Source organism: Myotis daubentonii, chromosome 4, assembly GCF_963259705.1.
Source record: "Myotis daubentonii chromosome 4, mMyoDau2.1, whole genome shotgun sequence".
Lineage (NCBI taxonomy): Eukaryota > Metazoa > Chordata > Mammalia > Chiroptera > Vespertilionidae > Myotis > Myotis daubentonii.
The window spans coordinates 78,577,414-78,708,051 of NC_081843.1; the positions used below are offsets into that span (position 1 = coordinate 78,577,414).

General features: G+C 43.1%; 1 protein-coding gene across 4 annotated transcripts; it reads left to right on the forward strand.

The window, feature by feature from the left end:
- The first annotated feature begins 35,789 nt into the window (after positions 1 to 35,789).
- ZNF366 (zinc finger protein 366) lies at positions 35,790 to 96,649 on the forward strand. 4 transcript variants are annotated; one of them, XM_059694358.1, is made up of 6 exons: positions 35,808 to 36,005; positions 41,948 to 42,119; positions 76,318 to 77,663; positions 80,999 to 81,190; positions 89,592 to 89,766; positions 92,640 to 96,649. In XM_059694358.1, exons 2-6 carry the CDS (start codon positions 41,972 to 41,974, stop codon positions 93,209 to 93,211), a joined length of 2,433 nt encoding a protein of 810 aa, XP_059550341.1. In that variant the 5' UTR covers positions 35,808 to 36,005; positions 41,948 to 41,971; the 3' UTR covers positions 93,212 to 96,649. The 4 variants fall into 4 exon arrangements, with proteins under 4 accessions (XP_059550344.1, XP_059550341.1, XP_059550342.1 ...); XM_059694361.1 differs by lacking the exon at positions 80,999 to 81,190 and having other exon boundaries at positions 35,790 to 36,005; XM_059694359.1 differs by lacking the exon at positions 41,948 to 42,119 and having other exon boundaries at positions 35,810 to 36,005.
- Positions 96,650 to 130,638: the final 33,989 nt, after the last annotated feature.

Genomic DNA, 130,638 nt, shown 5'->3' on the forward strand with positions numbered 1-130,638 from the left:
GAACAGAGGGATTCTATGATCTGATTCACATTTTAACAGAATCACTCTGATCACTGTGTTGCGAATAGACTGTAGGAAGACAAGGACAGAAGGAGGCAGTCCATTTGAAAGGTAATTCCAATAACCTGCGAGAGTGGCAGGGCAGCTTGGACCAGCGCGGGAGCACCGAGAGCCTCCTTCTACTCTAGTGTGGTTTAGAGTAGGTTCTTTGTAAAGGCCTGTGGAATGGATGGGGCAGGGACCAAAGCATGATCAAAACATGACTAACATCCTCTTTTAATAATCCTGCGATGGCTGCCATACCGGGTGTGAGCAGATAAATCACCAGATTTGATCACTAAAGCCTCGGTTGTCACCCACCTTGCCCTCTCCTCAGGGTACTGGATAGCACTTGTTCTAGATGGGGAACTAAATTTTAACACATTTTGTTCAGCGAATTATTTAATTAGAAAAGAGCCCTTGCATGTTTCACAGGCTTTTCTCTCCATTCTGAAATTAGTTGATAACTCCTTCCAGAAGACCTGTAGCCATCCTATTGATGTTCAACAGATCACAACTGCCCCAGTGGATGCCAAAGAAAGATTATGCTAGAAGGTATTAACCTCTTACAGACCTCACCGTGTATCTAGTTGATGCAAAGGACCTTGAGGCAATTTAAAAACTTTTCCCCATCTTTTCTTAAGGAGATAAAGGAAATGAATTGAAATACTGAAAAACGTATTAAGATGGTTTGGGGATTATTCTAAGTGGAAAAGGAATATAAACTCCAGGATCTCAGTTTGGAGGACTCTTTCACAGTCCTGGGCCGCTTCCCTTTGTGCATAGTAGGGCCTCCAGGGACGAAGGGCAGACAAGCTCTCCCTGGTAATGCACTATCCTTGTGCCTCGACATGCTCAGAGGGAAGCTACTTTCTTCAGTGCTTACGAAGAACGAAAGGAACCAACCCAGATGTTCCAGAGGCTGCACCTGATCCTCAAAGTCACCCCAGCATGCCTCAGACTTGGGAGTTTGAAGGAGCAGGAAGAAGGCTGGAATAAAGGCCCGGGAACCACATTAGATCTAGGCTCATGGTCCCTGAGCACAGACCAGTGATAAGCAGCATGCAGGGAGAAAGTGGCCCGTCTGTCTGTCCTTTCCACGGTGCCGATAGTCCCATTCAGAGTGAAAGACCAGAGAGCTGCCTCCATGTCGCTGCTTCTCAGATGAATGGGTATTAACATTTGGTACCTAAAAGGCCATGGCAGTTTTTCTTTGGCTTTATTCTATTCATTACTATAAACTCAAGTTGAAAGAATATACAGTCCCATAGAAATCCATGAAGCCATAATCTCTTTGAATGAAATAGAATATAGGTTGTAAAGATATATATCTCCAGAACCGAACCTTGAACAAAACCCTATTGCTTTTTCCAGAACAAAAGAAAGGCCCTGAAGATGAATAGGGAGATTCAGGATGCCCCAGGGCCCACGTGGAGCAAAAGGCTGCCTGCCCTGTCTCTAGTGTCCCTTGTGGCAGGGAGGCTGCCCAGGCCCAGCTCTGGTCTAGGTGGAGGGCTGGCTGGGATACCAGTTTCATCCTGTGACAGCTTGTGTACATGCAGCGTGTGCAAAATCACTGTTAGCTGAACTGAAGGGACTTTGCATGGTGACATGCCTTACACAAACCTAAAGGCTAAGATGGCTATGAAAGGGTTATTGGGAAACTACTGGGGCAACTTAAACCATAACTGGTGGTAGATGCCTGGTTTGGGTGAAAAAGACAGAAAGTGGGAGGGAAAAATCCAGCCTGGTTCAAGCACTGTGGCCCTAAACCTTGCCAGTCTGAGGTGCACACACTGGCGCACAAACAGGCACACACAGGCACACACAGGCACATGCACACACAGGTGCACACACACACAGGCTAAGTAAAGAGCTTTCGTGTTTTAAAGGCCCTTAAAGTTTAAACTGGGTAGTCCCTCTGGGTGGGGGGTTAAGGGTGAGAGAGGGTAGGTCTGGAGTCAGTGAGGTGGAAGTTGCTAGACCTGACAGGCTGTGCTGGGGGAGCTCCCTGACCCTGGGAAGAGGGAGGAGGAGCAGATGGGGGATGGCGGTATCAGAAAGCAGACTGGATTTGCCCTTGGTCACCAGATCCAGCCCACCCTCTCTCCCTTAGGGACACATTTACTTCCCACTCCACACTAACTCTGTCTCTGACTTCTCACTGAGCATTCAGGTTCCTCGGTTCAGAGCTTAGTAAAATAGCATGATCTCAGGAATACAGGGGCTTAAACAATCTGTACCAGCCATCTCTGTGTCCAGACTTTGCAAGTTCTGTTTTTGCCTCTAAGTGTCAGGACCCAGGAACCTTTTTAAAGAATAGCCATCCTTTGAAATTAAACCTCTTTTAATAGTAGTCTTTTAAAGTCAAGACAGATTCCAGTGTCGACATAAAAGATAGCCCCAGGAAAGCCAAATTCTCACTGTTTGGCACTTTCCAAAAACTCTCTTCTTTTTGCCTTTGCACTTAAACCTGTTTATGTATCATCCAGAAATATTCCACATGAATGAAGAATTAAGTTTATTGTTTTGAACAATAATGCAAATGCCTAAAAGTCTTCAGACTCTCAAACAACTAAGTTCTACTTTTTGTCTGCTATTCATAATTAAAAAGGGAAAATTTCCTTGATACTGTTTTGAGTCCTCACCATAAAAACTGTCATCTCAGTTGATTGACTGAAGTGAAAAACTAAATGTTTGTTGATTTCCAAAACAAGGTTTCCACTCTGGGTTCCCATTGCTTGTATGTGATCACATGCCTTGTTGTGAAATTAAACTAAAAAAGAGAGTTCCTACTCTCTGGATGAATTCCAAAAGATAATGTATCCATGGTAGCCTCCTAGTCATCACTTTGTTAGCCACACAACTTGGAATAATTGCTTCCGCATTCACTTATTAAACCTATACCTCTGTTTCCATAGCGGATCTGAGGCAGCCCTTTGGAAAATCAATAAACATCTATCTCCACCTCACACATGTAACAAAGCTTACAGTGGTACTAATGTTTTTATTTAGAAGGTACCTAAGTGATTTTATCTAAAGCTAAAAAATTACCTTTTTAATACATTTTAAATAATTTAAAACTAGAGGCCTGGTGCATGAGATTAGTGCACTTGGGGGGAGGGGCTCCCTCAGCCCGGCCTGTGCCCTCTCACAATCCAGGAGCCCTTAGGCCTATGCCATCAGTCGGACATCCTTAGCGCTGCCACAGAAGTGGAAGAGGCTCCCACCACCGCCACTGTGCTCGCCAGCTGTGAGCAAGGCTTCTGGGCTTCTGGCTGAGTGGTGCTCCTGCTGTGGGAGAGCACTGACCTCCAGGGAGCAGCTCCTGCATTGAGCGTCTGCCCTCTGGTGGTCAGTGCGCATCATAGCGACTGGTCATTCTGCCGTTTGGTCAATTTGCATATTAGCCTTTTATTATATAGGATAATCAAGTATAATTTTGTATAATGCTATGTTCCTGAATATTATAATTCCACAGAACTTGAAATTCACAATTTTTGAACTTCACATTATCATGAATAAGTTGACCACATGGTTCAGTTCTATGTGAAAGCCAGCCAAGGTCAAGGTTACCACTCCTTCCCCTATTGTCTTGTGTAGCAGGTGTCACTTTGGATCTCACTCATAAGCATCAAGTATTGAGGAGAATCTTATCAGTTGTCTTTCCAGTCAGCTGGTTGGCATGGATTCTACTTTCATTGGAATTACATCATTGCATGCTCTACAAGCCAGCTTTATTTCTCATCAACCCTCCCTTTTTTGGGATATTTTCCTCCAAACTTACCTTTAGCCCACCTATCTCTTTCTATATGATGAACTGTCTCTGAAATTTTGTCACAGTTTTCCACTGCAGCTTCCAAGGTCATTTGAAATCTGTGTGCTAGTGACTATTACCATTCTGCTATCAATTGTAATTCCTTTTATATTGGCCTTTCTCAAACCATATTCCACACAACACTAGTTCCTCCAAATGTTAACATGTATTATAAAGAAAGAATCCATTGTTAATATGACTTGCAAAATGCTGGTGATTATTACACACATTAATATTTTAAAGGCTCAAAGAAGTCCTACAGTAAAGAAATTTGCTTAATTGGCTTAATCTAGCATTTCCCAAAGTTATTTGTCACAGACACTCCCCTCTCCCCCAAGACCTCTCCCCCTCCACACACACATACTGCTTTAATGAAATACAGTTTGGGACGTGAATATTTATGAGTCTTGTACGGGGTAGTCAACTATTATCCAGATAACATAGCTGTGGATATATTTACATGCTGAGATAATTACTATTATGACCCCAACTTTGGCTGGAGGTTGGAGAATATTTTCCCAAGGATGTCACTCTTTTGCTGAGACCTGAATGGTGAAGGAGCTGGCTACCTGCTGGTGGGGTGGAAAGGGGTGAGGAGCCTTCCCTAGGCCATACAGTCCATCCTTCTGTCTCAGTGCACTGGCTTCTGGGCTTATAGGCCTGCCCAGAAGACAAGGATTCAGAAAAGATGTTTTATTCTCTGACATATGGCCATCCATTTTAACCTCTGGTAACACTGAGATTTCCTGAGAGAGAGAAAAAGAAAGAACAGAAAAGCCACTAAAGCTTTTGGGGGAAACAAAAACCCTCATAGGATTAGGAGACAGCTGGGATGTGGGAGGTATAGTTGGAGGCAGTGAGGAGGGAGACGCCAAAGATAACACCCATTTTTATAACAAGACTTGGTTATTTTTGCAAATAATTGTATAGATTGTCCAACTGTGGTCTATGAAACAGAGAATTCACTCATCACTAGTTATAGGATATTATATAGTATAAACCTCAAGAGTTTAGCATATTTCCCATCATACATTTGTTAAATGAATGCTGAAATTATCTACCTTCACACATGAATGGACTAAACTTAGTTTTAAAGGATTGAGACCAGGTGCAGGAGGCATTCATAATTAGGGAAGCGATTATGGGTTTATTTAAAGACCATAAATTTGAATCTTCTTTCTTTGATTAAAAAAATATTTTCTAGCAGAGAAAGCACGAGAGAGAGAGAGAGAGAGAGAGAGAGAGAGAGAGAGAGAGAGAGAGAGAACAAGCATGCAAGAGAAAGTGCACAAACAAAATACTTAGACCTTGTGTGTAAGTGGAATGGATTATCATGAAAGGATGGGGTCTCCAAGGGTTGAAGCTGAAAGGACCTGGAGCACTGGGAAGAGGCTGTATTGCTCTCAAGCATTGGCACCCCATTGAGCAACATGGGATTCCAGCCTATACACTCAGTGCCATAGATTTTCTCATCTCATAGCAAATCCAATTCTACTAGATTGGCCCTGGGGGCTCAGGAAGCAGAGTCAAAACAGAGTAATGGGTTGCATGGCCAGAGGCAGCCCTTAGAAATGAACTCTTCCATCCCGTTTTGATTGGCGGGTTGGCGGCATGGTAAAGCTAACTCATGACTGTGGGTGGTGACAACATGAAGTGGTAATCATTCTCATGGGCTTGCTCTGGGGGAAACAAGCATCACTAATTTGTAGTTGAAGTTCAGAGAATCTCTGTGTGACTTAACTGTCAATATAATAGGCCTTCAGAGTGTGGGTTCTGGAATCAAATGGACTAAACTTCCAATCCTTACTCAGCCCCTTAGTAAATGCTCTGTCAGTTAGGATCTGTTCAAGAAAACAGAGCCATTTACTAGGTGAAATTTAATATGGAGAACTAATTACAAATGGAATGAAAGAGCTAAAAAGCTACACAGGAGACAGCGAGAACACCCAAACACTAGCAAAGGACGGAAGCTGTTTCACCCCTAGGACTGGAGGGTGCAAGGGCGGGCGGGGCTTCCTGGTTGGTAGCTGGGAACATGGGAGAAAGCCACTCTTGTGGGATCTGAGACACGAAGAAGAGGCAGTTATTGCCAGAGATATGAAGCATGGGGGGGCTTTTCTCCCTTTATTCTGCTATTAAATTTCCTTCCAATGAACCTCTTGGTGAGTCAGAAGCCAGTTGGCAAGGGAGCCTAGGAAATATAGTTTGCACAGCTGGCAAAGCAGGGGAAGGCTGGAAAATAAATGTGAGAGCAAATAAGCAAATGACCAGCCCGGAGCTATGTAATCTTGCTTCTTAATGTCCTGTAGCCTCAGTTTCCCCATTTTTAAAATGGGAATATTATTCCTACCTCTTAGAGTTGTCGGGAGGATTAAGTGACGTAGTTAACATATGTTTCAGCTGGGTTTTCTTGGTTGTAAAGAACAGTCTCATTCAAAGAACCTCAAGAATTGGGGTTGTAGCCCTGACCAGTTTGGCTCAGTGGATGGAGCGTCAGCCTACCGACTGAAGGGTCCCAGGTTCGATTCCAGTCAAGGCTGTGTGCCTTGGTTGCGGGCACATCCCCGGTGGGGGGTGTACAGGAGGCAGCTGGTCGATGTTTCTCTCTCATCGATGTTTCTAACTCTCTATCCCTCTCCCTTCCTCTCTGTAAAAACATCAATAATATATATATAGAATTGGGGTTGTAGAGGGGAGACAATTATAAAGATCCCCGTGAAACCAAGGAGCTTGAGGTCCAATTCCAGGACCAAGCTTAGTAGTAATTGATGAGGAGCCAAATCAGGAGCTCTGGGAGGAGGAGCAGGAATGACGGCAGAGCTGGGTCTCCCAGAGGCTGAAATCAGAAATACCTTCGGAATCCGGAGCACTCCTCTGGATCTCAGTGGGGGGAGATGCAGAATTTCACTTTTCTTGTCTACATTAATGTGACTCCAAATTTCTCTATGGGTCTGGTTTCCTCTTGTAGATGTCAAGTGGTATCTTCATCTTCCACTCTAAAGCTTACACGTTTTGTGATTTCAGAGTTTCTGCTTCCTCATGACTGTGTCTTGATGATGATTCATCGGAGACCTTTGCCCCTCTCTGCCTCCAGATCATTCAGCTTTAGTTTACATAGAAAATTGTTTACTTCTTCACATATTCCCTGATCTAATTTCACTGGAACAAGAGTCATTTTGGGTCAGTTCTTTTGCATTTGGTAGAAATTTTCATTCCAGGCCCCTCCTAGGAGCCCCATGACTTGGTTGCCTTGGCCCTCGGTCCTGTGAGCAGTTTTGAAGGAAGTAGGACAGGGTGATATGGTCCAAAAATATTGCTGTCCACCACGGTCCCATTAGATGGGGCTGTGGATGAGTAACAGCCTGCGGTTTCACTTCTGTCCCCACCGTCTATGGGGCCTTTTGGTTCCCACAGCCCCACAGGAGTTAGAACGCCTGGCCCCCTCTGCTTACTTATGGACCAGACCCAGTGGTCCCACTCTCCATTTTTTTTCTCTTTCTACTGTAGTACATAGAGATATTTGTCTTGTTCTGAACATGGCCATGCTTTTCTTCTGTTTTACAAATCACAGCAATGCTTTTGGAACAAAACAAAGCCTCATATTTTGAACTTGCAACACCATCTTGACTAGAATTTATGCCAATAATTTCTAAATTTTATGACTAATACAAAGCTGGAAGCTATCAAATTAAGTCCTTGCAAGAAACTCTGTTAAGAAGAATGGGCGACCAAGTGGAGAAAAGAGGAAAGAGTTGAAGATAATCTAGCTCACAGATTGAGAGAACATGAAGATGTTGATATCATGAAGGCAACTGAAAAATTAAATTCGAGTGTGGTGAGGAATATAACTCAGGCACAGGCAGTTTTGGAGACAGAGGTAAATGTGGGCTGCTTATCTTAAAATCAATAACCTTCTCACAAACCAAACCAAAAACAAAAACTCATAAACAACAATAAAATCAATAAACAAGTGGATGAGTGGATGTGCTGAGTGATGAAGGGAAAATGAGCTCAAAAACAATTGTAGAATTGAGATGAGGTTGAGATATTTTGTCTTAAAATATCAAATCCTACTTGCTTCTACCCATCATGCACTGGCCAGAGATCCCAAAGCAATCAACATAAAAGTCAAGAATAAACCAGGACAAGAAATATATGGAACCATGTGAAAAAATGGAAGTGTACATGGAATTTATTGCTAAGTGAATAGGGTTTCTAGGGAGGAAAGGACCACAGCAAAGCATTTCTCAGTGCATCTCAGTTTCTGCAGGGAAGGTGGACAGAGAGGAGGGAGAGGCAGACCTAATCCATTCAGCTCTGTCCCCCACACTTCAGGGTCTACGCAGGTCCAAAGCAGTGCCCCAGACTGGCTGTGAATGAGGACACAGTTTTTCTGCAACCTTGCTATGGCCTGTCAGGACCTACACCTATTGCTTTCTCCACCAAAGCATTTTGGGAGCCCTCTCTTTCTGGAGTTGAGGATAGAACAAAAGAGAAACGAGAAAGGTCTAGCCTTGACAGTCTCAGAGAGAGAAAAGCAAAGCTTTCTAAGGATTAGCATGTGTACTGTGGTGCTTTCCCTAGCCTCACACCTATTTCCACTGCTTGTCAGACTTATGGAATGAACCCAGTTGATTAAGGAGTGAAGTTACTGTCTTCAGGGATAGAAGATTTCTCTCATTGGAAATATTCTGGCTGGACTTGCTGAGTGGAGAAAGAAAGGCTCATTTAGTGTTGCCAGAAAAGAAAGGTCTTGGCTGACATCTATGGGATTGTTCTTGTCTTCAGACCAGACCGGAGTATTGACTAGCTGCCTCCTGAACTATTGTCCTGGGGCTGAACAGTGGGTGGGGCCCTAGTGAACCAGAAGGGACAATCAAAGTGAGTTGGATTTAACATGGAGGAGTTAGCTAAAGAGTCAAGGGTCTTGGGACCCCTTCAGGGTCCCGAGATCCTCTCACAGTGTGGCCTGGATTTCTCTTTCCTTGTCAACAAAAGGAAGGATTGGACAATATTATTTTCAAAGTCTTTCCAACTCTTGTACTCAATCACATAGGTGGGGTGAGGAATGGGGACACACAGGGCACAGGTTCAGTTGGAAGCTGAGGGTACAATTTAAGTTTAAACATCAAAATGACAAAAATGGTAAAGAGAAGAAAGAACCCAATCCCTCTCCTCTCAGAAAGATCAGGAGATTTTAGATCTGATCTCATCAAAGTTTTTTCCTCTTTTCTCTCTCTCAGGGGAAAAAAAAATCACACTGGTTTTCGCATTTCAGGTGGGAGATCTTTATTTAATAATCTTAAAAGTGTTGGTGTGAAGCTCACTAATGACCACACTGGGATAGCACAGACACTGGGTGGCTGATCAAGTATCTGAGCGACCTGAAAGCCAGCTCCATCATAGTGTAGAACTGGCCCCATGATGCCCTTCCACTGCCAACACCACACCCTCAGTGTTGTAGCCCACACCCCAGTGCCCTCCGGTAGAACCACTGCTTAATGTCATCACATGCCACTTCTGATTACTGACTGAACTTCTAATTCTAGGTCTGGAGCTTACCTGTGGTTGGTGGAGCCTAGGTCAGGTAGCGATGTCCATGCCCTCGCTACAAGGGCGACAGGCTAAATGAGTGTATGACACTCTTAGCTTCTATGGAGGAGAGTGAGTGATTCCCACCTATAGGACAGGGATTCAAAATGTTAATTTGTCAAAAGGAATGACAAGACCAACACTCCTGTCCCTTAACCCTTGCATTTCTGCCTGGTTGTGCACCAAATGGCAGTTTGGGGTAAGTCTTCTCATGATTTTTCAACAATGTCAGCAGCAGTGGATTATCATTGTTCCCATAGTTACCCACACTACATCCTATTTCCATTGTTCTGTAACACTTTACCTATTTTATCATTTGAGGCATATTGATCGCCTCCTTCTGCTCCTTTCTTATCACTGTAATTGACAGTTCAGAATGGTGAATAGAGGGGGATATTGAAGAGATATGTGGACTCAGGGATGAGTAATAAACACCCTGGTTTTCTCACAGCTGTCAATATTGTGAGATGATTCATGTTATTGAATGAACCAAATATTTGAGATAAACAGAATTTAGAATCTGTCATCCCTCACTTATTTTAGAGACTGAACAACAAGGCATTGTCACATCCCTTAAAGATCCCTTCTCTCCCCCCACCCATTTTCTATTTAAATTCAGTATTAATAGGTATACAATAACTTAGCAGAAATTCATATGGCTTTCAAACTCAGAAGCTAAAATGGACCAAAATCTAATTTGTCATTCCTACTTGCAAAACTGTTAAAAGTGTATATTTGCAGATGGTTATTAGAGATTGGGGTATGGTACCCTCTTCCACGTTTGTTTGATATTATGCTTTCAATTTTTGCTTCTTCCTTAAACCTTTAAAATCTTGTTGAGATTTTAAAAGACAGTTTCTCCGATAAACTAAACTGGGGAGCTATTAAAAATGCCTAAACCTGGACACACTCAAGATCAATTAAATCAGACTCGTACCCACCCTTCATTCTAATATGCAGCCAGGAGCCAAGAACTGGTAGTCTAGACCTTGGAATCATTTGGATATTGAATCAAAGAATATCCAGGTGGTGGCTCAGCTGGTAACTAAACTTGGCTCAGACCAGACATGGGAATATACCAGATGGCCTAAAGATAGTGTAGACTTTACAGCAGGGAGGGATAAGGTAATAACTTGGGGCTGTGAGGGGTGAAGTGGTGAGGTTGTAGGGAAAGCTGGTGATTCCTGCCAAGGTCACACAGTTCTATTCCCAAAGAAGAGTTAGGAAGCTAAATTTCACCCAAGGGTGGAATCAACCTTAAACACAGGCAGATAATTGTCTCAAATAAATTAAACACAATAGAGGAAAATGAGTCAAAGGGTGGGCTGCCATGACCAGAGAGAGACCGACAGGGAGGATAACAGAGGGAACTGCTAGGTTGTGTGAGACTTTGGTTCGGACGGCAGTGCTGAGAAGGTGGGGTCCTGAGAAGCCTAACTCTCCGAAGCAGCAGCAGAAGCCCTAATGAGGCATGGCCGCCCAGGACTAGTGGGATCAGCTCTGGGGCCCGTGCCAGCTGCTGCAGCAGGAGGATCTCCTAGGAGCACGTGGTGGTGTAATTTGGGAAGCCCTCCTGGCTTCCTTCCCTCCAGGCCCGATTCCCCAGCGTTCCTAGGATTGAGGTCCCTCAGCATCCCTTAATAAAACACTGTTGTGCTTAAGCCAACAGGGTAAGTCTGTGTTTACAATGAAGGACTCTGAGTGATACACATATGTTCTTATTTAATACTCATTCAATTCAATGGGATAAAATATATTATTCCTATTTAGTAAAAAGGTGTGTTTCAATACACATGGATTCTTTCAGTAACTCCCCCTCTCTACCACCCCCAAGATCATGAATGGATCTCTGTTCTTTAAAGTAAAAAAGGTGGGTACAGAATAAAAACCCTTACTGAGTACTGTGTGTAGGTTGTCAGAGGTCCGAGGGCTGCAGGGCAGGGGGCCAACTCTGCAGGTCTCCAATCTGCTCTGCTCTTTGGGCTGCACTGCCTTTCCTTGGTTGTTCTCCACGTTTCCCAAGCTCCCTCTCCTCACTCTTAGGGGGTCTATTTCTCCCTGAATCATCGACATTTCTAGGCTTTGCTCTGGCTTCTCTTTTTTTTTGCCACTTGCTTCTCATTTTTTCATCACTTTTTTCCTCCCACTTAATTCTCCTGGACTACCAGGTTATGATATTCTCAACGGTTGGTTTTTATAACCTTCAGAGTGTGCACTGTTGTCTGGGGCAAGAAATGGTTGCCTTGTGTCTTCTGTTACCTTCACGGTTTTAATCTTCCCAGAGAGCTTGCTCCCAGAGGCCTTTGGGGATATTTTCAGGTTTGCAGCTGTTGTGGAGAATAGGATGTGCCAGATGTCAGAGTAATATCAGTTGACTCTTAATGTGTTATTATTATTATTTTGGAAGTAAAATCTTGCCTTTGGTATCCCTCGCCTATTTTTAAACTAGTTTGCATTCCATGAGCTCAAACTAGTTGAGCAGTGGGGGGCAAATGAGCCAAGGTGTTTGTTGTGCTAAATTCAGGAAAAAGCCAACTTGAATTAAAAATTGACCTCAGGTAATGAACAGCATAGATATTGTTAGATAATTAAGGAATGATAACAGTGCTGATCCTAAAACTAGCAAGAAAGCACCTGAACACAGTATAAATAAGCAAAATAGAATAATCCAGAGAGAGTTTTTAACTTTCCCAAAGCCAGGTAAGCAAATATCCTATCAGGAAATTTCTTACAGTTCCCTTTCTTGAGAGATTGGAAAACCTATTATTTGTCTAGTTTTTAGATTCCCATTGGGTCTTTTACATCTGAAATAAAGACCACAGTTGGCCTAGTAGCATGAGAAAGTAAAGTGACCCAACTTCTTTAAAACACCACTGTGCATGGTTTTAGATAGTGTGGAGCAAATGGATCTAACAGAGCACAGCTCTCTTCCCTTTCCCTTCTCCCACTGAAAACGTAGAAAGACAGCTTTCTCACCCATCCTGGATCTTACCGTGGAACATTGTTACCCTGGAGTGTAAGAGATTCTGGGCACCAAATAAACAATTCAAGAATGGAGCCTTTCTGAGACAGAGCCACATGACGCAGAGCAAAGAAAACATTGGGGGGAAATATTGAAGGTGCAGCACTCTGCTTTATTCAGAGGAAAAGGTCATCCATGAATTCATCCACTCATCCATCCATCCATCCATCCATTCATCCATGTAGCTTAGAACTAAAATTTAGATGTGTACATGCAAAGAAATGAAACTAGACCACCAACTTACACCATACACAAGAATAAACTTAAAAAGGATAAAAGACTTAAAAGTAAGTCGCGAAACTATAAAAATCTTAGAAGAAACCATAGGCAGCAAAATCTCAGACATCGCTCATAGCAATATGTTTACTGATACATCTCCTAGGGCAAAGGAAACTAAGGAGAAAATAAGCAAATGGGACTACATCAAAATAAAAAGCTTCTGCACAGCAAAAGAAACTACCAACAAAAGGAAAAGAGAGCTCACTGCATGGGAGAACATAGTTGCCAATGTTACATCTGATAAGGGGTTAATTTCCAAAATACATAAAGTACTCATACAACTCAACAAAAAGGAAGACAAACAATCCAATCAAAATATGGGCAGAGGGCCTAAATAGACATTTTTCCAAAGAGGACATACAAATGGCCAAGAGACTTTTGGATCAGAATGTTTCTTAACCCAGAGTCTTTGTAATGGTGAAAATGGGCTTCAGTACTTGAGTTCTGGCTAAGAAAGAATTCAAAGCCAAAATTCCAACTCGCAAGAGAAAGTTTATTTATCAAGCAAAGCAAAAGTACACGTGGAGTTTCCAGGGGCCGGCTTTAAGAGCTGCCTCGGGTGTGGGCCAGGGCTCCTTTCAACCTTTCGGAGTGGGTAACTGCTTTCTTCTTGGAGCTGACCTATAGGGGCCTGTCTGGTCATGTCCGTCCTTGTATGGATTCAGATGAGGCTTTTCTCCAGCCCCCTTGTTCAGGAGGAGGATCTGACCCACAGGACCAAGCACCGGCTAGGGGAGGAAAGGGTGCCCCAGGGATGAGGTCCTTGTTGTCTCAGTTTTGCCCATAGATAGGCACCTGGGGCTGTCTGCCCTGGTGGCCTTCTGAACCTGGCCCATCGTCCTTGCTCTGCTCATGGCTGTCTAATTGCCAAACACGCCTTTAGTAGTTCCTTGCTGTCAGGTGTTTATTTTTCAAAATTTGGTGAAATGAAGATATTAACTCAAGGCTGATTTTTTTTTCTGCCATAAATGTCCATGTTATGACTGGATCATCTTTTTCAAAAATCCCTAAAATGCATGGAGATAATAATTATACCAACCTAATAGGCTCTTTGTCAAGATTGAATGAGGAAAACAAACAAATATATATATTTCACAGATTTATTATAGTGCCTCTTTAAATATTAGCAATTACTCCATTTTTTGCTTTTCTTAGAAATCATTTACCACTGTTTTTTTGTTTTGTTTTGTTAATCCTCACCTGAGGATGTTTTTCCATTGATTTTTAGGGAGATTGGAAGAGAGAGGGAAAGACAGAGGAGCATCTATATGAGAGAAATACATTGATTGGTTGTCTACTGCACAAGCCCCGACCAGGGCCCAGGCATGGGAAGAGCCTGCAGCCAAGGTACCTGCCCTTGACTAGAATCAAACCTGGGACCCTTTGGTCTGCAGACCGATGCTCTATCCACTGAGCCAAACCGGCTAAGGCTATCGTTGTTTTTGTTTGTTTGTTTGTTTGTTTATTTTTTTATTGCTTACAGTCTTACAAAGGGTATTACATATGTGTCCTTTTTTCCCCCCCGCCCTTGACTATCCCCTGTCCTCCCTTACCCACCAGTGTCTTATGCCCATTGGTTATGCTTATATGCATGCATACAAGTCCTTCGGTTGATCTCTTACCCCCCTTCTTCCTGCCCCCCAACCCTCCCCGGCCTTCCCACTGCAGTTTGACAATCTGTTTGAGGCAGCTCTGCCTCTGTATCTATTATTGTTCAAAAGTTTAGAATGGTCTTTATTATCCATGAATGAGTGAGATCATGTGGTATTTTTCCTTCATTGACTAGCTTATTTCACTTAGCATAATGCTCTCCAGTTCCATCCATGCCATTGCAAATGGTAAGAGTTCCTTCTTTTTTACAGCAGCATAGTATTCCATCGTGTAGATGTACCACCGTTTTCTAATCCATTCATCTACTGATGGACACTTAGGCTGTTTCCAGATCTCAGCTATGGTGAATTGTGCTGCTATGAACATAGGGGTGCATATATCCTTTCTGATTGTTGTTTCTGGTTTCTTGGGATATATTCCTAGAAGTGGGATCACAGGGTCAAATGGGAGTTCCATTTGTAGTTTTTTGAGGAAACTCCATACTGTCTTCCATAGTGGCTGCACCAGTCTGCATTCCCACCAGCAGTGCACAAGTGTTCCTTTTTCTCCGCATCCTATCCAGCACTTGTCGTTTGTTGATTTGTTGATGACAGCCAGTCTGACAGGTGTGAGATGGTACCTCATTGTTGTTTTGATTTGCATCTCTCGGATGATTAGTGACTTTGAGCATGTTTTCATATGTCTCTTGGCTTTCTGAATGTCCTCTTTTGAAAGGTGTCTATTTAGGTCCTTTGCCCATTTTTTGATTGGATTGTTTATCTTCCTTTTGTTAAGTTGTATGAGTTCCCTATAAATTTTGGAGATTAGGCCCTTATCAGATATGACATTGGCAAATATGTTTTCCCATGCAGTGGGTTTTCTTGTTGTTTTGTTGATGGTTTCTTTTGCTGTGCAGAAGCTTTTTATTTTGATGTAGTCCCATTTGTTCATTTTCTCTTTAGTTTCAAGTGCCCTAGGAGCTGTATCAGTGAAGAAATTGCTTCGGCATATGTCTGAGATTTTGTTGCCTTTGGATTCTTCCAGAATTTTTATGGTTTCCTGTCGTACATTTAAGTCCTTTATCCATTTTGAGTTTATTTTTGTGTATGGTGTAAGTTGGTGGTCTAGTTTCATTTTCTTGCATATATCTGTCCAATTTTCCCAACACCATTTATTGATGTTTGTTTTTAACTTCATTGGCTTAATTCATTTTTTAAAGTTCTTTTGAATATGATTTGCATATAATAAAATACACCCACCCACAATGTATTAGAGCAGTGGTTCTCAACCTTTCTAATGCCTCGACCCTTTAATACAGTTCCTCATGTTGTGGTGACCCCCAATTTCATTGTTACAAATTGAACATAATTAAAGTATAGTGATTAATCACAAAAACAATATGTAATTATATATGTGTTTTCTGATGGTTTTAGGCGACCCCTGTGAAAAAGTCGTTCTACCCCCACAGGGGTCGCGAACCACAGGTTGAGAGGTTTAGTTGCTCCATATTCCTACCAATACACAGTGTTTTTCCATCTTTATTTTAGCCTTTCTAGAGGGTATGTAGTTATATTTCCTCATGGTTTTAATTTGCATTTCCCTGAAGATCAGCATTGTTGAGAATCTTTTCATGTGCTTATTTGCTGTTTATGTCTTCTTTTGTCAAGTGATTACTCAAATCTGCCCATAATTAGCTGATTACTTGCCTTTTTATTATTGAGCTGTAAGAGTTCTTTATTCTGGTCCTACATCAGACATATGTAAAATGAGTATTTTCTCCCAGTCTGTGACTTGTCTTTTCATTTTCTTAGTAATATTTCCTAAAATAACTTGAAGTTTTAATGTTGATGAAATCCAATTTAATAAATTTTTTTCTTGCCATAGTTGGTTTGGCTCAGTGGATAGAGCGTCGGCCTGGGGACTGAAGGGTCCCAGGTTCGATTCCAGTCAAGGGCATGTACCTTGGTTGCAGGCACATCCCCAGTAGGGGGTGTGCAGGAGGCAGCTGATTGATGCTTCTCTCTCATCGATGTTTCTAACTCTCTATCCCTCTCCCTTCCTCTCTGTAAAAAACAATAAAATTTAATTAAAAAAATTTTTTTTCTTATGGTTTGTTTTTTTGTGTCCTAAGAAATCTTTGCGTACTCCAAATTTGCAAAGGTGCACTTGTGTTTTATCCTAGTTTTATAGGTTTCGCTCTTCTATTTAAATCCATGATTCCTTTTGAGTTAATTTTCGTGTATAATGTGAAGTTAGGGTTGAGGTTCATGTTTTGCCTATCCAGTTGGTTTAATGCCACTTATTGAAAATATTATCCCTTCCCCATTGAATTGCCATGGCACCTTTAAAAAAATCTATTTGTCATCTATGTGTGGGCCTATGCCTGATTCTGTATTGACCTATATGCCTGTTGTTTCACAGATACCAGACTTGATTACTGTAGCTTTACAGTGAGTCTTAAAATAAGGCAGTGTAAATCCTCCAGCAGTGTTCTTTTTCAAAATTGTTCTGGTTCATCTAGGTTCTTTGTATGAATCACCTTGTCAATTTGTACAAAAAAAAAAGAAAAAAGAAATAAAAAAGCCTGCTGGGAGTTTGATAGGAGTTGCAGTGGATCTATATATCAATTCAGGGGAAGTCACACTTCAACAAAGTTGAATCTTGCAATATTGGGTATGGCACATTGCTCTATTTATCTGGCTTTTTAATTTTTCTCAGCAATGTTTTCTAGATTTCAGTGTAGAGCTATTGCATGTATTTTGTGTTTTTTCAAACCCTCTCTTAGATCTCTGGGGCTTTACTTATTCTTCAGTGCCCTCAGGTAGTGGGTTTTTAATATGCTGTCTGGTGTTTGCAGTTATTTGCAGGGGTGCTGATTCAGTTGGAGCTCCTCGGACATTGCTGGAAGTGGGAGATGTCCAGTTTCTCCAACAATCCAGAGGGCCTGAGAGGAGACATGACGTTAGTCTGTCTTACAGATCATATGATACCTCGTGTACATGTGTGTCTCTAGAATGGCTTCCCTGTTAGTTTTTAAAGACGTTTGAACAAGCTAGTTTCCTCTCAGAGGTCATTTGCCAGGGCTCCTTGCTTAATTACAGAAGAATGCCCAAGGATTCCTCCCGCAGGCGAGGGCGGAGCCGGCCGAGCCAGCCTTCCAGAACAGCAATCCTTTGAAAGTGTGTCCCCGAGGCAGAACCAAAAGCTGCCTCTCCTATATGCTGCGCTGGACTCTCCAGTGGCTGCGAGGCTCCCCGGGAAGCCTGTCTCTCTGGGCCTATTTTCGTGGCCTGGTGATTGGCTCACCCTGCTGGCAGACGCATCCAAACTCTCTCCAAGTGGCAGGAATTCAAAGCAGCTCTCCTGATTAAGGAATGTTACCAGCCATCACAGACATCAGAGAGGGAAATAAGGACAAAGCTAATGTTCTCAGAATCCTGTACGCTGCGTTGAGATGGATTCTTATCTCCAATATCATTAGACTGAGAAGAGCCCACTTGGAGTGCCGTATTGGCATCTTTCCACCCACAATGAGCAGTGTGACACTTCCTTCTCCCAGCCGTCTCCTTTGCCTCTGTTGTAAGAGTATTATTTGTCTTTTAATAAAGGCCAGGCCGCAGGAAGTACACTGAGGGATGGCATCCCCATTTCCAACGTGTAACGCCCAGTCCTTCCATGCCAATGACAAAGGAAAGGCGACCATGATTTACTCCTTGAAGCACACGGCCACTCAGAGGAGGCCGAACGAAACAGGGCTCTTTTGGAAAAGAAGAAGGGGGAAAAATTATTGAGCAGACAGTCAACAGCATCAACCTCACCTGGAGATCCGTTACTAAACCGATTTAGATATGAATATGTTTTAATCTTTGTTAAAAACAGACACCATGCATTTCATGACCCACTTGTTCTCAAGGCTGACTGCACGACGAGATCCTCTGGGGAACTTTAAAAAATGCTGATGGCCGAGCCCCTCCTCCAAAGTCTGGTTTAATTGGTCTGGGCACAGCCTGAGCCCTGGGACGTTTAAATGCTCTGTAGTTGATTCTATAAACAGGAAAATATGAGAACCATCATCATAGTCCATCATTATTTTACACATTCCACATAGAAAAGAAAACTAGAAATGTGGTTGCAATTAAAAGCTAATGTCAATAGCTCCAGACTGTCATTAACTTGTGCTTTTTATCTGCCGTAACTGATACGGCCTACCATGAGTACAAGCAAGGTTAAAACTCAACTTACTCATTGGACAAAATACTCATTGGAGCCCTCCCTCCCATCTGACCTCCCATCCTAACCAGCACGAATTCATAGAAAATGCATATTCCTCTGTAGACCTCCCCCCTTTTTCTGACCTTGGGATTGTCCAAGAAGACCTCCGTAGTTTACTCAGCCCAAAGGGCCAGTCCTGGTTTAAATATCCCACAGAGAAAGAAATGTGGAATTTGTTCACTCCTCCATCATTTCCTGTCATTACTTCTGTTATTGCCACCTGATGCCCGTTATGTAAGGTAGGTGTTCGTGCACTGTCTGCTGCTACGTGGATGCCTTTGCTGGAAGCAACAGCAGTAGCTTTTCAGCTATTATAAAAATAATAAAGTTACAATCCCCAGGCACCCCCTATGTCTATTTATTCACTCTTCCAAATGTCTGACTGGAAGAAAACACAAAAGGTTTTTTTGGTTGTTGTTAGTTTGCTTTGACTTTTGTTAGCTGGTTAGATGGAACTTAAGCCAGAAAATCTTCCTTTTAAAAGCTGCTACTGACTTCTTTGCCTTTCTGGGACTCAAGTGCCCCTTCTCAATTATCCAAACATAAGGTGAGTAGATACCTAATACCCTGGAAACTAAAATGGCATTTATGGCCTAAAAAAGGGGGGGGGATCTTACTGCTCATCCCTTTAGCCTTTGTTATGTAGCGGTAGAAGTCCATTAAAGTATTATGCAGTGGTCCATAAAGAGTTAAAAAAAAGTTATAGGGAGGGAGGTGAAGATGCCTTCCCTTCCGGGAAGAGAGAGATAAGATCATCTACATTTTAAAGTTCATTGTGGTCCTGCCTGAACTACAGCAGCAGGGAGAGAATGAGGCTCCCCTCAGGGTAACCACAGGGAGGGAGGGCATCTGGCCCCGCCTGGGCTGAGCAGTAGGCCTGGGTGTCCCTGTGGGCAGAGCTAGAGCAGCTCAGCATGAGGCTCAGGCAGGCTTGAATACCATACCTGCAAGACCTCAAGCAGAAGGGGCTCAAAGACAAGGCTTATCTCAGGAGCCCCAGCAGGGGGCCCGACCTGGTCCATTTCCAACCCTGAACCCAGCAGTGAAGGGCAATGGCAGTCTCCAACACAGCCTGCTGTTGAACCCTCTAGGTCTGCAACCACTAGCACACACGGCTTTTGAGCTCTTGAAATGTGGCTTGTCTACACAGAGATATGTGCTGTGAATGTAAATGGATTTTTGAAGATTTCACATCAAAAAAGAGATTGTAAAATATCTTAATTTTTTTTGTTGGCTGCATGTCGAAATGATAATTAATATTTTGCATGTACTAGGTTAAAAATATATTACTGAAATTAAGTTCATCTTAATGTGGCTACTAAACTTGTTAAATACCATATTTGGCTTATATTGTGGCTTGCATTGAACAACGCTGGTCTACGTGATCGTGTTCTCACTGCCGGAGCCATTTTGAAGCGGTTATTGTCAGTTAGGATGCTTTCGTGTTCAGGTAACAGAAACTTCAACTCAAAGTGGTGTAAATAACAAAGAAATGTATTATCTCACAGAGAAAACCGGCAGAGGCTGGGAAGAATCAGGCTTGTTAACGCGCTGGCTCAACGGCATCCTTAGGACCTGGTGCGTCTCACTTTTCCACTCTCCTCTCGCCTGGCTCAGCTCAAGGTCGATATATATCTGTGGAAGCCCCCAAAGTCACATGCAGACATTTTCAATGTCCAGAAGAAACAACAGGGGAGTTGCCTTTTATTATCTCTCTCATTAGGAGTGGAGAAATCTTTTCCAGAAGTATCCTGCCTGCTCTCATGTCCACTTGGCCAGAATTGGCTCACAGAGTTCATGCTGTGCCACTCACTGGCTAAGTAATTGGACACTGAATGGCTTGGCGTTATCTGGAGTGAGACATCTGTTAGGGGGAGAAGATCCAGGATAGGAGGAATGGCTATTTTGGACCAAATAACCACTGATGTTCTTGGACAATTCAGGGAGAGGACTCGGGTCTTGCAAGGGCCACTCCACATGCCACTACTGCAACTGATTTAGTTTGAAACACAAACATACTGTATATGTTTGTATCCCCAGGCTACTGGAGCTTAAGAAAGAAATAACTTTACATAAACAGACAACCAAAGCAAATAAAATCTCATATCTCAGTGTGGGGAATGGAGAGAACACGGTATTCCAATCAAGAGACTGGGCTTTACTAACACCTTGTTTTGGCACCTGTGGAGCCTAACCTGGGCCTCAGCTGGTTAACCTTTTAAATGAATGTCCAACGATTTTGAGTCAAGATGGCAAAGTGATCACATGAATACATCTCCCTACTATAGTACAAACAGGAATGGTGATATTTATGGAATGTAAAACATTAAAAATACATGTCACATTCAGAATCAGAAGGAAAAAAATCTCTTTTTACAATTAAAAATAGCAAATATTTGGAAAGTTGAAGTCATGGGGCATATGGAAAATAAGTTCCGTCAAAGTTCCTTTGGCAATGGAGGCCAGTGGACTCTATGCCTGTGGCAGGCCGGTTCTCTGAGTTAAGCAGGGAGCTGGGATAGCACTCCAATCAGGGAACTGGGACTGAAATAACTACCTGATCACGCAGGGTGACTAGACATGTTGCACTTGCCCAAAGAGGCACGGACTGGAACTGGAGCCTCTGTCTGCCTTCGGAGCCTCTATACCACAGCGCCCAACCATTCTTGTCCAAGGACCTTCGGCTGCTCAGTCCCTGGTAGCCTAGGATTCATGCCACTCCCAAGTCACCCAGGGATCTGGTTTTTAATGCACTGATTCAACGGCGTGCCTAGGGACTCCAGATATTTTTGTTTGTGTAATGTACCCCCGCTGCTGTCATTTGAGTAAACAGCTCCAAAATATTTGTCTAATTGTTTTTTTATTAATTATATACACAAGCTATCATATTAGTTCATTATAGGACAAATTTTTTTAAATAATGGAAAAAAATGTAATAAACCATACTCTTCAAGTTTCCTGCTAATTACGATGAGCCCGTTCTATCATGAGCTAATATCAGCTGGTATTGAGGTTTTCATTAATGATATAGGGCAGGGGTCCTCAAACTACGACCCCCGGGCCACATGCAAATACAAATGTTGTATTTGTTCCCGTTTTGTTTTTTTACTTCAAAATAAGATATGTGCAGTGTGCATAGGAATTTGTTCATAGTTTTTTTTTAAACTATAGCCCTGCCCTCCAACGGTCTGAGGGACAGTGAACTGGCCCCCTGTTTAAAAAGTTTGAGGACCCCTGATATAGGGTATAAATCTATATTTCAAAAAAACCTTTCTTGAATTTATTTTTTTCAATTACAGTTGACACTCACTATTATATAAGGTAGTATAATTGCTTAATTACAGAAGAATTAAGTAGTAGACATAGGCATGAAGGGATCCTCCCGTAAGTCCGGTACTCATCTGCCACCATACACAGTTATTACAATGTTACTGGCTATATTCCCTATGCTATACTTTATATACCAGAGACTATTCTGTAATTACCAATTTGTACTTCTTAATCCCTTCCCCTTTTTCACTCAGCTCCTAACACCTCCCCCGCCTTTTATCTGGCAACCTCCAGTCTGTTCTCCATGAGTCTGTTTCTGTTTTGTTTATTCATTTATCAAAAAGCCTTTTTGATAGTGGTTAGTACTTTTAGCAGACTTCTTTGCAGATCTGATTACATTATAATTGTTTTTGCTTTGTAATATGGTTAAAGGAATAGCAAAAATGTCAGGTCTGCTATCTTCGTGTTCTTTGCTTGAGCTTGCACTATTGATACTCTAATTTGTAGTTATTTTGGCAGGAATCTTTTTAAGTCAATTGTCCAAATTGTTAGATGGCAAAATATAAGCTGTATTCCATTGCAGTGCAATGAGAGCCAATGAAGAAATGACAGTATGAGGGTCAACCCCTTCACAGTGTAGAATTCTCCTTTTTCCCTCAGGATAACTTCAGCTCTGTTAGTGACCTGTGGCCATCTTACATATGGACCAAGGAGGGCAACAGTGTCCTTAGGTGTATTAGAAGTTGATAAATCTAAATTTCTTATGGGGGAAGATGCATATAAATAGCTTTGAAAGTTCTGCCCATCTTTCTTTAGAGACCAATGAGTTGCATTTTTTATTGCTAACTCAAATAAATCATTGTTGAAAATTCTGGCATGAGTATACGATGTTTAAGTACGTCCTCTCCACCTCTAATATCTACCTTTTCCATATTCCATTTGCCATCTCAGGTATCTTGCCCAGTAGCAGACCCAGGCTTAACAGAATTCAATTTTATCTCAGCAGAGGGCGTCACTTCCTTCTAGGAATGTGACAAGCCCTTAGCAGCAAGAAACTATCTTAAGACCTGGGACCTATGGAAAGAGGTCGTGAGAGCAGTCTCTATGTCTGTGAGGACTGAATGAAGCTCACATGCTCACTCATTCTCCAACTTAATGTGCTCATTTCCTGGGGAGCTGAAGTGCAGAGAATTGTTCAGAATTCCATGGTTAGCTGAGGACTAAACCAACACCTGAATTCAGGGCTCCTTCCCTCAGCCCGGTGCACTCTCTCACATTCCTTACAGCTGTCTGATGTACAAGTGTTAAGCAATAGTAAGGCTTAACATCCATTCCCATTTAATGAAATTACTGATATACTTGGGTTTTAATCTATCATCTTGTTTCATGATTTCAATCTCTTCTATGTCCTACCTCTTCTATGATGTTTTTTCTTTTGTTTTCTGACTTCTTTTGGATTGGCTAAGATTTGTTTATCATTACTTTTCACCTTCCCTATTTTGAAAGATTTATACTAGTTATCTCTCTTTTTTTTAGTGGCTAGCTTACAAACTATTTTTTCTATTAATTTATTTTTAACCTTGCATTGTTAACTTATCCAAATCTAATATAAATACTGATCTTTATCATTGGCCTATATTATTCCGAAACATAAACACTTTAATTCCATGTACCCACTATCCAACTCATTTGCTACTGTTGTCAAAATTTAAAATTCTATGTAACTTTTAAGTTCCACAGTGTACTTTTCCTTGTTCTTTATTTCTTCTTGCATCTCAGACTTTCCACCTCGGTCATTTTACTTCGTCCTGAAATATATCTTTTAAAATTTCCCAAACTTTCTCATTTAAAAAAGTTTTTATTCATCTTTATTATTGATAATATATATGGAATAGAATTCTAGGAATAGAATTCTCAGCAGGCATTTGTTTTCTTTCAGCACGCTGACAATATTTTACTGTCATTTAACATACATTATTGATTTTTAGAAATCAGATGTCAGTCTAACTCTGCGTCTCTGAAGGTAATATGTACTTTTCCTTATGGTTGCTTTTAATATATGGTGTATATACAGTTCAATTTCTTTGGGTTTTTGTGATTTTACTATGATGTGTTTGAGAGTGTTGTATGGCCATACTATATAGAATCTTTGGATTGATGTCTTTCATTAGTCCTAAATATTCTGTTGTTACATATTAAACATTACCTTGGGATATCTCTTTTCTTCAAACAAGAGTCTCTCTCTTCTCCAATCATAGCAAGGTGGTTTTATAATTTGTGGCTAATAATTCCAGCAAACATTATCTCCACTTCTTACCGCCCTATTTAAATTGTCTGTGTTTCTGCTGGTTCTTGCTTACTATGTTTTGTTTCTCTGTATGACTGACAGTTTCTGACAGTGTGTTGGACATTGTATTTTAAATGCTATTTCTAAGAATAATTTGAGGATCAGAATGATAGTATCTTCTTCCAAGGAGGATTTTTATTTGCCTCTGCTAGATGCCTAAAGTGCTACCAGTCTGGATCCATCTCAAACCAAGTTCAAGGCTTGAGGTTCCCTGAACCACTCAATGACATAAAGCAGAAGAAACATTTTTTTAGGGATTGATTTATTAGTGACTCATCTTACTTGAAGCTGTAACTCTTTAGATCCCACTTCTGGTAGGTTTGAAGTAGAGGTGGTTTATTAGAATCTCCACTTCTGGTAGGTTGCAGGTCTTGCCTTCTGCCCCCTGGCCATAGGAATTTGTCTAAAGTACAGCTCAGTTTTGTAGCTGTTTCTTTAAGATTGGCAAATGCCCTAAAGATTTGAATATCAGTCTTCTTCTCTGGGTTCTCCTCTTCTACATTTTGGCTTTCAAACTTGACAGTACCTTTTTAACACTTTGATGCTTTTAAGAAGATGTTTTTGTGTATTTTGTCTAGTTCTTTAGGTTTTCTTAATGGGAGGGTTGGTCTAAATTTCCTAGTCATCAATTATTGGGAATAGAAGTTATAATTTATATATTTATCAGAGGAAAGGGAATTTTTCATAGTCTTCTATTTCTACTTCCTGCTTATCAATTGTTAGTCCCTATAGAGCACTTTACATATGCCAACGATGTAATATATCCCACAGAACCAAAAGTTATTATGCAACAATCATCAAGTCCTTTTAAAGGACCCCATCTGGTCTGATATGAAATAGTTCATAAGATAATTTTAAGCCATGACTACTTCTGGCTTTAGGGATTCAATATAATAAATTTGTACCCCATCATAAAAATATAATAGAAGATCCTGCGATCCATATACAGCCTACATACATAATATCATATCCTACTAAGGGCCCTTGCTTTTCCTACTAAATGAAAGCTTCTTTCCCTTTCTTTGCTTCTTTCAGATGTCTTCTCTATTCTCACCTTCTCAATGAGGCCTTCCCTAAACATCCTGTTTGAAATAGCAAACTACCCCTAATTCTCACACTTCTTAATTTCCTCCCATCCTTGTCTTCACATCCTCTACTACCTTACATATTATATATTATGTATCCTGGATCCATTTATCACTGCCTCTCTGATCTTAATAAATCATCTTCACTTCTCACTTCCTTGGTTTCTTTAGATATAAAATAGGATTAAGAAAAGTAGCCCACCATTCTTCATATGGATGATTCACAGCTGAGTGTGGTGATAGATTAGAAAGTGATTCTAAAAAGCTGTTTTAAAAACAAGAAAGAGCTAAATGAAAATTCTAGAACTGAAAGTTATAATATCAAAAAACTTTCTGGTTGGGCTTAACAGTAAAATAGAAAGAACAGGAAAAAAATAGCGAACTTTAAAATAGGTCAATATAAATGATCCAATATGGAGGACAGAGAGAAGGGAGATGAGAGAGGGGGAGAGAGAGAGAGAGATCCTCAGAAACCTGTGGACAATATCAAAAGTTCACATTTATGTTCAATGGGAGTCACTGAAGGAGAAGAGAGAAAAATGGGGCAGGAAAGAATATTTGGGAAAAAAGGAAGTTTGGAGAAAGAGAGAAACTTACAGATTTAGGAAGGAGAGCAATCCCCATACAGCACAGATTTACACACACACACACACACACACACACACACACACACACACACACGCCCATGCATATTAGAGTCCAACTGCTAAAAATCAATGCTGGGGGGGGAACAATCTTGAAAGAATCCAAAAGGATTTTTTTATAGACTCATTCCACACCAAGTAAAATAATGCAGCCAAAGGTTAGTAAACTTGAAGTATTGGGGTAAATCTTTCAGTGGAGGGAAATTGCTGTTTCTCTACATAGCACATCCTATATGCAAGGAGACAGTGAGTGCTGGGTAAAAGGAGGTGAGTGGCTGGATGGGAGGTTAGCAGCCTGTTGTTTTCATTTCGGTTGGGCAAGGTCTTCTGGAAGAGACAAGATGCTGTAGGCTCTCAGGAAGGCAGAAAGATTTTGATACAAATAGTTCTAAAATCAGGGAAAGAGAGAAGTGAGATCCTCATGGTAAACTTGAAAATGGCCTGACCAGAAAGTATAGTGCTTCTTGGAGCCAGGGGATTTTCTGAAGTGGAATTAGAGGGAAGAAATTTGGGAGGAATGGGGAAGACCCAGAAGATTTTGACTATTTGACAGCGTTTGTTTCCTCAGCACGATTTTCTTCCTTTCTCTCACCATCTAGTCCAGTGGTTCTCAACCTTCCTAATGCCTCGACCCTTTAATACAGTTCCTCATGTTGTGGTGACCCCCAATTTCATTGTTACAAATTGAACATAATTAAAGCATAGTGATTAATCACAAAAACAATATGTAATTATATATGTGTTTTCTGATGGTCATAGGCAACCCCAAAGGGTCGCGACCCACAGGTTGAGAACCGCTGATTCTCAGGGTGGGTAGGCCTCATGAGCAAGGGCTTTGAAACGTAAGAAGGCAGATGCTTTCCCTTCCCTTCACGAGGAAATCGCAGGGTTCTAGGGGCAGCTATCAGTAAGTTGGTTTTCTGGGGGCAGAGTTGTGGCTCTGTTTTGGCGTATGTGGCCTCTTTAGCTGATGGCAGATGATTCTAATGGTCGAAAACAAATAAAATTCCCAAAGGTAAACCCAAAGTTTGCTACTTGTTGTATTTATATTTTCTATACTAGCCTGAAAATGAGGTCACGGTGGTTTTGTTTTTAATGTAAGTCTCTTTTCCTCTTTTTGTTCCCCCTTCCCTGCCCACTTACCCTCCATCCCTCACCATCTTTATGCCTTAGGATTAATATCCTCAAGGGAAGGGAGGAGTATGTGCAGTCCGAGAGAGAGCTGAGGGCAGGTTGCCTGCCGAGGAGGCCAGGGCCCAGTGTCAGTCCGAGGGCTGCTCACCCGCGGGAAAAGGTACAACCACCCACAGCATCTCAGCAAGTCTTCCAGCCCGTCTGCAACTCTTCCTGTAACCAGAGGCCTTTTCCTGTGTTTGAACTCTGCCAGCAATGGCTGTCCTACCAAAGGTAAACAGCAGCAGTCTGAGCAAACTACCCTTTTTCCAAAAGAAAGCTTTTAACTTTTCTTTCGGAGGAGGCAAGAGGGGGTTGTTTGAGGACGGGGACGGAGGAGGAGAGGGTGGCGGTGAGACCAGAGGAAACACAAGTGACCCTGAGCCCTGCCCTGCGTGGCTTTTCTTTCTTTTTGTCTTTTCACCTCCCTCATTATTTTTGGCTGGCTCCTTTGTGCAGGTCGCCTTCTACTCCCTGACTGCTGCTTTGAACACCAGTCACAACAGGTCATCTGCCAAGCTGTGCGCTTCAGGTCACATCGCGCCGAGGCCTCCCACTTGTCAGCTTCAAAGTGCCTCACAAATGGTGACTTCTCTCCTTCGGGCTGAATATTAAAAGGAGGGGAAGCCTGGATGGCTCATGACACCTCTGGGATTAAGACTGGAAGCTTCTATCTTATTTCGCAGAAGCAGCGATCAGAACCAAAGAAGATCTGTGAAGCCTACTGCCAGGCCTTGTGGCCAGTAAGTGGAAGGACAGGGGCCAGGTCTGCTCCTGTTTAGCCCCAAAGGGTTCTTCCTGGCCTTTGCACTTAAAACTGTGTTTCTCAAGGAGTCTTCGCCTCCTTGAAGGTGCCTCAGAGATGTTGACATTTGAGAAGGGATGGGGGATCGGAGGGGGAAGGAAGATGCCCAGTGAATAGTACTTCACCCTCCTCCTCCAATGGAGCCTCTTCTCTTTGGTTTCATTCTTTCATTCATTCACTCACTCACTCACTCATTCATTCATTCATTCATTCAACCATGTCTATTGAGCAACTTCCATGTGCTAGGTGACTTTCAGATACTGGAGATACAGCAATGAATCAGCTAAGTCTAGCTTCCTGTGCTTACATTCTATTGTCTGTAGTAGTTTCTAAGTAGGATTATTTTTTTGGTAAAAGGTTTCTGTTATTTTTCCCCCCTTTTAACTAAAATCCAATACTTAGCTTTCAAAGGATTAACTGGTATTCATCAAACACTCACAACACTAAGTGGAGATTTTATCACCGCATTAAGCAGTTTAGCTACTGATCTTACAATCCTTGGCAATTTAAAATCTATCAAGTAAAGATACCTAAAAAGAGAACTTGCCCCAGACAGCATCACCTTCACTCACTGACAACTATGGGAGAGAAATAAGAAATTGATGGTATAGGCGGTGAGCTGAACTCTGGTATATATGTGCCAGGGGTCACTAATGCATTTTGCTCACAGATGTTCCAGGTAAGAGAGGCTAGGTTTGGGAATTCTCTAAAGTGGACCCCCTTTGTTTGATGGCGGTGTGAAGGTGGGTATAGCAGTTAACAATGTTGTTGAGTTTCAGGGTCAAACTGTGATGGCTACCAGCAAATATTCCCACCTGGGATTTTTCGTTTGAAAAATTAAGATCAAAAGTTGTGGATTAGCCTCCCCAGTGCTAATGTATTCATAATCTTTTGGGGCATAACAAACTACCCCAAAACCTAGTGGCTTAAAAAATTATTATCTCACCGTTTCTATGGTTCAGAAGTTCAGAACAGCTTACCTGGGTGGTTTGGCTCAGGGTCTCTCATGAGGTTACCTTCAGGATGTGGGAGGGGCTGCAGTCGTCTGAAGGCTTGACTGGGCTGGATGATCCATTACCAGGATGCACTGACAGGGCTGTTACAGGAGCGCTCAGTTTTGCTTCACGCGGCCCTTTCCACAGGTTGCTGAAGTGTTCTCATGACATGGCAGCTAATGCCCCCCAGAGCAAGCCATCTGAGAGAGTGAATGAGGAGGAACCTTATGACCTGGTCTCCTCAGTCACTCCCCATTACTCCTACCTTATTCTATTTTTAGGAATAAATCACTAAGTCTAAGTCATTAGATCTCAAGGGATGGGGAATTGGGGAGGAATATCAAAGAATTTAAAATATGTACATATATTTTTAAACCATCAAATTTAGATTCTCTTTGCATATAAAATTTTTTTTTTCCTGTAGAACTGTAAAACAAATCACATTTCAGCTGGTAATACTTCCCTATATATTTTTAGAGCAAAGCCATCACACCATTATCATGCCTCTTCAAATTAATAATTCCTTAATATCTTTTTAAAAACAGTCTTTTTTAATTCTAAAATTTTAAAATCAAGAGATTTCATATAAAAATCCAGATTTCTGCCTTTTTAAAAAATAAGATAATCTGGTCACCCTCGACCTATGTTCTCACATGGTCACAAGCCACTTCAGATGGGACATGGACTCTGATTTGCCATGTTCCCACCATACCCTCTTTATTAAACAGGGGGCGCTGTGTTCTACTTCATTTAATATTTAATTTTACCACTGGTCGAGGTACAAAGAAACTGAAAGTTGTGGCAATGGGGTTGAAGAAGGGAAAACCTAACCCCCTGTGTGGGCTGGATCCTAAAAGACTGGGAAATGAGACAAATTGTGGTTTTTTCATAGAGTAGCAGTAACCTTGAGTCTCACCAATATAAGGCTGTAGAGATGACAAGGATAAGGGTAGAGGTCTGGGCACTAGTCAACATGGTCTTAGAAGATTTGGTGGATGCTCCTAAGACAGAAGCTGGCGCTGAGGGTGAGCCATGAGCAGAACCAGCCACCTCTGAGGAGACCATGAATCAGCCAACCTTGGTCAATGCTCAGGGCTAATGTCTAGAACTGTGAAAGAACCAGTGAAAGCCATGAAAAATAATAATATATACTAGTAACTGTTAGCTAACTTTACCAAGGAGCGAGAACTCTAATCATATAGAATTTAATGATATAAAATAGAATTTAATCATATAAAATAAAGTTATTTCCTGTCCCTTTTCTTTGCCACAGACACATGCAATCTTAGGATGCTTGGAGAGAACCTGTAAGAAAAAGCCACTCTGGAGGAAGAGTGGAAAAGATGAGCTCTCCTGAATTATGAAAGTGAATACTGGAGGAGAATGCTCGCTCACCTCTGACCTGGTAATAAACCCACAGCTGCTTTTTAATGCAACTACTGCCATTCCCCAACTTAAAAATACTCATTTGCTTCTATGAGAAATTTGGAGCTTAGAAAGCACTTTCTTGTAGAAATTACACAATCCTTGGTGATTAAGTCCACAGGCCAGTCCTTAAGACCCATAATATGCTGTAACTAAATTGTAACACTACCAGTTCACCACGGTTAAGAGACTTTCCTTAGAAAATCTCTGCCTGCCTGGGTTCTAACATGGAATGCCGAGGGTACATTTCCTTCAAGCTCTACTCCATCCGCAAATTCTTCCATCTTGGGCCAGCTTTGAGGATGCCATCAGTTTTTCGGTAATAGCACTGGGTATGTGATAGAGGGAAGCAAACTCTGTTGGGTGACTGTTAAGAAGTGTAGGCATGGGGATACATCTTAGGAGAGTAATAGCAAGGCAAGTAGACCAGGAGGTTGGGATGGGGTGAAGGGAGATAGGTAGTCAGCTTTGGAGGTTCTGGGACTTGGGGATGGGGTGGGGGCATGGTAGAGATGCTGCCATTCAAAAGTATGAACTTTCACAAGCTAGCTGTTTGTGTACCAGGCACTGCCTATATTCATTCTTCATCAGACTCTTGTTGTACAACATATCCGCGTAGCTCGCAAACTGTATCATCCCATGATCTCTCTAGGCAACTAACATGTCCACCTGCATCTCCCAAGAGTCATTACTGGCACGATCAAACTTAGACTAGACTTTACAACTCTTCATCTGATTCTACTCTTGCCTTCCACAATACATTTTTTACATAATGATCAAAATCGGCTTTTTGAAATACATATCTGATCATATCCTATTCATGTGTAAAATATTGAATGATTTCTCATGCATCTTAAGATCAAGTTCAGAATCTGAACTTGGACTCACCAGGCTGCCCCTTGTGTAAACTGCTGCCTCCCCTTCGTTGCCTGGAGCATGACTACTCATTCTTCAGGTTCCAGTTTGCATGTCCTTTACTTAGAAAGATATTTTCTGATCGTTTGTCCAGATCCTGTACCTGACTATAAGCTTTCTCAACTCCAGGATTTCCTCTTCAGAGCACTGGCCACATTGCTTAGATATCCAGGTGTGATTTGTTTAGTGTGTCTCTCCACTACCTGGCAATCAAATCCAGAAGCACGTTAACCACACCTACATGTGTGCACTGAATGGTTGTAGAATGAGCCTCTGTGCCATACATTTTTCTCTTTTGTTTTATAGAAGATGTTGTTCTTCAATTTGAAGGGCAATTTATTGAGTTTTTACTGTGTGACAGGCAGTGTTTGTTTAGAGGGCAGAGCAAATTAGCTGCACTGTTAAAAATTAGGGCTCCAAGCCAGAATACAGTGGGTTTGAAATTTTACTAAATTGTATGAAATTGTGTGATATTAGGGGAGTATTATAGCTCCTCCATGCTCAGGTTCCTCATCTATAAAGAAGGGGAGGTAAAGGACAATAATCACAGCTGCTCCGTAGGGCCGTTGTGATGATTAAAGAAGGTATGACATGTAGAGTGTTTAGTACAGTGCCTGGCCCATGGTAAGTATGCGAAATGCTAGCTATTCTTCTTACTCTTTACTCCTAATACTGTGAAAAATAGGTGTTATGTTATCCCCATTTGCCAAATGAGGAAATTAGATGCATAAAACAGACTTTCTTCAACAACTTGTCTAAGTAAATTCTTCATGCTAAAAAAAAAAGCTACAAAGGAAGAAAGAAATGAATGTTCTCACGTTTTGAGGGTTGGGACTTGGAAAATATTGGGGTTTGGCAAAGCGAAGAGAATAAATCAAAGAAACAAAGGAAATGTCAAAGCAGTTTCAGGCCTGAGACTTGGCCATCTTTTCTGCACATTAATGTAATGAAACTTAGCCTGTCCGTGAGAAGCCTAGAGCTGGGGCGAAACCCCTCCCCACAGAATTGGGAGGGAGCTGGAGAGTCGGTGGAGGGTGACTCAAAGCAGCATCTCCAGGTTGCAGCCGGAGGTGAGAGCAGTGACTCCCAGCTCCTTCCAAAGCTCCACAGGAACTCTGCCGACATCGCCATGTCCTCAAACCAAAGCCATTTGAATTAAAAAAAAAAAAAAATCCATGTATGCCACGCATCAATGTGAGAGGAAATATATGCCAAAGGAAATCAAACAAAAGGTTTGAACCACTGGAGTGGGCATCTTCCTGAAGAGAGGTGAGGCCTGCATCAGACTTAAAAAAGACATCTGGCAGGAACAGGAATATTCCTGGCAGCCCATTAGAAACAGCCTTGAACTAGAAACAACCCAAATGCCCATCTTCAGTAGAGCAGATGCATAAACTGTGATATTGCTACAAAATGCAGTATTCTCCAGCCACAGGAGTGAATGCACTCCCACTACACTCATCAAGAGGGGTGACTCTCACAAATATAACACTGAGGCAGAGACCCGGAACACAAAGTACAGTCCGATGTCATTTGTATGTGAATTTAATACTAGGCAATCCACATCTAGGTCAGATGTAGGAGTTAGGATTCCTGTGACCCCGAGGGGAGGTAGTGGCTAGAGGGCTGCAGGGGATATTCTGTTCTGTTTCTGTTACACAGACATGGCCATTTTGTGACAGGTCACTGACATGTACACTGTTCAGAACAGATGTTATATTTCAATCCACCCTCGCACCACCACCTGCCATGGTCAAGGTCAACTTAGTCCCGGGTGGACAGGTAGAGTTCTGGTTAGTCAGAAGCTGGACCAGTACCAATTAGGATGTTTCGGAAGCTGGGAGCCATGTTGAGTAAAGCTCGTGTTTCTGTGGTTCTGAGTCCAGCCATTGTTTTGGTCGCACCGAATTTTACACCTGGGTGTTTCTCCTGTCCCCGATCCAGACCCAGGGTCTTGCAGCTCCCTTTCTCCACTCAAATGATCTCTAATACCCAACGCAATGTGTGGCTTCCCTTCTGGGTCAGAGGGGCAGCCATATTCTGTTTCTACCCATGGTGTCCTCCGTTGTCCGCATCCATGCCCATGAGGTAGCTGCGAAGGAAGCGCCCAGCTGGAGTAGCCTGATGGAAACCTCTCCTGTGAAACCCAGGGAGGAGTTTTAGCTTCTGGACGCCCAGTGGGTGAGCTGACAAGTATGAGGGGCTGACTGTTCATGTGATGGCAGAACAGGAAGGAGGGAGAAACCGGTTGACAGGCTGTATGAAGGGAACAGCTTGGCACAGGCAGGGCCGAGGCTCCCTTTGGAAAAACTGGCTGAATGTCTGAGACCCGAGCTGCTTCCCAGCGGTGTTTTGAAAACATGAGACGTCGCCTTCCAGTGTGTGCAGAGGTGATGTCCCCAGGCCCCAACCGGATGCCGCTCCGTGACATCGAAGCTGCGCAGCTCAGATGGCACAGGCCCCGTGCAGGCCTCCTTTGGGCGGTCAGCTGGCTGGGAGAAAACAACGCGCCTCAGCGTGACAGCCCCCACGTTCTACAGATGTAAAAGGGAATCCTCTGGACTCTGTCTGGCTCCTGGGGCTCAGCCTGGCCAGCCCTGAGGCTGCAGGAAGAATAAGAGCATGGAAGGGGCTGCATGCTGCTGTCACCGATTCTTCAGGTGACCAGGGACTTTTCTGTCCTGCAAGGATTTTGTAGCCCGATCATCTTTGTTCCTCACATCCCCTCGTTGTCGCTGCTGGTGCTGCCACAGCACCCAGAGCAGCCTCTCCCTGCTTCTCCCTCCCTCTCCCTTACTCCACCTACTTCCACGTTTTATGCTACATCTCAGCCTTTACCTGAATTTGCTTCTCTAACCTCACAATTACTCCATGGGTTGTCCCAGTATTGCTACTCCTTTAAAAAGGCTTCCTTGCTGTCCCTTCCCCAGTTCACTCCATTCTCTCATGCTCTTCTCTTGCTTTCTTGGGTTTTCATTTTCATTTTCCTTCCATGTCTACAGAGGCAGGATATAGAGAAAGGCCAGCAGAGGGCAAAGAGCGCTGAGCTGCACCCGGAGACAGAGGAGCATTTTGGTTTTTGTCCCTGTTGTGTGACCTTGGGCAAACCCTACAGACTCTTCTCAGGGCGTCAGCTTTCTCATCAGCAGATGGGGTTGGGTCACCCAGGCCAGAAACCCATGTGTTGTGCCAGTATAGGTGCCATGGGGAATGCAAAGAATAAGACTCTGTCCTGGCTCTTACTAACCTACTGAATCACAATATCTTTCTGTTCTCTCTGATACATAGACTAAATCAACGCATAGAGAGATAGATAGATAGATAGATAGATAGATAGATAGATAGATAGATATAATTAATGGGGGGAGTAAACTGTTGTGATAAAAGAATAATCTTATAAGACCATGGGACCCAATAAAATCCCACAGAGAGACTGAATCAGAGTCCCTCTCTCCCTGCTATTACTTTAATTGCATTTTGTGATCAGGTGTAACTCTCCACCCCCTTTTTTCACAACTGAGTGAAATAGGGAACTACCTTAAAGCTGGTTTTTCTTTTGCTGCCACAGAGGTGCACATAACTGCTGGTTCCTGTTGGCGGTGAAAATGGTCTTGAGCAAATGAATGAAGGGCACAAGACACACAGCACAAGTCAGAGAATTTTAAGCCAAGCTCATTCCTACGCGCCTAACCCTGGTGGGAGCTCATGCCTGCCCCCTGAACTCCCAAGTGCCCCTAACTTGGTAAAGGATGTTCCCTCCATTTTCTCTCTCCTCCTGCCCAGCCTCCCCATCCCTGAGGCTGGCGGGGCTAAGGCCTATGCTGCTTCAGGGTATGTTGTGAATCCAAGAAGCATTAAGAATGTCAAGGCTAGGACAACATAAACAATACTTCTGAGAAAACTATGTCCAGCACCCGTGTGGTAAGTTGCTTTTTAAATGCCTTTTTTTTTTTTTTAACTATCAGCAGAGATGGAAGCCTGGCTTGGTCCAGGGCATGAAGCTCAGTGAGGTGCAGGCTGTGCTCTTCGGTCCCGGGATGGGGGGAACGCTGCGGGTCCGAGTCAGCTGCGGTTTGCAGCAGCGCTGGTGTTTGCAAAGGCCTGGGAAGGGCCGGCCGGCCAGCTGACGGGCCGCCCGGCTCTGCCAGGCTGCAGGTCTGCCTCAGGTAGCACAGAAGACACAGCCTTCCTTTGCTCCAAGTCGCCGGGGGATGATTTGTTCCTCTTTGGCTGTGTCAGTTCTGCAAACCAGATACCAGACCGGCAAGCCCAGGAGAGCCTCCTTCTGGAACCCCCTTTGTTTGGACAGGCCAGGCCTGTGAGGCTTTTCATCTCTTTCAACCTCCCAGGGCCCAGAGCATTTTTTGAGGAATTCCTTTTTTCAAAGGTTTTTTTTTTTCTTCTTTTTTTGCCCCTTCCAACATTTTGTTTAAGAGAAAATGAGATGTCTATCTTCTGTTTCCTTATTTTTTTTCAGGAAAGCAAAGGGTTGTTGACTTCCTCCCTCTCCCCTCCCTTCCTTCCTTCTTCCCGAAGGTACTCATCTGAGAAAAAGAGAACGAAGTATTGTTCCTGTTCTCTTTCTTAAGTCATTCGAAACACTGTCCCTGCGAGTTCTTTAAGTTCCCTGCACTCTGCACACGAGAAAAAGAGGGAGAGAGAGGGAGAGGCACAGAGAGAGCAGGGGACCAGGTAAAGCCCGGGGGCTGCTGCAGCCACTCAGACTCAGGAGCTGGTAAGTTACCCATGCAACCGTTTCTGCTTCCATTTCAGCGTCCCTGGGATGGCACTGCCGTGGGCGTCTCCCCAGAAAATACCTTACTGGGTGTGATCTGTAATCAAGGGGACGACTGATGGATGGCCCAGGATTTAAACTTATATATGTATATATTTTTTTTTAAAAAAAGAGAAAACTGATGCATTGCAGAAAGGAGGCTGGCAGAACTGGAAAGAGAAGTGCATTGGGGCTCAGCAGGACAGTGTGCTAAATCTGAATTTGGGCATAGGTAACGTGGCTGGATTAACCAGGAGCCACTGGAACGTGCGAGGTGGCTCATTGGAGAATTCAGCTCCTCCTCGGTGCTCTGCGTTGGGAACCTCACCACGCTGTCTGCTAAGAATTGTGGTTTGCTCTGGGGCTTCTGTGACCCGTTGTCTAGGTTGAGGTGCCCTCCTCTTGTTCTTTTCTTTCCACTCAGCACCCTCCAGAAGAGAAATGCTAATTTATGACTGTTATTCTGCATCACCGAGGTAGGGGGGAGAAAAGAAGGGGATGCCACTTGAATTGCACAGTGTGTGGGGGATGCTTCTGTATTCGGGCTCCACATGCGGGATGGGTGTAAATTGATTATCCACTGTCAGTGGAAGATGTCATCTGCCACACAAAAGGAGACGAAGATGTGGGGGCATATGGCTGGAGTTTTGGAAAACACCAGGTAACTGGGATGGGAGGACTGAGATTGATCGCTTGTGTCAGTAGCAGTGAAGTAAGCTATAGATGTAACTGAGACATGTTCGCCCAGAGCCTGGTTTTCCAAACTCCAAATAGGGCGACATAGCAAGCCAGTCAAGCTTAAAGACATATACCTTGTTTTTTAAAGTCTAGATTGTTTTAATTAAGTTTGTCAGAGAGGATAATGTTACCAAGAACTCATCATGGTAAAAGCCAGGAGGGAAGCAAGATCACATTGTCAAAAATAGGCCAGCAAGGTCCCTCGGAAAGACTGTGTAAATTTACTAATATTAATCATTTAATTCAGAGTTGTTGAATGGTTGAAAGACAAAAACCATGCAGAGTTTATATATATACTCATTTCCATGAAATTTACTGGTTGAAGTCACCTGGGATGTGAAGAGTGTAATAAAAATAGCCAGTCTCTCATTTATAAATTAATTTGGCCAGAATATACATTAACCACAATCAAGTAATTAATCTTTATTCTAAACTTTACTCAAGCCCTAACCGTGTTGGCTCAGTGGATAGAACATCGGCCTGCGGACTCAAGGGTCCCGGGTTCGATTCTGGTCAAGGGCATGCACCTTGGTTGCGGGCACATCCCCAGTGGGGAGTGTGCAGGAGGCAGCTGATCGATGTTTCTCTCTCATCAATGTTTCTAACTATCCCTCTCCCTTCCTCTCTGTAAAAAAATCAATAAAGTATATATATTTTTAAAAACTTTACTCAAAATCTTTATTCAAGAGCCATCCTCTTAATAAGAGTGAGAAAATATGATAGAACTGGATTGTTATGTAGGTCTTGTTCCACTAGCAGACTTTTTTCTTCTTCTCCTTTCTTCAAGAGACTTTCCTTAGGAGCACTATAAAATGAGCAACGTCAAAGAGACGTGATGAGTGAGTGCCTGCTTGAAGATGCACAATCATTCTAATCACAGTTGGAAGTGGTTTCCAGCTCCCCTACCACCTACCCTAGGCTCCCATTTCATAGATCTGGTCAGAAGGTAGCAGGAACCGATTGGATTGGGCACTTTGCATCTTTTATCAGCAATTGTGACCCCAGTGGAAAACTCAGGGCTGCGATCTTGACTTGCTTCTTTCAGTTTCGCTTTTCCTTGATAATGTATTTAATTTTGTGCCCAATTAAAACAACATCACAGAATGTTCTCCAGCTTGGGTTACTGGATAGACACATAAAATGCAACACACTATTTTTAAAAAGTGACAGCAGAGTTGCATTGACTAAAGACGAGGAAGGCAAAAGGTGATATGCCACTGGCATCCACAACAGCCCCCCTTCTAGCACGGGTCTCCACTGCGGCCTGAGGTTATGGAGCTTGGGAGATCTTCTTTTCTCTTAAAGAAAAAAATATATTCAATATTTCCGTTTTGTTAAGTCATTTGCCATGAGAATATTTGATGGGGCAAACAAATTCAGCTACTGACAGAGAAAAAGCCATTGACTAGGTTAGTCTGGTTAGTGCCAATCTGTGTTCACTCCATTCCAAGGAGTGAGCTGGCATTTGTGGAAACTTCCAGTGTGTGATTCTTCTCTGGGGTCATCAGAGGCTCTTTTGTGATATCATCAGGGGAACTCCAGCCTGGAATGGTCCAGAATTTGACACACAGAACATGTTATTAATTAATTGGCGCCAAAACTGTACACATACTCTAATTAAATTACAAATATGTCGCATAAATGTGATGTTAGGCTGTGTCCTGTAGGTCTGTGTGCTGGGATGTGGCTCAGAGCAACTAAAGCATGGGCTTTGTTGTTATACAAATAGGGGTGTGAATTCCAGTTTTGTGACTTACTGACTGTGGGCCTTATTCCAGGTAATTACTAACCCCTTTAAGCCTCAGTTTTCCCAAATGTAAAATTGCATCAACATAATAGACTTGTCGTGAAGATTAAGTAAGATTATTTATGCAAAGCATTTAACAATGTTGGCAAGTAGTGGGAGTCAATGTCAGTTGTAACTTTTTAAGAGTCGTTTTATTACTTAAGGGCACTGTATTTTTTTAATGTAGGAATAGAATACACCTATTGTAATTTGTGTCATACTTCTTGATCAATACTATGCCAAGGGTCTATCAGAACAAAAATTATTCCTCATAGGTTTCAAGTTGGGCACACATTGAGTGAAGATTATTATCCTGAACCCCAAATTCTTGTAAAATAAAGGAAGGTAGAGGCAAATGTTTTGATGTTTCCTTTGATAATGGCGGAAATGCCAGATTTAGCCTCATTAAAATGCCATCTGTGTTCAGCAGAGCTCTGTTCAGGGGAAAGTTTGTCTTGGAATAAAAGTTTTGAATTCAGATGAATGTTGGAAGAGACTGCAGTCATGCTGTAGACCTTTCATTCTCCCTTTCACCCACTTCCCAAGCTCTCGAGCTCTGTGTCATTGGTGACCTGGCTGGGGAGGGTTGCAAACACTTTTGTTGGAGACCATCGTGGCAGTTCCATGACAACCAGAGAGAAAAGGACTTGAAGTAACATGCTGCCCCACCCACCAAGGGTTCAGCGCCCTCAGAGATCCTGCCTCAAACATTTTAGTATTGAGCCACTTACCTTCACACCCATAAACAGAACACAGGTGTCACCATTGTGTGTGTGTGTTTGGGGGTTATCCAGCTGCTATTTTTCTCTCACTCTAAACTTTAAAACAAACATGCTGGTTAGTTGGTCAAGTAATAATGGTTCTTTAACTTAGATCTTAATTCAACTTCCCTCTCCACTTTCCAAAAGCAAAGCATACAACTGCAATACCCACCCAAATCGACCACCAATAACCCAAACCCATGAGGTTCTTTAGTTCGAATTAGAGGCTCTGATACAATAGAGATTTGTGTGGACAACTTAACCTTCAGAGAGCAAATGGAAGCTGGGTTGTTCTAGCACAGCAGTTCTCAACCTGTGGGTCGCGACCCCTTTGGGGGTCGAACGACCCTTTCACAGGGTCACCTAAGACCATCAGAAAACACATATAGCATATCAAATATTTACATTACGATATATAACAGTAGCAAAATTACAGTTATGAAGTAGCAACGAAAATAATTTTATGGTTGGGGGTCACCACAACATGAGGAACTGTATTAAAGGGTCGCAGCATTAGGAAGGTTGAGAACCACTGTTCTAGCAGAAGGTGTCTTCCACCGCAGCTCAGTGCAGGAGACAAAGGCCAGACGGAGTCAGATGTTTCAGTTCTGTTCTGCCACCTCCTGTGTGGGAGACTTGACAGGTTTCTTAACTTGCTTGGACCTCAGTTTTCTCACCTATGAAACGATGGGATTGGACCAAACCAGTGATTCCTAAGGTGGTGTGTGTGTGTGTGTGTGTGTGTGTGTGTGTGTGTGTGTGTGTGAATGTACCAGAGCTCACCTTCGGGCTTGTTTACACCCTTCTCTCCTGCCCCCTGCACTAGAAGATTTATGAGATTCTGACGCTGACATCCTGCGATTCTCTCAAACGGATGGTCAGTGTCTTGTTGTCTTCTTCAGGGTTGCACTGACAATAAATAAAAGCATATGTTTTAAGACCCATGCTTTTAAGTGGAATTACTATTCTGTTTTGGATGTTCTCTCTAGAAATTAGTTTTAAATATATCAATAGTTATTCTAGAAATCGTATAAAGTAAGGAATATGCTAGTCAGTCAAGCAATCTGATGAGACTGATCAATGCTCTTTAGCTAGACATATATAAATCGTAAAAAAGCAAGTACTGAGATCTATAAATATTGTGGTTCTGTATGCATGGCTTTTTTTGATTTATGCATTTCTGTATTATTTACATCTTATAGTGAGCATGCCTTCTTTCGGTGATCAAGGATAACACAGATACTACATTTTCCTATTCACTATTTAAAAAATATTGGTAGAGTCAATCTCATAAGTTTCTTTTGGTTTTACTTTGTCTCTACTTTGGAAGAGCAAATTGATTATAGTGTTTACAAAAACAACACTCAGAAGTCATGTTGAGTCTGTTTTAATTATAAGAAAAATCTGTAACTTATAGAAAAAAAAAAGTTGTTTTGATTTTCCTGATTTTATTTCTGCCTAAATCACTTGATATTTTTCCTCCTATGTTTATATGGCCAATAAAGTAAACCGCCAACAGACACAGGTCTCCATCTGACAGGAACAGAGGCAACACATATTTTGATGTACACTTTCAGAAACAGCTAGCCAAATGCCAGCGACATCTAGACGAAAGAACGACCTCTAGAGAAAAGAGTAAGAACACATCTTCATCCAAAGTTATGTGTGATCTGTAAGCTCACGAGAAAGCAAGTATCATGAGGACAGGGACTTCATGTGTTCTCCTGTATGCCCAGAGCCTCGAACAATACATGGCATATAGATATAGTAGATGCACAACAAATATTTGCTGAATAGATGACTTAATAAGTAAGTGGGCTGTAGAGTACAATATACTGCCTTTATATACTGATAAATGCAGCAGTCAATAAGTGAAAAAGTTAGTCAGACTTTTTTGGGGTTCTGGACAATGCCACGCCAGCTTGCCATATTGACCCCTCCTCTACAATGACTGGAACTGTGGCTGGTTCCACCATTCTGTGCATGGGCTGCTCCATGCAGATACCGTGCCAGCTTGGGGAGGTTGCCACCCACTTGCTCGTGGAGATAAACATTTATCAGATACACATGAAACACTGTTGGTTGCATTTTATTTTTCATGTGTTTTCTGGGCAGATGATGGGCTAGCAGATTATTTCTGGCACGGGAGACAGAATGGTCATTTTTTTTTTCCGTGGCTAAAAGAGCCGTGAGCCAGGATTCAGCCTTGTAGGAAACGCTCAGCGCTCCCTGTTTTTTTCGGCAGGGCTGTAAACCCAAGTTAAAGGGATGCCACTTGGGCTGAGTTTATACAAACACGAGGGGGTGAGTTCAGGGAGGGAAGTGTGACATCCTTGTGGAGCACAATGCCCTTTCCTTTATGTAATTAGGCCATGGAGACAGCCAAATGACCAGGTCCCGGGTGGAGGCAGTTCTGCACTTATTTGGCAAATTTAAAGTGATAAATATAAATACAATAATAACTTTGGGGGTGGGTCTAAGGTTTCTGTTATTTGTGGTACAAACAAAAGAAGCTGTCTCTCTGTTTACATCGATAAAGCCTGTCTCTTTAGTGCCAGGTACCAGGGCGCACACAGGCAATTCTGACCCATTCTCCTATTTTCCTTTGCTACGTTAAGGCCTCACTTAAACCTTATTCTCTGATGGCGACGGGTCGTAAGTGGGAGAATGAGATAACCAGACGAGCACCACCACCCTCAATGGCAGCATTTATGGAGGAGTCCCTATCACGTTTGGGGCCTGCCGAGAGCTCTACAGACATCCTTCCACTTAATCCTCCCATTCTAAGAAGTAGGTGCTTTCTTACCCCCACTGTAGAGATGAAGAAAGGCAACCACCTTGCTTAACAGAAACTACAAGTGAGTGATGTGTTCGAGGTCACCAGGTTGATTTGCTTGCTTGCCGGTTGCTCGTTAAGGAGGAGGTGTCATCTGTAATTAATACATATTTTTAAATTAAGTATCCCTTAAGGCAGTGCTCCTCAAAAGTAGTCCAAGGACCAACAGCATGACGTCACCTGGGAGTTCGTTAGACTCTCAGGCTTCGTCCCAGACCCCCCGCATCAGAATCAGCATGTTAGGGCGAGCTCCATGTGATTCAGGTCTGAGCAGAACTACTTTAGGGCTGTGCCCTGATGTGTACACAGATTGATTTTGGAGTGTAGGTCCCTGTTCCAAAGAGTTACCAGGTTAACTTTGACCTTGTCTGAGACAACATCGCTCCCTCCCGGATAGCGGTGTTACTGGACAAGTCTTGGGTCTCTTCAGCTCTGGGCAGCATTAGGCATGATTTCTGTGATCTCACTCAGCAAGTTAACCCCATCCCGAGGAACCCTGATAATCTCAGAGAGGAAAGGTCTGGGATACTGCTTTTCAAGTGGGTTCTGAGCACCAAACTTCAGAATCACCTGCGGCGGATTCCTAGGCCTTTCCCCAGGTCTAATGAATCTGGGGAGGGGCCCAAGTCTCTGTCCAGTCCACAAAAATATTGGCCCAGGGTAAGAAAGTCTCAGCAGGGGCAGTGGCAAGTATTTTAGGGACATCACCCCAAAAAAGATGTTCAGCTTTTTCAGCAGTTTGAAAAAATATTTAGAAGCAACGGTGCAAGGGAGAGTAGCTCAGAGTCATTCCAGGAAAGAGAGAGACTCTGCCAGCTTTCTCCTTTGCTGGAGAATGGGGACAAGAAGCCCTGCTACTGCCTTGTGTCCTCGGGGAGAAGGGGGGCCGGCTCCCCAGCATCAACACCAAGGGGCAGATGCCAGAGCACACACCTCACTCTCCCCAGTTAGCAAACCCTGCGGAAAGAATCCTTCGAGTTTCCTCTGCACTGGGGACTCACCGTTCTCTCTTGGAACAGAAATCAAGAGGGGGCTATTGTTGGAGGGGTGGGGAGAGGAAGCAGGGCCGGAAGACAGTGAGGGAGAGGACCGGAATCGCCTCTGGTTTGCTTCAGCCTGGACACAACGGGGCCTCTGCCTGGATGGAGATGGTGGCATCTCCCCCTTCGCAGAGCCCCTCTGGTCTTTGTCCACGGGAAGTGAAAGGAGAGGAAAAGCTGCAGGCCTCCAGTGCTGTTTGGTGGAACACCCACCACGACACGACGCCACTTTGTTTCTTGCTGTTTCTCTAGTTCACACAGTTTTCTTTCCCACAGCCTAGTGGAACTTCCTCTCCTCACCCCACCCCTACAGACTTTTCAAGTTTAAAAAAATGGACAGCCGAAACCGGTTTGGCTCAGTGGATAGAGCGTCGGCCTGTGGACTGGAGGGTCCCGGGTTCGATTCCGGTCAGGGGCATGTGCCTGGGTTGCGGGCATATCCCCAGTAGGAGATGTGCAGGAGGTGGCTGATCGATGTTTCTCTCTCATCGATGTTTCTAACTCTCTATCTCTCTCCCTTCCTCTCTGTAATAAATCAATAAAATATATTTTAAAAAAATGGACAAAGAGAGGTCTTCCAGCATTATCCTAAAACCTGTGTATACTGGACACTTTTAAGGTGCTAAGGAGCACTATACTTAATCCGTAAAGACAGGGTTTCTGAGCTGCCAGAACTTGGACTCTCAGAGTGAGGAATATGGGAATTCCTAGGTATAGCGAGAATCCTGCCCCTACCAGATATTTTAAGAGATATGGGCAAGGAGGGACTATTCTGAGCATCGTCTTGACCGTCAGGGGCCATCAAAGAGTGCAGCCAGTAAGTTGGGGTCTCCTCCAACATTATCCACAGCTCTCCTGAACCCGAGTCACACCCTGGCACAGTCACCCACCTCTGGCTCTATGAAGTTCCCCAGGGGCGGAGAGTTCTTACCTCCCGGCTGCAAAAAAGAAGGCTAAACTTTGATCCAGGGAATAGGGGTTTGAATGTGCTGGTTGACACATAAAAATATGGCTATCAGTGAACCCAAATGTATATGGAAAATTTAATATATGATAAAAAAATATCATTGCACTTCAAAGGGGAAAGTTCTTATATATTTATTGATGTTGGGACCCCTATGTAGCTATTTGGGGGAAAATAAACTTATATCCCAATTTCTTAAATTAAAATAAATTCCAGGTCAAAAATTTAAAATGTTAGAAACAAAAATACTAGAAAGAAATGGAAGATGAATTTTTTTTTAATCTTGGGGTAGGGGAATTCTTTCTAGTTTAACCCAGGCTTAGCATTTATTATACATTTTATTACATTAAAATAAAATCTCCTATGGGGCCTAAACTCAATAAATAAGGTCAAAAGACAGACAAAAAACTAGGGGAAGCATTTGTAATATGTATCATTAAGAACTTACTATGAACAGAATATGGGAGAGTGACATGAAGCACACATTTCACATAAAATGAAATATACTTGACTCTTAAATGTGTAAACAATAAAGACACTCATCCTACTTCATAAGAAAATGCAAATTAAAATGATGAGATGCCATTCTTTACCTACTCAATGAAACAAAAGATGTAACATTTGTTAGCATACAGTTGGTGGGTGGATAAACAAAGGGTGGTATGTCTATACAACAGAATACTCCTCAGTAATGAAAATAAACTCCTGTTATATGCAAGTTGTGGATAAATCTCAAAAACATCATGCTAAGCAGACACAGTACTACTTAAGGAGCCAGATATACAATACATATTGAATTATTTCAACCATATGTAATTTTGAAAAGCACAAGATTATGGAGAAAGATTAGTGGTTCCCTGAGGTTCAGGTGGAACTGGGATTGACTGAAAATGAGCAAAATGGAACTCTTTGGAGGTGTTAAAATTATTTCAAAATTGTATTTTGTTAATGACTTCACAAGTGTATAAATTTTCAAAAACTCATCACACTGACACTTAACGATGTGTGAATTTTATGTTATATAAATTGACCTCAATAGAGCTGTTAAAAAAGTTTAAAATAAAAAGAATGAGGCAGCTCTATATGTTCTGATAATGGAGCAATCTCTAACCTGCATAGTTAAGTTAAAAAAAAGCAAGATTCTGCCAGTGTATAGAACACTATAATTTTTGTGTAAAAATGAAGCCTATTTTTGACATGCATAAAATATTTGTCTTTGGGTAGGGCATGAGATGGCTGAGATGGGGAAAAGTGTGTAAGGGGAAAATTTTCACTGTATATCTTTTTGCACTTGATCAAAAATAATTAGAGAGAGAGAGAGAGAGAGAGAGAGAGAGAGAGAGAGTTAGTTTTGAGTTCCACATCTGCTCTGTGATCATGGGCAACTGCCTGAGACTCAATTTGCTCTCTGTAAAATGAAGGAGTTAGACAGTTGGTCCCTAAGGAAACTTGTGACTTTGAGTTTTATACTCTGAGAGTTTAGTTAAGGGCGATCATCTCACACCTGTCTGCATTCCTCTGGTCCTTTCCTCACCAGCATGCCATCGCTGCCACATATAAAGCCACAACCAAAGGCTTTGTCTTTTCTCACTCAGATACCTCTCACTTTATTGGGTCCCCGTCCTCTTAACAACATGTAAAATATGGGTGTCAACCAGGGTGGGAAGGCAGCCCAGAAAGTCAGGTATGTGCAAGACAGCCTGGAGGAGAGGTTACAACCCACATCTTAGGGGCAACTGCTTGACATCAAATCCCCACGCCCTTATTTGCCATGGTGTGACCACAGGTAGTTGTAATTTCTCCATCTGCATGGCAGGTATAAAATCGCACCACCCTCTTAGGGTTTGTTGTAAGGATTAAGAGTGAGAATTCATGTCATTGCTTAGCACAGAGCCTGGCAATATTCAATAAATATTACCCCTTTTAATTATTAATCCGAACTCCTCTGCTTATGGACCCTGGAGCTTTCCTGACGGCATTGAAGTTATCAAGCTGTGTACTCATTAACACCATGAACTGGGAGTGATGAAATGGATTTTTTTTCTTTTCAATCCACAACCAAAAGGACAGACTGCAGTAATTTCTGCTGCCCCCCAAGCCAATGTCATTGAGGGAAACTTCTTCCAAGATTTCATCCCTTGGAGGCAATTATATCCTGAAAATGTGACGAATGCAGGCTGTAAAATTGCAAGCTTGTGGCATTATGCAGGGGGTTGAACCAGTTAAGCAGCAAGTTTTTATTTGCATAATAAATGTGCCTTAAATTACATTTGAATCAAAACAGCATTAAATATTAATATTAGTGCCATTGTATAACTCCCTCTCCATGGTAGCCATTTAATAAATATGAGTTGCAGCTTCAAACTGAACCAGAAATTTCTATCACCATGAGGTGCACATGCCTGTTTTCTCAACTCTAGCCTCAGTGCAGCAAAGCATGGGACTATCTACACCAGCAACCTGTGGTTCCTGTCACTTCAAGCTTCTCAGCCATAGGCAGCAGCTCCCCTCCCCCAGAATATCTATATCTATATCTATATCTATATCTATATCTATATCTATATCTATATCTATATCTATATCTATCTAGATCTCTATATATCTCTACATATAGTGTTATGTATATAGTGTTATATATAATGTTTATATATATAGTGTCCCCCCCAAAAATGTATAAACACACTTGGAATAATTATAAAGGCAGTATTTATTAAAATACATTTTCAAAATTGAGCTAGCAGCTATTAAAGTGTGCATATATATATTTTCTCTTAGTGATAGCTTGTAAGTGAATTGAATTCCTCATATGTAAGGTACCCTTTTGCATGCACTCCTGCTTTACAGATGATCAGATCACGTTCTAGAACTAGATCCCAAAGGCATGGTTTAGTTTAGCGGGTGGCCTTGCACACATAATTCGTTCATGTGTGTCTGCTCTCCCTAACTACACTGGAGCAATATTTGTCAGGGCTGGGTTATTAACCATTTTTCTACTCTCCAGAATAAGAGCTGTCTAAATTCTTTCTGGTCCCACGCTAATTCTGAGATCCTCTGAAAAGCCTCTTGCTGTCCTCACTTTAGAAATGAGGAAACTGAGGCTCAGAGAAGATAAAGGATTTGGATCTCTGGGGAGTGGGCGGGGCGGGGGGGGTGTCTGTGGAGTTATTGCAAGGAGTCGAGGAGTAGGTGTTTAGATGTCAAGTGTCTAATGTTTGCAAACTGACTAAAACAGTATTTTGAAAGTGTGTGAACCTCTGTTTTTCCAATCGGGTTATAGTGTAGTAATTAATAAAATATAAATTAATTTAAAGATGATACTGAATTCAAGATAGCTTTCAGTTATTTTGTACTTTTTCTAACTTACTGGGGGTTTGCAAAATAACTTTATTTTTAAAATTTACAAAGGAAGTCCTCACGCTGAGAGGCCCGGGAACCACTGCAGTAGGCCAAAGCTGGGCTTCACTAATACATTGCAGGGAGGTACTTTGCATAACCGTGGTCTTCTGGTGGCAGCGAGCTTCTCCGTTCTTAAACTGCTCCCTAGAGTAAGTTGGTATGTTTGGTAGAAGTCTAGAAAGCTTCTGGAAGTATACATCATTATTGTTTAATTTCTTCCCTCTAACAACTATCTATAAAAAAAACTGACTCCTTCCTGTATTATCTGTGTGACTTTGGGCAATTTGCTTAACCTACATGTGTCCAGTTTCCTCAATGGCAAAATGAGGAAAAAGACTACTCCCTACCTCATAGGATTCTGTGACAGTCACATGAGTCGACGTTTTTAACACACTCTTGTTGCAGTGTGTTACACACGCAGCAACATGTTGCTGGTGTTGTTGCGTTAGGCACCACTTTCCACTGTTTTCGACGCATAATCGGGACTTGTTAGACATTCTTGGAGTTGGTTAGTGAATAAATGTAAACTAGGGATGAAGGGCAATTCTAGATATGTAATTCCTCATCTACATTCCCTTAGTCACAGGCAGGCAGTTGGGGCACCTGCGTTTAGGCAAATACTACACTTGGGAATATTGGCTTCAGTGAGTTCAAGCTAGAAAGATGCTGTTTCTTTTGGTCCAGCAAACTTTCCACATGTACCGACTTTATGTGTTAGAGTCATCAGGACGTGTACTTAAGGGATCAGCAGAAAGTGTCTGGGCTTGGAACTGGTGCCAAGTACAGGCTTTATTCCTCAAGAGGAAACGAGGCCAGTAGACCATTAGGTGGAGAGAAGCAATGCTTTCTTGCCACAAACCAAAATGCTGAGGACCACAGTTATAAGAGGGTCAAAGGAAGTTAGGATGACCTTTCATAGCAGGCTCAATATTTACATAGCTTAAAATTTCACTTCCAGATCATCCCACTGACAGTTCTTGAGCTTTATTACATAACACTGGAGCCGGAAAGAAACTTTTTTTTTCTTCAGTGTTTGCAAAATATGGTGTTGAAGATAGAAGATAAGTGCATGTTGCTAGATTTTAAAAGATGGCCTGCCCTGAGTTTCACTGCTGGCTGACATGGTTATTTTAACAAGGTCTCAGACAGATGGGTCAATAAAAAGATATCAGCTTCTCAGAATCGGCTCTTTTTCCAAGACCCGCCAGTAAAACTCCTGGAAGCTACTGCTTCTCGGCTGTCCCATGTGATGGGGCTCTGTGCTGGTGCTATAGACACGAAAGGGATAAGATCCAGTTTAAGTCTTCCAGAAGTTTCCAGTAAATTAACGGTTATGGAGATGAATGATTCCCTTGTCACCTCCATCCATTGGCCCTTTTTCTGCCTACCAGGATCACAGGAAACAAATCCAGTCCATTTAAGCCTCAGCTCTTCGAAGTATTTAAGCATACGCTATCAAGGCCCCAGGCCTCCAACCCACCTCCTTCATGACATGCCAGGTTCCGTCAGCATCTCAGTAAGATGTGGGCTCATGTCTCCTCACCTCTATAAACTCTCTAGTTTGGCCCTCTCCAAATGTTTGACCCAGAACGGCCCCTCTCCCCATCCCAATGGTTCGGCCAGTGCACAGTAGAGCCAGGCTCTCTGAGGCCCATTTACAGGGTTATAGAAGCTGCTGGGATTCTCCCTCAAAAGATCCAGATGAAGAGGCTTGGAGTAAAAAGTAAGGAACTTGGACTGAGAATTATTGGTTTGCCTTGTTATTTTTCTATCTGCCCATCCCTAACCTTGTCTTAGGTCTTCCTCCTTCCTTTTTACAACCATGAAAATATCTTCTTACCAGGGTTGTTAGGAAGCCCAATATTAGTATTCTTACTATTTATTGAATGCCTTTTTTTAATACCAGAGGCTTCTAATTTTTATTTTATAATAAAATAAATCTTGTAATAACCCTGTGAGATGGGTTATTATTTTTTATCGCTATGTTCCATGTGAGGAAATTGGGGCTTAGAGATTAAAGCAACTTGTCACAGTTGAAGCAACTTCAAAGGTTGTACAGCTCTGTCTCATCTGTATTCCATTCCTTTTTCCTTCTCTTCTTCTCAAAATTTTCAACAATTTGGAGACCCACAGCTGTAATGAATGCCTTCTGAATGGATTAATTGGGATTTACCCTTTGAGCAAAGCTCAAAGACATGGCTTTCCAGAGTAATTTTAGGTAGGAACATTTTCCCTCCTGAGTAAACTTAAACACCCGAAAAAGGTATTAGGCTGGTGGCCTAATTGAGTAAGTTGCTAAGTGATTAACTCTAAGTATTTACTCAAAGCAGCAGCAGTGACCCGGTGGGCTTCTCCTCTCATAAAGCCACAGCCTGCATCAGGTGGAGGAAGGAACAGGCCTCTTAAGGAGCCAGTGAGGAAACAGCTAAAAGCTGAGGTCTGACCATCTTCATCATTCTCACTGAAACAAAGGCTGGTACTAAGTAGAACAAAGACCCCACCTCCCTCCAGGACAGATAATCTGCTAAAGGAGAGTCAGAACTGGGTCCCCATGAGATCCCCGCGCCCTGATCCCAGCTCCACGATAGCAGCACAGTGCTGGGGGGTGGAGTGTTCTCTGTGGTTGGAAATTTTCAGAGTCCATTAGTTTTACTTTCTGGCTCATTTCTTTCATAAGGCTGTTAGCTCCTTTTTTGTAAATTCCAAAGACCCAGATTCTCTTCCTATCCTGGGAATTCCCAACTGGGCTCCACGCAGGGGCTCTCAGCTTTTCACCAGGGTATTAGGAACTACTTTAAGAACTCTTGAATTAAAGTTTATTTTCATTTTTCTTTCATTGAAAAAACTCTGAAGAGTAGCATAGCTCATGGCTGATAAGAAAGGGCTGGGAAGGATTACAACCCAGAGACATTGGTGAGGGAGGGAAGAACTCACATTTATTCAGCATGCGTTGTGTGCCATGCATATCACCTATTGGGTATCCCATTTAGTCTTTCTCCAGGTCCATGAAATAGTGTATTTGTCAGAACAGACTGTTTCATGCTTTAATAACAAACAGACTCCAAAAAAAGAAAGAAAGAAATCAAGGATGTATTTCCCATCTCATCACGTGTCCATTACATGACGCAGCGGTAGCTTTGACTTGGGTCATCCTAACTTTTGGCTGATAGAACAGCTATTGTTGGAAATGCTTGAGGGAAATGTTGCTATGGCAGAGGGAATGAAAATTATGTGGAATCATAGATTGCTTTTCAAAGATTCCACAAGGAAATGACACATGTCACTTGTGCTCACATTTTATTGGCCAAAGAAAGTCTCCTGGTCATGTCTACATATAAAGGGAACAGAAAAATGCAATCCAACCATGTTCCCACAACAGCTAGAAATATTTAATGAATAAGGTGTTATTATGGCTGAGAAAATGGATGCCTAAGAAAGTTAGTAGGTGGTGGAGCTGGGATTCAACGCCAGGTTTTCTGACTTTGTCTCCTGAGCTCTCTGCTCTCCAACATGCATGTACATACATGATGCTGCACCTTCACTCCAAATGCCATGTTAGGCTAAAGTGTCCTTGGGGCTTAAGGAGATACATATGCACGTGTACCTGGGTGTGGGCAGGTAGAGCCAAATCAGACTTATTGTGGCTCAGCCTTTGTTTTATTTTACCCATCCCATTTTCTTTAAAGATCAACACATTCAGTGTGAAATCATTACGTAATAGAAGTTTCAACTTTGAACACATGCCAGATTTTTCTTTTTTCTTTTTTTTATTATAAATTTTATTGATTTTTTTACAGAGAGGAAGGGAGAGGGATAGAGAGTTAGAAACATTGATGAGAGAGAAACATCGATCAGCTGCCTCCTGCACACCTCCTACTGGGGATGTGCCCGCAACCAAGGTACATGCCCTTGACCGGAATTGAACCTGGGACCTTTCAGTCCGCAGGCCGATGCTCTATCCAACGAGCCAAACCGGTTAGGGCCAGATTTTTCTTTTTAATCATAATCTCAAGTGTAATAGGTTTCCTTGCTTATTGCTTTTATTTTCGGAGTAATGAGATAAAGACCACTGGGCTCTTAGTTTGGTCAGATTGCTGCCTGGTGGATGTTCAAGGACCAGGGGAAGGGATGGCCCAGATTCCCTCCACTGCTAAGAGTCTCCAGGAAAAAAAAATTCTTGCTCACAGGAACAATAAAAAATGAGACTGATTCCATAAGCCCTAGAAAAATCCATCCCAATATCTCATCTCCCTGGAGCCCAGAGGAAAGACTGTTGTGTCAGTTCTTCTCAGACTTTTTAAATCTACTGCTAAGTACCCCTATTGGGAGAGAAAAATCTGGAAAAGAAATCCTGAGTGGTCTGCCACAGGTGGAATTTCAGACTTTAACCTGTCCTGATTTCTTGCATTCTGCTGCAGAACATATCTATATTTGTTCGCATTTGGAATGTTTTCTGTTACTCACCACCACATAAAATTGATAGGCCAGGAAAGCACACCAACTTCTTCTCTGGTTTTCACCATCCTTAGGAACTTGACCCCATCCATTAACAATATGCTTAGCACCTGAAAGTGGGTCCTAGAGGGGCAGGGATAAGGGTTCCTGTCAAGTTGGGGGTATGGTGGGTTCCCCTCAGCAGGTAGAGTATCCCAGAAACTTGGAGAGGATAAAGGCAAGGAAGAGGGGGAGGAGAAAGGCGAGGGGAGAAGGGAGATGAGGAATGGGAAATGGTATCCGGAGACAGTGGGGAGCCAGTACAGCCAAGGGAATAAATCACAATATGACTTAAAAAGGCTTGGAGGAAGAACTCAGAACTAATTTACTGAAAAAACCAGTTGTTAAAGAAGTACTTTTAAAAAAATCAGTTATATTTTCCTATCCATTAAAATACACAAAGTACTTTGTCAGAAGCACAGCTAGCTATAGCCTTAGGCAAATCGTTTAACCTTGCTTTTTTCCCAGCCATCAGACATGAACTCAAGTCCTGCTCTGCCTAATGGAGTGTAAAATCTGCAAAACTCCTTGAAGGTAGACAGTGCGATTTAAGTATTATGTATCATTAAATAAAATGCCTGTTTAGGATGGGAACTCTCCATTAGCATTATATGTACCTGAACTAGCAGTCAACACCTGGTAGAGTTGGTTGTCAAAATGTTTTTGACAGAAAAGTGTGGGGCGCGGTTACGGTGTTTTGACCAGGTTCAAGCCTCGGACTAATGAAAGGACAGGGTCCTCTCATTGCCACGTGCAAGTCCCAGCTGGAGGGCAGGGCCCACCCAGCACAATTATAGCCAACGGCTGTGGTTGTAAGCTTACACCTATGGTCCAAACACGTAACCCCACGTGCCTTGTGCTAGAGTTCAGGTGCATGTAGTTGAGTAGGGTTGAAACTCACGAGAATGCTGTAAACAACGTGATCACACCCCTACTTTGCCTCGTGGCATCTGCTATAAAATAAAGACACGGCTTGTGGGCGCTGGCGCTGTCTCCTCATCAGGGAGCATCGTCCCACCGAGACGCAGCTTTCATTCTCATATCTGTCTTTCCTTAATCCTTTCACCCCCCCCCCCACTCAGTTTACCTTTGGCCGCAACAGAAGAGACCCAGGTGTTGATCACTTAAAATAGAAAATAAAAGAACAAAGAAACAAGTCTAGGCAGTAAAAAATGACATGCACCATTAAGGCACTGGCTTGGTTCCGAGAGAGATTCCTGAGCTAAAGAAGACCTCTTTTACTGGAATGGAAAAATATAGGGCCAGGAAATTGCTCAGAGGTCTTCAGTCTTTTCCTGTGCCCACTCAGAAGCACTGTGTGTCGGCTACTGTTTTGGATCCGAATCTCAGTTTTAGAAATAGCCTGAGTTGTGTCCTTGGAAAGGGAGAGGGTTGTGTAGTATATTGTGTGTGGTGGGGATGGAAGAGGGAGTAGAGGGAGGATGTTGGAAGGAGCATTTGGATGCTCTCTGGAACCAAACTGCTTCCTGGGGCCTCACAGACAGTTGCAGAAATGAGCTGAGAGGTTAAGCAGTTGGTCAGGGCTTAGGGAGCCTCCAAGTCTCCTGAACTGGCTCCAAGGTGGTGCCAAGTCTGTCCCCCTATGAACACAGGCCAACTCTGCATGTTCACGCTTGATGGCTGGGTTCAAGCACACCTATTTTTCAGGTGCATAAGCTGAGCCTCAATATTTCTATAGTTATCGAGCAACCACTTCCTGGCAGGCACTGTGTTAGGCACTGGGAATATATCAGGGAACAAAAGACAATGTAGAAAGGCGAGAGCGATTAGGGAGTGCTGGGTGGGGGGAAGCAGGGTTAGGGTAGCCCCGCTGAAAAGGTGATATTGAGCAAAAACTTGAAGGAAGCAAAGAAGAGAGCCATGTAGGTATCTTGGGGAAGAGCTATGCAAGCAGAAAGAACAGCGGGTGTAAAGGACCTGAGGAGCCCAATGCCTGGTGTGTGTATGAAACCACGAAAGGCCAGAGGGGTTGGAATAGAGTAAGCAAGGGAGATTGTGGTCGGGTATGAGGTCAGAGAGGTAACTATCTCACGGAAAGCCTTGTAGGCTAGTGGGTGGACTTTGGTTTTACTCAAAAATAGAAAATTGTTGGAGGGTTTTAGGCAGGGGAGTGACAAGTTGCGACTTACATTTTAATGAAATCAATTTGACTATTCTGTTGAGTAGGCTAAGAGGAGCCAAGGGTGGAAGTAAGAAGAAGAATTAGGAGGCTATTAGGAAGTGATTTTCTACCTATTTCAGAGGAAAAGCCAAAATTCCTGGAAGAAGGTTGTGGCTTGGACCAAGGTAGGGGCAATGAGGTGGTAAGAAATGGTTGGATTCTAGATAGACAATGGAAACAGAACCCATTGCTAATGGATATACTGGAGTACTCAGGTGCTCTGTTGAGTATGTAAGTGAGCTGTGAAAGAATGGTGATGAGGGGTGTTCCCTCTCCATTCAAGAGTAGTAAAGGAAGAAGAGCCAGGATTCTTGATACTTCATCCCTTGTCCTTTCTGTTCATTGAGGGCCTATTATGTGCCAGGCACTGTGCTGGGAGACAATAGTGAATGTGAACTAACAGGCTTGCTGCCCTCATGGAGCAAACAGTGTACAAAGGGAGCCAGACATTCAGTAAATAATCACACAAATAAATGTAAAGTGAGCGCTCTGATACACACTGAGTGGCAAAATTGGTATATCTGCCCTGGTCAGGCGGTGCTGAGGAAGGGACACTTGAGCTCAGGAATCTGAATAAATAGGTGTCAACCAGGCAAAGAAGGCAGAGGGAGAGGAGTAGTGTTCTAGGGGATGGGAATGGCATGTCTGGAGGTTCTTAAGGGAGGGGGAGCATACTCTGGATGAGGAACTGAAAGAAGGCCATATGAGTAAAATGCAGAAAGCTTGGGGAACATGGGCAAGATGCAGCTGGAGAAATGGATGAGAGTCAGACTGTGCCGGGCTTGTGGGCCATGTTTAAATTTTGAACTTCACCCTGACACCACTGAGAAAATATTGGAGGCCTTCAGGCAGGGGAATGACATGGTCACATGTGCTGTGGAGAAGCTCACTACGCTGCTTTGAAGAGAAAAGATTGCAGCAAGAGTGTGATGAGGAAGACCGCTGATGAGACAAATTCAGCAGCACAGGTGAGATCATGGTTGCTTGGACCGTAGAGTTGGTGAGGATGAATGTAGAGATTCTGAGACGGACTTTATAAGTTGGTTTGGGATTGGCCATGAGGGTTAATGAGTTCAAGAATAATTGCTTGTGTTTTATTTATACTATTTATATGCAATCAAGCCACAGAAGTTAGACAATTTATTTTTCAACAAATCTTTAAAATAAGATTTACTCTTGGATTATTTTGTTGGAGTCCAGCCTTACTGAAAACAGGAGGTGGGATAGATGACCTCCCCCAGTCCTCTCCAGTCTCATGGCCTGGTTGTATAATAAATTGATGGAATCCTTCATCAAAAACAATCTCTACACCAGCGTTGTTCAATAGAAACATAATATAATGCATGCCATAAATGTAATTTTATGTTTTCCAGTAGTTATGTTACAAAAGTAAAAAGTAAAAAGAAACTGGTGAACTTAATTTGAATAATCCATTTTATGTAAACTCAATAAATAAAAAGATTGTTTAAATGTGTAATCAATACAATAATTGTTAATGAGGTATTTTACTTTTTAAAATCCAGTGTGCCTTTTACATGCACAGCATGTCTCAATTCAGATCAGCCATATCTGATGTGCTCAAAGCTACATGTGGCTAGTGAGTACTAAATTGGACAGCACACCTCTAAACCATCAAAGTAGCCATGTACAAAGCACTGGAAATATAGGTCCTTCTATATTTAAAAGATAAGTATACTTTAAATGGAACCTCTTAAATCAGAATGTTTGACCTGTCACCAAGAATTAGAGAGTAGGTACTCATTCTCACTCCCAAAGGAAGATCATTGTTAGTATCCGGATAAAATAGTGTCTACAAAGAGAGAGAACAGGGCTCAGTCTGAGAACGTTTTCCTTTTGCATTTTCATCAGCCTAAGGAGTACTGGGTTTGCAGTACCAACATATGGCACAAATTTAATTTTAAGGAAAATTTGGCACACTCAACACGTTAAACCATGCTTCTTTCCATACATGTTACTTGGCTATAGTAGTGGTAATACAGTGCCAGGTTTTCTTTAATGTCAGGCATTTTAAGAAATGATTTCTCTGAATTTAAAATTATACACACAAAAAATAAATGGAAATGCTACTGAGGTGTTTCTGAATAAAATAAATTTGACCCCTGGGGGGAAATGAGGCAATAGCTTACCAGAGGCCATGGTAGACTGTTGGTTGATGTTCAAAAATCAACAGAATGCTATTTTAATTTCTAGGCAACATATTGTGATTCCATAGTGCATTAACCAGATTATCTGCAAATAATATTCAATTTTCCTTGAGGACTCTTCCTGTTTGTTGATAGAGCCATTTTAAATTAGCCTCACCATTTCTTCACTCAGCACAATTAACATGAAAACTTGAAGAGGCCATTTCCCAAATACCCCATTAAATAATATTATTAAATGTATCCTTTTATAAGAAACTCAGAGAAAGTTAATAATGTAACACAATCAGCCTGTTGCTGGTTGGAGGAGGAGGAGGAGGAGGAGGAGGAGGAGGAGGAGGAGGAGGAGGAGGAAGAGGAGGAGAAGGAAAAGGAGAAAGGAATAGAAAATAGGCTATTGAAAAGCATTTTTTCTAACCCTTCCAAGGAAATATTCTTTGCTCAGAATCCTCTAGATATAGTATTGTAGCATTCAGACTCTCAGAACAGGCCCATGGATATCTTAATTGGCTTTTCCTCATCACCTCATCAATTTGTCACACAACACTAATTCAGTTTAGATCCTGCTGTTTCTGCACACTTTAACATTGATTTGGAAAATGTCCCTCACACTTTGGTTTTGGTCTCTATTCCTGAAATGTCATTTGCTTAGGATGATTTAGTTTCACGAATGGATTTATCCCCAGTGTGGTTTGCCTTCGATGAGCCTCAGATCTTGTATACTTCACTCCAGACATTGTTGCAAAAGAAGTGTTTGTGAGGCTGCTTCCATCTTTCCCCCTAAATATATATACAGCTGACTTTTGAACGATGTGGGGGTTAAGGGTGCTAGCACCCTGGCCCTGTGCAGTTGAAAACCCTCATATAACCTTTGACTCCCCCCAAAACTTGACTACTAAGAGCCTACTGTGGACTGGAAGCCTTATCGATGACATAAACAATCAACACATATTTTGTATGTTATATGTATTATATACTGTATTCTTACAATAAAAGAAAATTAAAGGAGAGAAAATGTTATGGAAAAAATCTTAAGGAAAAGAAATACCTTTACTATATTTATTGAAAAAAATCCACCTGTAAGTGGACCACTACAGTTCAAGTCTGCTGATAGAGGGTTAACTGAAAATATTTCTTTCTCCCTTTGTCCAAATTCTGAGTTGAAATCTTGGTTCTATTTGTATATGCTGTTTTCATACACTTTAAATCTGAAATTCAGTCCAATCCTTTTCTCCATTATCATTCTCTCCAGTCATCTGAAATGTCTTAAGCAGGTGTAGGTTTATAGAGAGAGATTACACACACCACCACACATATGCACATCTTAAATATGCCAGATATAATTCTGCATGTTTTGTCAAAACATTTCCATTACTGGTAATGACATGAGGATTGGGTGTCAGGTGTTACTTGAAACTATCCAAAAGGATTTTTAAAAATTTGTCTTTAGAATTGTTCCTGTGCCTTGCCTTCTGATGGCTTTTGCTCTGTTTTTCCACTTTAAGTAGTTACTTTTGTGATTGATTTGTAGAAGCTCACAGATATCAAATAATACTATCTCTTTGCTGTATGTTGCAAACATTTCTCCAGTTTGCCATTTCATTTTTAATTTTATGTAGTTTTTAAACGCAGGGATTTTTTTCCTTATATAATCAAGCTATTCAACTTTGATACATTCTCATTTTCAGCCAAGCGTTTTTGAAAGGTCACATATTTAAGGCAAAGACACATGAAAGCCCTCACAGCCGGTGAGCTGGAGCTGTGGGCTTTGAATGAAGCTGATACCATGTTCGCCACCACACTGTTGAAACTACTGGGCTGGCGTTAGGTCAGGGAGAAAGGACTTACACTCATCCCAACAAGAAAAAGCCCGTCTGAAACTAGAAGAATGGACGCAGGAGGAGGGTCTCTTGGGAGGAAGGTGGTGTGCAGAGGGATGGCGATGACACTTATGTGTGTGTTTATAAGAGTCATTTATGTGACTAGAATGGGATGACTATTCTGTAACCTTTTCCAAGTTCCTGAGCTTTGGGCTGATTTCAGGGGATTTCTGGGGGTCAATTCCTTCCCAGACTTGGTCAGTCTGAATGATTCAGTGACTGGGGTCCCCTGGTGTAGGGGAACCCTTTTAGGTGCCAGCAGTGTGGCAAGGAGATGCCACAGCTATGACCAGTTCCCTGACAGATGCCACCATCATACATGCCTGGAAGTACAAGGATCTTTCACATGCTCCATCTTGCTTTTTTTTTTACAGCAACTATGTGAAGCAAGTAGGATATGCCAAGGTTTCTTATTCTCCTTTTTACAGGGTAGAATTAAATAGAATTTCAAATTTAACTGACTTTCCAAGCTCACTTAGTAGTGAGTTATGAAGCGAGGTGAGGTGTGCAGTCCACTAGAAGGGGGCAGTGTGGCTAATGGAAGGTGTACGGGCTGAGAAATTGGGCACATCTGGGGTGAAATGCCACCTCAGCCACTCATTTGCTCTTTGACCTCAAGCAAGTAACTTCCCCTCTGAGCTTCTCTTTCTCATCTCTAAAATGGAACAATGGCACCTTTCTTGCAAGATTGATGTAAGGATTAAAGATAATGCTCCATTTTCTTAACTTCTTTGATTTTGTTGGTGTGTTTTTGAGCGCCTCCTTGAAACGTGCATGGAAGGAGTGGCAAAGAAGAAATAGGAGAGCATGGCGAGTCCTGCACAGGACCTGGCACAGAGCAGATACTGCAAAAAATGTAACTCCTCCCCCATCCTGCCAACCTACAAACTCCTGAGGGCTGAGCTGCACCTGTAAGCTTTCCTCGGAAGGATCCTTGGGTGTTTTATAATCCCACTCATTCAAAAGCCCTTTCCCATCACAACATTCAGAGTGTTGCTAGCACTGAGGGATATGGTTATTTTAAAACCTCAGTTATTTACTCAGTAGGCTATTGTATTTGCAGGCTCAATGAGTGTTTGCAATAACTCATATGTAAATATAAAAGATCTTGAAAGAAGGTTATTGAAATAGAAGAGTCTAGCAACAGGCCTCAAAAGAGAGCTTAGTGTCATGGCTAAGAGTTAGCAAACTATAGGCACAAGGCCAAAACCAGTCCATAGCCTGTTTTTGTAAGTAAAGTTTTATTGAAACACAGACACTCCCACTGTTTACATAGCTACCACGACTGCTTTCATTTCAATAGCAGGGTTGAGTAGTTGCAGCAGGGACTGTAGGCCTCACAAAGCCAAAAAATACTTACTCTCTGACCCTTTACAGTTAAAGATTGCTAAACCCTGGCTAAGAGCTGGCACCTTTAGGCTATGTGACTTTAGACAAATCATTTATACCCATTGTTCCTCAAATTCCTTACCTGTAAAATAGGGATGATAGCAGTGGAAAGAGAGAATCCATGTAAAAGCCGTGCATATGGTGAATCCTCAGTCAATGATAGCTGCCACAATTACTACGAATACCATTGATTTTTAGCAAAGCCCATTAGGCAAAACACTCACCCTGAACCAGGAACAAAAACCTGATTGTTCAACCCCAGTTTCAAAGGTTCCTCCCTGTGGATAGCAATAGTAGCTAGATCCTTTTCTGCCACAATCATGTTTTCTTAGGGTCAGCCACTTCAATGCCATTGGCTCAGAGTCCAGGATTTTATAAGTGTACTCTACCTTTCTCCCACACTTAATGCAGACATTTGGATTAGTGTCATCGAATATTTTCCAATAGTTTGTGTACCCTATCTGGGAGAGTGGAAAATTGAATGCGGCGTTGTGTTGGAATTAAATGTGAAAAGAACCAGCTGCTTCTTTCTAAAAGTATGAGCTAGATATTCCAAAAGATGTGAACCTTCAATCAAAGTATAAGGGAAGATTTTACATTTAGTTGTTTATTTTGGGGGGAAAAAACTTTTTAAAGAAAACCAACCTTGATAGATGGCATTGAAAGCTATTAAGGAAGCTGAAATTATAGCAGCCCCACTTTGCCTCCTAAATATAGTGGGGAATGCTTTCTCAATGTAAAGAAGAAGTCTTGTACGACAGTGCAATCAGCATATGGAGGTGATTTCCAAGAGAGAAGTGAAAAGAAAAAAAAATCCCACAGCTCAACCTTTCAGAAGTATCATAGTCATGCAGCAAGAACACCATCCTGACCCTCTTCCTCATTGCTAAGCATTGTAGGCAGGGCCTTGAGGGCGGGGGGGGGGGGGTGTGGAGGCTTGGGAAGAGGAAAAGCGGGGGGAAGGGTCTCCAGTCTAAGACTCATATGCACACAAATGATGCACCAGTGGTACCCCCACCACTCCTAGAGTACAGCATGACCTGTCCAGGAACCTTCCCTTTGTGGTTTGCCTGGACCCCAAAATAGCCATTTCCATGAGCTGTGCTTCATCAACTCAGCCTTGGCATGGAGGAGAATCTTCTCACCCCCACACCCCTCACTGGTAGCCTGGTGGGAAAGGCAGGGGTGAGTGCAAGTCACAGGGTTTTTTTTCCCATCAGAATCCCTTCTCTTCCATCTCGTGCCCATTCATGCTCCCCTTAGTGTATAGGTCCTGTCATTTACATTCAACAGAGCTTTACTGCGCACCTTTCTAAAGTAGTTCTTAACCTTGGGTGGCCATGATAATCACCTACAGAGCTTTTAAAATGCACCAATTCCTAGGCCTCCATCCCCAGAGATCCTGATGAAATTTACATCTGGGGAGGCACCTAGGCATCACAGCGTGTGTGTGTGTGTGTGTGTGTGTGTGTGTGACGAGGGTGGGGCAGTGTGGTATGTTGAAAACTTCTCCGGTGATTCTAATGTACTGACCTACTATATTTGGGTCATTCTTCTAGGTGGGTACAACAGTGAATAGCATAGGCAAGGTACTTGGTCACATAGAGTTCATGGTCTAGTAGAGCAAGACAGAGAATAAATAAATGAATGGCCAAGATATGTTGTGATAGTGCTACCAGGAAAATAAAAGTTGGGGCTGTAAAAGAAAGAGCTGGAAGATGGGGAGATTAGTAACTTTAGATTGCATAATTTCAGACAGAGTGGCCAGGCCATCTTTGTTGTGGGGTCATACTTTCCTTCTTTGCTCATGAGCTCTGTTAGCACTCAGATCTAGCAACAGGCTGTGATCAGAGGCCTGCTCTTTGTTCACTGTTCCCTAAACCAAGTTTCTACAGGCTGATGAAACATGGCAGACCCTCCCTGATTGGATAGCCCAGATTACCACTGTAACCAGGAGCCACCTCACGTGGCATGCCTTACCCTCAGTGCTCTAATTCAAGAATGCCCCCATCCTCTTTCCCTTTGACCTCAGTGGCCACTTCACTCTAAAGTGATATCCTATTGTCAGCATCATTTATTGAACACAATTTGCTGGCTTGTCATAATGATAACAGTAAAAGCAGATTGAACTATACTTAATATGTACAGGCACTCTTCAAGATACATTGTCTCATTTAATCCACTGCAAAGGGGGAATTATCAGCCTCATCAATTGGAAACCAAGCCTCTGAAGGTTAAGAGAGTTATGACATGGCTTACCTTTTTAGACCTTCTAGGTTCTCTCCAACTCAGAGGATCTGTTATTTTGTGGTCTCTAGCTCATTTCCTCAACTAGGTGGCAAGCTCCCTGAGGAAAGGTATTGTATCTTATACATCTTTGCAGGAGTCTCTTCTCTCCTCACCCCCATAAGCCTTGTTTGTGTTGGGTAATAAGCCAATCAGAGAGCCACCTGTGGAGGCAGCCTGGCTGTCACTCCTGAGTACCTTCCAGGCCCGCAGGCCTGTGTTGTTGCTCATAGGCTTGGGCACTCTCTCCTTCACGTTCAAGGCTGCCCAGTGGGGTCCTCACCACTAAGGGGCCCCAAAGTAACTCACAGGCATTTATAAATGGTTCCTGTGGGCATTTGCCCCAAGTCCTGTCCCACTGAAAATCCAAAAGGAACAATTATTTTACACGTTCCTTCTTTTTGTTAGTTTGTTTTGCTAATTAAATTTTTTTAAAAACTGAGATTAAAACAGCAAATAAAGAAATCATTGCAATTCCTAGACTAAGGATCATTATTCCATAAGGCAGAGTTGTGCTACTTATGATATTAGGAGGGGCTATATCTTTGAAGATAATTCCCTTTTCTTCAGGGTTATTGAGGTATAATTGACAAATAAAATTGTAGGATATTTAAAGTGTACAACATGATGTTTTGATACACATATGCATTATGAAAATATGCCCCTATCTAGTTAACACATCCATCACCTCACATATTCCCCCTCCATGTTTTTGGTGAGAACATTTAAATTTTTCTCTCTTAGCAAATTTCAATTATACAATGTAGTGTTATCAACTATAGTCACCATGTTATACATTAGGTCCTCAGACCTTATTCATATTAAACTGAGTTTGTACCCTTTTATCGACCTATTCCTATCCGCCCCCCCCCCTCCGGTAACCACTTCTTTTCTCTCTGTTTCTATGAGTTTAACTTTTGAAAAAATTCCACATATAAGTGATATATGCAGTATTTGTCTTTCTCTGTTTGGCTTGTTTCACTTAGTAAAATGCCCTCAAGGTCCATCCATCTTGTTGCAAGTAACAGGATTTCCTTCTTTTTTAAGGCTGAATAATATTCCATTATATTATTCCATTATATTATACACACAATCACACACACACACACACACCATCACATTTTCTTTATCTAGTCACCCATTGATGGACACTTAGGCTGTTTCTATACCTTGGCTATGGTGGAATAATGCTGCAATGAGCATGAGAGCACAGATATCTCTTTGAGATAATGATTTCATTTCCTTTGGATGTATACCCAGAAGTGGGATTACCAGATCATACGGTAGTTCTACTTTCAATTTCTTGAGAAACCTCTATACTGTTTTCCAGAGTGTCTGTAATTCTATTTTGTTACTATAACACACACACACAAAGAATATAGCAACACTTGTGAGTGTGTGTGTGCATGTAGGTGTGTTTATGTTTGAGACAGAGAGGAAGAAAGCAAGGATATGAATGTAGTTATACCTCCCTGAAGGAAGTTAATGTAGAAATTGAGATGTTACATAAGCTTCATTTATGAATTTGGATATCCCTTTCCTGCCTGATGTCCTTGTTGATTTTCAGTTAAGTGCCTATGGAAGAACATAAAACTGTCTAAACAAAAGTCCTGTGATTACTTCCATTTTAGTTAAAACCTCAAGGGTTTAATCCTCACTGGCATTTTCTCCTCTTCCTTCTCCTTTCTTCCTGTGCCTTCCAAGGAGAAACCAGCCCTCCAAAGAGGCTTTTGGGCTGATCCGCCTCTGCAGCTGTCCTGCCCGGCTCAGTGCAGGAGCTTGACAGCAGATGTGTAGCCCTTTGCCAAAGCCGAGCCTTTTCACTGGCCTTTGCTCCCTTCTGAGACAGGGAGCAATGGACACCAAGGAGTCCTAATCTCATAACCTCTTAATGCTGAAAACCCAGATCTCATGGGTTGGAGGTTGATCTCCAATCCCAGGAAATGCTCTATTAACATGTGAATCCAACATAATGTTCACAGCGATAAAGAAAACACAGTGATCGTGTTTGCTACTGCAAGTTTCTCCCTGTGGAAAATTAATTCATACTAATTCTGAACTGCCAACCAATGATTATATTAACTTACCAGATGGAAATGCAGCCTAAATTCACATGTGCTCTTAAAGCCACAGACAAATCTGTTTTTAAAAGCAAATATAGCAGTGCATACCAACTGAATCCCAACCAGGCAACAGCTCTGTACTGAGTATCTTGATGGTGATCAGTATCTTGCAAGATGCAATGAGAGATAGAAGAGTGTGGATCTCACGATGGAGGGAGCTTATGTGCTGGTTGGAAAAACAACCTAACCATGAAATAACCAGAGTGGCATACAGGGGAAAACACTGTGTTTAACCAGGATTCTGTGAGATGCTGCAATAGGATTCGAGAGAAAAGAGAGATAATTGGGCATAAGACTAGGGAGGGAAGGCTTTCAGGAAGAAGCTGAATTTGAGTTCATCTTGAAAGAATGGGATGGATCAATGGAAAGAATATTCCTAAAAGTAGGCCAATCTAGACAGAGGCAACGAGGCATGAACTGAATAATGAAAGCTTGGGGTTAAGAAGACTTTAGAGAGAAGGGGACTTTGAAGGTCAGGGCGAGGAGTTTTCACTTGATTTGCTTTGTGTTTCAGGTGGATTTTGTTTTTAGCTACAAGCCCCAGAACTCTGAATACATTTTCTTAACCAAATTCTTAAGTAAAGGATTCATTTTCTTAAATAAGGAAACCAGTACCAAGTGGGTACAGTAGCTCCATGTTGACACGTTCCCTCTTCCCTTCTACCATACCTTGTGGGAGGCATTGTCAGTAACTGTGCTGCTTCCCAGCCCCAATATGATGGTGCCACCCCCAGCCTCATATCCACATTCCAAGCAGAAAAAAGAAAGACAGGAAAGGAGAAGCAGGTGGTTTCTGCATTAGGAATGCAAAAGCTTTCTCAGAAAGCACTAACAGTCTTCTGCTTGCATCTCACTGGCCAGAACTGTGGCAAAGTGCAACCCCTAACTGAAAGGATGTCTGGGAAAGCTAGTGTTTTTGCTGGGACATTCTCACCACAAATAAATCAGGGTTCTGTTTCTTAAGGGAGAAGGGGGAACAAATATTGAAACAGCAATTAGCAATATTAACACTATGTACAGCAGCATTCTCTACACACTATTATTGCAGGTTCCTGAATAGAGTTGTCTTAGAAAGAGTGGTGAATTTTTAGAAAATGGATTTGGCATTGGTATTTGAGGGATTTGGAAGGAAGGAGAAGAAAGATCTGGAAGAGTGGTTGGAAACTGGTGAAAATAATCTAGGGGGTGAAATAGTAGCCACTTGAATGAGCGATCTGGATATGGGAATGGGAAGAAGGAGAGAAGCTAATAGTCATTTCCAAGAAACAATGAACAAGATTTTGTAAAAACCATCCAAGACTGAATGGTCAAGGTGGAAGGTGTTGGCAAAGTGACTCTTTGGTCCTTTTTTGTTTTTCTATGCATAACGTTAACATTTGGAGTGAATGGAAGAGAACATACTAGAAAAAGAAATTGATAAAGGACAATCTAAGAATCAGAGACATATTGAAGCAATAATGAATCCTAGAGTATAATTATATTTTAACATAATATGCATCTGAGGTACAAAAAAGGGATGAGTTAGGTGCGAAGTTAGGGGTACTAATATGAATATGCTCCTTCGTGGGAATGTGAGCATTGCTTTCCAGGGCCATGCTCTAAACACAACACATGGGATAGCCTGTAGACTACATCTATGTTTAAAAGCAAGATGAACCAGCTCTGAAAACAAATTATATTCCTTTTGATGACTAATCCTAAACAAACAAAAATGCATTCTCCCTATTTGTTAGAAGGAAAGCAGAAAGGGAGGAGTTTTATCTGCTAGTTATTGTTAAAGAACAGAAAATCATTTTAACACTAAAAAATTACTATAATTTGAAAACTCTTCTTAAAAATGGAAGTGTCAGTCATTGTACATGGCATTAAAGACACAGAAAAGTTTAGGTTTTGTGCTTTGACATTTTATGACTCTGCAGTGTCACAAATAGGTTTGGACTTTTATTTTAGAAAGAAACCTTTAAACAACCCAACTACCTTAGGACCCTAGGGGAAGACCTGACATGGTCTCAAATCCAACAGTCTCATTCTTAGCATCCCAGAGTTTCTCATCAGTACTGGGGAAGTAGTCAAGGAAAAGTTCAGGGATGGGTAGAACAGAGAAACTGGATTAGTTGTATTTGCCATGTGTGTTCTGTAATGTGTAATTATTGTGATTCTTCAGATCAGATTCATGATTGTCTGAATTTTCAAGGTTGAAAGTCATTTATTTTTGACTTACACACACCTGGCTTTCCTAATTCAGTTTACTCAGTTGTCAAGTCACCGAAGTCTCCTTCTGTTCTACAGAACACACTGGTAGGGGGAAGGGGACGTTTCCCTTGCTTGTCTCACTTTCACAGCTATTGCTTCATCTGTTTTATGTTGTTCTAATCTAGGTTTTAATGACAAAATGGGGGGAAATAGTATCTTGAAAGAAAATATTTTATGTGAAAGAAATGTCATTCTTCTTGTTCTCTCATATTCAGCAAATCAACATACCTATTCAAGATTCCTCTAGTACAGCTCTTAGGACTTTTTCTGCACACCTGCTTGTCACTTCTTCTTCCAGTTGGTGAGTTCCTGAGGCCAATGTATGGCTTATTCGACACTGTCTTCCTGATGCCCAGCACAGTGCAGGCACAGAGGAGGCAGCTGAAGTGGAGGCAGGTGAATGCCTTTGTGGAGGCTCCTGCTAGTCAGAGTCTTTTCAGGTACTTATGCTTTTTTCCCTGATGATATAAGCATGGGTCATAAGGCTGCATGCCCAATGTACACACTAGAGTGAACTCTGCCAGGGGCACCAAAGACCTTTGGCAAAGAAATGCTTCAAGAGAATTCTTTAAAAAAAGCGAACCTAAAACTAATTTTGTCTAAATGTTTGCTGTTTGAAAGCCAATATAGATTTTTTTTTAAAATACAAGTATTTGAATAGTTAAGTCAGCCAGTGTACAAAAGTCTAAGTTGAAAGGGTATAAAATTACAAGTCTCCATCCAGGCAACTGGACACGCTCCTATAGAGTATGAAGTTGGTAACTCGGCTACTGGGCTCCCAGACTTCCTCTCTCAGCCATACGGTGTTCCAGCCCAGAGACAACCAATATTACCAGATTCTTGTGTGTGTTTGTTTTTCCAGAGATAGGCTATGTGCCCATATACATGAGGAGCTCAGTACATATATTTTATAAGTATATATATTTTCCAAGAATGATTTTAGTGAACAGAATCAATAGAAAAAAAATCAACATAAAGTAGGTCAATCAAGATCTTAAGCTATAAAGTGCAAGGGAGAAAAAGTATCCAAGATGAAGAGCGATTACTCATCAGAAGGCAGAAATAGAGCAGGAATTCTTTCTACATTAAAAAAAAAAGGTGAGATCATAGATCCATCTGGTCATTAGGGTGGGCATTTCCATGAAGCCAATGGACATTGCCTAGAGGGTAATTGGAGAACTTGCAGTTGTTGAGTGAGAGAAATAGTGGTGTTTGCTATAATGTGGGCATGTTCTACCCTATGGTGACACACTTCCTCAGCGAATTAGTGGCATCTGATCCCCAGAACCCTCCCATATATATTCATATTATTTCAGTGTAATAAGACATTCTACCTCTCAGGTCAAAGGAATATGGCACACACTAGGCAAGGATCCTGAGACAGGATGAAGCAAAGGGGTGGGAGTGGGGGCATGCTTTCTAAAGAGCACTACCCTACTCATTGCTATGCCTTCATTTAGCTAAACTGTCTTCCTCACTGGAGATGTTCTTGGCAGTTTATTGATGTAAAGTTCTCTTGAAGTAGATTGGAAAAGTCCAAGTCAACCAGTTATTGTTTTTCCCCCTGTAATACCAAAATTCTGCTTGGGACCAGGGAGCAAGAGGAAGCCAGAAAATGATTATTTGTCAAATAAATTCCCAAGTAATGATTGGATTCCAAGAACATAGAAGGTACCAGGCAAGTTTCTGATGTTCTAACCAGATCCTGTTAGAAATATATGATACGAACTCACAAGGAAAGATGATGAACAGCATGGGATCCTATCAATGAGTGGAACATCAAACAAATGTGATAGACTTCAGAGAAGTAAGGAATTTTCTTCCAGCTCTGGTGGAAAGGAAAGTTTCACCTCTAGGTCTCCGTAAAGCCTCCAGTAGGTGAGGTTCTCTCCACTCCCTGCCCTGTAGACTCCTGGGACAGTCTGGTTGATATACCTAATGAAAAGTATCAAAGAAGAAGGCAGTTGGCTGCTCAGGTAGACTTCATGGGAAGGCAGTGCCTGGTATGGTTGCCATAACTCAGAATTTGGCTTGTGGGTTTGGAGATTCATGAGTTCCATTTTTGTAAGAGCACTCAATTAATTGGGCTTAGGGAAAATGATTCCAAGAGTGATCTGGGAACCTGAATGTCAATGCCAATCTATTGATTTACAATGGGCAGGAGTATATATTCTAATGACCAGAATGATCTTGTTTGCTACTTTACACATTAAATAATGTTGGACCAATTATAGAAGACTGTTTACTGAATGCAATCAGGACCAAAGATTAGAAGACCTTGAAAGATAACTTAATGCACCATCCCTATCTCACGATATTCTTGCTGAATAGAATATATACAAGAAAAACAAAACAAATCAAAACAAAGTTATTTTCTGCCATTTAAAGTTTCTTCTTTTGTTATCAACTCATATAACCCAGGTCCTCTCTTTATAGGCCATATGCATATTATTGGATGTATTCCATAGATATGAACTGATTAGAGGGTGGAGTCTGGCTGCCTTAACTGTTGTTGTATGTTTCCCAAATATCCTCTATTACTCTTTTCATAATAATGTGCAAAGTAGCATTTTTGTATGTTTCCTTTATATTTTCAACTTATTTTTAACACACATATAATAAAATTCACCCTTTGAATTTTAGGAGCTTTGACAAATAGAAAGTTGTGTAACTACCACCATAATCAAGATATAAAACAGTTCTTCACTCCCCCCACTCCCAGCAAAAAAATACTGCCTTGAGTTACATTTTCAAAATAGATTCCTTCCACAGATGGCTAACTTCTATTATATGTTCTAACATTTTTGTTTGCAGAGGATCAATTTTCTGGCATTATCTACCAGTTATGAAGCCCATCAGACAAATATGCTGTCATTCCCAGAGATGGATAAAATGAGGTTTTCTAATATGTGTATGAATATCTGCTTAGCTAGCAGTGGGTATATCAAGTTTACTTGATCTGTGAACTTACAAAAAAACACACAAAAAAATTGACATATATTCTAAGGACATTTCCCCCAAAGAAAGTAGAAGAAAAACTCTAACATTCCAGTTGGAACTCTATCCACAAGAACTATATTAGCTCTGAGGGTTGGGAAAGAGAACTGCTAAGTCATATCACCAATTCATTTCCTTCCTTTAAATGAGTCACGAGGACAGAGATAACCCCAATACACTAGCAGTTACTCCAGTGCTCAAGTAATTGTATCTACTCCTGCTTTCCAGAAACTAGGTCTAGGCATTAAGAACTTTCCTAAGTAAAACACGCATCCATTTAACTTATGCAAGTTAGTAACTGAATTTATTGCTGTTGTTTTAATAAAGGCTCTTTAAAAATATGCATATACTAGAGGCCCAGTGCACGAAATTTGTGCACTAGTAGTGTCCCTAGTGGCTGCCGGCTGGGTACTCCCTCCCTTCCCCTGGCTGGCCTACCCCCTGGTCGAACTCCCAGAAGAACTCCGGTCGAGGGGACAATTTGCATACTATGCTTTTATTATATAGGATAAATGGTATATATGCATACTCATTATGGACAGTTTAAAGAATGGAAAACTAAACTTGATTTCAACTATATTATATCTTGATGGTATTTAGGAACTTAAAAAAATTAATTATGTGAGTTCAATTAATTATTTCACATATGAACAGGTCTTATTAATATTTCTGACCACCTAGGGGACTCAGTCCATGCCATAGGCTGACAAATTACTTTTAAAATAAAATAGGAGGAATTTTGGTTTATAAATTAAATGGTAGCCACAGGGGTATCCTGAGATCTGGTCACCTCTCCTCAGCTCTACCACTAACCCAGGGAGTGACAAGGCAGACCTTTCTTTTCTTTGAGAATTTATTGCTCTATCATTCAGATACTCAGAGATCCTATATTCCTGCCAGTGCAGGAATACAAGACCAAATGATTATTTGCCAAATACCTGCAGTTGAAGAACTCAGCAGCACAGTTAGATACATATTAAGACAATTATGTTGAATCATTAGAAAATTTAATTCTAAGACTCAAAGTCTCCTGTTATCACAAATTCAGAAATAATCAGGTGGTCTAATAAAATCCCACATCAGAGGAGTCTTATAACAGGATCCCTTTGTCTGAGCAGAGAGGTTGGCAGTCATCCATGTATTTCCCATCTGTCTTCCTCTTATCCTCCCACAACTCCCCACCCTTTGCTTCTCTTAGCACTGCTTCTCATTCTTAAACTTTTCCTCCACTTTTACCTCCTCCTGCTTCCATTTTTCTTGAGAATAGACCACATGATTAAAGTGCCATTCTCTCTCATTGTAAAGTTTTCCAATGAAACACTGGAAATGGTCAAGGAATAAGGAATGTGAGAGAATATTGTTCCATGAATTTCAGGATGAACGGAAAGGAGAGAAATAGGTCTGCCCCTGTCATGCTGACTCACGTGACTCTTCTAGCATTTACTGGAATGACCTTCAATTCAAATGAGAACCACAAAATACCAGTAATTTTATCTGGGGAATATTTATATTTTGGTGCAGTAGGTGAATTCCCAATTAAAGGGCATTATTAGAGGCATTTTTTCCCCCAAATGTAGTTTCATATTGTTAGGCCTTGCATTTTTAATTGGTTGTTTTGGTTCAGAGAAGATTTTGTTTTTGTTTTTAAAATCCATTCATTCCCCATTTCCTCATAACTAACTCTCATGGATAATACCTGTTAAAGAAGACATCCTGAGCCCTAGATGTCTCTAACACAGACCAGCCCAATGTTTTCCTCCTCCAACAATTTGTTCCTGATGTAGAGCCTATTGGGTTTGGTGACTGAGTATACATGGAAAAAAGTCAGGAATTTAGAACATTCTCTGACAATGGCAATAAAAATGTCTGATTATTCTAAGGCCTCTCCCTCCCCACCCCCACATTAGTGCAAAGGGTAAACTGCTACTAATGTCACAAAGGGTGGAAGGGTGCAGGGTGACTACCCACTCTTGGTTTATGTTTCACATTCTCAGTCCAGGGGTCTTTCTACCTCTTACTGCCCATTGGACTTTCTGGGCATCTGTTTTATGACTGGGTTGCAGAACCTTGTGGCACTTTAAGGATGGCTCCCTAGCATTAGTGAAACCAGAAACTGGGGCTTACCCCAAATCTGAGGGTCCGTTCAAAGAATGATGCCCTTAGAAACTGAGGAAGGTAAGCAGCAGCACACACAAAGTGTGTATATTGAGGTCTTCCCATACTAACTACCTGAGAATTTGAGTGTGCTCATGATCTAATTAGGGATACCCCCAAAAGTCATCTGCAGTCTAAAAAATGTAAGATAAAATTATACATTTTAAAGCTCCACATGGAATTTTGCTCTTCCCACAAGCAGTTTACTGAGCATCTATCCTATGTGCCAGGCACCATGCTGAGGACTGGAACACTGCAGTGAATAAAACAGACCCTGTCCCCATGGTCTAGCAGGAATTGCAAAAGCTAGTGTTGACCCAGCACTGTCCCAGTGTCTGAGACTTTGGGTTGGACAAATAGGGCCTCCTGTCCCTAGAAGGTGACCTTTAATATTACAGTAGGGGCAATTCTTCCACTTCCCATAAAATAGCACACAAGACCCCCCCCCCATCCCTTTTGTCCCCACTCACCAAAGCCATCTGTTATTAACGAAGGCCAGAAATATCTCCATAATAAGAAAGAAAGCCATAGAGAAGGAATGAGAGGTATTCTTTAACTTACACACTGGCCTCTTTGAGTGTGGTCACATTCACTGCTGTGATAGTACCAACTCTGGGTAAATGAGCAAAGCCTTGGTTTTGAACTTGCAAAGCAAAGGCCCAGATGTCAGTTGATGGTGAAAAGAGCTACAGCTTGGGAAACAGATGTCAATCAGCGTCAATCCAGTGATCATCAGCGCAACCCTCTCCTGTCCACTCTTTCTTACCCCTCAAGGACACCATATCGTCTAGTGTTAAATACACTTTCACACACACACTCTATTTTAAAGTCTCCAACAACCCATTGGGGGATATTTCAACCTCATTTCATAGATGAGAAAATCAAACCTTCCAGAAAACATGTTCAGTTCCCCACAGCTGTAATGCAAAGCCAATGCTCAGACCCAGATCCTCAGGCTCCAAACCAACGTGCTTTCCACTATCCTGTAGCTGTCTACTCTAGTCATTTTAGGTCTTCTTTCTTTTTGCACATGTTTCAGCATGTCCTGATGGGCAACTATCCTACAACCTGCCAGTTTTCTGGGAGCAGCCAGATCACTCCCCTGCCCCCTGTCCTGTCTTGTCCAAGCAGATTAATGCTGCACCCAAACCTCTTTTGCCTCCCATAGGAATCCCATATCTACATGGATGTCTGTGGACCTGCTTTTAGAAATAGTGGGGAGCACATGGGTGGCACACGATGAGGTTTTCTAGGAATCTATTAATAGTTTTGCAGAGGCTACTCAGAATTTTAAATTGACTGATTTCAAGATAAATTACCTCCTGAGAAAGACATTTTTCCCCTGCTCTTCCCTTCAACACTTCTTGTCCTTAATATGGATTTGATTTTTGGGTGCTTTTCTTTTACCCCCTATGGCTTGGCCTTACACCCTGTGCTCAGAAGATAGGGATACTGATAATAGAGACCATTATAAACTTTTGACCAATAATAGATACAGAGGCAGAGTTGCCTCAAACAGATTGTCAAACTGCAGCGGGAAGGTCGGGGAGGGTTGGGGGGCAGGAGGTAGGGGGGTAAGAGATCAACCAAAGGACTTGTATGCATGCATATAAGCATAACCAATGGACATAAGACACTGGGGGATAGGGGAGGCTAGGGGACTGTCTAGGGCGGGAGGAAAAAATGGACACATATGTAATACCCTTTGTAATACTTTAAGCAATAAAAAAAATAAATAAATAAAAAAGAAGATAGGGATATTAAGAGGTAGGAGCATTATCTACCAAGAAGGCTGAGGGACTGGCGTGGCTCAGTGGTTGAGCGTTGACCTATAAACCAGGAGGTCATGGTTCGGTTCTGCTTTGGGGCACATGCCCGGGTTGCAGGCTCGATCCATGAGCGGGGAGCAGCCAATCAATGATTCTTTCAGATCATTGATGTTTCTGTCTCTCTTTCTCCCTTCCTCTCTGAAATTAATAAAAAAATATTTTTAAGAAAAGAAGGCTTAGGGAAACAGATCTAGCCCTCCTTGGCCTCTGTAGGAATTGGCAGTGCTCCTTAAGACCTTTATGCAGAAAGGAACTGCTGTTTTCAAAGTCCTGGAAAAATGTCCATGGATGGATCCCAGTGCCTTTTTAAACCTCCTGAGTTAATAACTACTATTTTGGGGGTGAGGTATATATGCATAAGTCAGAAACTGGGGAAATTTTTTTATTATACTGAAATTAAAATGTACCTATGTAAAGTCTCAGGGTTTGGGGAACGTAATTCTGCCTTTTATGTTAAAAATCACATACTTCTGTTCAACGTTTATTTGCTTTAACTAGGTCAGTGGTGATAAAATAAAAATGAAGATACTGAAAATCAGTATGCTTTTGAAAAGAACATTATATTATAAATGTCACTCCTAATATATTAAGATGAGTCAATTAGTAGACTGTGTCATAACTAGAAACAAAAATATTAAACAAAGGTAACAATAATGTGTATAAACTAAAATATCTTCAGTTTCAAAATTAGCAATAATATTACTTTCCAACTAAGAAGCTTTCCAGTATAAGATATAAAATATAATATAAAGATACTAGACATCATTAGCCATGCATTTTCAAATACCTTTGTAACAATAAAATACACCCAAAAAAAATCAATAAGTTCTGGCCTGTGTTCTGACATTTATATCGGAGAGCTTAGTTTTCCAGTCAAGCTCTGGATTATAAATTAAGAATCAACTGACTCTTTTAACCAGGTCAGAATAAAACAGAGCCATTGTGCGTGTGGATGGGCTCTGCTGTGGTTTGCCATAGTCACTTGTAACGTGGAAGAGTTCTCTCCGGTCTGAGCAGCCCATTTGCAAATAAGACCTCATTTCCAAAGAAGGTATAAAACAGCGGCCAAAATGAAATTCCAGCGAAAGGAGCTGCCATTTTCCCTCCATTCCAATAGGACACATAAGCCTAGTTTAAAAGCCAATTATTTCTATTGATGCAACAAATTCTTGGGTCAGGCCACCACCTCTATAATTCTATGTGAGTTTAGGGCTCAGGACTTACTGAATTGCAAGCCAAGAAGCAACCTCGTCAACATGAAAAACCACCGGAGAGCCGCTGCCCTCTGCATCCTGTCCTGGTGCTTTTGACAGTGGCAGCACCACTGCCCTCACTTTGCCGCCCTTCCCACACCCCTCCCAGCCCCATAAAGCTCTCCATCTCATCCTCTGCTAGGCTGACCACTTCCTACAAGTGCCTGGTGCTGGAGGCAGCAGTGGTAGAAGACCTAGCATTTAGCTAATAACTTTAGAAAAAAGCAGGAGGGTGGGACACAGGAGTGGGCCTCTTTTCGCTGGACATGCCAGTTCTCCCTCTTAATTACTAAGCCCGGAGCCCATGGAAAGAAGACAATACAGGGCTATCTTCCCACTCACACAAACACAGAGACTAATGGATATTATTTTAGTTCACTGACACTTTCACAACACAAACTTAAATAATGCCCAGACGTTCATTTAATAGGGCACATAATTTTTCCTTCAGTCGGACTGTCTGTACATGGAATGGGAATACAATATAAAAAGGTCTATTTTTAAAAAACCGTGCTACAGTTCTCAAACCTCTCATAAGCACACATGCGACATGGGGATACCTAGGTATTGTAAAAACTGTATTTGTCTTACCAAGGGCTACAGAAAACCACTCGAAGTTGTTGGCCTTCTCACCCCCGGGACCCTCAACTTGTACTGTTCAGCAGGCAGCCATTCCCAAGGGCCAGGGCCCTGAGTTAGTCCAGGACCCTATCCCAGCCCTGTCTCCAGTGACCCGAGGCCACTTAGATCATCCCACGAGTGTCCATGAGGAAGATGGTAAAATGGCAAGGAGACATGTGAAACAGAGCACGGCCCCTGGTTAGCATGGCCTGTCCTCAACATGCATGATGCAGTCAACCAGGCCCAGTAGCTGGCTCAGCAGAGGAATGTCAGGTACTGCAGGAGTCACCAAAGGGCATTTTTCACTCTGACACCTGTGTGAAGGGGGAGGTGCCAGTGCAGTTCTAGAGACTCTCAATCCTGGAATTGTCCACTTGACGTTGTTTCAGGTGTTGGATTAGAATGCACACGTGCTAAGATGACTTTGTAACATTGGGTTATATGCTTTTCTTAATCACACTGACCTCATTCACTCCATACACCCCAGCAGCTCACCTGGCTCAGGGTGGATACTCAGAAAATCTGAGATCTGAGTTAATCGTTCAAGTCCCCTCTCCCACATGGCCTTGAATATCCCCATCCTTAACAGTAAAGGTCCCCAGACAGTGGGTTCCCTTAGAGAAAAAACAACCCTAAACTTAAACACATTTAAGTCACCATTAGGGAACGTAATTCCATCTCAGGCTGAAAAGTCCCAGCTCTGACTGCTCCGCGGAGGAGCTGTGGGACCTGAGCATGCCACTGCATCTCTGTGGGCCTTGTACCCTCAGCTTAAGTGGGGCCAATAGCCCAGTGAGTTGTCAGGTCTCTTCTTTCCCATGAAGTCCACTCCCACAGCCCCACCCCACCTGCAGCCCCCTCCCAGCTATGGCTCTGTGGCTGAGGGGGTCCTGGAGCCCTAGGGTTCCCCTCCAGCAGGCCCGTGCTCTCCACGTTTGTGACGAGGTTTGCGAGGGGTTTGGGGGGCGGGGCCCAGGGGGAGGGGGCAGGGATCTTTTGAACAGTCCTAGCATAAATGAGGGTCAGTATTAAGCAAGCATTACTCTTCATACACTAGTACTGACATCTAGCCAAAAGCCTTAATGGAAAAAAGGTTCTTCTTTAAACAATAACTTTCTTTATCTTTAAGGAACATTGCCAAGGATGCAGAAGGAAATGAAGATGATCAAAGATGAGGATGCGCATTTCAATCTGGGTGTGAAGAGGCCCCCCTCTTTCCCCCACTGCCTGCAGCCAGTGGTTTCCCGGGGCAAAGCTCCCCAAAGACACCCCTTCCCAGAAGCTCTCAGGGGGCCTTTCTCCCAGTTCCGGTACGAACCTCCTCTCGGAGACCTGGATGGCTTCCCGGGGGTCTTTGAAGGAGGAGGGTCCCGGAAACGCAAGAGCGTGCCCACCAAGATGCCCTACACCCACCCCTCTGAGGAAGCCGCCCTGGGCCTCCACTCCGAGGAGAGCAAACTCCACGGCCACCCGAACTTCCCTCTGCTGTTCCCGCAGCCCCCGCGCCCCAAATACGACTCGCAGATGATCGACCTGTGCAACGTGGGCTTCCAGTTCTACCGCAGCCTGGAGCCCCCGGGCGGCAAGCGCGTCAAGCAGGAGCCGGTGAAGCCCAGCGCCGTGTGGCCCCAGCCCGCGCCCGCGCCCTTCCTGCCCACGCCCTACCCCTACTACCCCAAGGTGCCCCCGGGCCTCCTGTTCCCCTTCTTCGTGCCCACAGCCTCCCCGTTCCCCTTCAGCCGGCACGCCTTCCTGCCCAAGCAGCCCCCCGACCCGCTGCTGCCCCGCAAGGCGGAGCCCCCGGAGGGCGAGGAGGCCAAGCAGAAGGTGGAGCGGATGGACGTGAACGTGCAGATCGACGACAGCTACTACGTGGACGTGGGCGGGGCGCAGAAGCGCTGGCAGTGCCCCACCTGCGAGAAGTCCTACACGTCCAAGTACAACCTGGTCACGCACATCCTGGGCCACAGCGGGATCAAGCCGCACGCGTGCACCCGCTGCGGGAAGCTCTTCAAGCAGCTCAGCCACCTGCACACGCACATGCTCACGCACCAGGGCACGCGGCCCCACAAGTGCCAGGTGTGCCACAAGGCCTTCACCCAGACCAGCCACCTGAAGCGCCACATGATGCAGCACAGCGAGGTGAAGCCGCACAACTGCCGCGTGTGCGGCCGGGGCTTCGCCTACCCCAGCGAGCTCAAGGCCCACGAGGCCAAGCACGCCAACGGGCGCGAGAACATCTGCGTGGAGTGCGGCCTCGACTTCCCCACCCTGGCGCAGCTGAAGCGGCACCTCACCACGCACCGCGGGCCCATCCAGTACAACTGCTCCGAGTGCGACAAGACCTTCCAGTACCCGAGCCAGCTGCAGAACCACATGATGAAGCACAAGGACATCCGGCCCTACATCTGCTCCGAGTGCGGCATGGAGTTCGTGCAGCCCCACCACCTGAAGCAGCACTCGCTCACCCACAAGGTACGCGGGACCCCAGCCTGGGGCGGGCCACCTGGCTGCGCCTGGGGTCAGGGGCCAGGAGCCCGCGCTGCTCCCCACCTCCGCCAGGAGGAGCTGTGCAGCCCTGCGCAGCGGCTCCCCTCCCCTGAGCCCTGTTGTCCTCCCTCACCTGCCAATGGGGAGAATGAGGAGACTAGCAATCAAGTCCTTCCCTAGGGTCTGAGATGGGCCTAGAAATAAATAATGTGGACTGTTCGGAGAAGAGGGTGGGAAGGAGGAAGGAAGCAGCAGGTCTGTGTGCTCTGGCTTCTTCGTTTCCCAGAATTTCTAAAATTCTGTTTCTGGAAACGTCATTCAGGGTGCCAGCATGAGTGTGTCATCAGGCTTTATCTACCGGAGACCCGTGCTGTGCCTGAGTACATTCATCGGCGCCTTTTTCTAGAGAACTCTCCTGGTTCCTTGCTGCTGAAGCAGTGGTTTCCTTTCCCCGTCTTCTCCCTCAACTGTGAGACCTGCTTCATGTGCGGTGGCTCTGGGGGAACAGAGGCTGCGTCCAGCGGGGTCTGTGCTTCCCTGGTGGAGCCCCTGCGCAGTTGGCTGTGGTGCCCCGTGGTTTGTATGGAGGAGGCATGAGAGAGCATCCTTCTCTGGTTAGATTTTATCTTCCCTGAGCAGGGTCTTCAAGGAGAAATACAGGCCCACAGGTCTCAGTTCAGCCGAGTTTGTAACCAGAGCCCTGGAGTCATCCGGGGTGAACTAAAACAAGGCCCCAGTGGTGTCCCAAAATCTTACCCAGCTGAGCTGACTTGGGGCTGCTTTGAGCTTCTGAGAGGGAAGGTTTGCTCCACTGACCTTTACCTCACATCTTTGACCTCAAGTGGTTTTCTTGGCAAGAGAGACTTCCAGAAAGGCAGAGTTCCTAAAACATTCTTCAGTTCTGAAAGGTCCATGGAGGACTCTTCCCAGTCAAGATGCCCTTTATATTCTGCCATGATGGGTTTTATCTGATAGGTTAGGACATAGCACAGGGCATTTCTAGCTCCGCTGCAGCGATCAGATGTGTGGCTGCCTTATGAACACTGTGCAGACAGCTCCTGCCCCACACAAGGCACCGGTAGATAGCATCCGGAGAAGAGGGGCCTGCCGAGTGCAGGGACCATCAACAAAGAAACTACACTTCAGCCGCCAAAGAGATAATTTTATGGGGCTCCTACATGTCTGGATAAGGAATCAAAGGTGCATTTTGAAACATAAAAATTCTGTAAGTCAAATGGGAAAACAGCCTGGTATCTGAAATAAGTCTCATTTAAATTAAGAAACAGAATGCATTTTAATAAAGGGTGTCAGCAAACAGCGAGGGGTAGTATTAATTGAATGCTTCTGTGTGGCAGCTGCTTTACTTTGCATGTAATCCCCGTCAGCAATGCTAAGAGCTACTTGTCGGTATCATTATTCCAAAATTGCAATTGAGACGCTGAGGCATGGGGCAGCCACCCAGAATCTCTGACTCCAGTACCTGAGCTCTTGAACCCTATTGCCAAGACTTCCCTTTCTTCACCCACTTCCCTCCCTTCCCCTAACAACTCCACAAACTCCCCTTCTGTGATTCTACTGATCCTTTTAGAGACACAGTAGCTTCCTGTGTCCCACAAAGTTGTGTCCAGGCTCCCATTCACTTGGGTTCGAGGCCACCCCACATGTGAATTTTACTTTTAACACAGATTTCTCTTTAGAAAATTCCAAAACAGTGATAAGTAGATACTTCTTGGTCCCAGCACGACTGGATCATAGCCAGTATAGAGACAATCTTGAGGAGAAAGATCCTAAGTAAATTTTATAAGCCATCAAGAAAATAGTTTTCATTAATTTCATAATTTTAAACTCACTGTTTGAATATGCAACACATATTTTAAATTGAGATATCTTCATTAGCATCAGTCCGTACTCCTCTGCAATAATTAGACTAGAGAGCATTCCAGGTTCTCATGGCTTACCTCTTCATCTTGAGATGAGGAAAACTTCACCAGGAAAGGCCACAAGACTTGCCTTAGGCCTGTGGTCGGCAAACTGCGGCTCGCGAGCCACATGTGGCTCTTTGGACCCTTGAGTGTGGCTCTTCCTAAGCCTTAAGATGACCCTAATTGAGTTAATAACAATGTACCTACCTATATAGTTTAAGTTTAAAAAATTTGGCTCTCAAAAGAAATTTCAATCATTGTACTGTTGATATTTGGCTCTGTTGACTAATGAGTTTGCCGACCACTGCCTTAGGCTATGCAGCCAGTAAGTGGCTGGGCAGAGATCTGAACTCACCCTTTAGTGTCACGGGCTCATCAAAACGGAGGAACGGTACTTTCTTACCGTGTCCCAAATTAAAGAACTGAAAATACAGGCAGGGAGAGGCAGAGCTAAGCATGGAACCCCTCCCTCCATAAGTCACTATAAATACCAGCCAAAATGGGATTTATAAAGTACAGTTGTTAGCTAGGCAACTTGATCTAAGCCTGTATTGACCTTAATTTTAATGCTAGAGTTCTCTAAATTTTCCTTCCAAAAAGTCCTTCTGGACCAAGATTCTTTGCAAAGGCCTTTACAGGGAAGCACTGGTTAGTCAGGATCAGTTATTATTCTATTCCTGCTATGAGTTCCTAGAAATGCTTTCAACTAAGGGCATTGATGCTTAAGTTTTTCAAACACCTCTCCACAAACAGCAAGGAAACTAGAAAATCTCCTTTTCTAATTCAGAAAGCTATCATCTGTCACATTTCTCTATAGGACAGAAGCTGGCTTAGAGGAGGTTCTATACCCAAATCAAACAGAGGTCACTGTGGCCTATAGGAACTCACGGGACCATCTCAAGAGGTGATTATCAAGTTGTACTTTATGGAAGTGTCGATATAAGTTGTTCTTCTGGGATTTTCAAGTCCATTAATAAGAACTCAAGATATGGGAAATGATATTATCAGTTTGGGAGGTATTTTTCTCATTATCATGAAAGCAGGATTATAGATTCATTTCGAATATCATTCCACAATACTCTTACCAAAATCCCGTTAATCCCCAAGAACTGTTACTGTAAAATTAACCCCAGCAGCAGCAGGAACAACAAAAGTATTAGCTTTCCTTTTCTCTAACTTTATGTAGTTTATGGTTTTTGGAGAAAAAAAAGATTATGTAATCAACATTTTTCAGGAAAATAGCAATTTAACAAGGCTAAAGCCACACCATTTGGAACTAAATACCTACCAAAAAGTTCATCATGGATTTATGCAGCAGAAAGGAAAACAAAGACTACAACCCAGATGAAAGCAGGTTACCTGCTAACCACAGTTGTTTTGAATCTTGCCTCCCTGCAGGGTGTGAAGGAGCACAAGTGTGGGATTTGCGGGCGGGAGTTCACCCTGTTGGCCAACATGAAGAGACACGTGCTGATCCACACCAACATCCGCGCCTACCAGTGTCACCTCTGTTACAAGAGTTTTGTGCAGAAACAGACCCTCAAGGCACACATGATCGTCCACTCTGACGTGAAGCCTTTCAAGTGCAAGGTGGGCAGGGGGCCCTGGGAGAGTACGGAAAGGGGGGACTCTGAGTGTGTGCAAATGCCCAATGGGGAAGAGTCTCCAGGGAACCCTCTATTCCATTTCATCAGGGCCACAGAAAGTCAGAGTAAGTCCATGGCCAACCCCAGGCTCATCTGCTGCTCTTTCTCTCTTTCCACCACACCTTTGTTCACACCAACCCTCAGCTTGGCCCTGCTTGTCTCACTGCGGAATCAGTTCCTGGGAGTAAAGGCACCAGTAGAGGAAGGTCTGAGGGTGGAAGGACCACTTGGGGAATGAGGTGGTTCAAGGATGAAGGGATGTGGAGAGCTCCTGTTCTAGAAGGAGCAATCCAGTGTGGCCCTCTTCCCTGTACAAGCCAATGTGTAGAGTACAGAAAGGAGTCAGAGAAACTTCTAGCACTGCCCCCACTCCCATCTCACCCCTCCCCTCCTGCCCTCCTGATACTTGGGCTAAGTGGCATAACTTGAAGGCAGGTCTTCCAGAGAGGATGACAGATATTCTGAGGCTAGCCCTCAGATGACCTCAGAAATGCTTGCTTGGGCCGAGGAATGAGTGTGAGCACAGTCATCTGAAGCATTTCTCACTTATTCCTAAGGACCTGGAGCACCTTTGTTAAAGTCTCCGTGTCACATTAACTTGCTTGGATTTTTATTTCATCAGCTGAGATAATGTGTGAGCTGAAGATTTGTAAAACCCAAGGCACTGGTGGTGTCACTCAGAAATGCTTGGGCTTCCCAGGCTGTCCCCTCCCAACATTGTTGCTCTTCACTTCTAAGAGGAAAAGGAGTCTTGCTCAGGATTGGGTAGTTTCATCCAAGGAATGTACCAGCATGTGTCATTGAATGCACGTCTTGAGGTGGGAGCTAAGGGGAAGAAGAGGGAAATCACCATGTTCAGCTAACGCTAAGCTTTTCTGTTGGAAATGGAAGTTTCTCTTCTCTCTGTTACTGCATGTCTGATGCGATCCAAATGATATTCTCAGTCGATTCCTATTTCTGAAGTAGGGTGTTCTGCTTCCAGGGGCTGTTCGTGCGTTCATGCCCCTGCAGCATGTCTCCCCACTTGAAGGAACCCCCTGTGAAGCCAAGTTCTTTCCTGTGTTGGCCACTCCTGGACAGGGTGAGAGGGGTCAGGAACCAGAGCTTCCCTAGACCTGTGTGGGCATTCTCCGGAGGTGGGGGAGGGAGATTTCTCCCTCCAGCCCTTTTCCTGCCACCCACTTGTGTTTCCCCTCCTTTTCTTCAAGTTCTAGAAGTTTGAAAGTCAATTTATGTCCATCTTGAGTCATCTGAGCTGAATAGGGAGGAAGATGCATGTAGGACCTGGTACAAAAGGAACATGTGAGGCCCTTTGTTCAAATGTTAGGAAGAATTTAAGACAGTAAAAACAGAGCATTATGCAGAACTCAGGACCCTTCTGAGTTTGGGGTCCTGTGTGACAGCCTAGGCTGCACGCCTTCCTGCATGAGCCAGTGGACACCATAGACCAATTCCTCTCTCTCTAGGCACTTCTTTGATTTCCTACCCACTTCACTAAGCCCTTTGACCCCTGCACTTTTAATAGAGCTGTTTCTGCCTGCCAGGGTTTCCTGTCTTCTACAATGGAGGTGCAAACAGGAGCTCTTTTCCACACTTCATTCCTGTGTTGAATTTACTCTTGGACTTCAAGCACATTCTATATTTTTTATCTTATCAACTGGTGGTAGAGAGCACATAAAGTTGTTAAAATATGAAGGGAGCCATTGCATAATTAGCCATTGCATAGTTCCCTAAAATTTCACACCTGTCCAGTCCAACCAACTCCCACCTCCACCTCATCAATTCAGGTCCAGAAGTAGTGGTTAAACCAGCAAGAAAACGTCTCTGAAACAGAGGGATATGTCAGGGGGCAGAGCCAATACAGGAGAAGGGCTTGCAGGCTATGTGTGATTTGGGGCCACAGAGACAGTCCTATTTCTTTATATCAGGGGCCTCAGAGGGGCCTGGAGGATTTCATGGCCCTGGTGGTATCTGAGGATTTAGAGGGTTCTCTCTGGTACCAGTTCATAGAAGACTGTACAATGCAAGTATAAGAAGGGCCCAGTGATGCAGTGAGCCAGCCTGGCTTGATGTTTCAGGCCTCCCTTCATAAACAACTGCTCCCTCTTCCCCAGTGATAGGGCACCACACATGGGTGTCTGATGGCTAACTTTATGGCTCAGAAACTCAACTCGACTTCTCCTTGAGTGTGCATTAGGCTCTGGATATCTGGTCACACCATGGGAGGGGGACTTGTAGCCTAAAATGCCAGCTCTGAAACACAGTTTATACTCTCCAAGGGGAGATGGGCCTGGAGCAGGAACTGGGATGGTATCTTCAGGGTCACTTCTTCCTGGGACCTAGGTCTCTCAGCAGCTGTAGGTCAGGAGGCCTAGAAGAGTGCATATACTAGTATCATTAGAACAAAAAGAATTGGATATTAAAGGGGAATTTTTTAAAAAAATCAAACGCAGGTGGCCCTTCTCCATTCTTAGACTTTTCTAAAACAAGAACAGGTGTCAGTCACCTTGAATAAGAGCTCTCTGTCTCCTGGAAAGTGCCAGAAACATACCACAGGTTCTTCCTCTATTTGTTCCCATCTCCCTGCAAAGTGCCACCCTGCTCAGTGTCCCCTTCCTACTATCACCCTCCTCACTTCAAAGGCATTTCAGAGCCTGTCTGAGTTCACAGGCTATGTAATGGGCCTCTGTGTGTTGGAAAACTAGCTCCAGATGCCACGGTGAAATGGATCACCTTGAGAGGGTGTCCTGCGGACTTTGATTCCCATCCACGTTGTGCTGGATTCTTGGCAGTCTGGCCCTGGGTGGAGCTTGTTGGGGATTTGAGAGTTGGGAAAGGAATGGAGGGCTATTTGCTCATTGCTGTGTAATCCAGAGCCTTCGGAGAGAAGTGGCTGGCAGGCTACATAGTGATGGTGGAGAACAGGGCCAGACAACTAAACCAAGGCTTGATCATGGTGACAGGGCAGGCATTTCCTTCACAGGATTGGCATGGCCTGGGGGGGGGGGGGGCTGGGTAGCGGAGAAGGGCAGGCCTTGCTCCCGCCATACTCTGAGAGGTAGCTCTGTTTCCTTTACCCCAACCGTGAAAAAAAAGAAAAAAGGAGATTCTTTAAGTAACAGATTCTAATTTCTTGGGACTCTCCCCACTAAAAATCCTTCCTAAAATAAGCCCCTCCCCCTGTTGTAATATGAACTGGTTCTCTTCAGTCCGTGCTCAGTGGAAACAGCTGTCCTCAGCAAGCAGCAAAGTTCGCTCACGGTGGGATTAAGCAGTAACAATAGAATGGAAAATTAGAGGAGAAGAAAGGTTTCCATTCTGTTTCTTTTTCTTTCCTTATAAAAAGAAATTACTGCCCTTCTGGGCTCTTTTGCTATTGGCTCGGCTCCTGGACTCCTAGCTCTTGGAGCCAGCTGGAGCTGGTCCAGAGACCTGCGCCTGTGCACTTAAGCTTGTTTCAGAAAGATGCTTCCCAGATTCTGCGTAAGCACGCGGGGGTCGACTTGGATGCTATCCTTATAGCGGCCACACTCCATAAAAGCAAAGAACCAGCTGCCGTCTTTGGGAAACCTGTCCAGGAAAAGCAGCCATCCAGAATTTCCGGGACACATTCTCCTTTGAGATGGGTGAAGCCGGGAGCTGCCTAAGTTATGAATCACCAGGTCATCTGCAGCCTGGTCTGATGCAGATGCCTGAAGGCCAAGGGCAGAGCCGCTAGAAGAGGATGAAGTCTCCTTGAAAAGGGTCCCCACCGCCTCTGCCAAACAGGCCCCATCTTCCCTTCCGGCTCTTGGATGCCTCATGGGGGAGAAACCATGTGGGGACTTTTAGGGGCTCAGTACTTGGAACCAAGGCTCTCAGGCTGGCATTGAGGGGGTTAAGGCAGTGACCAGATAGCAGCCTTTTGGCAGCAAAGCCCTCCTCGGCAGAAGGAAGGATATAGCTGTATGAACTGCCTGCTTAACAATGCCTCACATGTCCCCAGGGGCCAGCCTGCAAATAGATTTCATCTTGCTTTCTCTTGTACTTTTCAAAGCTTCCTGTTTTCTCACGGCCCTTTTGGACAGTTTACAGTCTCTCTCTCCCTCCCTCCCTCTCTCTCCCTTTGAGGAAAGGAACACCCTTCTTATTAAAAGAGAGAGAGAGAGAAAAGAATGTAAGGGAAGGGCAGCTTAGCGGAGGCCATTCTCCTGGGCTGCAGGCTGCAGCTCTTTGACCTTTTCTCCCAGAATAGGAAAACACAGGCTTCCTGGCGCATCCCAGTCCTCAGGCTCACACAGGCTGGTTGGCACAAAGCAGTGTGGCTCTTCTTGGCTTCGTGGGCCTCTGGCCCCCGCCCAGCCCCTGCCCCGCTGCACACAGCCGCCTGGGCTTCTCCGTAGCTCTGGCTGTCAGCATCATCGCTGGGACTCATGGGAAGTTGCCTGAGGCATCTCCAGGCCCTGGGTCAGGGAGGGAAGAGGCACCCGGGAGCTGGAATTCAGAACTCCTATGAAGATGAGGAACAGGGCTCCTGTCAGCTGTTTAGCGGGCTGAGGATCAGGAAGCCAGATACTGGGTTCCCCCAAAACCTTCAGTCTAAGAGGAATCTTCTCTTTCCATCCACATTTCCCAGTGCTGGGTCAGGCACAACTGCCTCTATCTCTGTTATGCTTCAGGTAACCTGGCAGGTATTTACACAAAGGATCCCTCACTTCCTTCAGTATTCCCTGCAAATAATTTGCTTTAAAAAGACAGCACCCCCATCTTCAAAGATCTTCCTATTTCTGGAATGTAAGAGCATAGGACACAATAATGATAGTAATAAAAACTCATAGTTATTGAGCTCTATTTGCCAAACCCTTTACATGAATTGTCTCATTTGATCTTTATAAAAAACTATTACTATCATCGACATTTTAGGGAAGAGAAAATGGAGAGCTTATTCTCTATCCCTCTGAGGTCTCACCATCACCTCTCTGCTCTGCCGTCTCAAAGCCTAATGACCCATGCAACCCACTATTAAAGGACAGTTCAAAACATTTGTTCCAATTTTCTATTAAATGTTGAGGTCCACCTACTTCTTGACAAGTAGGTATAAATGTGGGCATCGATGGGAAAGCTGAGACTTCATATCAGGCTCACTAATATCCCTCATTAGAGAACTGGGAGTTTAAGAGGGGTGGGCGGTTGAGATGACCACCTGCAAGAGGAACGCTGTCCTCTCCACTCCAGCAGCGTCCCCCTCCAATACCTGCCCGTATCTGAATCTTCGCAGACCTGGGCGGGAGATGATGCAGCAAGTATTGCCTTGAGCAAACTCGTAGCCTCACCTGTTGTGATGAAAGGGGGCATTGACATGGATGGCTACTTTTCTCAGAAGAAGAAACTAGGGTTATGGTGCTCCCTCTCACCCTGACTTCTTCCTTCTAGTCTAACTTCCTTCCTCTGCTACAGGGACTATGCTTGGAGCTCATATCTCAAACCACAGCACCATCTTTAATGGACCCAGTCTTCTTTCTCTGCTCCCCCTTTGCTGGATACTGAGGTTAGCCACAAAGACAAGGAAGGTAGCCCTAGCACTTCTGAAGGTGCTTTCGGCATCTTTCAGAGTTCACATACCTCCACTCAGCCTGGGAGAACTCTCCATTGGTGGCCCAGGAAGCTACGTAAACCATGAAGGATAACTCTGGTAAATAAAAATTAATTTTTACCAATAGCACAGCAAGCAGTCTCCTTTACCAATCACACATCAGAAAATATAGCTTCCCGGTCATGTCCCACAGTGGACCTTCCCTGAGGCCATCGGCTTTGACTTCAGGGGACAATATCAATGTCCCAATGTCCCCACGTAGCATTGAAATGTCCCAGGAAGTTTAGTCGTGAATGAATTGAGTCAGAAAAGAAACATTAGAATAGAAAAACACACACTGGGCTTTGATAAAGGATCATAAAATGTTGCTTGTCTAAGGCCGAGGAAGATTCTAGGAAATGCCCCGTGGTAGCCATTGTGATGTATGCACACCTCTGTGTGTGTGGGGAGAAGGGTGAGGGGAAGGGAGGTGGGACCTTGGGGCAGGTGAAGTGCAGGGTCTTCTCTGACCCCAACGTTATAGCAGTTGTGTCAGCAACAGTGATTGATCATTATCACAGCAGTGACACTGACCTTGCCTGTGCCTAAGATTGAGGGCGATATCTAAAAATGTTTAATGAAAAGACTATTCTTGTGGCAAAACAAACCTCCCAAAAGGGTACTCTACACATTCTTCAAGGTTAGGCTAAAATCCCATCTCTTCTATAAGACCCTTTCAGAAGTCCAGCTTCTAATATCTCGGCAACCATAGATAATAACTAACAGTGGAATTTTGCCCTTCATGGGATCCAAGTGCAGAAGGCACCCATCTTGTCCTTTCAGTTTTCTCGGTTGGCCTGCAGGACAATGAGACCCATTTAGGCTTGGACTAGCACAGTAGCCCAACTGATCCTCCAGCCTCCAGCTCCTCTCTCCCTGCATGTCTTCTTGTTGGGCAGCGGGGAGCGGGGAGGAGGTAGAGCTAATTTTGCTGTTTATGAGTCTTCTGCTGCAGCATCATGCCAAATAATTAGGAACCAAATGAAATATACTTTTTCTAAAATGACCATGACTTGAATATCTAATGCAGAATCTTTAGAGTCAAAGCTTTTGTTTTTCTGTAGCCAGAACGGAGAACTGCATAAACTAAGCTAATAAAAAGATCACAAAAGGTTTCCAGAACTTGCACACATGTGTAAAACTTAGGTTGATAATATCTTAATACATTGTCTCTATTGAAAATAAAAGTAAGCAAATATCCATCCCACATGTAGGGCTCCTGAAGATGTTGAAATTAGACCAACTCTCTCAATCTTTCCCTTCTTGGGTCACCATTTCCAAATGAATGTGGTGTGCACATACTCTGAGTACTGAGTGTGGGAATTCATCTTTGCTAGTAAGGAAGTAAAAAGGGAAAAAGTACTTAAAACTCCCAAATATGAATCATTTAAAAATACAGAACCAACCATTCATTATCCATGTGTGGATTATCTGTGACGAATTTATAAGCCCAGGCTGGCTTCCTCCTACCATCCAGCATTCTTTTGAGCTAATCTCTCAAGGTCACCATTTGTTAGGTCTGCCCGTTCTGCCAAGGCTAGCTCAACTCTCACCTCCATAGCCACATGAGGAAAACGTTGCCTTCCTTGACAAGAAGTCAATCCAGAATCCCCGACAATGGCCCTGAGAATCCCCCTCAGGAAGAGAGGAAAACTGACGTCAGCTTTAGAGGACGCTGTACTCCCAGTCCTCTCTCCGTGGTATCTCTCACTCCGTACTGGCTTCTGAGGTTGGGGTGGGACGGGGAATGTTCCTCCCTTGACACTGTGTCCAAGCACAGCCAAGGAAGGGCTGGAGTCTCCAAACCCTGCCTTGCTCAGGCTTGGGGACAACAAGAGCGAGCAAAGCATACTCTCCCCACCTGCAAACAGTGCCTTGGAAGAGACAGTGTCTCTTCTGAAAGAAGTTGGAGAACCACTGTTGTGGTCCACCATGCATTTGCACTTTAATGGAAATAAAGAGAAATGACAAAGAAAAAAATGAATAAAACTTGTTTACTTCTTGTATACCTGAGATAATATTTTCAGTACTTCAAACCTCTACCCAGAGAAAAGACACTCCTTCCTTTACATGTCTCCATCTTCCTTTTGACTTTGAAATTCATTCCAATAATTAGCACATTTAAAAATTAGAAAAGTATGGTGTGGTGGCTGACCACGTGGCCTCTGGTGTCCAATGGCCTGAATTCATTATCCCAACTCCAGCACCCACTAGCTGTGTGCCTTGGCCAATCTTAATCCCTCAGTTTGTCCATCTGTAAAATGGGGGTGACAACAGTACGCACCTCATAGGACTGATGTGAAAATTAAGTGTGACATTCCATGGCAGACTGGGTCTAGTGCCTTCCATATTGCAAATGCTCCATAAATATTAAGCAAGTAACTGTATCGTTATTATTCAAGTGAAGCACACTTTGAGCAATTGCTTTTCAGATCAGCTTTTCTCCTTTTCAAAAGGTGCAAAAGAAGCTTTAATAGTTTTGAGATTTTTACCTTGAGTTTTAAATCCTTTACCACAGGAACAAAATCTCAAGAGACCACCCCTACCTGCTGCGCCTCTGCGCCTGGGCACAATCCACCCCCTCCTTGACTTCCACGGGGACATTTTCTTTGCAAGCCACTTGAAATGCCCAGATTCAAGCAAAGGGCCTCACAGGGGCCTGGCTGTGGGTTCACGGGGGCGGGGTCCCCTGCCTGCAAGTAACCTGTGTTCTCCTTGTCACTGTCTCCGACAGCTGTGCGGGAAGGAGTTCAACCGGATGCACAACCTGATGGGCCACATGCACCTGCACTCTGACAGCAAACCCTTCAAGTGCCTCTACTGCCCCAGCAAATTCACCCTGAAGGGGAACCTGACGCGCCACATGAAAGTCAAGCACGGTGTCATGGAGCGGGGCCTCCATTCTCAAGGTATTAATCTTCCATGAAGCCCCCATGCCTGTGAGGCCAGTGGGTAACAAATGGGCAGTGACCTTGTTTACAGGGGGCTTCGCTTTATTCTTATGGTCGAAAAAAGGGAGTGTAACTTTCAAGACTACAGCAGGGTAGCAGGAGCAAGCTGACAATGTTATGATAACAAATAAAATGCTAAGATCTGAAGGCAGCAAGTACAAATGAAGTCTAGAAAGACAACTGGAACATTGTAATGATGCCAGCTTCAGGCTGGAGGGACTTCTGTTATCCCCATTTTACAGATGGGGGAACTGAGGCTTCCCAACATTAATTTGCCAGAAGTTGGTCAACTGAAAACTGGCAGAGCCAGGATTTGAACACCGACCTTTCTGACTCTAAAGCCTGTCTTGTGTACACTTCGCCGCACGGCTGTTAAAGGGCATGCGGTTTTTCTCCCCTTTTGGGAAAACAGGTCTGCAAGCTCTGTTGTCAGCAGAGGTCTGTCTGTAGCAGGCAGGAGCCTCCTCTTACCTGTTCAGGACCAGACAGGCTCAAGGGCAGTTCTCCTGCTCAGTGGGAGCTATGTCTCCCTCCCTGAGCCTGGACTGAATGGATGGAAAGTTCTCGCCTTGTTTGTCAGTCCCCGGGCCCCCAGAGTTCATGTTCCAGATCTGCTGAACTTGGCAGGTTGCTCCTTGGTCACCTAACCAGGCAATCTTTCAATAGGCAGTAAGTGCAGTCCATCCTAGGCATGTACTCTGAGCCGTGGCAGCAGTGAGGGACGGAGACCAGCTTTGTCCTCTGGGGGATCTTCGTGTAGGGAGAGAAGACATACATAGAGGTAACTTACATGGTATTAGCTGGCCACTCTTTTCTGGTGACTAGTATGATCAAAGCACAGAGCTCATTCCCACAATTCCACAAAGTAGACTGCGTTGTTCTCATGTTATACAAGAGGAGGCCATGGCCGGGAGGTGTGATATGAACTGCTCAAGGTCAAACAGCAAGTCTGAAGGCAGATCTGGGGTTCCAATTCAAGAATTTCTGAGTCAAGCCAGTGCTCACCACACCAGGTGAAAACACAGGTGACTCATTTGTGTTTGCTCATCCTCCCACCCTTTTCCAAAAGAGATGGTCAGCTAGACACACATATTCATAAACAAGGAGCACACAACAGAATGATTGTGATTTTCAGATTTTTACAATGTCGCCCTGACTCCTGGGCGACAGGGAACTGTGGTCATAAAGCAAGGCCTAGAGTTGGTGCAAAAGCCCTGAAAAATTCTGGTTAAAAATCCAAAGCAATTTCTCCACCCTAACCATGTTTTTCACCTGAATTATTCTTCACGTCTCTGGTTGCCTGAGAGGCTTCCCAAGTTAGGCCTGGATTTTTCCAGAACAGGTGAAGTGTGCTCATTCGCCAGGGCTGGAGACATAGAAGGCCATGATGAGACAGGCCTGCACCTGAACGCCTAACCTGCTCACCACAGCTTGTCCCTTTGGACACTCAGAAGCCTAGCAGGCACCTGACAACTCTATCATTCTGGAAAAATAAAGAACATCACTATATATCACAGAGCTGCTTTGAAAACTTTTAACAGACTTGCAACTATTTTAATGTTTTCATCTACAAAAGGGGTCAGTAATTTTTCATTCCAGTTTTTGAAATGGCTCAAAATCCAAGGCCCAGATCAAAAAGACCCTCCCTGTGCCCCCGACAAGATTAAAGCTATAGACAGCTTCCTTGCCTGACGGCATCTTGAGGCTGGCAGCGCTGGACATCAGCTTCCTTTGTGTCTCCCCACCGAGAAGCCTGGTCCTCCTGCAGTGCCGCAGGCTCTGGCTGCAGCCCAGGCCCATCCCTCCCAGTTCGCCTCTCCAGCCGCCCCCACCTGCTCCTGGGGACCTTACTACGGCCAAGATCAAATCAGGTGGAGCCCTGCCACGGGCCTGTTGGCTCCTGGAAAGTGTGTGAGTCCTCAAACTAAACTAACAGTGAGGCCCACTCACATCACTGTACCTGATAGCAGGGACACTTGTAGTTGGACACAGGGCCTCTGGGGTCCCCAGGGGACCTCTTTATGGGATATCTTTTTTTTTCCCCCAGGGTGGAAATATCTTTATTATTGTTTTATCTTTTTTTCTTTTTTCTTGCTTAAAGTATTACAAAGGGGATTACATATGTGTCCTTTTTTTCCCCCCGCCCTTGACAATCCCCTGGCCTCCCCTACCCCCCAGTGTCTTATGTCCATTGGTTATGCTTATATGCATGCATACAAGTCCTTTGGTTGATGAAAGAAATGCTTGCTGAAAATAATAAAAAAAATTAGAAATAAAAAGAAAAAATGTCAAAAATCACCTCATTTTTTAGATTGTTGACATCCTTTTTTTAAGAGACAGAGACAGGAAGAAGGAATGAGTGAACTGGGTCTACACTATAAATATACATAATAAGTATATATGTTTTATACTTAAAAGATATAGAGAATACCTCTTTATGTTACTAGGTCTCTACATCTCTCACACACAGTTCATTGTGTGGATGCACTATTATTTATTTAAACAAACCTCCACCATTAAATAGATACATTGTCGTCACAGTTTCATTATTTAAAATGTGGTGATGAGCACACTCACACACAGACTTGTTCACCTGCAAATTTGCATAGTTTAAATTCTCAGTAATTGCTAAGTGTGAGCAAGGCTTGTTTTTAGATTTTGGCGCATGTTGCCAAATTCACCTTAGAGGGGTCACCCCCATGTAGATTCTTTCTGGGAGTTTATCTATTCTTAAACTGTAAAATCAAGCTACACTGAACGGCCCTGGGTACCACCAGCCACCCCTTTTCAAAGGCTTTTCCAGGGCCTGAAGGCTGCCTCTGCTCTCACAGGTTTTAGAAGGGGGAGACTCGCCCTGGCGCAGGCGGGGGTCCTGAGGAGTCTGGAGCAGGAGGAGCCCTTCGACCTGTCCCAGAAGCGCCGGGCCTTCCAGTCTGACGGGGAGAGCGCCAGGGGCAGCTCCTGCCACGAAGAGGAGGATGAGGACCACTGCTGCGAGGTGGAGCGGGACAGCCCAGGCCCGGCCCCGCGGAGCAGGCAGCGCTGCGTGCCCCAGGATCTCTCCACCAAGCCCGAGCCGGCCCCCCGGGCGCCCCAGGAAGCCTTCGAGGAAGAAGAGAAGGAGGAGGAGGAGGAGGAGGAGGAGGAGGAGGAGGAGGAGGAGGAGGAGGAGGCCGTGCAGAAGGAAGGACGCCAGGAGAAGAGCAAGGACAGCCATGGGGCAGAGGGCGGCCAGGAGAGAGATGGGGCCTGCAGAGAGGAGTGTCCCAGCCTCAGGGCGCTGCAGAGCGCGCGGCGGGGGGCCTCCTTTTCTGATTACTTGTACTTCAAGCACAGAGATGAGACTTTAAAAGAATTACTGGAGAGGAAAATGGAAAAACAAGCAGTGCTTTTAGGTATCTAAGTGGAGAGTTTTAGAATTACACTTGGAAAATGAGACGCAGGCAGTTCAAATATAGCTTTCTGCATGAGCTGTCATTCGCTGGCGACTGGCGACTGGCGACTGGCTCGCATCTTCACAGATGGCTCAGACTCCGTGAGCAGGGGCGTCCTCAGCCAGGGAAATGCTTCTCGGGTCATTCCCGGCCCTTGATTTTTAACGTCTCTCCGGTGTTATTTCTGCCTCTCCAATGCGAGACGCTGTGCACATTCTTCTAGGCATCTGATTGTAGGCCGATGCTGAGGTGCTTACAGAAATCCTACTTTTCTTTGACTACTATACAATACAAGGTAAATTTCTTTCAAGTGGCAAAACTATGGTGCTTGACATGATTCCTAATTAATGACTGTTTAGTTGAATGTGTGAAAGTTACAATATTTTTTCAGATAGATGAAAATATGAGTAGTTGTATATATAAAAGTTGCCTTTATTCAAAAACAAACGAACAAAAAAAACAAAAATACCAGAAATGACACAGGAGTTATTGAAAAGGAGAGTTCTCATATAGTCATTGCAGAAATAAGACAAAGTTTCAAGAGAAAATGAATAATTTTGACTAAGGAAAGCCCAGCCATGCTTAGGTTCCTGCCTGGGTCCTCCTTGCTGGGCTCCAGCCCCCTTCATTGGTGCGGCCTTAGGAGTGGATTTGCAGATGACGCCCAGTGCTTGCGCCTGTGTCCTGACTGGAGCTCCTTCCTGGAGCCCTTGCTAAAGCAGCTGCAAGAGGATTGTCACCCTGTGAGCAGCCGGCTTCTCCTAGGGGCTAGAGCAGGGGCAGTAGGGGAAGGCTTCTCGGTGAAACCCAAGGTCTGACTTGTTTGGAGAATTAGAATAACCAGCAGCTAATCACCAGTAGGGGAGAGGCTGGGCTGTGTTCTCAATGCGCCTGCACATTAGAATCAGCTCGGGGAGCCCTTTTAACAAAACCTCATGTGGGTCCTCAGCCTCTGAGACTCTGATTGAATTGGCCTGAGTGGAGCCCCTGCTTCGGTTATTTTCTAAATTGCCCCATGATTCTTCCGTGCAGCCAGGGTTGAGAAACACTGACTGGGCTAAAATAGTGACTCCCAGGACCCCCTCCCAGGGGCTCCATAAATATTTCTGTGTCTGGCTTCAGACTCATTAGGAGAGAGCGAGAGAGCAGGAGACCTCGAAATCATACTGCTGACTTGGGCTTTTCACCTGTTCAGTAAGGGACACACACAGTATGAACACATACTGTCTATATTTCAAGATGATGCCTGAGATGTTTATGGTAACTTAATATGTTTTAAAGTACATAGCCAGCTTATAGTGACTAATCACATCTTCCTAGATGCTTGAATTGTGATTCCGTGACTGCAGGTGATTAGAATGGGTGGCTGAGCCCGTAGGTAGGTTTCCCTTAGGCATGGTCACCGAGTAACGCAGTGCAGACAGGATGTCACTTACGTGTAACTGACCATACGCAGGAACCCGCTGGTACTGTGTCTGTGTTTATGTAAAAACTGCCTCTAGGTTGGTAGTTTCAACTCTTATTTGTAGAGCTAGGTACTGTTTATTATTTTGCTTCCTCTCCTCTCAAAGTTCCCGATACATTTCCTTAGAAGACCTGGCCCATCTCTGACTGCTGGGTGCTAGCTTTTCCTCTTGGCCACGGTGCTTCCCCATCAGCCTCATCCCGTTCTCATCACTTACCCGGGTGCTTTGTCAATTCCTGATGCATTTCTCCTGCCACTGTGCCTAAAGCTCCTCCCTTCAGCCCCACCACCACCCAGAGTCAAAGCTGCTTAGGTTTCCTGCTGCCACCCATGTCCTTAGGTCAGAGCACCTGCAAAGGGATGCTGACGGATGATGTGGTTTCTGCAGTGACAAACACAACTCTGTCCCAAGAATCTGTCCCAAGTCCTCAGGGGCAACTTGCTTTCCACTCATTATTAATATGGCTCATTGATGCCCTGATGAACTCACCCAGGAGGCGGACCATGAGGTCTGTGAGGTCCCCGGCTCTTAGGGTCCCGGTCCATACTTACTCTTTCAGCAGTTGTGTGTGGAGGAGCTACTATGAGGGCTGCAGACTTCCAGTTTGTTCTGGGTCTGGCTAGCTGGAAAAGGAACCAGGGAATCTAGAATAGCAAGCTCTAGTCCTCTCTGACCAAAATGGGTCATGTGGGAATGTTTGAGGAACAAGGGAATGTTGAGATGGAGAGAGTTAGGTCCAGGAGAGTGGTTTTCACATGGTCTATTGAGGAGCCCCTCCAGGGCTGCTAGGGAGAAGAGGCTCTCAGCCCTCAGGCCCATGTCACTCAGAGTGGCTCAGATTTCATCTGTTGTATACGTTAGACTTCTCAGTAAAATTTCATTTGAAGGGAGAAAGAGGTCTAAGGAAAGTAATATAAAGTTGTAGTGGAGCGTATTCTAAAGCCTGTGTATAGTTCTTGACTCTGAGTATAGATATTTAATTAGATCTAACCCCATGGTTAGTATACAATGGCCTTCTGAGAACCAAGGTTAAAATGTTGGTTTTGTATGTTTTTGAGTGACCAGCACCTGGTTTGCCTCAGACAACCCTGGTTTATACCTGTTGTTCCAGGGTAATTACCAGTAGTGTGGCCTAAACTCTGAACATTGCCCCAGTTTGGGTAATAAATTCCAGGGACACCAATGCCTAGTGCAGAGCTCAGGAGAGAGTTAGCCAACCCTGCCTAACGGAGCTAATTAATCAGAATGAAAACCCGGAGGAGAGCCTCAGAGTCCATCCTCAGAGAACCTCAGGGATGAAATCACCCAGGGTGACCAGCACTCCAGGGCCAGGACAGCACGACATTCGTCACATTGTGGCACTCTGAAAATAGGTCACTGCCAGATGCTTTCCAGGCTTTTGACCACTGTCACTCTGAACCAAACAACTGACCAGCCAAGTGGCATATTTCTCTTTATCCTTTCCATTCAGGCCTATCACTACCTCCTCTTATTGCCTTTTAAATCTTTTATTCTTTCTTTTTAAAAAAATTTGACTCCCCACTGGCCATGAGACTGAGGCTGACCTTTCATAACCCCGCAAGGATAGCTGGTATATTTGCATTTGAGTAGCTACATGAGAAAGCCCAATGTGCATACTGTATTTATTAAGCCCCGAGGCATCTAATAAAATATTAACATCGTGTTTTGAATCGTGATCTTTGTCTGCTTTGCTGGAACAAAATGTAACGGAGCTAACATTTAAAATCCTTCACATATTTGGACAACATTACGCCAAATGTTGATTTTGTACAGAATTCTGGCTTGCTATTTAAAAATGAAAACTCCAAGTATGTAGTAGCATCAGGTTGTGAATATTGCTTTCTGCTTCAGTAAAAAAGCAGTTTACCTGAAAAGAGCATGTAGCCTATATTTTGTTAATTTAAGCAAATAAAGACATGTTGAAAAAACTGAGTTAGTTATTTGCAAACACCCACATTTTGCAAGGAAGCTGCCATTGTCAATGCCTATCCTATACCCTCTGCCAGGGGGGCTCCTCTGGGCTGGAACCTCAGCCCAGGGACACAGATGCTGGATTCTCCCTCACTCCTTCAGAAAGGATTACTGACCCTCAGCCCATCTGCTGGCAGGTGACATCTTCCTATCCTCTCCATCTTTCCTATTCAAAAAAACTAGTTCTGGAAGGGTGTCATGGGGAAGTGGGAGGTTAGAGGCCGTGTTGCCCATTCTGCATCAGACTCTTTGTAGAATAAAGTTCAACCAAGAGGAAATGTACTTTAGTGGGCAAGAGCACAGCTTCTGGTGCCAGGTACCTGGGTTCAAAGCCCAGCTCTCCCATTTTCAATCTTTGGGAACTGACACCAATTTGTGAACTGCTCTGTGCCTCAGTTTCTTCATCTGTAAAACGGGACTAAAAAAACAGCACCTTCCTCATCAGGCTGTTGTGTGGGTTGAGTTAATATATGTGAGACACTTATGTGCCTGGCTCACAGTTCATTCTACATAATATTAGGTATTATTATCATCAACAGAGTGGCCAGAAAACAGAACACTCAGCTCTCCCTCCTCATCAGAGAACTCACCAAGCAGTGTGGGCAGGGGAAACTGTCAGTTTCTATGGGAGTTCCCTTTTTATTATTATTATTTTTTATATATATTTTATTGATTTTTTTTACAGAGGAAGAGAGAGGAATAGAGAGTTAGAAACATCGATGAGAGAGAAACATCGATCAGCTGCCTCTTGCACACCCCCTACTGGGGATGTGCCCACAACCAAGGTACGTGCCCTTGGCCGGAATCGAACCTGGGACCTTTCAGTCCGCAGGCTGACGCTCTATCCACTGAGCCAAACCAGTTAGGGTGGGAGTTCCCTTTTTAAACACTACAAACAGTTACATGCCGGCCACTGAGCCAAGCATTTACACACTCGATCTCAAGCCTCACACAACTCTGAGAAGAGTTATCTCCATTTCACCGATGCAGAAACAACTTGCTTGAAATTACCCAGCTGGTAAGTTCCTCCTTTGCCTTCAAAGCACTTAGGCTGTAGCCTGTTGAAGTTTCTGAAGTAGATGCGGAGACAAATGTGAGTGCAAAGTGCTAATTAGGAATTGGCATTAGTTAAAAGGAAGGGGAAGAAAGAAGACTGAGCAAAGAGAGAAGCCAAACTGTGAGGTAGGCCCAACCAAGCCCCAGCAGGCAGCTCTGGGGAAGGACTGCCCATCAGAGCTGTGCCACCTTGGGCAGAAGTCCAGGCCTTTGCATCCCCACTAGAAGGGCATGACCTCAGGCAGGTGTGACTCCAGCCGGGGCCAGCTCTCCAGGAGCCGGTGGCTGGAGGCTGTGTGCTGATTGCAGTCCTCACAGGTCATTGCAAGTCCTTCCTTGAAGAGAGACTAGTGACTCATCTCTGTGTCTAGCACAGTCCACCCCTTGCACCACGCCCATCCATGTCATGTACACACATGACAGCGTCTCCTCCAGGGTTCCAGGAGGCCTCTCTTCCTGAGGGAAAACTTAGAAGACCAGAGTTAGTGGGACAAACTTCAGCCCGCACTGCGGCAATCAGTGTAAGAGACAGACGGATACTCATTGTCTCCTTCCTTGCCTGTGTAGACACCTCTCACCTTTCCAGGTGACATGACCAGATCCTCATCTCCAAGGGGTCTGAGCCTCGATCATCACGCTGCTATGGACTCAATGTTTGTGTCCCCCCACTCCCCCCAAAAAAAATTAGGGGTTGAAGCCCTGACCCCCCTAGTATGGCAGTATTTAGAGGTGGGGTCTTTGGGAGGTAATTAGGTTTAGATGAAATCATGAGGGTAAGGCTCTCATAATGGGATCAATGTCCTTATAAGAAAAGAGAGACCAAGCCCCCGCCCCCCCCCCCACCTCCACCACGTGAGGACACAATAAGAAGGCAGCCACCTGAAAACAGGAAGCAGGTCCTTGAAGGACACAGAACCTGCTGGTACCTTGATCTTGGACTTCCCAGCCTCCAGAACTAAATGTTTGTTGTTTGAGACATAACTGGGTGCTGTGTTAGCTATCCAGTCTCTGGTATTTGGTTATAGCAGCCCAAACAGACACATGGCCTTGTCAGAATGGGGTTGTTGTTCCTGATCACCTACAGTCACAAGTGAGGAAAGAAGGACCAAAAGAAACCCAACTGAGTGACCTGGGTTCTCACATATTCCTCCCTGACCCACTGTAACAACAGCCCTACCCCTTCCTCATGATCAGCTGAACAGCAGGAGGGAAAGAGTGATGTAGGTGAGGCTGGCATGGAGAGTCACTGAGCAAGAGGGTGAAATAGATTGACATTTTCTAAAGCTCGTTCTGCCTGTAGTGTGGAGGGTGGATTGGAAGGATGATGCTGGGGGACCATTATCTCTGAGTCTATGAGAGATAATATAGGCCTGGAGGAAGGCGGTAGCATAGAAGTTAGAAGTGGACAGTTTAAAATCTGTTTGGGAGGTCCAATTGACTTGTTCTACCAAAGGCAAATTTTAATAAGATAAATGGATATTTTTCTACAAAAAGAAAATGATAATATAAGGTTCATCTCCTCATATGACAGAAAGGATGAATTAGATTTTTATAGCTGCCATAAAACTCACAGTCTTCACTCGGTTGTCAGGAGAGCATATTTACCAAGGACGGAATATAAGCATAATTCAGTCCATCTGGTGTCCCTCAGTTTTGTCCTGGGATACAACTGGTAAAGAAGGAAACAGTACAGACTGAAGAGGACACAAGTCCTGGGAATAAATGGCAGAAGTGAAGACAAAGGGGCACAGATTTAGAGACCAGAAAACCGATGGAAAGAGGCTAGGACTCCAAGACCGTAAGGTGAGGCTGCAGAGCCCTTGTCATCCCTAAGGGCCAAGGGCATCTCTGGTCCAGCCAGTGAACTAATACATGTTCATGATAATGAACTTGCATGGTCAAAGGACGGTTCATCTCTACCATACTTATTAACTAAATACATTTTCACTTGAAATTGTTCAGTGCTCAGAGGGCGGCAGTCCAGTGATCTGGAAAATTTTATCCAGTGCTCACATTATTTTGTAACGAGGCAGAATAAATGAGATGTTGTCATGTTTTAAGTCCTAAAGTGAATTGGCCGATGGCACTACAGACAGCATCTAAAAAAGAAATAAAAAAACAAGATGGGTGGAAAGAGTTTGTTCCTGCCCTTAAGGAACACACAGTTCCTAGCAGGCCTAGGGAGGCTGGCAGGAACATGGCTAATGATTTTTCAAATCTCCTTTCTCCAAAGCTCCAAAGCCTTAGAGCTAAAAACTGTCCTCTCTGTGAAAACCCAGGTGTGAACACAGCCGGTTCCCTGAAGCATTGTGGCATTTCATTTATTTGCACAGCAGAGCTGAGCCAAGAGTAACTTCCAGTCCCATTACAAACTTGCTCTACAAGTGGAGGAAGACATGCTCATTTGATAGCTGGGGAGTGACCCTCATAGGGTCCCTGGGGACCCAGTATCAGTGGCGCTCACCGTTTCCTCTTCCCTGGATGCAACAATATATTAAGAGACAGAAAAAAAGGAGGTTGGCTCTTTTCATGATTTTCCTTTTTAATTTTTGTTGAAAATGGAACTGTGTTCTCTTGAGCCTTCAAACAAATGGAGGGGAAGTGGGAGCCCAGAAGTTTCTCTTAGGCTCCCCAGAGAGGGGGGTCTGTGTTTGTAGTGTGATGTGGGAAAAGTCCTTGTGTATCTGCTGCATTGTCACGTCTTACCAGAGTGATTTGCAGCAGGAAGTGTGGGATGAATACAATTTCTACGTAAGAGAAAGTGATGGAGCCCCAGCCTTTGAATCAAAGATCTCCACTTGCCCTTCATCTGCAAGATGTGCTTCCCCTGACCTCCACCCCCCCCCCCATCTTTATTAGAGGATGAAAAAAACGCAAGAACTCTCTCTGAACTTGACCCAAACAAAAAGTCCAGCCAGAAATCCTTGCTATTCAGAATGCACTTGGGCAGGGAGGGGAAGAGGGGGTGGTGTTTGGAAGGACATGCCTGAGATCACAGAGGCAATAGGAGGGGGGCTGCGGAAGCTCCTGCCATCACACCTGAAGAATCATTTCAAACCAATGTTCAAAATATGCATCGTGAGTCTTTTCACAGGGCAGATCTTAAACAAATGGGCTTGGAAGGAGAACGGAGAGATAAATTAAGAGACATCTAAAAGGATTACAAGGATACTTCTTTCATTTTAGCAATTCATCATATTAAGATGCTGGCAAATAATTTTGTTTCTTCCAGAAAGTAGTAATAATGAAACTGGTCTCCAAGCTGTGTAGGATGAGGGGGTGGATGGGGTAATATCTATTAATCATTCTGGACGTGCAATTTGACATTGTTGAAGGACACTTTCCCTTCCAACCTGCAGCAAGTCTAGCAAAGAGAATCGTTTCACTTGGAGTGGCAGGTTATCCAAGTCAGAAAAGTGTTTAAAACCCTGAGCGGTGGCTTTGCAAGACTGTATACATAGAGCATCAAGTGAACTGCCTCTTCTCACTCCTGGAAAACCAATGGAAAATAAAAGAAATATGAAATCCCCAGCAAGAACAAAGTCTTTACAGGGAGAAAAAGCAAAAAAATCAAAGCAAGGTGATGCAGAGCCTTAGAAACAGATAATTACAATGCCAGCATCCTGGCAGACATTCAATAAACAGCCATTGAGTATAATGATGCATCTCTGTGAAGCAAGCACTGCCGACTGGGTCTAATCCCCTCAGAAGTCACCCTAAGCCGTTATCAGCAGGCACAGGTGATTTTGTGGATTTCAAAGGGCTGGTCTTTGCACAAGCTCTGTGTGCCTCCACACTGCTAATCCCCTTACCTTCCTGTAGGGACACTTTACTTTTGATCTCAGGTTTATGTAATTAAATACTTCCCTTATTCAGATTGGTAGCTCCCTGAGCCAAGGGCTTGCCCACCACTACGCCATCTCCAGCGAGTTTTTAGACAGACTTGAGATCAGATGTGGCCTTGGAAGACTAGAAAAGGGGGATAAGATTGATACATGAATTTACCACATAGAGGACCTGTACAAAATGCTGCTGTTCAAAAATATGCATCCTTCCATTATGGTCAATTAGAAGTATGGAGAAGGAGGGGGCTTCCCGGATGGTGGAGAGAGAATCCTAGCGAAACCTCACCCCCAGAAAGAAAGCTACTAAACTGGCAAAAATTAGCAAAGACAAACATCCAAAATCTCTGGAGATTGACCAAGGGGTTTACAACAATTTAAGAAATATTTACTCAACAAAATCTACAGGAACCCAGTAGGATGGTGGAAGGCATGGCTGCCCCCATCCCGCCTACCAGATCCATGTTGTGGGAGATCATTGCTGTGGTCCTGACAGCCACGTGGCAACTCCCAGTGTCCCAGCTTCGTGCAGAAGACCTATCCTGGGTGGGTGGCCAGGCAGTGGTGGCAGTCCCCACCCCCAGCCCTCTGCTCAGTAAGGAGGAGCTGAGTAGGACAGCTGGTAAGGAAAGTCCCTGCTTCCTCCACAGGCCTGTGTCATGGCAAGCGATTCCAGTGGATCTCCAAGTGGCTATTCCAAGTGGCAGCTCCCATCCTCCCCAGTTCCTGGTGTAGGAAAGCTATCCTAGGCCTCGGCTGGCGGAGCAGCCAGTGAACATGGGCAGGTCCCGTTCCCCCTGGCTCTGTGCTGTGGAAGGCCTATTCAGGGGAGGTGGCAGCAGCTGGTGGTGATGTTTGTACAACATTGTGAAAGTAATTGATATGTTCTCAGGTTTTATAATATATATATTTTTTACTGTGATAAAATATACATAACATAAGGTGACCATTTAAACCATTTTTAAGTGTGCAATTTGGTGGCATTAAGTACACTCATAATGTTGTACAACCACTGTCACTCTCCATCTCCAGAAACTTTTCATCATCCCCAACAGAAACTCTGTACCCACTAAACAACACCTCCCCCCCTCCCCTCCCCTAGTCTCTGTAACCTACATTCTACTTTCTGGTTCTATGAATTTGACTACTCTAGATAACTATCTAAATGGAATCGCACAACAGTTGTTCTCTGTATCTGCCTTATTTTTCTTAGCTTTATGTTTTCAAGGTTCAAAATTTCATGTGTCAAAATTTCATTCCTTTTAAAAATGAAATAACACTTCATTGTATACCTAGCTATATCTGTCTCCATATATGCCACACTTTGTTTATCCTTTCATCTGTTTTGTAATGAACAGTTGGGTTGTTTCTTAGCTGCTGTGAGCGATACTGCTGTAAACAGTAGTGTAGAAATACCTGTTCGAGTCCCTAGTCTAATTATTTGGGTAATATGCCTAAAAGTGAAATTGCTGGGTCATACGGTGAGTCTCTGTTTAACTTTCTGAGGAACTGCCAAGCTGTTTCCCACAGCAGCAACACCATTTTACATTCCCACCAGCAGTGTGCAATGGTCCCAATTTCTCCACATCCTCTCCCACTGTCGTAATTTTCCATTTTTTTGGATAATAGCCATGTTAATGGATGTAAAGTGGTATCTCCTGATTGTAATTTTTAAAAAATCTGTCCAGCTGTTAATGCAGAGATCCCTATCTAGTTTTATAATCTTGGGTTGTTGTTGTTGTTTTTTTTTTATCATGAATACAAAAACAGAAAATAAAAGGTGGACTGGGACTTCTTCCTTACAAATAGCAGCTGAATGCCCAGTGATTTATCTGGTTTTATTCCTGTTGTCTTGCACCTCCCATTCTTCAAAGCACAAGAACCCTGCTGGCGATTTGAAAAGAAGTATTTATTAAAGTTGTTTTATTCTGTTTTATCACTTCATTTGTGGAGGGAGGTGATCCTGTTTTCCCTTGACCCCAAGTTGCCGGGTGACCTAATAGCTATAGCAAGCTGGCTATACCCTTGGTTGGCCCTTGTAACGTTTGTACCAAAAAAATTGGGGGTAGTCTTCCCTGGGGCTTGCCTTGCCTGGGAGGAGAGACTGCATCTTCCACTTGGTGGTGGTGAGGGGTGTGCAGTGCAGAAGAACTTGTATCCAACCGGGACTCCGGTTGCTGGGGACTGTCCATCTGCTTTTCAAGCCTGCATATTTTAAACTGTAAAAAGCGTAAAACATATAACACCCCCCCACCCCCCCAAAAAAAACCTCTATGAGACATTTGTTCATTTGCTTAGAGAGAAAGAACCAATGTGGCTAGTTTAGTACTAATAAGAGTCACTTAATGATCAAAGCCTACACTTAGCCTCTAAAACTATAGAACAGTGTTTATTCATCAAAACTTTGACACTTACTCTTAAAGCTAAAAAGGTTCCTGTAGTAATAGCTGACCATTATTTACCCTTTTGAAATTTAAAAGAGAAGGGGATCAAAAACTTTATTTACTGTGGCCTTGGATTTGACTATGAATTTGACTACTCCAGATAACTTTATCTAAATGGAATCACACAGCAGTTGTTCTCTGTATCTGGCTTATTTTTCTTAGCTTACTTTTCAAGGAATACTCACTAAGCACCTGCTATGTGACAGGCACTGGGCTGGGAGGCCGTGGAGACAGCAGCACGAGCACTACAGAGGCAGTCACTATCCTAAATGGCCTTATGGGGACATTATATTAAAAGGCTGTTGATATAAGTGCCCTAATAAGTATCAATCCATCAGTATATAGAAAGTTCCCCAATTATAAGCAAAATACTTCTGCTCATCCTATATAATAAAAGGCTAATATGCAAAGAAACCCAAAGGCAGAACGACCGGTCACTATGACATGCACTGACCACCAGGGGGCAGATGCTTAACGCAGGAGCTGCCCCTGGTGGTCAGTGCGCTCCCACGACTGGCGAGCTCAGCGGAGGTGATGGGAACCTCTCCCACCTCAGGGGCAGTGCTAAAGATGTCCAACTGCCAGCTTGGGAAGCAGGTCGGGCTGAGGGATGCCTTCCTGCCCCCAGTGCACGAATCTCGTGCACCGGCCCTCTAGTGTAAAATAACTATGTGTAATATTAACATCTATTAAGACTATTCTTTAATGGCTACAGTGGTATTTTAAGTGTCTTCCCTGATACTAGAAATTTCTTCTGTGGAGCTTTACAAGGTAACAGTGGAGAAGGACTTGCGTGCTAAGTATCCTAAGCACCACGCAGCATGGTTCCCGCCCTCAGCTTGTTTCTATTATCTAAGCCATGAAGTTGGCACTTTCCTTGGCCTCTCACAAGATGCATGGGCGAAAAGGAAATTTGAGTCGAGTTTTAATACTGAACTGAAAGTTGTTTAAAGTCCTCACACCTTTAGGGTTGAGCTTTAGAGAACTTAGAAATGTTCCCCAGCTTGCACTGTTATTTTTCTAAAGATACAGGATGATTGATCTGAATCCTACCCCCTCACCCGCCACCCCTGGCAAGCTTGTGCAGAATCAACACTAGAGTTTCTCAGTAGCAGCCCTGGGGCATTTCACCCAACCGTAGGAGCTTGCATTCTTGGAAGAACACATCACCCCTTAAATTATTCCAGGTCACGGTGGGCCTGGGAGGCAGGAGTGCTGAGTGGGTCAAGTGCAAGGACCCAGTGAGAAGACAGACTCCATGTGAATCCCAGCTCTGCTACCTGTTAGCTGTGTGACCTTGGACAGACTACTTACATTTTCTGAGCCAGTTTTCTATCTGCCAAACAGAGATGGTGCAGGGGGTTGGTGACAAGCACAGGCTCTGGGCTTGGGGAGACGTGGGCTCTAGTCCTGGCTCTGTCTTACACCGGAGAAGAAATTATTCTCCTTCTCTATGCTGCAGCTTCTCGCCTGCAGCATTGGGAATCACTAGCATCTGCTTCATAGAATTGTGAGACTTAAGTGGGATCATGTTTATAATGCTTAAAGCAAAATAAGCACTCAATACACATTAGCTCTTATTACACTTGCTACAGTGACCACATGGGAATGTGCCTAGAGCAGGCCTGACACACAGGCGACTTATAGTACAAGGCATGTCAATTTCTCTCCCCTATCCTCCTGAACTAACCTGAATACAAATGTAGGAGCACCAGCATTGCTCTGAGATAGCAGAAGGACAAAGACTGGGGAGAATTCTCTCACACCCGCACCCCTTTCCTTGCCTTCTCATTGTACTCCATTCCCCCGGTCTCTCCATACAACAGATCCCTCTTCTGAGCAACAGAGACACACAGCTCTCTCTGCCATGTAACCCAGTCAGCTTCGGGAGGCAGATTCTTGACCAGGCCTGACTAGTGTTTGCATTTCCTTCATGGAGCTGCATCAAAGGGCATCTGGAAGGAAAGCACCTCCCACCTGTGACAGACAATCAAGCGGAATGACAGAACCAGGTGCACTGACGGATATTCCCATCACCAGCACCAAATTACAGCACGTTAATGCCAACTTCTGAGACAGCCTCCGATTTATGTTGCTTCCAGTACATTTAGCAAGGATAACTTTAACGTGTAAAAGAACAATTTAGCAAGCAGACAGCTGAGGCTTTTAAGATTTTTTATTACACGAGACAAAAACCTGAATTTTACCCAGGCTTGTGGTGTGGCATAGAGAGCAGTGTTTTTCAAACTATAGGTTATGACCTGTTAAGGGGTTATAAAATCAAGTGGGTTGAGACCAGAATTTCTATAAAATAGAATAAACTAGAATAGAAGCTATCTATAATAATAAAAGGGTAATATGCAAAACGACCAAACAGCCAAACAAGAACGACCATCTGGACGACCTTTGGGACAACCTTCGAAGCCAGGGCTGCGAAGGCCTACTCTTGCACGAATTTCACGCCGTCAGGCCTCTAGTCTGAGAATATTATGCATACTAAGGCTTTGCACTTTGGGTGACTTTTTTAGATATATTAGACAGATGGATGCTGGATGGATTGATGGATTGCAATGTAAATGTTTTTCTTATTGTTGGTCATGGTTAAAATAGTTTGAAAGCCACTGAAATACTAGATGTACAAAAATAGCATGTGCATTTTATCAAAACAAATGAAAATACTCAAGTTTGAGGGAAACTAAGTCATGGGCAAATTAGAAATTCCAAAATTATTATGTCTCTGAAATTAAAAGGGAATCTTGTTTGTATTTTTTAAGATTCTTTGTTCAATTTATTTTATATAGCATATTACCCTGTTTGTCCATCCTTGTTGTCACAAATGGCATTACTTCATTCTTTTTATGGGTGATTAATATTCCATTGCATATATGTACCAACGTAGGTTGCTCCCATATTTTGACGATTGCAAATAATGCTGCAATGAACATAAGGGTACATATATCTTTTTGAATTAGTGTTTAGATTTATCTGGATAAATCCCTAGAAGTGGAATTGTTGGGTCATATGGTAGTTCTATTTTTATTATTTTGGGGGAAACTTTGTACTGTTTTCTATAGTGGCTTCAAACAGAAAAAATAGATACAAAGAATAGGCTGATGGTTGCCAGAGGGAAGGCTGTTAGGGAGGTGTTTAGAAAAAGGTAAAGGGGATTAAGAAATATAAACTACCAGATATAAATAAGTCACAAGGACGTAATGTGCAACACAAGGAATATGGTCAATAATATTGTAATAACTATGTAAAGTGACAGATGGTTACCAAGTTTATTGTGGTGATCACTTTGTAAGATATATAAATGCTTAATCACTATATTTTACATATGAAACTAATATAATAATATATGTAAACTGTAATTGAAAAATACATTTTTTAGCCCTGGCTGGTTTGGCTCAGTAGTTAGAGAGTCGGCCTGTGGATTGAAGGGTCCTGGGTTTGTTTCCAGTTAAGGGCATATGCCTGGGTTGCAGGCTTGATCCCCAGTGTGGGGCATGCAGGAGGCAGCTGATCAATGATTCTCTCTCATCATTAATGTTTCTATTTCTCTCTCCCTCTTGCTTCCTCTCCAAAATCAATAAAAATATATTTTAAAAAAAGAAAAGAAAAATACGTTTTTTAAAAGAGGGCATGTCGATAATAGGTTTCAGCGTAAAATCTTATGAGTCTCTCAACACATCTTGGCAGCTGTGGTTTCTCAACTTCTCTAATGAAGTCCAGTTCTTTCTGGAACGATGACACCTGTGTGTGACATTTAGGACTGTTTGTTTGTTCTGCCTGTCTTACATACAGTCTCTGGAAGTCAGAAGCTTTCAAAAATTGTCTCCCGGATCTACCATCAGTCTGATTTGTTAGGCAGGGCAGGTCTTCAGGATGATGTGAGAAAACTCATTTACAGAACAAGGAATCAAGGAATTGTGTTCTTTATATTAATGTGTTACTCCCTTAATCTCATCCTCCCAACCACTATCCCCACCTCCTAAGACCTTGCATTGAATCAGTGATTCTAAGAATGGCTCTTACTCCTCCAATATCTATATGCCCAGTGACTGTTAGGTGGAGGTGGGTTTTGTGAAGCTTACCCATAGGGAGGGGTAAGGAGATGATGGTAACTAACTTATCCCGGTCAGTTTAGAACTGGGTCATCTGCCTGGAGGATGTTTGAAAAGGAAAACCTGACTTACGTTAACTGCCACACTGGAACAAATGGTAAAGTTAAAAGAAACCTACATATCTTTGATTCTAGATAGGACACTAAAGAACTAGGCATCACAACAATGTTTTTAATTCCTTCTTGTTGAAGATTCTGTCTTGAAAGAAAGATAGTCTTGAGAAATGAGTAGTTAGCTACACAGTTGGCATAAGTTCCTGCAAAAGTTATGAAGCCTTGAAGGAGTGCATTTAATGGGATAAGGATAAATGACATTCCTGAAACTATGGGGTGGGAGAAAAATTCTGAGAAAAACTATAACATCAAATATTATGAAGGGTACCAGGCATGAAAGAAAGATTAAACAGTATCAGGAGGCCCAGTGTGCACCTATATAGAAGGGGTTATTAATGTTACTGGAGGGATAATTAATACTTTTCAGGAGGAAATAATGGGAACAGATTCAGAAATAATATTTATAATTTCCAAAGTTTATATAATAAGCCCAAAATATAATTGTTAAAGTAATTCAATATGAGGTAAATGCATTTGTCTCTTGATACTTCTTCCTAAAAGACTTGGGACCACAACATAAATAGAACCTCAGAGGTATTGTTAAAATAGGCACAGAGATTACTGGTATTTCTAGAACTTCCACTATTTAGATACCTGCAGGAAGTCCCATCTTCTTAAAAACAGAGAATCTCATAAATCCCTAATGCCCTTTGCTAACAAAATCTTTTTTCAGAAGCAAATATATCAATAAAGGTCAAACTGGCCAATGCTCAATTCTGCTTTTTAAAAAAAGCTAGAACTTATTGGTAAAGTGGAAGTGAGGTGAACCTGAGGAGACAGTAGCTAGTGGACATTTGTTCTTCAGCATTCTGGCATGCTACAGGTAACTGCACCCTAGTTCCCTCTAGAGCAATCACCTCCCCACCATTGTATGCAGTTTTATTGGGCGTGTCCATCAGGATTTCTGCCTCCCCCTAGCCGAGGGACAGGCATGGGACTTAGCCAGGCCAATCAGACTCACTGTCTTTCCTAGGACTTCTAATGTGAAATATTTAGATTTCAGATTTTACAAAAAAAGTAAGTCTCAAAATATGATTTTCAAAACAGATCTTGGTGTGAAGGAAAAAAGAGAGGAATGTAAGGATTCAAAAGAGTGGCTAGCTGAAACCGGTTTGGCTCAGTGGATAGAGCATCGGCTTGCGGACTGAAAGGTCCCAGGTTCGATTCCGGTCAAGGGCATGTACGTGGGTTGCGGGCACATCCCCCGTGGGAGATGTGCAGGAGGCAGCTGATCGATGTTTCTCTCTCATCGATGTTTCTAACTCTCTATCTCTCTCCCTTCCTCTCTGTAAAAAATCAATAAAATATATATTAAAATAAAAAGAGTGGCTAATGGGTCAATTCAATGATATCTATAATAATAAAAGGGTAATATGCTAATTAGACCGGACATCATTCCAGACCTTATTCTGGATATCCTTCGGACGAAGTCGGAGGAATGCCTGGGTCCTGGGTGCCAGAGGGAAGCCAGTGCTGGCAGCTGGGGGAAGGAAGGCCTACTCTTGCACAAATTTCGTGCATCGGGCCTCTAGTCAGATTATAAAAGACCACACACACACACACACACACACACACACACACACACACACGATCAGAGAACAGTGCATTACTAAGGGGAAAAAGAAAGATTGGTGTAAGAGTAAAAATCACAGCTGGAAGACAGAAGCCACACAAAAAAATTAATCAAAGTTTAAGAAAAATTTTTGAGGCATCAAAATGGCCAGGACAGTACACTGACACTGATGCTCTAAGGCTAATGCATGACAGTAGGAAAATAGAACTTCTTCTCAACTCTTCGTTTGCTTCCATCTTCTTCATGAAAGTGAAAGACCTTCAAACCTGGGAGTGTGGAATAAACATGGTCAGGAGGTCATTGAAGTCCAAGATAGGAGCCGAGACAGTGGGGGAACAGAAGCCTTTGTAAATGACTTCATCCTTCAGACCTGGATGAATTCTTTCCCAAGGTGCTGAGAACTAACCAAGTAATTGTAGATTCACTGCCAGTAATTTGGGGAAAATAAAAAAGGATGGGAAAGGCACATGAAAATTGGAAATGGACATATGACTACTTGTGAAAGGAGGTTGATAGTATAATATTGGGTTTTGGAATCTACCAATAGTCAACTTTATGTGAAGCCTGGTTATTTGTAATGTTCTTTTAGCTTATCTATATTTTATGCCATTTTTGGTGATGCACAAATATTCCTTTTATAATAAGGAAAAATAATAAAGAGACTTATTACAAAACAAAAATCCATTGGCTGAAACAATATAAAACAAATCAGATGAAAGTTAACAAGAATAACTGTAAAGCCCTGTGATGAGGTAAAAAGAATTACATGAGCATAGAATGGAAGAAAGCTAGGTTTGAGAGTAGTTTATTTAAAAAAAAATGTTTGGAAGTCTCAGGCCCAAAGTCAATATGTGCAAAAAAAAAAGTAAACAAATGCATTTATGGGCAGCATGAAGAAAATATAAAAGACTGGGAGCAGGGAAGTAATATTCCAGTGAATGGTGGTCAGATCCCACCTGGAGCGCTGTGCCTTGTTCTGAGCTCCATATACTCAGCTGGGTATTGAGACTCAGAGAATGGTCAGAGGAGGGTCATCTGAACAGATCTAGGAGTGTAGATGCTGAGCACTTAGATTTGCAATAGGCCCCTGCTTCCTCCCCTTACGCGTGCCACTTCTATTAGCATAAACCATCTCCCCACTGTTTTCTTTCAGCTCACATCTATTTCAGCTTTGGAATCCAGATGTGACCTGATTTCGAATCTGGAATAAATTAATATGTAACAAGATGAGTTATTGTAATATTAATTATTGCCTTTCTGTTTGTTTTTCCCCTCTTTGACTTTTGGAAAGAAACAAAGGGGATTTTACCCTCTTTACCCCACAAATAAAGGCTAAGCAGTGAGCCTTTGGTCTTACTTTCAAAGGGAGTTAACAGTGGCTTTATATGCTTCAGTGATGCTACACACACACACACACACACACACACACACACACACACACACACACGGAAAGCGGCAGATCCCAGGAAGACAACCGTAAAGAGGCCTTGTTGTGTGTGTGGTCCCAGTTCACCCTTGCTGTCACTGGCCTTCTGCGGCACACTGCTGCTGTTGAGGGCTGCCCCGATTGTCAGTGAGGCCACTCTAGACAGGTTCTAGATTCCATAGGATGCCCACAGGGATGGGAGTGGCTTTGCCCCTACACTCGGGGTAACCTCCCCTCCCATCCCCTGATGGCTCCTCAGCCACTTCTAGAACCCATGTGATCAAATGTTTGCATAAATTCCCTATTGTTATAAAAACCTACGAGTAGTTTTTGTTTTCCTGATTGGACTCTAATTGATACTCCATCCGACCCATCACTCTCTTCTAGCAATCTATCAGACAGAAATAAGCAGAGAAGGAGACAGCAAAGATATATATAAAAGAACGTTCGCTGTAGTATTATCAGCTGCAAAAAATTATGAACAACATAAATGTCTAATGCGAATTGTGTCCCCCAAGATCATATGTTGAAGTTCCAACCCGTAGCATCTGTGAATGTGACCATATCTGAAAATTAGGTCTTTAAAGATGTAACCTAACTTGATCATATTCCATTAGAATGGGGGAAATAGGGACACAAACAGACGGGGGAGAAGGCCATGTGACAGTGGAGGCAGACACTAGAGTGGGGCATCTGCAAGCCAAGGAAGGCCAGATTGCTGGCAATCCCCAGAAACTAGGAGAGGCAAGGGAGGGTTCTTCCTTAGAATCTTCAGCGGGAGGAGGGGCCTGGCAATACCTAGAATTTAGAATTCTAGACTCCAAAATGATGAGAGAATACTTTTGTCATCTTATGGCACCTAATTTGTGGTCCTTTGTTTCATTAGCCCTAGGAAGCTACTATATAGTAAGCCAATAATTAGTAAATGTTTTGGAAGAACTGGAATGATCCGATATATATATATAAAATAAAAAATAACATATAATAAAAAATAACATAAAACAAAAAATAACATATGAGAGAGCATGTTTAAAATACACGTTCCGGCCCCAGAGAGTCTGTAGATATTCTGATGCCATAAGTCTGACTTAGCAGCCACTCATGTGTTCTAGAAATCTCAGCCATCATCAGGTGGAAGACTTCTCAGTCACCCCTGGCTGGAGTCAATCACAGTTGGACCCGAAGCCTATTCCCTGAGATGTAATTTAAATGATTTGGGAGAGAAGGGCAGGGGAGAGAGAGATCACTTCTCTTCATTTTCACTCTCAAGTAGTCTCAGACTTCAATGGAGTCTTAATTTTCAGCTAATTAACCTGTCAATCTTACTTAGAAGAAATTGGTTTCCTTCTATCAGAATTGGGAAGATAGCACTGAAGCCTGAAGAGGTGTTTGCTAGCTTTCTGACAGTCTTAGATAAGGCTCTTCTGATCCCAAACTACAAAACTCTACCCTAGCCAACATAGAAAGATGATAGATAGATAGATAGATAGATAGATAGATAGATAGATAGATGATAGATAGATAGATAGATAGATAGATAGATAGATAGATAGATAGACAGATAGATCGGGAAGTCCCAGGAAAATCTGAACAAGCAGCCTGAGGGAGGGCTGCACTCAAGGCAGGTTCAGTCCTTGGCATTAGCAGCCCTTCCAGGCTGCTGTCCTCACGCAGCAGCATTCCTTCCTGGTTACCTGCTCTTCTCAGTTCAAGCTTCCAAATGCCTCAGAGACAAATCAGATCGGCTTCACTGAGGTCAGGAAGTCTCCTGGGCCAATCAGCTATAGCTAAGAACAGTGTCATGTAATTTAGACATGGCAGTTGAGGGTCCATCCGAGTGGAAAGGGGCCAGTTCTCAGAGCAGGCAAATGAGAGAGTGACAGCTGTCCCAAGATGTAGCCACTCCCCTGACTCCTCCCCCCAACTCCTACCCTTCATCCTTCTCTGGGGTCAGATCTTTAACCTTCTCCTAGCATAGATCATTCCTGTCTTCCCTTCCCAGCCCACACTCCATTCCAGACCATTACCTTTCCCTACAGGTCCCACCCACCCTGTGAAACGTGGACTCTTGTTCATCTGCACACTTACACTGTCCTGTGAAATCCCCTCTCTGGAGGGGATTCATTTAGAATCAATGAGATAACATTGCTCTTTGGAGAAACGAGACCAGGAAATCAGAGCCAGTAAGTCTTGCCTTGGGTTATTTTTCTAGTGGCAGTGATGGGCCACATTGAGTCATCCATACTGGTTTCCTTTGTGACTAATACCTCACACTGGAGAGCAGACTGACTGACTGGGGGACAGGACAGCCTTTGGCTGCTGGGAAACAGGGCTTTCCCCTGTGGGAAGGCTGGGTGGCTAGTGCAGGGAGTGAAAAGTTAATCCAGGCACAACAGCACCACACTTTAAATGAAATGAGTTGCCAATTTTGAAAATGACTTCTGCCATTCAAGTCAACTCTCCTCCCCCCAATCTCTCCTTCAAGGGTGAGCTGACCACACCGTTAGAAATCAAAGCAGTTTCCTTGGGTACCTTCATACTTTCTTGCTCCACAGAAACTACCCCAGTGAACACATCATCAAACATTAGCTATCACAGCACTGTTAGCTCTTAAAGACATGGCAAGGTGCCACGAAACTCAGATATGCTGTCCTCTGAATGAAACTAAGAAAAACACATAATGGAAATGCTTAGATTACGCTCTCTGCCACTGGGGCCAGTTACATAACCTCTGTGACTTTTCTCACCAGCAAGATGACAGAATAACAGTCCCTCCCTCAGGGGACTGTTAAAATGATTAAGTGTAAAAAAAATTAGAGCAGTTCCTGGCATGTGGTAAGTGCTCAATAAATGGTAGTCATCCTACCCATTTCCTGACACCCTCCGGTAATGCCTGATATACCTCGTCTCTGTGAGAGTATCCTACATTGAAATATTAGTCTATGGGTCTTTTCTCACCCCTAGACTAAGGCTGCAGGTGGGAGCCCCTTCTTACTTGTATCTCTAGCATCCAAACAGCCAGTGATGCTGATGCATGAGGGAATGGGTGCTAGAGTACCAGGTGTGTCACCAGGACTGAGATGTAATAAAGAGAACTGTGACCCCAAATTTCTTTAGCCTGTGTGAAGAGTGGATGTGTGAATTGGAGGATTTGTCCAAAGATCATAAAGAGAGAGTGGAGAGGACTAGCCAGGAGTTTCCAGTGACCTTGGGCAAGTTGTTTAACCAATCTTAGCCTCAGCTTCTTCATCTGTAACATGTGGTTGGACCTACCTCAGAGCACTGTGTGAGAACTGAATGCAATAATAGGAGTAAACTGCTTGGCACATGATAAGCCTAAGTAATAACTGTTCAAGAAATAAATAACTACGCAAGTCATAGTTTCCTCACTGAAAGTGATGAGTAGTAACTCAATGACAAAAGCCAATAATACCACCCACTAATGCCTCAGGCTCTGCCTCTGCTTTTACCAAATTACCTTCTAGACCAGTGATGGCGAACCTATGACACACGTGTCAGAGGTGACACGTGAACTCATTTTTTTGGTTGATTTTTCTTTGTTAAATGGCATTTAAATATATAAAATAAATATCAAAAATATAAGTCTTTGTTTTACTATGGTTGCAAATATCAAAAAATTTCTATATGTGACACGGCACCAGAGTTAAGTTAGGGTTTTTCAAAATGCTGACACGCCGAGCTCAAAAGGTTCACAATCACTGTTCTAGACAGTGATCTGGTGTCCTAGATGGACTTACCTGGAGGAGCGCCAGGACTCACCAGTCAACGGGCTTCCACTTGATCCTTTGGAGTGTTGTTTGAAATGAGCATTTATGAGTATTCTCTTAGAGTCCCAGTGAGCTGGCACGACTCCTGGTGACATGAAGGGATGATAGTGACATGTGGCAGACCCTCGTGTTCAGCCACCCAGCTCCAGCGTCTGCACAGGAGGCACCAGCTTATCTGCTTCTCTCTCTAATAACAAGAGACCAATCTTGGATGGCAGATTTAGGTGTAATGAAGCTTATGGCTGCAGCACTATTCATAGAAGGGCAAGTTACATTACCCTGCTCTTCTACTCTGGGAATACTCTTTGGGAAGGCGCACTGATCATTCTGACTCTTGGTTTTATATAAAATATATTTTTAATGGTTTGAAATGTATATTATTAGGCTTCAAAAAGTGATACGCCGAAGACTATATTATGCTGAAATTCATGTAAAATGTTTAAATGTGTAAACTGTTTCTAGAAAGATTTATGATAAACTGATGACCTTAGAGGCCTATGGCCAGAAAAGTTGAGTCATTGGAGGATGAGGGTAAAGGGAAACTTTTCATTGTGTCCTCTTGAATCTTTTATTATTTTGTAAATATATTTTGTAAATATATTTTCTTGCTCAAAAGGCACATTTTAAAAATGTTAAGAAAATCAATGAGAGAATCCATTTCTGCCACAAGCAATAATTTCCTCAAGTTTCTTATGCTTATGGTTAATTCTCGCTGGTGGCCTTAGGCAGTTAGCTCAAAAATTGCATTTTAGTCATTCCATTCTTAAGGATATTTATTTTCTAATTGTATTTTAGGCTACGTGTCACTTGGTTATTGATTTCTACTCACTCTTTTTAAATCACAACAAAATTTTTGAAGGGAAATTTTTTTAGTTTGAAAGGGAGCAAATAGGTCGAATGATGTCCAGATAGTGTTTTCTGACTGGGGGATAGAGGAAAGTGAGTTAAAAACAAAAAAGGAAAGGGAAACATTTTAAAATGCTCATTTTCTGTTTCTATTCATTATGAGATCATTGTGATATTTGGTTGAACATTTTATTATTGAACTCTAGTTATATGTGTAGTAAAATGAATGGAGTGTTTAGTGACCCCACTGACAGATAAGTTTCCCCTTTTTCCATTCCTCCTTCTAATGCAGTTGCTCCTAAATGTGGTTCTGGAAAAATCTTAACCCAGGAGAAAACAAAACCATTACCATCAGCCAACACCTCACCAGTGGATTACTTATACTGTGGAAGGAAATAATTTATGTGTAAGCTACCTGCTTTCAGCTTCTGCCTAATCTAAAATATCCCAGAAACCAAAAGCTGGTGTTGAAATTAACAAAACAAAATACTCGGTGGACATCCACATGGCTTCCTATCATACTAGCAAAATTTGATGCAGTTTTCTATAGTGAGGCTCACTCGTTAAGTAGCCATTTTTAATCAAGACTGACCTGATTCTCTTCCGACCTACCATCCAGATCCTCATGTGCTTCCTGGAAACCCCTCCTCTGCTCCCGTGTAAGGATTGCCCCTCAGGCCACCATGGAGATTGCCTTTGCACTTATTATTTTGACAAAAGGATGCTTCAGACACAAACATAACTAGGGACATTGACACTGAATCTAGCTAAGAGAGAAATTAGTCCAGAGTTGGTACAGAGTTTAACAACTGGAAATGGTTTTCTTATAAGGACATTCTGAGCTCCATGGTTGTGGCTTCAAAATCGTGTAAGCCAAAAATTCCCCCGTGAGTTTTGGCAGGAAAATCCCACTTTCTTATCAAAGAAATGTAGTTTATCCCCTTCTGCGTCCAATTAGAAAGAGAGCATGATTTTCCTTGATGCTGATACCCCAGGAATTCACAGTAAGCCCCACTGGGAATATGATACCTATAACTCAGCAGTTAGATCCAGTGCTTATGGAAAAGAGCTAGGATAGGATTACTTATTCCAGACTGTGAACTTGGCTAGGGTTTAAACCTACCTTTCACTCTCCTTTGACAGGTGAGCATGAGCCTAGATGGAAATGGGCAGTAATGGATTCCCAAGGAACCAGTACCTGTGAAATAGACCACTTTTACATTGGAGACATGGCTAATTTGTGGTGCTCACAGGCCGTGATGCAATCAAATCAGAAACATTAAAACCAATTTCTGCAGTCTAACTGAAGATCCAAAACAAGAGTTTATGAGCCTGGTGAGAGGATAAATACAAAGGTGCCTCCTGGGAATATTCTTATGATCACAAAAATATAAATCCCAAGCCATTATTTTCTTGGCACATTGTGCATTTCTCCAGATGGGAATGGAAGTTTTCAAGGGGAATAGCAACCAGTGCAGTCCTTTGCTGTCCAAAGTAGACCTTGTCTCCCGGATAAAGCCACTCATCTTGAGCTTTCTCCTTGTGGGTCGGGGAGTGGGATGGGGAGGGGGGCTGTTTCTTTGCCCACCAGGATGCATCAGCACTGGAATCCTGAGTCAGGGAATTCAAGACAATGGCTGAGTCAGGGTCCTTCTCTATCAGTTTCAGTACAGTAATATGCACTATAGAATTCTGGACTTAAACTCCAGACCCAAGTAAAGCTGATGCATGCCATGATAAGGGAGACAAATTAGGAAATCCTAGGTGCTGTGACATTTATGTGTAATTCAGAGTGTAAGTAATCGATTTCATTCATTTACTCATTCATCCATTCCTTAAGACATGGGTGGGCAAAAGTAAGTTTACAGTTGTCAGTACATGAAACACAGAGTTAATAAAGCTACTGTACTAATCGTAACCTGCATGTATTTTTCCTCACAAGCGACTATAAACCTACCTTTGCCCACCCCCTGTATATTAAGCTCCTGGTCAAAGGAGCTATACACAATCCTAGGGCATGCCATTCACAGCTGTTTCCATGTTCTGTGTAAGGCTTGTGGGCACAAGGTATAGTTCTGCCTTCAGCAGCTCATGTGCAGTGGGAGAAAAGCACAAGTGGTCGAGCAATTGCAATACAGAAAGCAGAGAGACCTAAGATGGAATGAACGGCACTAGCGAACCTGGGGGCTCACAGGCGGACACTTATCCCAGCCTTGGGGGATGGAGCCTTTCCTCTGGAAAGGGCTGTACCCTAGAAGGAGCAGGTAGGACGTAGCCAGGTGGAGATCGAGGGAGAACAGTCCTGGGTAAAGAGCCATGCACATGCAAAGAGAGGGGGGAGAGAAGGTGCTGTATCCAGAAGAAGCCATTTTGGACCAGCTGAGTAGACAGAGGAAAGAAGACAGTTGCCAAGAAAAGGAGAGGAGAGAAGGGGAGGAGAAAGACAGGAAGTGGGAGGGAAAGACCAGGGAGAGCAGGTCAGAAGAGGGGAGAATGTAGCCAGAGCCCAAAGCTGCTTTTGTTCTTCCCCTCCCTGTGTCCAGTGATCACATTGTCCTGGTGTCAGCATGTGGCCACACTGTTCCTTACAATCAAGGGTAGCAGGGGCTCCTGATACTCCACAGACTGAAATGCAAGTCGGGTATTTTTTAAACATGCAGCTGATTAGCATGTGACTTACAAAGAGTTGTTCAAGTAAATGGCCAGTTTAGATTAGAACCCATTGCCTGGACTGAAACAGCTACTGAGGACTGGAGGGGGAACATCTAGTTTTGCCCCTTTCTGTTCAACACTCCCTGCTCCTGCGGGCTCCCCACCCACCTGAAGAAATGCTTACTCCGAACTCTCCTTTCTAGTCTTCAGGCTCAACCATTGGGCATCCCTCCATGGAATAACTAGAGGAAATACTAGCTGCTGACTTTTCAAAGCTAATGATATGGCATACTCGAGTAGGAAAGAAGGCTGCAAAATAAGTTAAAAAACATAAATAGCAAAACAAGTTTTCCTACATTATCAATTCTTTTATCTTCATAATTCCTATTCCTAAAAAAAAACAAAAACAGTTCAATGAATAACTGCTTAACAAGAATAAGAACAAAAAGAGTTTTAACCTTATTTTGAAAAAGTTATTCTCTTCTCCTCACTTTGCCACTTCCTATTCAATCATCATCTATTACCAAATTAATTTTCACACCGAACTGATAAAGTCAGAAACCGATAAAACAAAGTTACTGAACATAAACATCTCTAGCCTACCTCTTTCTTATAGTTTTGTTCCTCATTTTTCTTCTCACTTCCCCTTGAGGAGAATTTTTCTCTCTTTCCTGAATGGGCTCAAGCCCATAATTAGTCCTGTGAAAGCTTGTACAGGATTTTATTTTCAAACATTTTCACATACAAAATGCCTTGAGGGCTCTAATCCTAACATAATGATCTCCAAAAATATGGTGTCTATTTTTGAGCGAGAGAAAAAGAAATTCTAAGAAGCCTAGTTACAAATCAGTAATAGGCTTTGCAAACAGTTGTAGCCATAAACAAAAGAAAAGATTTTTTTTCTCTCATATTTCCTACTTGGTAAACATCAATGTCTTTATTTGCTTAGCCACACTTTTCAGTTATAATCATCATCTTCAGTTATTAAAAAAGAAATGCACTATTGAGGTCATTAATATCCCTCTTCTCACGTCCTGCTTTCTATAGTCTGCTTAATATTTTCTAATTACTAACCATTTTTAGTCCATCCAATCTTTCCTTAGCCTCTATGCAGAAGGGGTTGTGCCTGAGGACTTAAAATTGAGCAAGCAGCAATCAAATGTCACCAACTGTCTTCTTTATTTCCCTGGCAGCCATGGGGGCCTGTCACCATTCTGCGGGTGCCCTCCACATTCCCTTGAGTGAGCCATTTCCCATGGTGTGTGAACCACACTCTAGCTACTTCTCTCTGAAAGTTTCAATTCTTAAAATGTGCTAATACTGAATCTTTTCTTAATTTCCTCCCAAGAAATTGAATTCTTCTCTAGGAGATACACTTTTCTCTCAGAATTTTTTTCATCTTGTCTCATTTTTTTTTTTTTTTTTGCTACCTCCTTTATAAGATTCTTTCTACCCTTGAATCCATTCTATATCAGTGGTTTCTCTTTTTGCTCATCTAAGGGGCAAGATATAAGTGAATTCTCTTTCTCCGACTCTTTTTCTTCATATCTTAAAAACAACTGAAGAAATCCGTTCTTAGTCAATCCTTTTTAAAATATGATTAAGTACTGGTTATCTTTGAGTGTGGAATTGTGGTGGTTTGGGCATAAGGATTGAGAGGAGAGTAGGGCACCTTTATATTTTATTTTACATAGTTTTACTTAAAGTTTTTATGATAATAATATACTGTTTTGTAATGAAAAAATATTTCTCTTATTCAAAAATATTTTTACATTGTTCAGAAGGGAAAGGATTCCCACCTCATGTTTTCTAAACACTGAGATGATTATTATTAACATTTTCATAACTCATTGAAAAAATGAGGGGAACAGAGATAGTGAGAGACTGTGAACCTCAGAGAGACAGTATTATTCCAAGTCAGCAATCCTTTACCTGTGATTCAGCCGTGAGCATTAACCGAGTTCTGTGAGCACCATGCCAGGAAGGCTGCACATGAGAGAGTTGAGGTAAGTATGAAATAAACTAGGTAAGTTATGTTGATGTCCCTTTAGGAATTTCTGATTCAAAAGAAAAAGGTGGCACTCAATTATTCCTCTATACAATTTGATATATCAGAAATCTTTCAAAATCAGCACCTGTTGCAATTGTAATCAATCACACACACACACACACACACACACACACCACGCGCGCATGCGCATGCACCCCCAAACAAAGCTCTCGTTCTGCTGAGGTTTATCAGTTTAATCAGGTTTCCTTCTGAATGCCCAACACTAAGGTCTGGGATTTGCCAGATCCCAGCAGGGGTCTAGAGGGCAAAGGCCCAGCTGGAGGACAGCCTTCCTGGGCCAAGAGCAGAGGCGTCAAGGGTAGAGAAAAGAATCAGAGGGAAGAACAGGAAATACTCAGCACAGGTGTGAAGACTAAGTTATTTTAGAGGCTATGTTTATAGAACATCATAATCAAGTGTCGAAGCACATATTTTAAAACTGAGTCACAGCCATTATATTTGCCATAAATAAATCTGCCTGGTGGCCCTAAGCTGCGAGGTGCTCACAGCCGGATTCGAAGGCCTAGACTAGAGAATTGGGGGGAAATTGCCAGTCTCAGGAATGCTCTTTTCAATGACAACCTGTTTAACTGTGACACACGTGGGTCAAGGTATTTTTCCAAGCCCAGGTCCAGGCCCTTTAATGGTCTGCCTCTCAGTTGCCTTCCTGTTTCTCGTAACCTTTTCGCAGATCTCCAGGCCTTTCCAAACCTAACTGCTATGTCTCACATTGTGATCTGAAAGTTACTCATCTCCAGCATCACCTTCCAAAACAACGACTTCTCCTGGATCCTCATATAAAGGAGGCTCTATTTACAGAATTGAACTTGTCCTCAGCGTTTCCCACACATTCATTTTTAAGAGCTGGTATGTGTCTTAAGGTAGGAATTCTTTATTTCTGCTTTCTTGCTACATTCAAAATACCATTGCTCTTAAGGAATTTTTTTGACAGCTTTATCTTATCAACCACCTTAAAATCTCCTTGGAAAACTCTTCTGGCAAGTAGTCTTATTTCTATGAAAAGCTTTTCCTCACAAAAAATAGTCTCAGAGGTTATCTATGCAGATCCCTTCATTTGACTGATGAGAAAAATTCTTCCTGCTTTTTTCTTTGTTAATGACAGTACTTAGATTTCAACTAATCTCTTCCTCTCCCATTTGTTCTCCCATATCATTTATCTTTCAACTGGAGTCTAAGATCTCCCACACCTCTAATAACTCAAGATAAATACAAAAAAAATGTGGGGTTGCTTTCTCCCAGAGAGACTTTCCTTCATTCCACCCCCCAAATCCAATTACTGATGACATTGGGATTCTGTCTTGTAGAGTCTGGATAGATTTACAGCAGGAATGTAGAATTTTGCCAGGAATTGCACACTCTTGCCACACCTACACTTTCCCCAGAACTTTTCTGGGTCGTAGTGGTAGAGTCTAGTGCAGGGGTGGGCAAACTTTTTGACTCGAGGGCCACAATGGCTTCTTAAACTGGACCGGAGGGCCAGAACAAAAGCATGGATGGAGTGTTTGTGTGAACTAATATAAATTCAAAGTAAACATCATTACATAAAAGGGTACGGTCTTTTTTGTTTTTAGTTTTATTCATTTCAAACGGGCCGGATCCAGCCCGCGGGCCGTAGTTTGCCCACGGTTGGTTGGTCTAGTGCATATGCAGCAGGCACATTCACGAGCACCCACACCCCACCCCCCCCCCCCCCGCCTACACACACACACACACACACACACACACACACACGCATACACACACACACACACTCACACATACCTGATCCTCACAACCCCTTGTGAAGTGGAATTATTGTTCCTATACTAAAGAGGAAGAAACAAAGACTTTGAGAACAAGTGTCTGCAGGCAACTTAGCTAGTTGGGGACACAGCTGAGATATAAGCTTGAGGTTTCTGACTCCAACTTCTGCACATTATTATTTTCCTTATACAGTACCAAGTGCTTGGTTTCTCTTCCTCCCTTTTACACTCTACTAACCTGCTCAATCCCATGTCACCAGAAGAGAGACAAGAGAATGATGGAGAAGAAAACATCGCCAGTCCATCCCCTGCTTTTGTTTTATTATCCCTGGAAAGCATCAATGCATTAGTTTTTAACTACTTCTTCCCTCCTGCTTTTTCCCCGCACCCTCTTCTTAATATTAATTTAACATTAGGCTTACTGTAACATGTCTCTAATAGTAAATTTCCTGCTGTGTTTTAGGACTTTCCCCGCTTTAATGCAGCTCTTTTGTTCTCCATTCTTGAAACAATCTGTTAGAGACTATGCCTGCCTGAAAACTTTCCCTAATCACTATTTGCTTCAGTATAATACTTTGGGGCAGTTTTAGGAATATAGCAAATGGGACAGAGGAGAATATGTGTTACCATGAACAACAACAAAAAAGCCAGTCACACCAAAACACCATCCATAAAATAAAAGGACTTTATCAAAATCAAAACCATTTGCCACACCGGTTTGGCTCAGTGGATAGAGCGTCGGCCTGCGGACTGGGAGGTCCCGGGTTCGATTCCGGTCAAGGGCATGTACCTTGGTTGCGGGCACATCCCCAGTAGGGGGTGTGCAGGAGGCAGCTGGTCAATGTTTCTCTCTCATCGATGTTTCTAACTCTATCCCTCTCCCTTCCTCTCTGTAAAAAGTCAATAAAATATATATTTAAAAAAAAAAATCAAAACCATTTGTGTTTCAAAGGACCCCATAAAGACAATGAAAAGCAAATCACAGACTAGGAAAAAATACTTGTAAATCATGTATCTAAAAAAGGACTTATATCCAGTTTTTTTATTAAAAAATTTTTTCACAATTAAATAATAAGACAAATAATTCAATTTAAAAATGAGCAAATGATTTAAATAGATTTTTCATCAAAGCTATAGAAATATTTAATAAGAATATGAAAAGATGTTTCATGTCATTACCCATTGCAGGGGTCCTCAAACTACGGCCCACGGGCCACATGCAAATACAAATATTGTATTTGTTCCCGTTTTGTGTTTTTACTTCAAAATAAGATATGTGCAGTGTGCATAGGAATTTGTTCATAGTTTTTTTAAAAAACTATAGTCCGGCCCTCCAACGGTCTGAGGGACAGTGAACTGGCGCCCTGTTTAAAAAGTTTGAGGACCCCTGCATTAAAGAAATGCAAACAACAGTGAGTTATCTTTACACACTCACTAGAATAACTAGAATCAAGACAGACAATAACAAGTGTTGGAGGGGATGGGGAGAAATGGGAACCTTTATACATTGCTGATGGAGATGTAAAGTGGGAGAGCCACTTTGGAAAATGGTTTGGTAGTTTCTTAAAAAGTTAAGCATAAACTCATCATACAGTCCAGCAATTCTGCTCTGAAGTATCTACCTAAGACAGATAAAGCCAAATGTTTACACAGAGACTTGCACAGAATTTTCATTGCAATATTATTCATAATAGCCAAACATTATGCCAATTGAAAGAAACCAGATGTACAACAGAATACATATTATATTCCATTGATATGAAATCTATAGAGACAGAAATTAGATTGGTGCCTGATGCTGAGGGTAGTAGGGAGATTTACTGCAAAAGAGCATAAAGAAACTTTTGAGACAATGGAAAAGTTCTAAAACTGAGTGTGGTGATGGTTGCACAACTGACAATTGGTTAAAAATACTTGAATGCTTACAATGCGTAAATTTTATGGTATGTAAATTAAAAGGATTGTGGGGGTTTTTCTGTTTGTTTCAACTTTGTTAATTTTTATCTTTAGCTTTATTGACATTTAAATTAATAAGCCCACCCTACTTTGTCATGCATTTATTCATTTCTGGGAAAACTCTAGCATCACATAGGAGAGATTACAAACACATTACCTTGTCCCCTTGGTGCCATTTACCCTTGCTGGGCAACTGAGCAACAGTAAGCTACAAATAGACTTTAAAGCGTATGCTGATTTCCTTTCCTGGGTATATCAAATTTTGACAATATTAGTCAATGTCTTCCAAATCTAACATTGAATAAACATACACATTTGAAATGCTGGCTCTTAAACCTGAAAGAATGGTTTCATTTTGTTCAGTCAATTAAAAGATTTAAAGACAAGTGGCAAATAGAGGCCATATATTTTGCCTTATCAAGGTCAATTTTTTAAAATCAAAATCTGGGTCCTCTGTTACCTACCAGATTGGGCTTCTTCCTACAAAGGGAGCATTAACCTATTCTGGTTTCATGTTGGTAGAAGGTCAAGAATGTTGCCATATGTCCTCACCCACTCAAACATCACATGGCCTGCTTTAGAGCTATGCTATTTTAGTCATGAGAATTATCTTCTTGGGAAAAGAGCCAGAGTAGCTGAAGAAAGCCGACCAGAAGTGGCTAATGGACAGAGCCTCCCTGTTTTGATTTTCAGTAACTGGAATAAAATTACATTTCCTTGTTAGATTACTTACACAGTTGTTGTTTTTACATAAGTTATAATTGGGCTCTGGCTGCACACCTGTGACAGTTTACCCATCAGATAACAAATATGCTGTAACCTATTAAGGTAAGAAGTTTTATGACCCTTTGCAACAATAAAATAACCATGAACAGTAGAGGAAATTAGGTTGCGATTCATTAAATAACTCCAATTTAAATGCTATAATTTGGGTGGATTCTCTGAGTGCTCACAAACTTGAATCCTCCCTATGTCTATATGGAAATGCCAAGGCTCTGATAATGCATGTCTCCAGGACCATAGCCAGCCAGTTGCCAAGAGACTCACCATAAAGTATTTACCTTGATCATTTACTAGGACTTGGGTATCAGTCTTAAAACTAGAAATCTTATCAATCCATTGTTTGATAATTTCTTGATATTTAACAGACACTGAGAATGGACACCGCGCCTCAAGGACAAACTCACATTAACCAAGCTCACAGGGATTGATATACACAAACCAGAAGGCAAACCCATGAATTTTCTGTGAATCATCAAGCCAACGGGAAGACTAGAAGACTTGTATTAGCAAATGGGTGTGTCCCCCTCTCACTCCCAGCCAGGGGCAGCCAACTTACCCAAAGATGAGGATATCATCATAACACTGGCAATTAATTAATCCTAAGAAGTATCTCTCCACTCAGAGAGAAGGATGCCCTCTCACCCACCAGAGGGACAGTTTGCCATGGAACCGGAAACATTTCAGCCTGCTCTCCCACTCTCCTTTTTTTTTTTTAATTTAATTTAATTTAATTTAATTTTTTTATTGTTTTATTGCTTTAAGTATTACAAAGAGTATTACATATGTCTCCTTTTTTTCCCCTGCCCTTGACAACCACTCTCCTTTTTTGTTTCCATGGTGAGCCATCCACCTCTGACTGGCACACTCAACCAGGTTCAGTCATTTCAAAGGGGCCTGGAGTCACTCCACCTCTTAAGGATATGTGGGTTATGTCTACTATGTAACATGATGTATTGATTTTGGAGGATAATTTATAATTGATATGTTGAACAAGAACAATTCTTAGGATATACTCATCAAGCAGCTTCCTCTTCTGTGTCCACCGTCTCCTTAAATGCACTCTGGGCTAGTTCTTCTGCAGCCCCTGGAAGAAGTCTTGAACAAACCTATGATTTTTCTGTTCACTATTTGGAAATAAAAAACAAGTTATGGTCTCAATTCAGTAAGCAAAATGGCCAGCTTTACATAGGCATTGAAACTCTAAATGTGATTTAAAATTGAGAGTCGTCCCTCCCTCCAACTTGTGACAATCAGACAGAAGAGAGGCTTAATTGGTTTCTCACTGTGTGTGTCAAATACACACAGCTCAGGCTGTCGTAACAAAATACCACTGACTGGGGAGTTTAAACAACAGAAATTTATTTCTCACAGTTCTGTAGGCTGGGAAGTCTAAAATCAAGGTGCTGGTCAGTTCAGTTCCTAGTAAAGACTCACTTCCTGACTTGCAGACAGCTACCTTCTCGCTGTGTCCACACAAGGTAGAAAGATATCTCTCTGGTGTCTCTTCTGAAAGGGACACTAATCCTTTTGGATCAGGACTCAGTCTTAGAACCTCATGTGACCTTCATTACCTCCTTCAGCTACAGTGAAGGTTGGGGCTTCAATATACGAATTCAAGGGGACACAATTCAGTCCATAGCATTCACTGTCATCAACTTGTATCTCCTCATCCTTCCCCTCTTGTACCTAGTGTTTGACCCATGAATAGGGCGACAGGAGATTTAATGAAGCAGGACCACTTATATTTGTCTGAAGCTGGTGTGAGCCTTCAGCACACTCCCCAGGCGGGGCAGAATGTAAACTTGATTCCTCTCTTAGGAGGAATGTCTGTCAACTCTTGGGGGACATTCTTGATAAGGTTGCTATACTCTCCTCCTGCTCCCTGTTTATGGCTCTTCCTTCAGCTCCTAAGATTCCAGGGCTAACCCCCAGCGACTTCCTGCTGAGGCCCCTTCTCCCCTTTAGCTACCTGCTTGTACAGACAGGAGTGAGTTCCACACCAGCTCTCTCTAGAGCAGGGGTGGGCAAACTTTTTGACTCGAGGGCCACAATGGGTTCTTAAACTGGACCGGAGGGCCGGAACAAAAGCATGGATGGAGTGTTTGTGTGAACTAATATTAATTCAAAGTAAACATCATTACATAAAAGGGTACGGTCTTTTTTGTTTTTAGTTTTATTCATTTCAAACGGGCCGGATCCGGCCCGCGGGCCGTAGTTTGCCCACGGCTGGTGTAGAGTGTGGGCCATTTTATCCATTAGCAACCCTCACACTTCCTTTTACTTTCTTCCTTTTGAATCCCAAACTCTGGCCTAACAGGTCAGCCACAATGCAGCACCCAAATCATCTTTGCTCCTATAGTCAGAACATCTCTCATTTTTATATTCCCCAGGCAGGAGTCAGAACGCCTCCCTCCTCCTCTCTCCCAAACTCCAGAGGACACATTTCTAGCTTTCTGAATAGTATCTCTGAAGCCCTTCTCTTTTGACCTGAGGGAAGAGAAAATCACCCCCTTGCCCCTCTACAGTCCTCCCTTCTATAGCCCATATGAAGAATTGGTCCTTAGCATCTGTTCCAATCTGTTTTTTATGTGTGTACTTTCCTGTACTACTATGAGGGAGGAAAAGACTCTCTTCTTCTTGGGCTGGTCTAATAATAAAATCTATGTGAGACATTAACAAGAGAAAATAACCAGATTTAATTACATTCGTACATATGAGAACCCACATACATGAGATCTCACATACATGAGTGGTTCAAGGGCAAAGTTAAAATGAAGTATATATGACATTCTGAGCTAAGGAGGAGGGAAGAGGTGCCTTGGGGCTTCAGAGGAGAGGAAGGTCATTGCAGGATGATAAGAAGAGCAGATGTGCAGTAATTAGATGTTTTCCCTGCCATATAGATAGGTCATAAAGAGTTATTGCTGGTGGTAACTCTTATTATAGACAAGGCCCCTAATTTAAATTCTTCTAGGTAGTTAGAGGGGGGGAGGAGAGAAGTTTTTCTTGAGCCTGCAGGGTCTTTGTTACCTTTAACTCAAAATAATGCTCATACCACAGAGGCACATCTTGGGGGTGGGGGGACTTGTTCTGAACCCCTCTACTATAAAATTGAAAATAATCACTTTTAGATTCTCTTGCAGTTAGGGTTTTGGATGCAAATTATGTCCTGCCAGTTTATGACACTTGAACAAGATTTGAAAAGCAGAATGAAGGATGAGGAGAGGGCTAGTCTCCCTGCATTCAAGGCCATGAAGATGGAGAAGGACTTTTCTGCATCCATGATCCAGTGTCCAACCATTATTTTCATGGACACTAAGAAGTATTTGCATGAATGATGACAGGGGTCCCCCTATCTCTGGCTCACAGCTCTGGTGGTATGACCTTAAAACATATATATATATATATATATATATATATATATATATATATATATTTCTTGTTATTGATTTCAGAGAGGAAGAGAGAGGGAAAGATAGAAACATCAATGATGAGAGAGAATCATTGATTGGCTACCTCCTGCACGTCCCCTACTGGGGATAGAGACCGCAACCTGGACATGTGCCCTTGACCAGAATTGAACCTGGCACCCTTCAGTCTGCAGGCTGATGCTCTGCCTACTGGGCCAAACCGGCTAAGGCTGGTGGTATGATCTTGACATTAACAGTGCTGGAGGTCTAGTGATGGTCTCTGGGCTCCTCACCTCTGCATGGTGGCCAGAGCAGCAACTCCCCTGGGAGCTCCTTCAGCAGTCCTGTTCTGAAAGCCATTTCTGTAGGCCAGGCCTGAAATCTATTCCTCCCACCTTTCTAAAATTTTCTAAACACCAAATTCCTTGAAGCAAACTTCATTCTGGTGAAAATATCTAGAGTGGCTTACTGTTTCCTGCAAGTGATCCCTGACTGATACACCTCTCCGCAGGAAAGGGAGTGGGAAATGAAATTCACTGGCACATCAACAACTAGTCTGAAGCTTCCATTTTAACATCCTCTGTAAACTCCCTGAGGCCAGTCCCTATGTCCATCCCTTGCAGAGCCCTTCTCCAGAGAGCCTGCCCTGGTCCGATGGAAAGGACCCATGTGTTTAAGATAACTCACTTCCCTCACAATGAAGACAACATCTTCATTTTTATATATTTACACAGTCAAGAATCTATCCAGTATTTCATTTACTTGACTAATGACAGTGTCAATTTTTCAACTTTAAAGCATTGACCAAATCCCTTGACTCTGACATGGCTTAGCCTCGTGAGCAGGCAGAGAGGAGGACGAACATCAGGAATCTAAGAAGAGTAACTTCTCCTTCAGATACTCACTCCACCAACTAACATCACACCCAAGGAGATGGTTCTTTCGCTTGGGTCTTGCTCCCTGACAAAATGCAGATAGCTCGACCATTATGACAGGCAAGCCTATGATTCAGATGTGCCTCCTCTGAGTTCACCCTAACCTGTCCTCAGAGCAGGGTTAGATGAGGAGGCAGCAGAAAGAACATGAGGACTGGCAAGCAGTACAGGGAATGAGTGTGTGGCCTGGGGAGGCCTCTCTTCCTCCATTTCCTCAAAACAAGCCATATAATAAAGTAAGAGAAATATAGTTTGAGGTGAATAATTAACTTTCTTTTAATACTATTATGTAGAGTGTAAATAAAAACATCTTTTGGAAACTTTACTATTTGACTTGCTTTATAAATAGTCTAAGCAAAAAATGAGTTGCTTGCTCTACAGATGCAATTTCAAGATTAGACCTCTAGCCCCTCCTTCCACTCAAATTGCTGTCCCTAAACCCTCCACTATATTAATTCTGGAGCTTCCACTGTGGTTTGGGGCATTAGAAAGTGGAGGCTGCCCTCCAAGGTGGAGGAAGGTTGAGAATGGGGACATGGAGTCCCAGACAAGGTTGGACCTCTTTTGTCATTTTGCCTGGAGGCAACACACACCATTTCTGGAAGCTTCATTGTTGGCTTGCTTAACCTCCAAAATAACTGCATGAGAAAGCACTCCCCTCCCAAAGCTTGCATCATGCCTTTTTATTCCAATCTGAGTCATGGCAATGTTCTCTGAGTCTTCTGCCAGGACTTAATCAAAGTTTTACAATGTCCTTCCTACGTGCATACTTTCTGGCTTCTCCCTTAAATTTTATTTTGGCAACAGAATAGCCTTTTGAAAAAATGGCTCCAGGATCTCTGGCATTCCAATGATCTCCTCGCCCCAGTTCCTTCGTCTCTCCTGTGGCCTCCCTCTTCGCTGTGGGGTGGGGGTGGGAGTCCGCAAGGTCACCACCTCCCTCTGTCCTTCCTTCTTCCCTTGCCCGTTGTGTCACTTCCCTGCCTCCTTCCTTGCATTATTTTCTCCACCCAAATCTTCTCCCCCCGCTCAGCGCCCTCCAATCCTCAAGGGACAATGGCGGTCCCTAGATCCCAGGCTGAGAAGCAGGCACTTGGCTCAGTGCCCTACTCCCTGGACAGGCTCCTTAATATCTCTTAATACCTCCGTTTTCTAGAAATTAAAATAGTTATCAGTT

Coding starts and splice junctions, on each gene's coding strand:
- ZNF366 (XM_059694358.1), top strand. CDS start 41,972: ATGGCGACGGGTCGTAAGTGGGAGAATGAGATAACCAGACGAGCACCA. Junction 42,120..76,317: donor TAATCCTCCCATTCTAAGAA/GTAGGTGCTTTC, acceptor TTTATCTTTAAG/GAACATTGCCAAGGATGCAG. Junction 77,664..80,998: donor AGCACTCGCTCACCCACAAG/GTACGCGGGACC, acceptor GCCTCCCTGCAG/GGTGTGAAGGAGCACAAGTG.